The sequence below is a fragment of the Oncorhynchus clarkii genome, chromosome 5 (assembly GCF_045791955.1).
Source record: "Oncorhynchus clarkii lewisi isolate Uvic-CL-2024 chromosome 5, UVic_Ocla_1.0, whole genome shotgun sequence".
Taxonomy (NCBI): Eukaryota; Metazoa; Chordata; class Actinopteri; order Salmoniformes; family Salmonidae; genus Oncorhynchus; species Oncorhynchus clarkii.
In genome coordinates, this window is record NC_092151.1 from 84,531,384 (window position 1) to 84,664,038 (window position 132,655).

Genomic DNA, 132,655 nt, shown 5'->3' on the forward strand with positions numbered 1-132,655 from the left:
ATATTTTTTTGAGTCATATTACTGAATTATTTAATGTAACAAATCAAACATTAAACCTCGTAAACAATTCATGGTAATTCATGGTAACCTCGTAAACAATTCATGGTAATTCATGGTAACCTCGTAAACAATTCATGGTAAGTCATGGTCACCTCGTAAACAATTCATGGTAATTCATGGTAACCTCGTAAACAATTCATGGTAATTCATGGTAACCTCGTAAACAATTCATGGTAATTCATGGTAACCTCGTAAACAATTCATGGTAATTCATGGTAACCTCGTAAACAATTCATGGTAATTCATGGTAACCTCGTAAACAATTCATTGTAATTCATGGTAACCTCGTAAACAATTAATGGTAATTCATGGTAACCTCGTAAACAATTCATGGTAATTCATGGTAACCTCGTAAACAATTCATGGTAATTCATGGTAACCTCGTAAACAATTCATTTAGATCAGGCGTTTATTTGAAACATATTCTGAAATGTGTGCCACTGCCCGGCTATCACTGGTCTCCTGTATTCTCCCCTACCGCCATTTTCCCCTTCCCTTCCTCTCTTCCAAAGGGACTCAATCAGTAAAGTAATACTCTATATTGGTTTTACAACCAAATTTCAACTGACTTCTTCCAATCAATGCTCATTTGATGGGTTAAGAGACTACATCAGAGAAGAAACATCTTCTTTCCTCTTTCTCAAACTACACAAACTCTTCCAGGTGTCCCAAGACAGAGGCGGATTACTCATGACGTAACATTGGTCATCCCTCCTTTGATGCACGGAAGCAAAACAAATCGACCAAGCATCAATTATCATTCCAGAACAGTGGGATTAGAACGGCCTAGACTTTCCCAATCCCGTTATAAATGTCTCATAGATCTGCAAAAGCATAAAGTACATGGTGCATTCGGTGTCCAGAGTCGGCTTGTTCAACCACTGGCTTAGACCTAACCCTCTTTAAAATAACTAATCTTCAAAGAGAGGAGAATTCCTAGACTTCAGACTACAACGGGATTATAGTTTCTATGGCTACTGATAGTAATTACCAACCAATAAAGAAGGAGAGTTAAACACACTTTTGTATGTTAAACAAACAGGGGTGAATAGAGGTGGAGAATTCCTAAACAGCTTAATGTGGAGGCCAAGCAGGGTCATGCATGTTTAGACTCTAGCCTCGCAATGAACCCAGACAGCCATACATCTAGGGCTAGGAGAGAGAGTCACACACGGGGACATAGACACACTCAGACACACACAGTCTGCAAAGTCGGCTTCACATTTTAAGTCTTGAATCTACTTTGTCATGTCAGGATACTAGCTTTATATAGAACAAAAAAGCACCAAAAAAGGTAAAGTACAGTGTACCTCCAAATCAACTTTGCCCTCGTACCCCTATGTCCCCCCCTCTGCTCACAGAGACTGTGGCAATAAGGAAACATGGTAAATAAGGAAACATTGCCCTAACATAGCTCCGTAACGAACACAAATCATTAGACGCCCGTCAAATTAAATTTCCTGCAATCCAAGCTGGCCTGTTTTAGCACTTAGAGTGTTCATGGGAAGTTAGTTGGACAGACGCTATTCTCATCAGAAACACCTGTAGAGAGGAGAGTGCTACCTCGACTCAACATGTGAGAGAGAGAGAGCGAGAGAGAGAGATGGGGGGGAGAGAGAGCGAGATAAATAGAAAGACAAAGGGAAAAACAGAAATAAAGAGAGAGAGTAAGAGCTGTCAAGAGGGAAATAAACATGACCTTTCAGCATAAATCGAGAACATTAACACACAATCATGACAAATGCTTAAAAAACAGGATTCTACCATGGTGTGAAACCTTTGTGGTTTGATACAGTATATGCTATTAATCAATATAAAGTGATGCCTTGTAACACATTTCTAATTCATGGGACTAAACTGATGGTTCAGTGGTTTGCACAGCCCCCAGCAGAAGGTCTGAGGTAGGGGAGAGAACAGAACAGGAGCTGGATTGGGAAAGCCCAAAGCTGTCGCTGAACAACCATTCCTTTCTGCCTTTTTCCTCTCACTCAGAACTCAATGAGTAAACACACACAGCCATGTGTGAACAACCTGTCAGTCAACTCAGATAACAGCAGCCAAGCGTGGATCCATGGCCAAACTGAACACTACAAGAGCCAGGTACAGTACTACATGATTCAGGTACAGTACTACACGAGTCAGGTACAGTACTACACGAGTCAGGTACAGTACTACACGAGTCAGGTACAGTACTACACGAGCCAGGTACAGTACTACATGAGTCAGGTACAGTACTACATGAGCCAGGTACAGTACTACACGAGTCAGGTACAGTACTACATGAGTCAGGTACAGTACTACATGAGTCAGGTACAGTACTACACGAGTCAGGTACAGTACTACACGAGCCAGGTACAGTACTACACGAGTCAGGTACAGTACTACATGAGTCAGGTACAGTACTACACGAGCCAGGTACAGTACTACATGAGTCAGGTACAGTACTACATGAGCCAGGTACAGTACTACACGAGTCAGGTACAGTACTACATGAGTCAGGTACAGTACTACACGAGTCAGGTACAGTACTACACGAGTCAGGTACAGTACTACACGAGTCAGGTACAGTAGGGCTGCTACACCATGAAGGAGAGGGACAGAAATTAAAGACAAAAAGAGAAAGATGGAGTGATGGCAAAATGGCGCAGGAAGAAATGGCAGCAGTTTCACGTGCTCCCAACCAATTGTGCTATTATCTGGGGGGTTTTCGAGTAATTTGTAACTTATTTTGTACATGATGTTTTTGCAACCATATTTTATGGCAAAAAAGAGCTTCAGGATATCAGGACAGCGATCACTCACCTCGGATTAGACAAAGGTTTTTTCTTCAGTAAGCAGGACGCACAGGACATTCTCCAAACACCCGACAAGGCCAACATCCCAATTATTTGCAAGTGGAAGAGATGTCGGCACAGAGGACACGGATGCCTCGTTAGGATCTGCCGAAGGCGAGTGGGAAAGCTGCCGTTACAGTCAATATTACTCGCCAACATGCAATCATTGGACAATAAATTAGACGAGGTATGATCACGAATATCCTACCAACGGGACATAAAAAACTGTAATATCCTATGTTTCACGGAACCGTGGCTGAATGACGACATGGATATTCAGCTAGCGGGATATACGCTGCACCGGCAGGATAGAACAGCACACTCCGGTAAGACGAGGGGGGGCGATCTGTGCATATTTGTAAACAACAGCTGGTGCACGAAATCTAAGGAACTCTCCAGATTTTGCTCGCCTGAAGTAGAGGATATTGTGATAAATTGCAGTCCACACTACTTGCCTAGGGAATTTTCAGCTATACTTTTTGTGGCTGTTTATTAACCACCACAGACAGATGCTGGCAGTAAGACCACACTCAGTCAGCTGTATAAGGAAATAAGCAAACAGGAAACCACTCACCCAAAGGCAGCGCTCCTAGTGGTCGGAGACTTTAATGCAGGGAAACTTAAATCAATTCTACCTAATTTCTATCAACATGTTAAATGTGCAACCAGAGGGGAAAAAATTCTAGATCACCTGTACTCAACACACAGAGACGCGTACAAAGCTCTCCCTCGCCCTCCATTTGGTAAATCCGACCACACCTCTATCCACCTGATTCCTGCTTACAAGCAAAAATTAAAGCAGGAAGCACCAGTGACTCGGCCTATAAAGAAAAGTGGTCAGATGAAGCAGATGCTAAACTACAGGTCTGTTTTGCTATCACAGACTGGAACATGTTCCGGGATTCTTCCGATGACTGAGTCACTGGCTTTATCAATAAGTGCATCGAGGACGTTGTCCCCACAGTGACTGTACGTACATACCCCAACCAGAAGCCATGGATTATAGGCAACATTTGCACTGAGCTAAAGGGTAGAGTTGCCGTTTTCAACGTGCAGGACTCTAACCCGGAAGCTTATAAGAAATCATGCTATGCCCTGCTACGAACCATCACACAGGCAAAGCATCAATATAGGGCTAAGATTGAATTATACTACATCGGCTCTGATGCTCGTCTTATGTGGCAGGGCTTGCAAACTATTACAGACTACAAAGGGAAGCACAGCCACGAGCTGCCCAGTGACACAAGCCTACCAGACGAGGTAAATCACTTCTATGCTCGCTTCGAGGCAAGCAACGCTGAGTCATGCATGAGAGCATCAGCTGTTCCGGACGACTGTGTGATCACGCTCTCCGTAGCAGACGTGAGTTAGACCTTTAAACAGGTCAACATTCACAAGGCTGCGGGGCCAGACGGATTACCAGGACGTGTGCTCCAGGCATGTGCTGACCAACTGGCAGGTGTGTTCACTGACATTTTCAACAGGTCCCTGATTGAGTCTGTATTACCAACATGTTTCAAGCAGACCACCATAGTCCCTGTGCCCAAGAACACGAAGGCAGCCTGCCTAAATGACTACAGACCCGTAGCACTCACGTCCGTAGCCATGAAGAGCATTGAAAGGCTGGTAATGGTTCACATCAACACCATTATCCCAGAAACCCTAGACCCACTCCAATTTGCATACCGCTCAAACAAATCTACAGATGATGCAATCTCTATTGCACTCTACACTGCCCTTTCCCACCTGGACAAAAGGAACACCTATGTGAGAATGCTATTCATTGACTACAGCTCAGCGTTCAACACCATAGTACCCTCAAAGCTCATCACTAAGCTAAGGATCCTTGGACTAAAGACCTGCCTCTGCAACTGGATCCTGGACTTCCTGATGGGCCGCCCCCAGGTGGTGAGGGTAGGTAGCAACACATCTGCCACGCTGATCCTCAACACTGGAGCTCCCCAGGGGTGCGTGCTCAGTCCCCTCCTGTACTCCCTGTTCACCCACGACTGCATGGCCAGGCACGACTCCAACACCATCATTAAGTTTGCAGAAGACACAACAGTGGTAGGCCTGATCACCGTCAACGACGAGACAGCCTATAGGGAGGAGGTCAGAGACCTGGCCGGGTGGTGTCAGAATAACAACCTATCCCTCAACGTAACCAAGACTAAGGAGATGATTGTGGACTACAGGAAAAGGAGGACCGAGCACGTCCCCATTCTCATCGACAGGGCTGTAGTGGAGCAGATTGAGAGCTTCAAGTTCCTTGGTGTCCACATCACCAACAAACTAGAATGGTCCAAACACACCAAGATACTCATGAAGAGGACACGACAAAGCCTATTCCCCCTCAGGAAACTAATAAGATTTGGCATGGGTCCTGAGATCCTCAAAAGGTTCTACAGCTGCAACATCGAGAGCATCCTGACTGGTTGCATCACTGCCTGGTACGGCAATTGCTCGGCCTCCGACCGCAAGGCACTACAGAGGGTAGTGCGTACGGCCCAGCACATCACTGGTGCTAAGCTGCCTGCCATCCAGGACCTCTACACCAGGCGGTGTCAGAGGAAGGCCCTAAAAATTGTCAAAGACCCCAGGCACCCCAGTCATAGACTGTTCTCTCTACTACCGCATGGCAAGCGATACCGGAGTGCCAAGTCTAGGACAAAAAGGCTTCTCAACCATTTTTCCCCTCAAGCCATAAGACTCCTGAACAGGTAATAAAATGGCTACCCGGACTATTTGCACTGTGTGCCCCCGCCCCAACCCCTCTTTTACACTGCTGCTACTCTCTGTTTATCATATATCATATATGCATAGTCACTTTAACTATACATTCATGTACATACTACCTCAATTGGCCCGACCAACCAGTGTTCCCGCACATTGGCTAACCGGGCTATCTGCATTGTGTCCCACCACCCGCCAACCCCTCTTTTCACGCTACTGATACTCTCTTTTCATCATATATGCATAGTCACTTTAACCATATCTACATGTACATACTACCTCAATCAGCCCATCTAACCGGTGCCTGTATGTAGCCTTGCTGCTGTTATAGCCTCGCTACTGTTATTTTTCACTGTATTTTTACTGTTGTTTTTATTTCTTTACTTACCTATTGTTCATCTAATACCTTTTTTGCACTATTGGTTAGAGCCTGTAAGTAAGCATTTCACTGTAAGGTCTACTACACCTGTTGTATTTGGCTCACATGTCAAATAAACTTTGATTTGATTTGAAAGAGAAAGAAAAGATAAATAGAGAGAGACAGCAAGAGAGTGATCCTGGGATGAGTTTGGAAAGAAGAAAAATATATATATATATAATAATAATAATAATAATAATAATAATAATATAGAGAGGGAGAGAGAGAGAGAGAGAGAGAGAGAGAGAGAGAGAGAGAGAGGGAGAGAGAGAGATGGGATGGGAGAGAGAGAGAGAGAGAGAGAGAGAGAGAGAGGGGATGGGAGAGAGAGAGAGAGATGGGATGGGAGAGAGAGAGGGAGAGAGAGATGGGATAGGATGGGAGAGAGAGAGAGGGGGGGGTGGGAGAGAGAGGGAGAGACAGATGGGATGGGATGGAAGAGAGAGAGAGGGGGAGAGAGAGATAGAGAGAGAGAGAGAGAGAGAGAGAGAGAGAGAGAGAGAGAGAGAGAGAGAGAGAGAGAGGGAGAGAGAGATGAGATGGGAGAGAGAGAGAGAGGGGTGGGAGAGAAAGAAAGAGGCTTTATTCTCTTTATTCTTTTGGAACTTCTGTGAGTTTACACTGTACATTTTATATGTTTATTTCACTTTTGTATATTATCTACTTCACTTGCTTTGGCAATGTTAACATGTTTCCCATGCCAACAAAGCCCTTAAATTGAAATTGAATTGAGGGGCGGGGGGTGAGACAGAAGGAGAGTGATCCTGGTATGATTTTAGTTTAACGGCTAGGAGTGGCGCAGCGGGTGCCTGCCAAGTGCCAAGGCTTCCCCATCCAAAGCCCTGATGTCATGGGTGGCAGTGAGGGGCCTGGCTACCTTTCCTCAGACAGACCGTTTATCAGATATATGAGCCAGCCAGCCAGCCAGCCAAGGCCAATGTGTGGTTCAACATTAACCCCATCACCAGTCACCAACACCGCTGCTCTCTACTCTCCTCTGCTCTGTTCTGGCTCTCCTCTCCTCTCCTCTCCTCTCCTCTGCTCTCCTCTCCTCTCCTCCGCTCTCCTCTCCTCTGCTCTTTTCTCCTCTCCTCTCCTCTCCTCTCCTCTCCTCTCCTCTCCTCTGCTCTCCTCTGCTCTTTTCTCCTCTCCTCTCCTCTCCTCTCCTCTCCTCTCCTCTCCTCTTTTCTTCTCTCCTCTCCTCCGCTCTCCTCTCCTCCGCTCTCCTCTCCTCTCCTCTCCTCTCCTCTCCTCTCCTCTCCTCTCCTCTCCTCTCCTCTGCTCTCCTCTGCTCTTTTCTTCTCTCCTCTCCTCCGGTCTCCTCTCCTCTGCTCTCCTCTGCTCTTTTCTCCTCTCCTCTCCTCTCCTCTCCTCTCCTCTCCTCTGCTCTTTTCTCCTCTCCTCTCCTCTCCTCTCCTCTCCTCTCCTCTCCTCTCCTCTCCTTTCCTCTGCTCTGGGGAAGCATTTATGAGTGAAATGCTCCAAGATGGATATGATGCTGTGGGAAATTCTAAATAAAAGCCTTTCTTCATGGAGAGAAATTTAACACTGCCTGTCACAATCATCTGTTGACTGATAAGCAGCATTTATTAATTTATTTTTTAAAAGCCCGCTAAGATTGGGTATTTATCAGCTCTAAGACAGCGTGGCAATGTACAAAGGCCTAATTGTGGGCGGTGAGAGATTTACCAGTCTGCATGCGACGGGGTTCCATAAGTCCTTTAAAGCAATGCAAACAGGTTTTAGAGATTTACACTGACACATTTACAGCTGAATTTAAAAAGTAATGTTTCATTCCCACTCCTGTGAAATGAAATATAGCATGGTCCCCACGTATTAACCTGGATAAATGCTACTAAGCGAGGAAAATTGTAATTTAAAAAGTCAAAATGTATATCTCTTTTTACTACAAGGCATTTCCTAATACCTACATTAGTGCATAGCCTACACAACCCATGAGGTGCATTGATGCACACTTTACTTAAATAATGAGTGTCGTTCTTCTATCAAAGAACTGATTATTTAGGCTAATTGTTGACACAAGTAAAGGAAGTTAGGCCCTTAGCTCCACTACGAGCTCTAAAGAATATGTCCAAGAGGATGCTTCTTAATCTACAGCAAAAAGCCAACCACTCTTTGAGTCCATAGATATCCAGAGGAGATGTTCTCTCTGCCATGCCCTCACCTCTGCTGTGCAGTGCAGTCAGACAGTAATTGCAGGAAAGGGGTTTCCATGCTTGGCTTCAGATCGCAGGGGAGAAACTTTATCAAACCCTCTCTCTAGCCCAGAGAGAGCAGAGACCAAATGAGGATATGACATGAGAGTGAACAATGTTTAGCCTCAATGAATCATAGTCTCCCAAGAGTCAAGACTCCCAACCAGAAAAACACTAGGCTTAGCTTTCTGTGGGGTTGTTTCTTAGAAGGCTTTAAGATGAAAATATAATGCAGTTGTAAGAAGGAATAACTTACAGTAAAACTGCAATCTATTGCAATTTACAGAACCTATTTATCACAATCTAATATCTAAGAAGCAAACCTCTGGGTTATTTTCCAAAACCACCCACATTTTACCAAGATTTAGGATTAAACCCACCCACAATTATGTTTTTTTCCTTCACTAAATTAGGCTACTGGATAGTATTTTCAGTAGTAGCCTAACATACCTGGTTGCCAGTCTACGGGAATAATAGTGCCACTGGTATGCTATCAAAGATCGATAGGAAACACTTGTGATCTCATTTTCTTTACAGTCTTTAGTTTATTTGGTAAATATTTTCTTAACTCTATTTCTTGAACTGCATTGTAGGTTAAGGGCTTATAAGTAAGCATTTCACGGTAAGATCTATATACCTGTTGTTTTTGGTGCATGTGACAAATACAATTTGATTTGATTTAATGATGTCATTGCGCTGGGAAACACAAGCGGAAGTCAGTAATGAAAGTAATCAGTAGCTCTACTGCTGCTGCTAGTTGTTACACTACAAACCCAAACACACAACAACCACAACTTGAGGAGACCCACTGAGCACAGACGTCAATTCAACATCTATTCCACGTTGGTTCAACGTAATTTCATTGAAATGATGCAGAAACAACGTTGATTCAACCAGTGAGTGCCCAGTGGGGAGGGGAAACAAATTAAATAAAAAATGGATGCCTGATAGTGCATTCAAGTTCATATTTCTGCTTCTCATATCTGACCATCCGTTTAATGTAACACTGCACGAAATAATAACTGAGTAAGAATTGTATAGCCATCTATTACTGTAAGTAACCACCACTTAAACAATTAGCCAAGACAAGACATCATCTTCAAAACATGGTGTATGTTGAGCAATATAGCCATATAAACTTGGCAAACATATGATGTGAATAACAAAAGGTAAGTAGGTAATTGCTAATGCATGACATGTTTTACGCACTGTTGTTTGAAAGTAACGAGGGACCAGCTGAGGAGTGTATGATTTATGACTGAGGACTGATTCATAGAAGGTGTGTGCCTTTATTATCTTTCCAGATGCTTCACACTGGACCAAAACTGTCACAAAACACACACACACGCAGGCGAAGGCACACACAAACACACATACACACACACACATACACACACACACACACACACACATACACACACACACATACACCCCCCCCCCCCACACACACACACACACACACACACACACACACACACACACACACACACGTACATACACTACAACCATTACATCTGTTTCACACATATAGTTCCTTCACATTCCTGAACGTCTGAGAAGGCTTTTAAAGATACAGCAATGGATGGCTGAGTTACAGTACCATGCATTAGGAGGAGAGAGAGAAGAGGGGGCTAAGAGCTCAGCTATCAGAGCTGAGGAAGAGGACAGGAGGCTTCCTGCTAGAGACAGAGACTGCAGTCCAGACAGGGTTTTTCAGAGGCAAAGTGCCTTTAGTGTCAACAGTTCTGTCTTGTTGAAATCTGTACCCGAGGCAGTTCCACCCAAATGATTGATAGCCCTCTGACTGTTATGACATGCAAGAGACTCTGTATCATGGCAGATTGAGAATGTGTTTCTTTCCACTCCCCTTTTCCAGTCTGCTGAAGAAGTGGAGATATGAAATGGTTACGAGGGTTTGATCCCCCCCTTTTCCTGTTCTATCATAAAATCCTATTTGATGAACACATAACTCATCCAGTCATGTTTCTTGGATTACCATTCCTGGCTCCTGACACTAGTCTAAGAGAGTGGCATGTCAGAATATGGCCTTACTGCCTCCTCCAACCTTTGTAAATAATATACCAATCCAATAGGGAGGACTGGTGTAATCCAAACAAACCTAGACACATCCTCTAGCAGGCAATTAATAACACATAGACAAACTGGGTAACAAACTAAAATCCTATTCAATTCACAAGAGGGCAAACCAAAATTGCCCAATGACAGCACCTCTCTTCCAAACTTTTAAACTGTGGAAACTAGTGATGGGGAAATAAAAATCGATAGTTACATATCAGATATTATTTTTGACGATATATTGCATCGTATCGCAGTGTTTCCCCTATATTCATTTAACAGCGGCGGGCTGTTCCACCCCAAAAAATATGATCAAAAAATGGGATAGTAAAACATTTTCAGTGAAAACTTTAATTACTAAAACCAGGGGCCTCCCGGGTGGTGCAGTGGTCTAAGGCACTGCATCGCAGTGCTAGCTGTGCCACCAGAGACTCTGGGTTCGAGCCCAGGCTCTGTCGCAGCCGGCCGCGACCGGGAGGTCCATTGGGCGACGCACAATTGGCCTAGCATCATCCAGGTTAGGGAGGGTTTGGCCGGTAGGGATATCCTTGTCTCATCGCGCACTAGCGGCTCCTATGGCGGGCCGGGCACAGTGCACGCTGACCAGGTCGCTAGGTGCACAGTGTTTCCTCCGACACATTGGTGCGGCTGGCTTCCGGGTTGGATGCTCGCTGTGTTAAGAAGCAGTGCGGCTTGGTTGGGTTGTGTTTCGGAGGACGCATGACTTTCGACCTTCGTCTCGCCCGAGCCCGTACGGGAGTTGTAGCGATGAGACAAGACAGTAACTACTAATAATTGGATACTACGAAATTGGAGAGAAAAAAGGGGAGTAAAAATAATACTAAATTAAATGTAAAAAATTACTAAAACCTGATATAAAGTATTTAGAAAGGATAATGGAGCTATGTATTTCTAAGATCATCTTTGAGAACTAACAACCACCAAAATAAAAACTAGACAGACGGGGACAATCTAAAATGAGTCACTCAGATAGCATAAGAACAATGCATAACCCCTGGAAATTAGCTTTAAAACTGCACATTTTCTCTCAGCCCCATGTCAACATGTGTTGCAGGAAATTAACTTCAAAACAGCTAAATCTGTGGCCAAGAGGAGGGCCTCTAAAATAGTTCACGCCATTGGCCATGCCTCTAAAAGAGGAGGGCCTCTAAAATTGTTCACGCCATTGGCCATGCCCACTAAGCCCACATGCCCACTTGATTTATAATCTCCAGTATATTGAAATACAAAAGGACTCTTCTTCTCCAGGCATGATGAAGAGGATAACTATCTCAGTCCCAGCTGGAGGTCCATTGTGAGTGTCGATCCATTTGTGATTTAAAGCAAACTCAGCAATACAATGCTGACTGATGCTGAGAGTAATGAAGTTTTTCGAAAGGGAAGAAAATGTCTTTGTTGGAACAGACTCACTCCGTCAGAAATGTAAGGCTAATCACTGTAGTCAAATAACAAACAGTAGCCTAGCTAGACTTGTCGTGTGTCTAAAAGTATTGCCCACATGCCCCCATGCCCACATGCTCCCATGCCCATATGCCCACTAAGCCCACATGCCCACTAAGCCCACATGCCCACTAAGCCCACATGCCCACTAAGCCCACATGCCCACTAAGCCCACATGCCCACTAAGCCCACATGCCCACATGCCCACTAAGCCCACATGCCCACTAAGCCCACATGCCCACTAAGCCCACATGCCCACATGCCCACTAAGCCCACATGCCCACTAAGCCCACATGCCCACTAAGCCCACATGCCCACTAAGCCCACATGCCCACATGCCCACTAAGCCCACATGCCCACTAAGCCCACATGCCCACTAAGCCCACATGCCCACTAAGCCCACATGCCCACTAAGCCCACATGCCCACTAAGCCCACATGCCCACTAAGCCCACATGCCCACTAAGCCCACATGCCCCCATGCCCACATGCCCACAATAACTTTGCCACCGCTGCTGAAAAAAATCCTAGAGGAAACAATGTATCATATTGACAATATTGCAATATTATTTTTGCGTTAGTTGGCTGTAACTGCACTTTTTAAATAGGGAGACAATTTGTTTTTAGCACTTGTATTTCCATGACTGATCAACACTCTTAGTCTCCTGGCTCTCTTGTCCCTCTGCAGCAGACATATGGTGAACAACATCAAATCACAATAAAATCACAGTATTGAATAGTAACACATATAGAATCACGAGGATCGTTAGAATCGCAATACATATCGTATCGGCACCTAAGTATCGTGATAGTATTATATCGTGAGGTCCCTGGCAATTTCCGGGCCCTAATGGAAACTACTTGACACCATCTGGGCACCTGCCTCCCGCTAGACAGCTGTTATAAAGCTTATATAAAGCCACAGGATGTTTATAACCTTTCACAGGTTAAGTGTGGGGAGGAGAGTGATTGTTTGGCTTTGTGATGACTTAGTGAAAGGATATTATTAGCTATAAAGTCACTTTATGTCCCTGAAATCACAACTGTTGTGACAGAAATGTAAACAACATGATATATTAATTAACTTCCTCACTGCCAGTGCGTGCAGGACAAGGTACTAGGCCTATAGAGATTGTAGAAGACAACGTTGCAAGACAATACTTTTAGACACACGACAAGTCTAGCTAGGCTACTGTTTGTTATTTGACTACAGTGATTAGCCTTACATTTCTGACGGAGTGAGTCTGTTCCAACAAAGACATTTTCTTCCCTTTCGAAAAACTTCATTACTCTCAGCATCAGTCAGCATTGTATTGCTGAGTTTGCTTTAAATCACAAATGGATCGACACTCACAATGGACCTCCAGCTGGGACTGAGATAGTTATCCTCTTCATCATGCCTGGAGAAGAAGAGTCCTTTTGTATTTCAATATACTGGAGATTATAAATCAATATTTCAATTGGCTTTGTTTAAAATATAAACGACTTGGCGGTAAACAATACTTGATCAATTAAGATATTATGTGGAACCAAGTAGCCTATTTCGAAGTCCAAGAAAACAACGAATTGAATGTCCATATAACCATCTGAATTTTGTTTTATTAACGGGGGGGGGGGGACAAATAAAATGAGGAAAGAAAATATTTTGCAGAGACACGTCAATCGAATACATCGATAGGCTTACGGCTAGTGACCAATAGCCTATGTATCACCATACGAATGGCATCAAATATGAAAATGCATGGCATTCAAATTTGCGTGTGTTTCAGATAATATGACATTGTAACACTGTAATAAAGTCACATTCTTACGTGTCGCAGTCATCTCTAGGACAGCCAGGAGTAGCACGATGGTTCGGATAATGTGGAGCTGACATCTCGGAGGACGGTGGGTCCCTGTTGCTTTAGCTGGATACATTCCTCCGATTCTATTCTAGTTCCTTTACACCCACTACAACCGTAATCTCACGTGCAAACGTTGATTTAAAAAGAAGACACACAAATATGTATATAATAACTGTCTACGCACTCGTCCTTATCCTGTGACTGTGTGTAGTAGAACGCACGAAGTTCTCTCTCTTTCCCTGTCTCCTCTCTCTGACCGCCGGAGTCCCACTGTCTTCTTTCCCTGTCTCCTCTCTCTGACCGCCGGAGTCCCACTGTCTTCTTTCCCTGTCTCCTCTCTCTGACCGCCGGAGTCCCACTGTCTTCTTTCCCTGTCTCCTCTCTCTGACCGCCGGAGTCCCACTGTCTTCTTTCCCTGTCTCCTCTCTCTGACCGCCGGAGTCCCACTGTCTTCTTTCCCTGTCTCCTTTCTCTGACCGCCGGAGTCCCACTGTCTTCTTTCCCTGTCTCCTCTCTCTGACCGCCGGAGTCCCACTGCCTTCTTTCCCGCTCTGAGCGCACGCTCACAAAACCTCTGTCTGAGCGGCTCGTCTTGCACGAGCCATCTGGCTCTGATTAGTGCTCGATGTGTCGCCACCTTGTGTTGAAAATACACAGTTCTTTGCGCAACCAAAGTGTTCAGATCGCACCAAGGAAAACGTGATGCATTGCGGTCTATCTATGGTGTTTGAAGTTCATTTATTAATTCCCATATGGGTGGGCTATACTAGCAGAGCAGACATACATAAGAACCTATTCTAATTGCTGTAACAAAGCTGGAGTAAAAGTAGGCTAGCCTACTTCAGGTCATGCAAAAGTGTGTATCAATCAATTAATCATTTTAGAAAATAATATCAGCAGTTCCAATTCACTACAGAAAAATAGATTATTGCAAAAATATTTGTATCACTAGAAAGACATGAGCAGGTTGATGTGGGTTAAAGAAATGATTCCAGCATACACAATGTTGGAGCACAGCCAAGAGGTTGAAATTGGTAACATGTGGAATGAGACATCACACACTCAATCCAGGGCCAACTAATGTAGAGTTTACAGGATAGAGTTTATTCATTGTCATGAATTTGAAAGTGATGCATGCTCTTCTGAACAGGGGAAGGGAGATTAAGGGAGAGAGAGGGGGAAAGATTTGTGACCTGTTGCCACACAAAAAGGTCAACCAGTCATGAACAAACACCATTGTAAATACAACCCATATTTATGTTTATTTATTTTCCCTTTTGTACTTTAACTGTTTACACATGATTATAACACTGTACATAGACGTAATATGATGTTTGAAATGTCTCTATTCTTTTGAAACATGTGTGTGTGAGTGTAATGTTTACTGTTCATTTTGTATTGTTTATTTCACTTTTATTTATTATCTATTTCACTTGCTTTGGCAATGTTAACATTTGTTTCACATGCCATTAAAGCCTTTTGAATTGAATTGAATTGAACTGAAGAGCAATGAAGGGAGAGAGGGAGAAATTAAGAGATGGAAAGAAGGGAAGAGAGAGGATAGATGAGAGAGAGAGGAAGGGAGGATAGAGGGATAGGGAGGGATAGAGAGAGAGAGGGATAGAGAGAGAGAGAGAGAGAGAGAGAGAGAGAGAGAGAGGAAGGGAGGATAGAGGGATGGGGAGGGATAGAGAGAGAGAGAGAGAAAGAGAGAGAGGGAGACAGAGAGAGAGAGAGACAGAGAGAGAGAGAGAGACAGAGAGAGCGAGAGAGAGAGAGACAGAGAGAGAGAGAGGAAGCGCAGATAGAGGGATAGGGAGGGAGAGAGAGAGAGAGAGAGACAGAGAGAGAGAGAGAGACAGAGAGAGAGAGAGACAGAGAGAGAGAGAGGAAGGGCGGATAGAGGGATAGGGAGGGATAGGGAGGGATAGAGAGAGAGAGAGAGAGAGAGAGAGAGAGAGAGAGACAGAGAGAGAGAGAGAGAGAGAGACAGAGAGAGAGAGAGGAAGCGCGGATAGAGGGATAGGGAGGGATAGGGAGGGATAGAGAGAGAGCGAGAGAGAGAGAGGGGGGGGGGGGGGCGTTGGGGCAGTTGGTCTGGGAACATATGGTTACAAAACAATAACAACACACACCTACACCCTGCACAATCTCGGCCTCCAACTAACTGAAAGCAACATTATAATAAATTCCAAAGCTTTTATAAAAGCATATCACCATCTCCAAACTTTACACCCTGTTTAATTTGACCTATACACACTTCACCCATTAGACACACTTTATCAGTGTCAGAGTTGTCTTTCTAGTACCTGTGGGGGAGAGAAAAGTGAATGGTAGCTATTTAGCATCTCCGGGTCCCACATCCTGACCTGCTCCTGCTCGTTAGGCCATCTGGCGGCGGAGACATGAAGAGCTATGAGCGCTCTGCTGTTTGAAGTGACAGGGCTATGATGACTCACAAGTCCACCATTTCACTTCCCATTTCCCAACTTCTCATCAGCACTGGCCGGCTGGCTGGCTGACTAGCTGACTGGCTGGCAAGCTGGGACATTTGCCAGTCTGTATAATCTGATCCAACTCCTCCAACTGCATTTGATAGTGTTTTTCTTCCTGTTATAGAGTAAGACAGATAGGGATTGTCAGTGTATCTTCTGGAGAACACTTGTGTGTATATATATAAATATATATATATATATATACACACACACACACACACACACACACACACACACACAGTACAGGTGCATCAAAGCTGGGATCGAGAGACTGAAAAACAGCTTCTATCTCAAGGCCATCAGACTGTTAAATAACCATCACTAGCCGGCTTCTACCCGGTTACGTAATCCTGCACCTTAGAGGCTGCTGTCCTATATACATAGACTTGGAATCACTGGCCACTTTAATAATGAAACACCAGTCACTTTAATAATGATTAAATCATGTTTACATACTGCTTTACTCATCTCATATGTACTGTATATACTATATTCTATTCTATTGTATTTTGGTCAATTCCAATCCGACATTGCTCAATCTAATATTTATATATATTTTACTATTAGATTAGTGTGTATTGTTGTGAGTTGTTAGATACTCTTGGAGCTAGAACCACAAGCATTTCACTACACCCGCAATAACATCTGCTAAATATGTGTAGGTGACCAATAACATGTGATTTGATTTGACACACGTCTCAAGAGAAAGGACACATCATCCATGTTAGCTGCAACAGAAACAACTGAAACATGTAATAATGCCAACTCAAGCACTGCTTCAGTCCAGCCATATTACCAAAGCTGTTTGATTGCAAACACACACAATAAAGACATGCAAAGGTTAAGGAAAATCGTAATAAAGTAACAACATAGTTTTGTATAAACTCAAAGATTTCTGCTGCTTTCTTTGGAATTAGACATCCCGGGCCAGGGAAGCTACAAGGAGAAAAAATAGAAAAGTTGAATGTCTCTCTCTACTCCCTCTCTCCGCCATGATTACATCTAATATTAAACATTTGTAAGCCATTACTACAGGGTTGGTTAAGTAGCAGAAACATTTACGAAAAGGTACGTTTTTTCTCTCTGAGAGAATCTTTAAAATATGACTCTTAAAATTGCAACCATGCACAGCAAAACTCATCTAATTCTAATGGGAGGGGAGATGGAGGTCTGGATTATGGTCTCTTTTGAAGAGGGGATCCCCCGGTTCTCTGTGGATGGATGGACACACGGGCACACACACACACACAGAATGACTGAGGTCTCTGTTAAAAGGCTGACACGACCTCTGATGATGTTGTCTCAAAGCAACTTCAACAGACGCCAGAAGGAAATGAAAATAAAATTATTCTTTCTCCTTCTCTCTCAAACCTGGCTGCCATCTACTCTCTTTCTCTTCAGATGACTACAATCACTGTATTTGTCCAACCGTCTGTCTGACTGGAAATGTGTTAGCACTTTGTGCTCCTTACTGTCACTGGCAATAGATGTACTGTAGTTTCTGCCCCCACCCTCATTTTGGACTGATAAGGTGACATCATCACTAATGGCAGACAAAATAAAAGTGACCTCACTCTCCCCCTCCCTCTCTCTTTAGGGCTCAACTATGTAGTACCTTGGCCTACTCCACCCCACTATGAAGTAAGTGCATCTTGACTGAGGGGTAGGCATTATGCAGCACCCCTCTGTTACTCTAGAGACATTTACATTTTAGTAATTTAGGATACATTCTTATCCATAGCAACTTAGTGAGTGCGTCATTGTTTTTCTTTTCATACTGGTCCACCATGGGCTTCTAACCCACAACCTTGGCATTGCAAGCACCATGCTCCACCAACTGAGCCACACGGGACCAAAGAAAGAAAAGACAAAGGAATAACAAACACTTTTCTCTTCCCTCCATTCCAATGTAAGAGGGCTGTAGGGGAGGAGGAGCAGGGAGGCAGGAAGGAGGAGGTACACTGTGTCTGGGTGGTCCCTCGCTTGCATTTTCTCAATCTGTCAGCCTTCCAATGACAGTTGTGTTTCTGAGTGACAGGCTAACATGCCGGATGGTGTGAAAATGTCAGAAGATCAGCCGGTGTTATCCTTCTCCCTAGTGCCCACACTGCAGATCATTAGGGACATGGGGGTAAGAGGGGGTGGAGGGGGTTTAGGGTCAGGATGTGGGGATGAGCAGGAAGACAAAGGGAATGAAGATGGTTACAATGAGAGGGATAATGTTCCTGTGTTTGTTTGGTTTGTCTTAAGTGGTTACGGTTGATAGTTTAGATTTAATCTAATTTAACCTGGTAAAGTAACTGATAGAAAACAACATATAGTAAGTATCCTCTCTCTGTCCAGAAAATGTAGATAATGTTCAATGTAAGTCGTATGAGCCGGTTTCCCAGACACAGATTTAACCTAGTCCTGGACTAAAAAGCACTTTTCCATTCAGCATGTATTTTAGTGCAGGGCCAGGATTAATCTGTGTCCAGGAAAGCGGATCTAAATGTTCAGGATACACACATAGAACAAGAGAACTGCACCCACGTATTATTTGTGTTGGTACCTTAACCAGAATGTTTTTCTTTTGAGGTTTGTGTCACATAAACAACGTTTGAGAGTTATTACTTTGTAAAACAAGTGCGTCTCTGGTATAATTTGTCATGCCCTGCGCAGTAAACAAACGGAAAACCCGGCACGGTTCATTTTCCCAGCTGTTGCTTCTTAAGGTGGGGAAAGTGTGGGAGTTTGAAAAGCGAGAGTGTTTTGCCTTGTTGCTTCAGAGCAAATGGCTATTTAATTCTGTTCTATGTGAGACCTATGCCAGAGAGTAAGCTGAGGAAACATGTTCATTTGATGTTGTGTTATATTTGTACAGTTAATGTGCTCCCTTTCTTTTCTCTCTCTCTCTCTCTCCTTCCCTGCCTCCCTCTCTTGCTCTAAACTGGACCACAGAAACCTTCTCTCACTCTAAACTGGACCACAGAAACCTCCCTCTCTTGCTCTAAACTGGACCACAGAAACCTTCTCTCACTCTAAACTGGACCACAGAAACCTCCCTCTCTCGCTCTGAACTGGACCACAGAATCCTTCTCTCGCTCTAAACTGGACCATAGAAACTTCCTTCTCTCGCTCTGAACTGGACCACAGAAACTTCCCTCCCTCGCTCTAAACTGGACCACAGAAACATCACTCTCTTGCTCTGGACTGGACCACAGAAATGCACTCTCTGGCAGTAGGAGAAGAAGCCTCACAACGCTGTGGTTTCTCCAAGAGAATCTTGAGCAAGGACCAGAGGGAGAATGAGAGGAGAAGAAAGGAGAGAAGAAGAGAGTAGAAGAGAAAAAATACAAAATATAGAGGTCTATGCATAAGATCCAGCATCTGCAGTGCGGTCAGAAACATCCATTATGCTGAGCCTCTGAGCAGTTTTATATCCTAACAGATCATTGTGTGGATTCCTTTCCTGACTTAAAACCAGTCTCAGTAATGTCAGTAACATGGTGGTCCCCTGTGGCCTATCTCAACCAACACAGAACTGTTCTGTACTGCAATCCCTATTCCTGGAGAGACAGTATATCTCCTCGCAGTTCAACATGACACCAGTATGGAAAGGATGAGAATAAAAGCTCAACAATCCTGACAGCGTTTAGTTATCCAGCTCATCTGCCTAAGAGATGTGAAATCTATATCAACCACGTTTTAAACACACTGGCTATTTAGGGAAGACCTGTTAATGTCATCAGCCCTCGAAATGTTCCACAGGTTTCACAGTACAATAGTTGTACAGTGCAAATGGGTTTAAAATGGTCTAAACAGATTTGAGTCACATTTATAAGATGTAAAATTCATTTTCTGCAGATTATGTTTTAGTTTCATTTTCTAATTATAAATTCTTATAATACATGACATCATACAATTATTTGAGTGAAAAATACTTTATAGGGGACAATATGCAGTTCAAATCAAATGTTATTAGTCACATGTCCTGAATACAACAGAGAAATGCTTACTGGCAAGCCCCTAACCAACAATGCGGTTTAAAAAATACACATAACAATAAGAAATTAAAGTAACAAGTAATTAAAGAGTAGCAGTAAAATAACAATAACGAGACTATATACAGGGGGAACCGGTACAAAGTCAATGTGCGGGGGCACAGGTTAGTCGAGGGTGCTACAGTACATCCATTTTTGGGCTTATAAGTTAATATGTATCCATTGATTTTTGAAGAATATAACTTATAAATGCCTCATCAGCTTAGTTCAGCTGTTACACTCCATCAGAACCCAACATATAATCTAATAAAACATATATACAGTACCAGTCAAAAGTTTGGACTCACTGACTTCAATTGGCTCGACCAACCAGTGCTCCCGCACATTGGCTAACCGGGCTATCTGCATTGTGTCCCACCCGTCAACTCCTCTTTTACATTACTGCTACTCTCTTTTTATCATATATGTATAGTCACTTTAACCATATCTTCATGTACATACTACCTCAATCAGCCTGACTAACCGGTGTCTGTATGTAGCCTTGCAACTCTTATTTTCAAAATCTTTTTACTGTTGTTTTATTTCTTTACTTACCTACACACACACACACACACACACACACACACACACACACACACACACACACACACACACACACACTTTTTTTCTCCGCACTATTGGTTAGAGCCTGTTAGTAAACAATTCACTGTAAGGTCTACTACACCTGTTGTATTCGGCGTACGTGGCAAATAAACTTTGATTTGATTTGACACTGTCTGTGATTTATTTAGAATTCAAGGCACACTTAACCAGCATGGCTACCACAGCATTCTGCAGCGATACGCCATCCCATCTGATTTGCGCTTAGTGAGACTATCATTTGTTTTTCAACAGAACAATGACCCAACACACCTCCAGGCTGTGTAAGGGCTATTTGACCAAGAAGGAGAGTGATGGAATAGTGCATCAGATGACCTGGCCTCCACAATCACCCACCTCAACCCAATTGAGATGGTTTGGGATGAGTTGGACCGCAGAGTGAAGGAAAAGCAGCCAACAAGTGCTCAGCATATGTGGAAACTCCTTCAAGACTCCTTCAAGCGTTTCAAGTGAAGCTGGTTAAGAGAATGTCAAGAGTGTGCAAAGCTGTCATCAAGGCAAAGGGTGGCTACTTTAAAGAATCTCAAATCTAAAATAAATTTGATTTGTTTAACACTTTTTTAGTTAATACATGATTCCATATGTGTTATTTCATAGTTTTGATGTCTTCACTATTATTCTACAATGTAGAACAGTAAAAATAAAGAGAAAACATTGAATGAGTAGCTGTGCCCAAACTTTTGACTGGTACTGTATATACAGTATTTTCTGCACTTTCTTATATCTCCTAGATATAGGACAGACATTTAAGAATTATCAGACCTTTAAGAATTATCCCGCCTCTCAAAGCACTTCATGCTACGGGGTGATAGTCATTTAGTTAGGTTACCTTTAGTTTCTTTGGTACAGGAACAATGGTGGACATCTTGAAAAAGCTTATAAGCATCTTTTACTAAAATGTTTAGAAACTAAGTAACTGTAAAGAAACTCTTTATGGCCTCAAAAGATGCTTAAATGAAAATGTTGATATAATGGTATGTCAGTCCTTGCATCCATAATTCTATGAATTTGAGTGGTTGCATTTCTCCAGCTCCATCTCTCAGCTTTTTACCGAAACAGTGGCGGGATTTCCATTTGTTATTGTTTCAACTGCAGATTGCCGCTTTAATGGATAAAGAGAGAGAGGTTCAGAGAAAACCACAAGAAACATTGAGTTATACTTGATTTTATTGTACTCTGTGTTTTCTCCACTTCAGGACTTATTTAAGGCGTTTTAGAATGATGGCTTTGTCAGCTGATGGTGTTATTCTATGTCCCAAGGGACCGGTTCCTCCTGCAGAGTAATCTACGGACCGCTATAAAAACACAGTCGCCCTGCCAACCACAAAGAAAGTCATTTAGCCATCTAATAGCTCCAGACCAGAGCGGCTTAATGTAAGCCTTATTGTGATTACCTGACGTAATGACAGCCAATCTAAATACAACCTGGGAACCATTACCGGCACGGCCGAAATAGGGGAAGACGTTATGTGTCGCACTGTGTCAGAATCACAGGTCTGGGCCTCAACAATGCAGGTCCAGGACCAAACTGTCCATCCTACTATTCATCCCCCGATGGACCTCAAAGAGGAACCATTTAGAGTCGTTACATATCCCCGTCACAGCCTGTACCTTTGGGGGGTGGGGTTAAGGTGAACCCCTTCTATGCTACAGAGATGCCCAACAAATAAAGGCCAGGGTTTAGTGGATTTGAGTCGTCAACATGAATGACATTGACATACATGACAGGTATGGGTGGAATAAGTCTATTTGTGCTCCCCAAAGCAATTTTCTTTTCCCCATGTCGAGAGAGAGAGAGAGAGAGAGAGAGAGAGAGAGAGAGATCGCCTGATTTTGCTGCTTCTCAACAATTAACTAAATTTGAGACAATTTAGACACAGGACTCAGGAGACGGGATAATGACAAAAGGTGACGTCAATCCATAACCAGTAAATGAGGTTGGAAGAGGACAAGTTTCTCCATTTCTCTTATGCTATACATCAATCTCTTCTCTTCCTAGAGCTGGAAGTTCTGGAACTGTATTGTCCCTCACTAGCTGGAAGTTCTGGAACTGTATTTTCCCTCACTAGCAGGAAGTTCTGGAACTGTATTTTCCCTCACTAGCAGGAAGTTCTGGAACTGTATTTTCCCTCACTAGCAGGAAGTTCTGGAACTGTATTTTCCCTCACTAGCAGGAAGTTCTGGAACTGTATTTTCCCTCACTAGCAGGAAGTTCTGGAACTGTATTTTCCCTCACTAGCAGGAAGTTCTGGAACTGTATTTTCCCTCACTAGCAGGAAGTTCTGGAACTGTATTTTCCCTCACTAGCTGGAAGTTCTGGAACTGTATTGTCCCTCACTAGCTAGAAGTTCTGGAACTGTATTTTTCCTCACTAGCAAGAAGTTCTGGAACTGTATTGTCCCTCACTAGCTGGAAGTTCTGGAACTGTATTGTCCCTCACTAGCTAGAAGTTCTGGAACTGTATTGTCCCTCACTAGCTGGAAGTTCTGGAACTGTATTTTCCCTCACTAGCTGGAAGTTCTGGAACTGTATTGTCCCTCACTAGCTAGAAGTTCTGGAACTGTATTTTTCCTCACTAGCAAGAAGTTCTGGAACTGTATTGTCCCTCACTAGCTGGAAGTTCTGGAACTGTATTGTCCCTCACTAGCTGGAAGTTCTGGAACTGTATTGTCCCTCACGAGAAGTCTCTCTCTTGCTTAGCTTTCTGTCATCTGGCTAGAAGATCATCTTAAGATCATCTTACACATCATTCAGTATAATGGTGACTGATTATCAAGTACATTTCACTGCAGAGAACAGGAAGAGTAGATTCAATTGGTCTTCTATTCCTCTTCAGGATCAGGACTGTCCCCCAAATGGCACCCTATTCCCTATGTGGTGCACTACTTTAGACCAGGGCCCATAAGGTGTCATTTGGGACGCAACCCAGGAATGTCTTTGGAAAGACTTCACCTTTTGGAAATACTCCCTCTCCCACTTCTCCCATATTGACTCTGGACAGAACCCATTCTGATCCATCCTGCACTTCTTGGCTTGTTTGATGACAGAGGATAGAATAACTTGCCATGTTCATATCCAGAACAGTGTCTCCGCTAAGAGGCCATCACCATTAATATCACTCCACCCACTCATTCCAGTCTCCCCTTGCTCAGTGAAGGGCTGGCTAGTTCTGGCTACCTCAATGCTTTCTCACACACTGTCTGCTGAGGGGTTATGGTCTAGGTCTACCAGAGTTAGTTCTCATCAGTTCAACTAGACAGACACCCCTGGCCTGGTATGTGTGGTGGGAAGTAGAGAGAAGATGAAAGAGAACAAACATTTAGAAGAATAGGAGAGGGGGATGAGAGCAGAGAGATTATGGTAAGGGGGGGAAATGTCTGTCTGATACCTCCCAGCCCAGAAGTCAATGTACTCTTCTTCAGAGAGGCCCTAAGAGGCTTAGACCCACCTGATGCCAGGAGCTGTTTGTTTAACCTCTGCGTGGCTGCAGCACTAAACTTAAGCACAGTAATGTTTTACATCTACACATGCAGCATCATTAAGCTACTCCGGCGTTTCCATAGTTGGATTGCCCCCAAACCAGGCCCTCTGGCATCAAAATTGGCTGTGTATGTCCCCAAGCTGGTTGACTGATCTCACCACCATAATCACATCCTAGCACTGATCTCTCAGCTGATTGGCTAGATCAGGCATGCTGGGAGAGATTGACATTGGTCACTGACTTCAGGTCTGTCTTAAATGTAGAATTCTACGGACAACAAAACTGACTGTTCATACTGCTTTTGTGTCTTCCCTAAGAAATTCTAATAAATGTATTTTGAAATATATATTTATTTAACATCTCCCAAATAAAAACACATGAGTGCGACAATATTATTTTGTAAGGAAGTTTTATTCATGGTGAATGGCAGTGTTACATTTTAAGCTTTTGTTTGGATGGCTTTATGGTACAAGTGAGGTGAGGTTGTTCTTCAGTGCCACAAGTGGAACAGTTGATAGGACAGAGTTACCTGGAAGGGTGTGACAGGGCCTGATCAGGGCCAGCAGTCTACGTGATCAAAGTGGGGGGGCAGGGCCAGCAGTCTACGTGATCACAGTGGGGGGGCAGGGCCAGCAGTCTACGTGATCACAGTGGGGGGGCAGGGCCAGCAGTCTACGTGATCACAGTGGGGGGCAGGGCCAGCAGTCTACGTGATCACAGTGGGGGGCAGGGCCAGCAGTCTACGTGATCACAGTGGGGGGCAGGGCCAGCAGTCTACGTGATCACAGTGGGGGGCAGGGCCAGCAGTCTACGTGATCACAGTGGGGGGCAGGGCCAGCAGTCTACGTGATCACAGTGGGCCCGGTGCGGCCGGTCTTCTCATGGAGCCCAGAGATCTTCAGCGCAATCTCCACCAGAGGTTTCAGCATGACCTGAGGAAGCCAAACAGTCAACATTACACTCCAGTCTCACTCGGTCATAGCCTCTTCCTATAACCCCACTAACGTATATGCTATAGTTACAGACTGAACACATAAGTCCAACTAGCCCTGGAACAAGCCAAGCTGAGCCGCTACCATAATGCTTTCACCTATCCAATCCTTTTAGATTTGTAAGCAATAGAAATGGTCCTAAATTAATCTGTGCCATAGAAGGCCTCTTTATCCAAAATGATTTTTTTCCCACCATTCTTTGTCTTTCTCACTCCATCAGTCTGTCCCTCCTGCCCAGACCACTCAGAATGATTTTATGAAGTGTCAACTCTGTGCTTTTCGACCTTATTTTTTCCCATGGCCTGATATCAACCATGACTCAACTCTTAGCCAAACATTCCTTCTCCTTCAAGTCAACTAAGAATTCATAAAGGCACTATTGTTGGACCCGACGACCCAAAACAAGCTAGCTGCCAGGCTTGTGTGTGTGTGTGTGTGGTGGGTGTAGAAATACTTCATCTTACATTGAATCATCATGACAAGTACAAGAGCTCCCCCACTGTGCCTCTAAAATGATCCTGTCACATCCAATCAGAGAAGAGCCCTGCTGCTCCTCAGCCCCCAGGTCTCACCTGTGCGTCGCCGTAGATTTTGGCGGGGTCCTTCTCATAGCTGTCTATGTAGAGCCTGACGGTCGCACCAGCGCTGCCTGTCCCACTGAGACGAAAGATGATCCTGGAGCCGTCGGAGAAGACAATCCTCAGACCCTGAGCGACACAGAGAGAGAGAGATAACTAAGGAGGAACTCAATATACTGGGAATATGGAGCAGAACTACTAATTATATGTGCCTCTAGTGATGCTTCAAGTCTATATTTGCAGGAAATGTGCTGGTCATCTATCAACATTCTATGAACTATTAATATCACAATAATATTGTCATAACTATCCATCACTCTATCATGAACATGTACTGACAGAATTGTATCCACCACACCCATGTCCCATGCTGGGATGCCTCTCTCTAGATGCCTTTTTGGCCCCGTCTCTCACCTGGTTCTTGGAGACGCTGCCGTCCACAGGGTCGGTGTAGGCAAAATTGTCAGAGACAGCCACCTCATAGCTCTTGTCTCCCGATGAAAACTTCTGGCCCACAAAGGACTTGTCAAACATCTTAGCCTCAAGCTCCTTTATCATGGTGTTGGCTTTGTCTGAGTCCACTTCTTCATAATCATACCTGTTGTAGACAGGGGGTTAGGGTTACACCTGGTGTAGACGGGGCGGGGGTTAGGGTTACACCTGGTGTAGACGGGGCGGGGGTTAGGGTTACACCTGGTGTAGACGGGGCGGGGGTTAGGGTTACACCTGGTGTAGACGGGGCGGGGGTTAGGGTTACACCTGATGTAGACGGGACGGGGGTTAGGGTTACACCTGGTGTAGACGGGGGTTAGGGTTACACCTGGTGTAGACGGGGCGGGGGTTAGGGTTACACCTGGTGTAGACGGGACGGGGGTTAGGGTTACACCTTTTGTAGACGGGACGGGGGTTAGGGTTACACCTGGTGTAGACGGGCGGGGGAGTTACACCTGGTGTAGACGGGCGGGGGAGTTACACCTGGTGTAGACGGGCGGGGGAGTTACACCTGGTGTAGACGGGCGGGGGAGTTACACCTGGTGTAGACGGGCGGGGGAGTTACACCTGGTGTAGACGGGCGGGGGAGTTACACCTGGTGTAGACGGGCGGGGGAGTTACACCTGGTGTAGACGGGCGGGGGAGTTACACAATTACAGTAATCGGAATGGCCGATTAATTAGGGCTGATTTCAAGTTCTCATAACAATCGTAAAAAAAATCTGTATTTTTGGACACCGATTTTTGCCAATATTTTTTTTACACCTTTATTTAACTAGGCAAGTTAGTTAAGAACACATTCTTATTTTCAATGACGGCCTAGGAACGGTGGGTTCCAATGTCAGCTCGGGGGATCCAATTTTGCAACCTTACAGTTAACTAGTCCACGCTATAACGACCTGCCTCTCTCTCGTTGCACTCCACAAGGAGACTGCCTGTTACGCGAATGAAGTAAGCCAAGGGAAGTTGCTAGCTAGCATTAAACTTGTCTTATAAAAAACAATCATAATCATTAGTTAACTACACATGGTTGATATTACTAGATATTATCTAGCTTGTCCTGCGTTGCATATAATGTGACTGAGCATACAAGCATACAAGTATCTAAGTATCTGACTGAGCGGTGGTAGGCAGAAGCAGGCGAGTAAACATTCGTTCAAACAGCATTTGTGAGTTTTGCCAGCAGCTCTTCGTTGTGCGTCAAGCATTGCGCTGTTTATGACTTCAAGCCTATCAACTCCCGAGATGAGGCTGGTGTAACCGAAGTGAAAAGGCTAGCTAGTTAGCTCGCGCTAATAGCGTTTCAAACATCACTCGCTCTGAGCCTGTGGTTGTTCCCCTTGCTCTGCATGGGTAACGCTGCCTCGAGGGTGGCTGTTGTCGTTGTGTTCCTGGTTTGAGCCCAGGGAGGAGCGAGGAGAGGAACAGAAGCTATACTGTTACACTGGCAATACTAAAGTGCCTATAAGAACATCCAATTGTCAAAGGTTAATGAAATACAAATGGTGTAGAGGGAAATAGTCCTATAATAACTACAACCTAAAACTTCTTAACTGAGAATATTGAAGACTCATGTTAAAAGGAACCACCAGCTTTCATATGTTCTCATGTTATGGGCAAGGAACTTAAACGTTAGCATTCTTACATAGCACATATTGCACTTTTACTTTCTTCTCCAACACTTTGTTTTTGCATTATTTAAACCAAATTGAACATGTTTCATTATTTATTTGAGGCTAAATTGATTTTATTGATGTATTATAAGTTAAAATAAGTGGTCATTCAGTAGTTGTAGTAATTGTCATTATTACAAATAAAAAATAAAATAAAAATTGGCTGATTAGTCAGTATCGGCTTTTTGGTTGAAAAATCATAATCGGTCGACCTCTAGTACAGGTGCATCAAAGCTGGGACCGACAGACTGAAAAACAGCTTCTATCTCAAGGCCATCAGACTGTTAAACAGCCATCACTAACATTGAGTGGCTGCTGCCAACATACTGACTCAATCTCTAGCCACTTTAATAATTGGATGCAATACATTTATCACTAGTCACTTCAGCTATGCCACTTTATATGTTTACATACCCTACATTACTCATCTCATATGTATATACTGTACTCTATACCATCTACTGCATCCTACCTATGCCGTTTGGCCATCGCTCATCCATATATTTATATGTACATATTCTTAATCATTCCTTTACTCTTGTGTATAAGGTAGTTGTTGTGAAATTGTTAGATTACTTGTTAGATATTACTGCACGGCCCGAACTAGAAGCACAAGCATTTCGCTACACATGAATATCTGCTAACCATGTGTATGTGACCAATCTGCTTTGATTTGACTGCACCACCTGAGGGCAGCAGAGTTCAACCACTAACCTGGTGAAGAAGTTCCTGCCAAATTTGTTCCAGTGGTCTTTCATGATCTCTTCCACACTCTGCTTCCTGTGGGCTAGGATGGACATCCAGGCCAGCACCGCCCACAAGCCGTCCTTCTCACGGATGTGATCAGAGCCTTTGGTAAACAATGAAGAGAGGAGGGGAAGATATGTACAAACACGTCTTACCACAATGCCTTGCCCGACTGGAACGATGTAACACTTTATCAAACTACTACAGCTGATATAATGCATACAAAGCTACATTATGCTGTACAACTAGAATGCTGGTCTTTGGAAAAGAGAGCAATGCTCACTATGTAGGCTGGTAAGCTTAACAAAAATCATGCCATGTGGCTGGAGGCTGTTAATAACAAAGTTCATAACACAACTGACAATGTAAACAAATGTGTGTGTTATTTTAGTGAGTGTCTACCGTCTTTTGTTCTGCCATGGCCCTGGTCAGCTAACGTTAAGATCCCAGTCCTCCTAACTCCTAACTCACCAGTGCCGAAGCTCTCCTCTCCGCACAGAGACAGCTTGCCAGCGTCCATCAGGTTGCCAAAGAACTTCCAGCCAGTAGGAGTCTCATACAGATTCATTTTCAAGGCTTTAGCCACACTGAGGCACAGCGATAGGATATTCAAATCAACTATTTAGCTAACTCCGCCAGTTAAACATTAATGAGGAAACTGAAATGCTGATTAATGTGCACTGTCCCAGTAAAATAAATGTCATAAACAAACAAAATTAAAAGGTACAATCAAGAAGATGCTAGGAATGGACTGCGTGGAGTGGACGTTAGGCTCACTTGTCCAGAGCTCCGCTGGTGGGCATGCTGCGGGCCAGACCTTTGACCCCAGTCTTCTGGAAGTAGGGGATGCAAGTGATGTTGGCTGCAATGATGGCCACAGAGTCAGAAGGGTTGACAAAGAAGCCATGCTTTCCAAGGACCATGTTACGATCCTGAGGAGAGGGTAGGAATAGAGAGCAGAGGGTAGGAGAACAGAGGAGAGTTCAGCATCTGAACAGACTGCAGGAGATATAAAGAGGTTTGGATTGTGGGATGATTCAAGGACTGGTACTATGGACACGGGTCATGCATGGAATAGCCTCGATTCCAAGCTGCCTTCAGCCGAGTGATGAACGAGACCTGGAGCCTATATTTGAACTATGCAAGGATGAGATGGGGCTGAAATCTTCAACTGGTTCCCCCGACTGTCAACTTACACCGTCACCATCAAAGGCGGCTCCGAGGTCGTAATCTCCTCCCTTCATGGCGTTGACCAGGTCAGAGGCGTAGGTCAGATTGGGGTCAGGGTGATGACCACCAAAGTCCTCCTTGGGGACACAGTTGAAGGCACCGTCAGCGGCAGCGCCCAACTCCTCACAGACAATCTTCTTCACGTAGGGTCCAACTACTGAAGTGGGTAAAGGTTATCATGAAGGGAGGTGTGGCTGTACAGTGCATTGCGTGGCTGTACAGTGCATTGTGTCTCTGGTGGGAATCTATCTGAACGGAAAACAGCATTGTTGAGAAATCAGACTATTGGACAATAAGTCACGCAGTACTGAAGATACAAACATTACTGAGAGCAGGAATCGAATTCATTACATTTTAGTCAATTAGCAGACGCTCTTATACAGAGTGACTTACAGGAACAATTAGGGTTAAGTGCCTTGCTCAAGGGAACAGACAAATTGTTCACCTAGTCGGCTCTGGGATTCGATTACTGGCCCAACGCTCGTAATCGTCAGGCTACCTACCACCATCTCTAAATATTTAGACAAGGCATTACAAGCACACAGATCTTTGTCAATAGAGGGACTGTGGTATCATACAGCAGTCAGCTGAGCGGATCAGTGATCTACAGTATATGTAGAGTACCTCCGTGCATGGCATCCAGACGGACTTTAATGTGATTGGCTCCAGACACAAGCTGTTTTAGGGCATTGAAGTCGAAGATTCCCCTCAGCATCTCAGCGTAGGACTCCACAGAGTCCACGATCTCCACTGTAGAGGACAAACAGCAGTTAGGATAGATTAGATGTACTAACTATAATAAACTGGGTGGTTCGAGCTCTGAATGTTGATTGTCCGAAAGCCGTGGTATATCAGACCGTACACCAGGTGTATGACAAAACATTGGTAACCAGTTTATAATAGCAAGAGGGCACCTCGGGGGTTTGTGGTATATGGCTAATATACCATTGCTAAGGGCTGTATACAGGCACTACGCATTGCACCTAAGAACAGCCCTTAGCTGTGGTATATTGGCCATATACCACACCCCGTTGTGCCTTATTGCTTATGTAGCCTGTTTATAGACTTAGGAGAAGACATAACTAGAAGACATACACATACTTTACTGATTGTAATAATACACCTGAACTTGCGTGCCTTGCCCAAGGATTTATACCAGTGAGCTTCTCCCAGGTTTGGTCTCCAAGCTAACCCATCCCTGTCAGTTGAGAAGAATTCCTGCCCATCCTGCTGTACCTGTCATGGGCTTGAATGTGTCCACCTCAAAGGTCTGCTTGCAGATCTTGGAGATGTCAACCTTGAGGTCGGGGCAGATGTGGTACTCTGTTAGGCTCTTGCTGATCTGGAATATTTTGTCCGTGATTCCCTCGGGCGCAGGACCTGGAGACAGACACATACAGTATGGAGAGGAGGATAAAGAAGAGGCTAGAGAAATATTATGTAAAACAGCCACGCTCCATCACTAGGAATCCTAAACCTTGTCATAAAATTGCTGATTGGATTGTGTGCTTATTCTATCCTGAAACGTCCTCCAACTTCGTTACAAAGGCAGGCTAAGTAAAGTTTAAATGTTACCCCATGTCTCACTGGCCTTTCTCCCCCTATGGCTTTCCCCTTCCTTGCCTCCCTCCTCTTCCTCATGTCTCACTGGCCTTTCTCCCCCTATGGCTTTCCCCTTCCTTGCCTCCCTCCTCTTCCCCATGTCTCACTGGCCTTTCTCCCCCTATGGCTTTCCCCTTTTTCCCCCTTCCTTGCCTCCCTCCTCTTCCCCATGTCTCTCTCTCCTGTCACTATTTCCAGTCTTTCTCCTCCCTTCTCCGTTTATCCCCTTCCTGTCTTTAACCTCTCCAATTAATCTCTCTCCCTCTCCTCTCCCTCCATCCCATCTCACCTCCGGAGGCGATGTTGTACTTGATGCCAAAGTCTCCTTTAGGGCCACCGGGGTTGTGGCTGGCTGTGAGGATGATTCCTCCCACGGCTTTGAGCTTGCGGATCACACAGGACACAGCGGGGGTGGACATGATGCCATTCTGACCAATAACCAGGTGGCCTATCTGCATGGAGACAGGAGAGAGAGGGAGGAAGGTATGGAGAGAACAATGGGTAAATTATCATTCTCCGATGTCATGTTTTATATATTAAACTGTAAGTCATATATTACATTGACCTATCCAGTCGACACAGGTAAGGATGAAAATAGAAGAGGAGTGCACAGATTCAACACAATTCGCCATTGCTGAGGTCAGGCTGCTATGTGGGCGCTAAACAAGCAGCTGAGTGACATGGGAGAGTATGGAAAGTAACCCATGTCTAGGGCAGGGTTTTCTGAAACCCCCCAGGTGCATGTTTTGTTTTTTTGCCCTAGCACTAAGCAGCTGATTCAAATAACTAACTCATCATCAAGCTTGGATTATTTGAATCAGTTGTGTAGTGCTAGGGCAAAAACTAAAACATGCACCCAACAGGGGCCCCAGGACCAAGTTTGGGAAACCCTGGTATAGGGGGGGTTGGGGGGTTATTCTGACCTCTACCCAATTGAGATGGTTTGGGATGAGTTGGACCACAGAGTGATGGAAAAGCAGCCAACAAGTGCACAGCATATGTGGGAACTCCCTGGAAAAGCATTCAAATCAAATCAAATTTTATTTGTCACATACACATGGTTAGCAGATGTTAATGCGAGTGTAGCGAAGTGTAGCAGGTGAAGCTAGTTGAGAGAATGCCAAGAGTATATAAATATGTCATTAAGGCAAAGGGTGGCTACTTCGAATAATCTCATAAAATATATTTTGATTTGTTTAACACTTTTCTGGTTACTATATGATGCCATGTGTTATTTCATAGTTGATGTCTTCACTATTATTCTACAATGTAGAAAATAGTTTTAAAAAAAAGAAAAGATTAAAGCCCTTAAAGGAGTAGGCGTGTCCAAACTTTTGACTGGTACTGTAGGTCGCAAATAAAATAAGCAATATGTTATACATCATGAATAAGATGAGAATAAGAAGAGTTCTGATGATCATGTTCCTTTTGTGCAGGATTATATGGGACAGATCATAGTGGAGCTATATGGTGTGATAATGACGTTGGTCTGTCTGAACATTGTGTTCAGCCAGGAGGTCAGTGTCGCTAGTGCTCATGTTGTGCCTGGGCTCCGTGACAGCATACCACCACACCGACCTTTCCTCTAAAGTTGCAGAGGGAATGAACAGAACCCAGCTCTGCCACTGACAGTCTCCTTATGAAACAAGCCCTCAATGCTGCACTTTTTCCAATTACTACAACCTTGCAGAGAACCGTTGTCTTTGTTTGTGTACTAAACATGCATGGCAAGGAAGAGTGTCCACTGACTGTTTAGGCTACATAATGGGAAAGGAATGGTGGTGTTTTTCATCAACGTGGGAAAGGGCACCATGCCATCTTCCCTATGTGCATTTCATCAAAAGATCAGCAAGGTCAGTAAGCACAACTTTTATTTGGAAACTATCAGACCAGGGTTGAAATAACCCAAGGTAACAGGGCTTAAAAGAAACGCCAGAGCGGAGTTCCCACATCCGGTTTTCAGCGAGAAGGGTGCAATTGTGGCCCGCAATTCAGGGTGCTCCTGCATATGGGCCTTCCTGCAGCTACCCCTCATTATACGTCTATTGGTCCATTGTTAAGCTAGGACTCGTCTTTTCAGCTTCTAGTCATGAAATCTATGCAGCCTACACAATCACTTTTTATAGCTACTGTTTACAGGCCTCCTGGGCCATATACAGCGTTCCTCATTGAGTTCCCCGAATTCCTATCGGACCTTGTAGTCACAGCAGATAATATTCTAATCTTTGGTGACTTTAATATTCACATGGAAAAGTCCACAGACCCACTCCAAAAGGCTTTCGGAGCCATCATCGACTCAGTGGGTTTTGTCCAACATGTCCGTGTACCTTTTCACTGTCACAGTCATACTCTGGACCTAGTTTTGTCCCATGGAATAAATATTGTGGATCTTAATGTTTTTCCTCATAATCCTGGACTATCGGACCACCATTTTATTACGTTTGCAATTGCAACAAATAATCTGCTCAGACCCCAACCAAGGAACATCAAAAGTCGTGCTATAAATTCACAGACAACACAAAGATTCCTTGATGTCCTTCCAGATTCCCTCTGTCTACCCATGGACGCCAGAGGACAAAAATCAGTTAACCACCTAACTGAGGAACTCAATTTAACCTTGCACAATACCCTAGATGCAGTTGCACCCCTAAAAACGAAAAACATTTCTCATAAGAAACTAGCTCCCTGGTACACAGAAAATACCCGAGCTCTGAAGCAAGCTTCCAGAAAATTGGAACGGAAATGGCGCCACACAAAACTGGAAGTCTTCCGACTAGCTTGGAAAGACAGTACCGTGCAGTACCGAAGAGCCCTTACTGCAGCTCGATCATCCTATTTTTCTAACTTACTTGAGGAAAATAAGAACAATCCAAAATTCCTTTTTGATACTGTCGCAAAGCTAACTAAAAAGCAGCATTCTCCAAGAGAGGATGGCTTTCACTTTAGCAGTGATAAATTCATTAACTTCTTTGAGGAAAAGATCATGATTATTAGAAAGCAAATTACGGACTCCTCTTTAAATCTGCGTATTTCTTCAAAGCTCAGTTGTCCTGAGTCTGCACAACTCTGTCAGGACATAGGATCAAGAGAGACGCTCAAGTGTTTAAGTACTATATCTCTTGACACAATGATGAAAATAATCATGGCCTCTAAACCTTCAAGCTGCATACTGGACCCTATTCCAACTAAACTACTGAAAGAGCTGCTTCCTGTGCTTGGCCCTCCTATGTTGAACATAATAAACAGCTCTCTATCCACCGGATGTGTACCAAACTCACTAAAAGTGGCAGTAATAAAGCCTCTCTTGAAAAAGCCTTGACCCAGAAAATATAAAAAACTATCGGCCTATATCGAATCTTCCATTCCTCTCAAAAATTTTAGAAAAGGCTGTTGCGCAGCAACTCACTGCCTTCCTGAAGAAAAACAATGTATACGAAATGCTTCAGTCTGGTTTTAGACCCCATCATAGCACTGAGACTGCACTTGTGAAGGTGGTAAATTACCTTTTAATGGCATCAGACCGAGGCTCTGCATCTGTCCTCGTGCTCCTAGACCTTAGTGCTGCTTTTGATACCATCGATAACCACATTCTTTTGGAGAGATTGGAAACCCAAATTGGTCTACACGGACAAGTTCTGGCCTGGTTAAGATCTTATTTGTCGGAAAGATATCAGTTTGGTTTGTCCTCTGACAAATCAACTGTAAATTTCGGTGTTCCTCAAGGTTCCGTTTTAGGACCACTATATATTTTACCTCTTGGGGATGTCATTCGAAAACATAATGTTAACTTTCACTGCTATGCGGATGACACACAGCTGTACATTTCAATGAAACGTGGTGAAGCCCCAAAATTGCCCTCGCTAGAAGCATGTGTTTCAGACATAAGGAAGTGGATGGCTGCAAACTTTCTACTTTTAAACTTGGACAAAACAGAGATGCTTGTTCTAGGTCCCAAAAAACAAAGAGATCTTCTGTTGAATCTGACAATTAATCTTAATGGTTGTACAGTCGTCTCAAATAAAACTGTGAAGGACCTCGGCGTTACTCTGGACCCTGATCTCTCTTTTGAAGAACACATCAAGACCATTTCAAGGACAGCTTTTTTCCATCTACGTAACATTGCAAAAATCAGAAACTTTCTATCCAAAAATGATGCAGAAAAATATATCCATGCTTTTGTCACTTCTAGGTTAGACTACTGCAATGCTCTACTTTCCGGCTACCCGGATAAAGCACTAAATAAACTTCAGTTAGTGCTAAATACGGCTGCTAGAATCCTGACTAGAACCAAAAAATGTGATCATATTACTGCAGTGCTAGCCTCCCTACACTGGCTTCCTGTCAAAGCAAGGGCTGATTTCAAGATTTTACTGCTAACCTACAAAGCATTACATGGGCTTGCTCTTACCTATCTCTCCGATTTGGTCCTGCCGTACACACCTACACGTACGCTACGGTCACAAGACGCAGGCCTCTTAATTGTCCCTAGAATTTCTAAGCAAACAGCTGGAGGCAGGGCTTTCTCCTATAGAGCTCAATTTTTATGGTACGGTCTGCCTACCCATGTCAGAGACGCAGACTCGGTCTCAACCTTTAAGTCTTTACTGAAGACTCATCTCTTCAGTGGGTCATATGATTGAGTGTAGTCTGGCCCGGGAGTGGGAAGGTGAACGGAAAGGCTCTGGAGCAACGAACCGCCGTTGCTGTCTCTGCCTGGCCTGTTCCCCTCTTTCCACTGGGATTCTCTGCCTCTAACCCTATTACAGGGGCTGAGTCACTGGCTTACTGGGGCTCTCTCATACCATCCCTGGGAGGGGTGCGTCACCTGAGTGGGTTGAGTCACTGATGTGATCATCCTGTCTGGGTTGCCCCCCTTGGGTTGTGCCGTGGCGGAGATCTTTGTGGGCTATACTCAGCCTTGTCTCAGGATGGTAAGTTGATGGTTGAAGATATCCCTCTAGTGGTGTGGGGGCTGTGCTTTGGCAAAGTGGGTGGGGTTATATCCTTCATGTTTGGCCCTGTCCGGGGTGTCCTCGGATGGGGCCACAGTGTCTCCTGACCCCTCCTGTCTCAGCCTCCAGTATTTATGCTGCAGTAGTGTGTGTGTCGGGGGACTAGGGTCAGTTTGTTATATCTGGAGTACTTCTCCTGTCCTATTCGGTGTCCTGTGTGAATTTAAGTGTGCTCTCTCTAATTCTCTCTTTCTTTCTCTCGGAGGACCTGAGCCCTAGGACCATGCCTCAGGACTACCTGACATGATGACTCCTTGCCTTCCCCAGTCCACCTGGCCGTGCTGCTGCTCCAGTTTAAACTGTTCTGCCTTATTATTATTGGACCATGCTGGTCATTTATGAACATCTTGGCCATGTTCTGTTATTATCTCCACCCAGCACAGCCAGAAGAGGACTGGCCACCCCACATAGCCTGGTTCTAGGGAGTTTTTCCTAGCAACCGTGCTTCTATACCTGCATTGCTTGCTGTTTGGGGTTTTAGGCTGGGTTTCTGTACAGCACTTTGAGATATCAGCTGATGTACGAAGGGCTATATAAATACATTTGATTTTGATTTGACTCCGGTACACAGACAGGAGGCAGGGAGGGCTCCAGTAAATTAGATGGAAGTAATGCACCATAACTTTGAATGCCAACTGCTGATAAACCCCACAGAAGAAGAGGCGGGGGTGACAACGGAAGCTAGCAAGGACAACGGTATTCTTCACCCACAGCCTGTCGGACAATGCATTCCCACAGTTCTGTTAACGAAGGCCAGGCCAGGCCAGGCCAGCCCCCGGCCAGCCCCCCCCCCCCGAATTGCTGGAAATGTGTTTTGAATCTGCTAAATGTTCTCTCAGCCTCATGGCAAACTGTGAATAAAAACATGAGATCAGCTATAAAACAGCAAAACAAATGCACTACACCATGAAAAAAAAGTGTGAAATTGTAGGAAATGAGCATTAAAATGGCGAAACTCTCAGCCTCATGACAAAATGTGTAGAATAACATTATAAAACTGCACATTTCTCTCTGCACCATGGCAAAAAATGTGTTGAAATGCAGTAAGTTAGCTAATTTCGTAGTTTTTTTTTGTATCCTACAAAATTATTTAGGGTGGTGGGGCCCCAACTGTGGTAGTCCGACAATGGCAATAAGTTAAATTTTATTTTATTATAAAATGGAATTGCCATCTGTATCCAAAATAAAATAACATATCGGCATTGGCAACAATGTATCCGCCAAACTTCAAAACTGATGAAGCGCTACAATGTACCACTGATTGGAGCGGTCACTGTCAACACTGGGAGCTGTCAAAGACGCTAGGCTAGCTGCTAATGGTATACGTGTTTGGGGGTGAGGCCATGGTATTATTACTGACCCCATTAGCAGCGGCGATCTGGATGATCAACTTAATGGCATCTTTCATGAAAAACCTTCCATCGCCTCCCACTACGAGCAGTCCAGCCTGACGCTCCGCTGGTTCGATGCAAGAGATAATGCTTTGAATGAAGTTCTCCGCATAGTGCTCATTCGTTTGAAAGACTGTCACTCTTTTCCTCAGTCCACTCGTGCCAGGCTTCTGGTCGGGATAAGCCTTGGTTTTGACTACTGTGATTTTCGTCATTTTCCACAAAAGGTTGACAGCCCGTGTGATCCGCGTATTCGGTTGAGGCGAATGCACCGCATAGCTGCCACACGTACACACTCGAAGATCCCCCTTGGTTAGGTCCTTCCCACCTTTAGATTTAAACGGACAGTACTGGACTTTGATTCAAGGCCTGGCGCATAAAATAAACAATATTCAAAAGAAGTCTGATGCCACAATGTATTTGTGCCTCAAGCAAGCAACACTAACACTCTCAGATACAACGGTAGGCAACCCTAGTCCTGAAGTTAATGTTTTTTTTATTTAACCGACTTGGAAGACCAGGTGTGTTGAATTTAGGCAATCACTGAACAGATCAATTAACTCAGTTGGTCAGGTGTCAAAAAAAAAAAAAAAAAAAAAATGTATTGGTCACATACACGTGTTTAGCAGATATTATTGCAGGTGTAGCGAAATCATTGTGCTTCTATCCAGGTGTTGTCCCTAGTTGGAACAAAATCCTGCAGTCCCTGTGGAACTCCAGGAACAGGGTTGGCTACCGCTGCCCTAGGACCATTCTGTTTTTTCATTTTATTTTAAATGTAACCAGGCAAGTCAGTTACGAACAAATTCTTATTTACAATGATGGCCTACCCCGGCCAAACCCAGACGTGTGCCCTATGGGACTCCCAACCACAGCCAGATGTGAACCAGCTTGGATTTGAACCAGGGATTGTAGTGACACCTCTTGCACTGAGATGCAGTGCCTTAGACTGCAGCGCCACTCGTGTCTGTCTACAACACATGGGTTCATTGACACTGTAGGTTGTGTTTTCTCAGTGAGGATTTGATTGATTCTGTAAGGCATCAAATAATGAGATGGAATTAGACAAAACATTTCCATGAATCTCCTAGTGCATATAACAGGTTGGGACAAACTTAACAGATATATAAAAAATGTTTAACCTTTGATTTTGTGGTGAACCACTCTTTTAAAACTGCAAGTCAGTAAAGCAATGAGCAAACATGCCATAGCACTTGAGTCAGCCCATGTTCCGAAGAGACAACCCCCCCCCCCAAAAAAAAAACATGCACAAAATTTTTTAGCAAGCTACTGAGATTCTTGGGGGAATGTTTCAGCTACTTCTTGCCCAGGAATTGTGTTACAACCAGCCCAACAATCAGAAGCACATGGGGTATGCGGTTGTTGTGACAGAGGCCAGGCGAGGTCATCGTCTAGTTTCTCTACTGTTTGTACACCACATCAAGTAAAAGCAGTGCGGTTTATCAACAGGCTGTCATCGTGAAGCAGCGCTCTTATTTGATCAATCGAAAAAATAACATGCAAGAGGGCAGTGGTGAGGTCATCGAAAGTTGCAATCAATCGTTGAAACACTTGAAAAGCATGTCTATGTCAAGTGTCCATGTGCAGCGGTTAGGACGGAGTCAGGCGCAGGATACAGAAATGAGTAAAATACGTACTTTACTCGAAAAGAAACAACATTTCCACGCAGGGAAAACACACCAGCTCACAGAAGTCTTGAACACTAAACAAAGAACAAACACACACAAAACCATGTGGGAACTAGAGGGTTAAATAGGGAATAAATATTAAGGTAATGGGAACCAGGTGTGTACAATCAAGACAAAACAAATGGAAAAAGAAACGTAGATCGGTGGCAGCTAGAAAGCCGGTGACGACGACCGCCGAACGCTGCCCGAACAAGGAGAGGCACCAACTTTGGGCGGAAGTCGTGACAGTCTAAATGAACATGTATGTAGAAGGAATTAGCCCATTGTGACATTTAACTGCTCAGAGTGGTTGCTACACATTCTGAAACTCTTTCATTCACAGTCCATTATTAATTATTAAGGTATTACCTCAGACATTACCCATTAGTAATGACATAATTGCTTTCTTGGGGATTAATTGAAACCAGAGCCACTTGGTTAAGGTTTGATACCAGGCAAGAAGGCCTACCAGAGAGCATGCATTACTACCGTAGTGCCATCACTGTTCCAGCTAAAAGAGGACTGTGAGGTAAAGCGTTACTAAACATTTAGTAGTGAGAAAGGAAGAGTGGAGTGGCACTCAGCAGATTAAATACAGCTCACATCATGTGACATTTACCGGTGAGTTCTACGGTTACAGTAGAAAAAAAGTCAAAGGGCAAAGTAATGGCCTGCAAGCTATTAATAGGAGGTCAAGAAGACTGTGCTCAGCACTAAAGGAGAATAAAGTGCAGGCCTCATTGAGGAGCACAGGAATGTAGCCGACTGCTAGGCAGGCCAGGCAGCAGCAGGGCTCTCACAGCCACCCTTATCAAATTATCATCCAAACCTGAACTGTACTGTGCTGGCCTTTCCAGCATGATTACAGCAACTAGGCCAGTGCAGTACAACTCTGATCAGCAGTGTCAAACGTTGAGGCCTAAGGGAAGAGCACACAGGCGTGTCTGACTGCCAGGCAACTCTCACAGGGCTCTCACACCCTTGTTGCACTATCAAGACAACCTGAACCGTTCTGTGCTATTTTCTTTTCACATTATTCTTTGAAACATGGTTCCAGCAGCTATGGTGGATGTGTAACCAGGCCAGTGCTCAGTAGTGTGCAAATGGTGCAAGAACAAGGCTCCAGAGCAGTGTGGTGAACAAGGCTCCAGAGCAGTGTGGTGAACAAGGCTCCAGAGCAGTGTGGTGAACAAGACTCCAGAGCAGTGTGGTGAACAAGGCTCCAGAGCAGTGTGGTGAACAAGGCTCCAGAGCAGTGTGGTGAACAAGGCTCCAGAGCAGTGTGGTGAACAAGGCTCCAGAGCAGTGTGGTGAACAAGGCTCCAGAGCAGTGTGGTGAACAAGGCTCTAGAGCAGTGTGGTGAACAAGACTCCAGAGCAGTGTGGTGAACAAGACTCCAGAGCAGTGTGGTGAACAAGGCTCTAGAGCAGTGTGGTGAACAAGGCTCCAGAGCAGTGTGGTGAACAAGGCTCCAGAGCAGTATGGTGAACAGGGCTCCAGAGCAGTGTGGTGAACAAGGCTCCAGAGCAGTGTGGTGAATAAGGCTCCAGAGTAGTGTGGTGAATAGGCATCTCACAATGTCTACAAGTTACTCCATTATTTTAAATTAGAGATTTATTTTTGAGTTTTGACAGACATACGTAATAATGTAATATTGTTATATAGCATATTGTTTGTAAATATGAGACTTGAGCACACTTGTTAAAACACGTTACAATGCACATCATATTCGTATATAAAGGCATGTGATAAAACTATGTACTATTGCAAAATTATACACATTATTATAGGAGTCACAGTACAATGAAAATTGAGTGTTAAAAATATTATAAATCAGTGCAAATATTAGTTCAGTATCATTATCTACAGTATCTCTATTATAGTTCCATTTCCATTAAAGATTTTTCAAAATCAACATAATTTCATACAATTCCATGGAAAAACACAACTACACACCACTATCACAAAGGCACATGTTACATACATATAGTATTATTCATTAATTCAGTTTCCTGTTGGCTATAAATAGCTTTTGGCCCACTGTCCCTTTTCTATTAGTATGTTTTATAAAGTACCATGGTAATATTAGGGTTGCTGTCTTATCACTGTTTCACTGGCATGGTATAATGCTCTCCACACAGTTGTAGGTCCACTCCTGGTGCTCGTTGATGGGCAGGACATGCTGGCACACCTGAGAGACATGACAAAGACCCTTTAAAGTGAAAACATTATTACACTTGCCCCATTGAGAAACTTGAATGCTTCTTGAAGTAACGTGTTGCTTCTGTTTCCTCTTAAGAGAGAGCAAGTGTGGTTGATCTCTCCTTTACACCCATCAACATATGTTGCACAACAGGAGAAATAGAGCATTAACTGCTCAATGGAGGTCAAATCTGTCTATTTAACATACACTATATTTACACAAATGTATGTGGACACCCATTCAAATTAGTGGATTCGGCTATTTCAGCCACACCCGTTGCTGACAGGTGTATAAAATCGAGCACACAGCCATGCGATCTCCATTGACAAACACTGGCAGTAGAATGGCCTTACTGAAGAGCTCAGGGAATTTCAACGTGGTACCGTCATAGGATACCACCTTTCCAACAAGTCAGTTCGTCAAATTTCTGCCCTGCTAGAGCTGCCCCGGTCAACTGTAAGTACTATTATTGTGAAGTGTAAACGTCTAGGCTTCATGAAATGGGTTTCCATGTACACAAGCTTAAGACCACCATGCGCAATGCCAAGCGTCGGCTGGAGTGGTGCAAAGCTCGCCACTATTGGACTCTGGAGCAGTGGAAACGCGTTTTCTGGATAAATGATTCACGCTTCATCATCTGGCGGTCTGACAGACAAACCTGCCCAAATGCGTAGTGACAACTGTAAAGTTTGGTGGAGGAGGAATAATGGCCAGGGGCTGTTTTTCATGGTTCGGGCTAGGCCCCTTAGTTCCAGTAAAGGGAAATCTTAATGCTACAGCATACAATTACATTCTAGACGATTCTGTGCTTCCAGCCTTGTGGCAACAGTTTGGGGAAGGCCATTTCCTGTTTCAGCATGACAATGCCCACGTGCACAAAGCGAGGTCCATACAGAAGTGGTTTGTCGAGATCAGTGTGGAAGAACTTGACTGGCCTGCACAGAGGCCTGACCTCAACCCCATCGAACACCTTTGGGATGAATTGGAACGCCGACTGCGAGCCAGGCCTAATTGCCCAACATCCGTGCCCGACCTCACTAATGCTCCAACATCTAGTGGAAAGCCTTCCCAGAAGAATGGAGGCTGCTATTGAAGCAAAGGTGGGACCAACTCCATATTAATGCCCATGATTTTGACTTTGACTTGACTTTTGGTCATGTAGTGTACATCCCACAAACTATGAAGCCTAAAAATAATGATAAACTTTCTTAACATTTTGCTGAATCAAGCAGAAGAAAGAATAGGAGACAGCTCAACCTCCGTCCTATGGGACAGTGTGTTCTGTGAGTACAGTATCTCACCATCTTGGTTCTAGCAGGGACCTCCACAGCGAACACACTCATCCCTCTGCTGCTGCTGCAGTTCTTACTCTGCTCGTTGTTCACGTGCACCGTCACCTTCTGGTTGGTCTGCAATAGTATAGAGGGGAGATTTTACATGAACTGTTACATAAAGAACAATAGGTAATGTCATGGTAGCCTTGTCAAGCCGAGTCATTAGCCCATTTCCTTACTAAACCCTCCACCCAGACCCTTCACTGCTGGCTACAGTATTTCCTTACTAAACCCTCCACCCAGACCCTTCACTGCTGGCTACATTATTTCCTTACTAAACCCTCCACCCAGACCCTTCACTGTTGGCTACAGTATTTCCTTACTAAACCCTCCACCCAGACCCTTCACTGCTGGCTACAGTATTTCCTTACTAAACCCTCCACCCAGACCCTTCACTGCTGGCTACAGTATTTCCTTACTAAACCCTCCACCCAGACCCTTCACTGCTGGCTGCTTTCACTACTAAGCTAATTTGAAAAAGTATAACACATACCTCCTACAGTATAGTATTACCAGGTACATGGAGAAAAAAAGTCTACTAAATCATAAAGAAACTGCAGCACTCTGATGATCTTAATGCTTCACACATAAACTATTCTGCCCACTATGTGTGACCATAAATGCTCACAGTGTGGATCCTGTTGCCATGTGAATGGAGGCGTAAGCTGCATATCAATTACAGCATTATGTGATAATGGACTCACTCCTCAACAGTTCTAGACTAGCAGCAATGTATGACGTTGGAGGTCCAATGTACACACATTTCTCAAATCAAATGTTATTTGTTACATGCGCCAAATACAACAGGCGCAGCAGACCTTAGCATGAAATGCTTACTTACAAGCCCTTAACCAACAATGCAGTTAAGAAAATAGAGTTAAGAAAATATTTACTAAATAAACTAAAGTAAAACATTTTTTTAAAAGTAACACAGTAAAATAACAATAACGAGGCTATATACAGGGGGTACCGGTGCCGAGTCAATGTGCTGGGGTACAGGTTAGTCAAGGTCATTTGTACAAGTAGGTAGGGGTAAAGTGACTATGCATAGATAATAAACAGCGAGTAGCAGCAGTGTAAAGGGGGCGGGCATTTATTTAATTGTTCTGCATTCTTATGGCTTGGGGATATGGGCCTTTTGGACCTCACTTGCCGTGCGGTAGCAGAGAGAAGTCTATGACTTGGGTAACTGGAGTCTGACAATTCTTTGGGCCTTCCTCTGACACCACCTAGTATCTAGGTCCTGGATGGATGTGATGTACTGGGCCTTATGCACTACCCTCTGTAGCGATTTACGGTTGGATACCAAGAAGTTGCCATACCAGGCGGTGATGCAACTGGTCAAGATGCTCTCAATGGTGCAGCTGCAGAACTTTTTGAGGATATGGAGAACCATGCAAAATCTTTTCAGTCTCCTGAGGGGGAAAAGGCATTGCAGTGCCCTCTTTACGACTGTCTGGGTGTGTTTGGACCATGGTAGTTTGTTGGTGATGTGGAAACCCTCGACCCTTTCCACTACAGCTCTGTCGATGTGAATGGGGGCGTGTTCGGCCCTCCTTTTCCTGTAGTCCACGATCACCTCCTTTGTCTTGCTCACATTGAGGGAGAGGTTGTTGTCCTGACACCACACTGCCAGGTCTCTGACCTCCTCCCTATAGGCTGTCTCATTGTTGTCGGTGATCAGGCCTACCACCATTGTGTCGTCAGTAAACTTAATGGTGTAGGAGTTGTGCTTGAACAGGGAGTACAGGAGGTGACTAAGCACACACCCCTGAGGGGCCCCCGTGTTGAAGATTAGCGTGGCAGATGTGTTGTTGCCTACCCTTACCGCCTGGAAACGGCCCGTCAGGAAGTCCAGGATCCAGTTGCAGAGGGAGGTGTTTAGTCCCAGGGTCCTTAGCTTAGTGATGAGCTTTGTGGGCACTATGGTGTTGAACGCTGAGCTGTAGTCAATGAACAACATTCTCACATAGGTGTTCCATTTGTCCAGGTGGGAAAGTGCAGTGTGGAGTGCGATTGAGATTGCGTCATCTGTGGAACTGTTGTGGCGGTATGCAAATTGGAGTGGGCCTTGGATTTCCGGGATGATGATGTTGATGTGAGCAATGACCAGTCTTTCAAAGGACTTCATGGCTAACGACGTGAGTGCTACGGGGCGGTAGACATTTAGGCAGGTTACCTTCACTTTCTTGGGCACAGGGACTATGGTGGTCTGCTTGAAACATCTAGGTATTACAGACTCGGTCAGGGACAGGTTGAAAATGTCAGTGAAGACACTTGCTAGTTGGTCCGCGCATGCTCTGAGGACACGTCCTGGTAATCCGTCTGGCCCCGTGGCCTTGTGAATATCGACCTGTTTAAAGGTCTTCCTCACATCGGCTATGGAGAGCGTGATAACACAGTCGTCCGGAACAGCTGGTGCTCTCATGCATGCTTCAGTGATGCTTGCCTCGAAGCAAGCATAAATCAAATCAAATGTATTTATATAGCCCTTCGTACATCAGCTGATATCTCAAAGTGCTGTACAGAAACCCAGCCTAAAACCCCAAACAGCAAGCAATGCAGGTGTAGAAGCACGGTGGCTAGGAAAAACTCCCTAGAAAGGCCAAAACCTAGGAAGAAACCTAGAGAGGAACCAGGCTATGAGGGGTGGCCAGTCCTCTTCTGGCTGTGCCGGGTGGAGATTATAACAGAACATGGCCAAGATGTTCAAATGTGCATAAATGACCAGCATGGTCAAATAATAATAATCACAGTAGTTGTCGAGGGTGCAGCAAGTCAACATCTCAGGAGTAAATGTCAGTTGGCTTTTCATAGCCGATCATTAAGAGTATCTCTCTCTCTCCTGCTGTCTCTAGAGAGTTGAAAACAGCAGGTCTGGGACAGGTAGTACGTCCGGTGAACAAGTCAGGATTCCATAGCCGCATGCAGAACAGTTGAAACTGGAGCAGCAGCACGGCCAGGTGGACTGGGGTAAGCAAGGAGTCATCATGCCAGGTAGTCCTGAGGCATGGTCCTAGGGCTCAGGTCCTCCGAGAGAAAGAGAGAATTAGAGAGAGCATACTTAAATTCACACAGGACACCGGATAAGACAGGAGAAGTAGTCCAGATATAACAAACTGACCCTAGCCCCCTGACACATAAACTACTGCAGCATAAATACTGGAGGCTGAGACAGAAGTGGTAAGGAGACACTGTGGCCCCATTCGATGATACCCCCGTACAGGGTCCAACAGGAAGGATATAACCCCACCCCCTTTGCCAAAGCACAGCCCCCACACCACTAGAGGGATATCTTCAACCATCAACTTACCATCCTGAGACAAGGCCGAGTATAGCCCACAAAGATCTCCGCCACAGCACAACCCAAGGGGGGGTGCCAACCCAGACAGGAAGATCACGTCAGTGACTCAACCCACTCAAGTGACTCACCCCTCCTAGGGACGTCATGAAAGAGCACCAGTAAGCCAGTGACTCAGCCCCTGTAATAGGGTTAGAGGCAGAGAATCCCAGTGGAAAGAAGGGAACCGGCCAGGCAGAGACAGCAAGGGTGGTTCGTTGCTCCAGAGCCTTTCCGTTCACCTTCACACTCCTGGGCCAGACTACACTCAATCATATGACCCACTGAAGAGATGAGTCTTCAGTAAAGACTTAAAGGTTGAGACCGAGTCTGCGTCTCTCACATGGGTAGGCAGACCATTCCATAAAAATTGAGCTCTATATGAGAAAGCCTTGCCTCCAGCTGTTTGCTTAGAAATTCTAGGGACAATTAGGAGGCCTGAAATTAGCCCTTGCCTTAACAGGAAGCCAGTGTAGGGAGGCTAGCACTGGAGTAATATGATCAATTTTTTTGGTTCTAGTCAGGATTCTAGCAGCCGCATTTAGCACTAACTGAAGTTTATTTAGTGCGTTATCCGGGTAGCCGGAAAGTAGATCATTGCAGTAGTCTAACCTAGAAGTAACAAAAGCATGGATTAATTTTTCTGCATCATTTTTGGACAGAAAGTTTCTGATTTTTGCAATGTTGCGTAGATGGAAAAAATCTGTCCTTGAAACAGTCTTGATATGTTCGTCAAAAGAGAGATCAGGGTCCAGAGTAACACCGAGGTCCTTCAGTTTTATTTGAGATGACTGTACAACCATCAAGATTAAGTGTCAGATTCAACAAAAGATCTCTTTGTTTCTTGGGACCTAGAACAAGCATCTCTGTTTTGTCCGAGTTTAAAAGTAGAAAGTTTCCAGCCATCCACTTCCTTATGTCTGAAACACAGGCTTCTAGTGAGGGCAATTTTGGGGCTTCACCATGTTTCATTGAAATGTACAGCTGTGTGTCATCCGCATAGCAGTGAAAGTTAACATTATGTTTTCGAATGACATCCCCAAGAGGTAAAATATATAGTGAAAACAATAGTGGTCCTAAAACGGAACCTTGAGGAACACCTAAATTTACAGTTGATTTGTCAGAGGACAAACCATTCACAGAGACAAACTGATATCTTTCCGACAGATAAGATCTAAACCAGGCCAGAACTTGTCCGTGTAGACCAATTTGGGTTTCCAATCTCTCCAAAAGAATGTGGTGATCGATGGTATCAAAAGCAGCACTAAGGTCTAGGAGCACGAGGACAGATGCAGAGCCTCGGTCTGATGCTATTAAAAGGTAATTTACCACCTTCACAAGTGCAGTCTCAGTGCTATGATGGGGTCTAAACCCAGACTGAAGCATTTCGTATACATTGTTTGTCTTCAGGGAGGCAGTGAGTTGCTGCGCGACAGCTTTTTCTAAAATTTTTGAGAGGAATGGAAGATTCGATATAGGCCGATAGTTTTTTTTATTTTCTGGGTCAAGGTTTGGCTTTTTCAAGAGAGGCTTTATTACTGCCACTTTTAGTGAGTTTGGTACACATCTGGTGGATAGAGAGCCGTTTATTATGTTCAACATAGGAGGGCCAAGCACAGGAAGCAGCCCTTTCAGTAGTTTAGCTGGAATAGGGTCCAGTATGCAGCTTGAAGGTTTAGAGGCCATGATTATTTTCATCATTGTGTCAAGAGATATAGTGCATAAAAGGCATTTAGCGTGTCTGGTTGGCTCACGTCACTGAGCAGCTCGCGGCCTGGTTTCCCTTAGTAGTCCGTAATAGTTCGCAAGCCTTGCCGGTGTGGTAGGCTTGTAAAGAATTCCCTACAGGTCTAATTTACATACAGAAATATGTAAAAACAGACTTGGTTGAAAGCGGATCAGATAAATGAAGATACCTCCATGTTTTTTTCTTCAACAGGCTAGTGTGTATCAAAAATATGAAGGAATCACAATTTATTTTACCTTTATTTAACTAGGCAAGTCAGTTAAGAACAAATTCTTATTTTTAATGACGGCCTAGGAACAGTGGGTTAACTGCCTTGTTCAGGGGCAGAACAACAGATTTTTACCTTGTCAGCTTGGGGATTCGATCTTGCAACCTTTCGGTTACTGGCCCAACACTCTAACCACTAGTCAACCTGCCACCCCATAGAGCCCCACAATCATCAGAGTAAATACAGAACATCCCCTCTAGTGGCTGATCATCTAGTTGGTTCAATAAAACCTCTGAAAACACAATGCAAAAAAATCCAATAGTATTTATTCTAGTCCTTCACCTTGTTGGCGATGACGGTGGAGATCCTGTGTTCTCCTCGGTAGGTGTAGACCAGGACGTTCTCCTGACCCCTGAGGGTTTTGACCTCTGACCTGGCCGTGATGGACCTCTGCAGGGCTGTGTTCAGGATCCTGTGGCCTGACTCCAGACTGACCGGCTGCAGAGTACACTGACCCTCCTCACAGTAAACATCTATCAGGAACGGACATGCCTAGGGGAGGATGAGAAGGATGGATTTATTTATACCGCACTTGTTAGACAATATTGTTAGTCAATTTGTGATGATTCAATGGAGGTATGTATTGGTCTGATATTTGATGTGCTATGGTACTGCTGAGTGCTACTGCTATGTGTGCTGCTACTACCAACAGCTAATACACACAAAGGAACAGTATGTGTGTGTGTGTGTGTGTCTAGCACTAGGACCCACCTCCACCATCTCCAGATTGCGGTTGTAGCCCATGGCCTCCAGCGTTACCCAGAGGTCTGTGGGGTCTCCCCCCCTCTCGCTGGCCTCCATCAGGTTGAGCTCCATGAAGCCCTGACGACTGAGCTGGTTCTTCCGGGTGTCAAAGTTCTCTGGGAGGGAGTCATATAGAGGAGTCATGAACCACTTAAAGAATCAATTGAACCAAATTCAACTAATACACCGGACAGGTAGTGTGTTCTTTAAGCCCGAGTCAAACTGCCATCAGACTCAATCTAAACAATAATAATTTCATTTTCAAAACAGCCTGGTTTGACTCTAGCCAAAGCATTGATTAAAGAAAACACGATCAGCACGAAGCTGGAACAACACATGACCTGGTGGCATATGATAGCAGTCTACTATATTATCCATTTGTATAGATCAGGTATATTTCACCTTTGCAGACAGCCCATGCTTCCTCATCACAGTTCTCTCCACTGGTCCTGAGCTCAAAGAAGTTGTACTCCTCCAGACTGAGGAGGCCGTTCCCATCCAGGTCTATCACCTCAAAGATGTCAGACAGCGCCCCCCTGTGGTAGGAAGGAAGCATTGTCCAGGTCAGCTCCTGTCTGAATCCTCTTCACAGATATAGAGCGGCACATTTGAAATGTACTGTGGACATTAATACACAACATCCGGCACCTTTCACAATAATACAAATATTTTGCCTCTGATAATGAATTTAAGGTTCACAGGGCAACTACTAGGACCAGGACGATACCAGTAAGGAAGGAAACAAAACATGAAGCGGATTTAAAACAGCCCTAATGTTGGAAACAAACATCATTATGTTGTCATCCAGAGTCACATCGATTTATTTTCTAACCTATAGCACACAATACTTTACATACAGCAAGTTTTTAAAGGACCAAAGAGTTTGGTCTGCTTCGAGTGTTTTCATTATGCAATGGAATAAATATAGTGATACTGGTGTTAATACTGTATAATATTACTCCTCATCATTTCTAGCAGGTGTGTAACAGTTAGGGGTGTATAACTCACCTGAAGTCCCTAGTGAGGTCCAGCTCCCCCGTGTCAGTCCTGTTGACCAGCGTGACAGGTTTAGACACACTCTTCCTGGTCCTCTTCCTCAGCCTACAGCTCGTGGTGAATGGAAGGAGGCAGTAGGTACCAGCACTCAGCTCCCCCTTCCAGCAACACTTCTGTTTTCAGGAACAATGTAAGTTTTGTACACAATCACTGGAGATGAACGGTATCACAGCTGGCCACTAGAGGTCAGTAAACATTTGAAAGAGACAGTTTGAAAGGCTATTCTCATACTACACTTAAGCAATAGGCATGAGGGGGTGTGATATATGGCCAATATACCACGGCTAAGGGCTGTTTTTAGGCACGACGCATCACTAAGGGCTGTGCCTGGACACAGCCTTTAGCCGTGGTATATAAACCATATACCACAAACCTCTGAGGTGCCTTATTGCTATTATAAACTGGTTACCAATGTAATTAGAGCAGAAAAAATAAATGTTTTGTCATAACCGTGGTATACAGTCTGATATACCATGGCTGTCAGCCAATCAGCATTCTGGGCTCGAACCAACCAGTTTATAATTTAAATTAGAGGTTTTCACAGGTCCAAAAAGTTGCACCCGGACAGGCCGGAGGACAATTAGACCCTAACGGATCTGGGTCTCGACCAGACTCGATTGGACCGGAGTGACAAAAAAAAGTATGTTCATCAGTCAAGCTGGCTAGGCTTCTAGAAGTCAATAAATTCACCTTGTTAGAGTCAAATAAATATGCTATGCAGAACCGTGGTCGATAATCAAACAGGACACGTCCCGGACCAGAGGAACAAGTTAGAGTTTCAGACCCGAATCCAATCGAGTCCACCCGGACCCATGAAGACCTCTACTACAAATATACTCTCTCGCTCTCTAAATTGGAGGTTGTTTCATTTGAAAATGGTCATCATGCATGACATTTACAATAATTAAGGACTGACCTCTTTGTCTCTTGACTCTGTGAAACACACCAAAGTAGAGTCCTCTTTAGCGTCTTTTCCTGACACCACAAAGACAGCTGTGTCCACCGACATCCAGGATGAGGGCTTTTCTAAGAAACAGGACAAAAAGGTTACATTCCAAAAAGGTTACATTCCAAAAAGGTTACATTCCAAAAAGGTTACATTCCAAAAAGGTTACATTCCAAAAAGGTTACATTCCAAAAAGGTTTCATTCCAAAAAGGTTTCATTCCAAAAAGGTTACATTCCAAAAAGGTTACATTCCAAAAAGGTTACATTCCAAAAAGGTTACATTCCAAAAAGGTTTCATTCCAAAAAGGTTACATTCCAAAAAGGTTACATTCCAAAAAGGTTTCATTCCAAAAAGGTTACATTCCAGTCCTCAATTGCAAATATCAAAACATTGGGGGGGTCTGATGGTCAGGGTTGGGGAGTAACGGATTACAATAAAACTAACTGTAATCCGTTACCAGCTAAAATATCTAGGATTACTTTTAAATTCAGAAAGGATGTTTGCGAAAAAAAATATTTATGACACCTTTCTATTCTCAATGACATTCAAATCAGCATTGAAAAAAGGCTCAAGTTTAAGTTTGTTCTGCCGAAGCGAGTCTGACCACAAGTCACAGACCACTATGATGACACACAGAATGCGTTTGATAGATCACGGGAAAAGAGCTGGATTAAGGCTTTTGCAGGCTACAGTCCAAGCTATGTCTTCCAATGGTGCAACTGCTGGCGGCATCCAAAGATCATACATCCAATTTGAATAAACGCTTGGAGGCATGGACGACCGCAGTGGTGTAGCTGACAGGCGATCTGGATATCGCAATGATGCGCAATGATGTGGTACTCCCGAGTGGCGCATCGGTCTAAGGCACTGCATCTCAGTGCTAGAGGCGTCACTACAGACCCTGGTTCGATTCCAGGCTGTATCACAACCAGCCGTGATTGGGAGTCCCATATGGTGGCGCACAATTGGCCCAGCGTTGTCCAGGTTAGGGTTTGGCTGGTGTAGACCGTCATTGAAAATAAGAATTTGTTCTTAACTGACTTGCCTTGTTAAATAAAGGTGAAATAAAAAATAAATAAAACCTGTGAATCAAACTGTTGCTCGCTCATTTAGCTATTTGGGCCTTACAGATTGTGGTTGTATGTGTATTTTAACCCAATAATGGTTGAATTGAGGAAGTTTAAGCTGCCTATAAATCCTTGTTTTTTGCGACCAGTGGACAGCCAGTGAAAAATAAGCTCTTGCAACGGCAGCATAGTTGCGCGGATCCCAGCGGTCCACGTGGATCCTAGCCTATGGAATAAAAGTTTGAGGGAGTGTCTCTCTGTCTCTGTTCTAAACTCCTCCATGTCCATAAGTCCATAAGCCTAATGGACACATTCTCAAACTCACACACTTTTGTAACACTTAAACAACTGCATATTATCAAGATATCAAAGTGTCACCAACAAAAAGGTAAACAATAGGCCAATATCAAATGCAGCATATGGTATTCCTTTCACATGTAAATAGCACTTTTCAGTAGTGCTCAAAGAATGCCATTCCATGAGAGCAGCAATTATTTTTCAACTCGAAGCAATGAGCCGAAATCAGTCCTCCATGACAACAAAATCATCAAGAGAGGCACATTTTTCTTCTTCTTCTAATGCCTATTAAGGTGAAAGTAATATAAAAGTAACTGACAGTAATCAGATTACATTACTGAGTTCAAGTGTCAAAAAGTGATGTCACTGATTACAATTTTGGACAGGTAATAAGTAACTAACAGATTACATTTAGAAAGTAACCTACCCAACCGTGCTGATGGTGAGGTAGACTTACCAAGTCTCTGGCTAAGGTTGAGAGGTCTGATGGTGAGGTAGACTTACCAAGTCTCTGGCTAAGGTTGAGAGGTCTGATGGTGAGGTAGACTTACCAAGTCTCTGGCTAAGGTTGAGAGTCTGATGGTGAGGTAGACTTACCAAGTCTCTGGCTAAGGTTGAGAGTCTGATGGTGAGGTAGACTTACCAAGTCTCTGGCTAAGGTTGAGAGTCTGATGGTGAGGTAGACTTACCAAGTCTCTGGCTAAGGTTGAGAGTCTGAGGGTGAGGTAGACTTACCAAGTCTCTGGCTAAGGTTGAGAGTGAGGGTGAGGTAGACTTACCAAGTCTCTGGCTAAGGTTGAGAGTCTGATGGTGAGGTAGACTTACCAAGTCTCTGGCTAAGGTTGAGAGTCTGAGGGTGAGGTAGACTTACCAAGTCTCTGGCTAAGGTTGAGAGTCTGATGGTGAGGTAGACCTACCAAGTCTCTGGCTAAGGTTGAGAGTCTGATGGTGAGGTAGACTTACCAAGTCTCTGGCTAAGGTTGAGAGGTCTGATGGTGAGGTAGACTTACCAAGTCTCTGGCTAAGGTTGAGAGTCTGATGGTGAGGTAGACCTACCAAGTCTCTGGCTAAGGTTGAGAGTCTGATGGTGAGGTAGACTTACCAAGTCTCTGGCTAAGGTTGAGAGGTCTAATGGTGAGGTAGACTTACCAAGTCTCTGGCTAAGGTTGAGAGGTCTGATGGTGAGGTAGACTTACCAAGTCTCTGGCTAAGGTTGAGAGGTCTAATGGTGAGGTAGACTTACCAAGTCTCTGGCTAAGGTTGAGAGGTCTGATGGTGAGGTAGACTTACCAAGTCTCTGGCTAAGGTTGAGAGGTCTAATGGTGAGGTAGACTTACCAAGTCTCTGGCTAAGGTTGAGAGGTCTGATGGTGAGGTAGACTTACCAAGTCTCTGGCTAAGGTTGAGAGGTCTAATGGTGAGGTAGACTTACCAAGTCTCTGGCTAAGGTTGAGAGGTCTGATGGTGAGGTAGACTTACCAAGTCTCTGGCTAAGGTTGAGAGGTCTGATGGTGAGGTAGACGGTGGCTGTCTGGGGGACGGTGAGACGGTATTGCAGGGACGTGATGCCTCCATCCTCCTCAAGGAAGAAACTGCCCTTCATACAGGTGTGATGCCAGTCCTGGCAAAGGGGAGATGTTTTTTTATTATCAAAAACTGCTTTAATATCCCAGTGGGCCTTTTAACTGACATAATGTATGAAAAGCTCACAGAATGGCCTACAATCCTTGAACAATGCATTAGTGCAGGTGGTTTCAAAACAAGAGGAAACCGATACCCTGAGAAGTAAATATTAAAGGGATGCATCATGTTGAATTTGTCACAAATATAAATGATAACTCACTTGGAAATCCATTAAACAGACAGATATAAATGGGCATGATGGCTCCACATTAAGTATGCTAATTCAGAGAGCATATTCATAATGTTCTGCTTCCGCACCTTGGTTCAGTACCCAACACAAACAAGTAGACCACTAAATACAACCACCAGATGGCAGCATGGAGACAACAGCTTGAAAACAAAGGCCTCATCTAATGGGCCAGATTATTGGAAAATTGCATTGCTTTGATATATATATTTTTTCAACAAAATAGTTTAAATAGTTGTCCTCCCAAAACATAACGTGATTATTGAACAATGTTTATGAATTCCATTTTTTGTTCCCACCTGCTTTTTACATCTCTATTACAACTGTGATCAGAATCACCTTATTTGACAAGTACATTTAAACACACAACATTGTTGGCCTAATATTTGGGAAATTGTATAATTTGAAAGAGAGCACAAACATCCATCCCAGATGCATATATGTACAGCATAAAAGCTCTCTCATTCCTAACCCATAGAAGACACATTCAATGAAACACAACTGCTGGTGGTCCTTACAGTCTGGAATGGCATCTTTTTAGGTGACCTGTCAATCACCAAGTTAAAGAAACAAACAAACTGTGTCTGGACAGAAAAGTCAGCTCTTAAAACCAAAGCTATTTCCTCAAAGTATTTATGTTAGGTTGTAAAACATACAGCGGATCAAACCATAGAAGTCCCAATATCAAATCAGGTCACATGCCCGGGCGCATGTCACATCCACTACTTTAAGGGGTCTGAAATAATTCCCCCCACAGAGAGAGTTCAGCTTCAGCCCAATGTCACTCAGTCACTCTACTCTGGCCCCAGCCCTAATTTACATGGCCTCTGAGGGCCACAAGGTTTCTTGCCTCCCTTTAAAACACATTCTTACCTTGCCCTAAGACATGGCTCTAGACAGCCTTACCCATTCCCAACGATCAACCCAGAACAGGCCTGGAGCAACATACTGTACAATGAGGACCTTCCAGCAGGTAATCTCCAGACACACATTGTTTAACCTTCTCCTCCATCTGGCACTTTCCAATTACACTCCTCTGACCAGGAAGGTTCAGGGAGCACAGCTATTGTTTTTCTCTCTTTTGTTTTGTTGCAGTAAAGAAAACGAGCCACGGTGAAGTCAAAAAGAGTGCAAACAAAGAGAATGGGATCAATACCAACACTCTATACTTATCGACTGACCCAGAGTAAATTTGCCACCAAAAGGCATCACACAACGACAACAAAACAGCAACAACAATGCTGCCTGGCTCTAGGCCCTGATATCTACTAGTGGACTAACACCAGAGCAGAGCAATGGACTTCAGGGCTGTTACTGAAGGGACCTAAGGTGGATCCTTGCTCTGCTCCGATATTAGTGGGTAGGCCTAATGGGTGCACAATGAGGAACTCAGGAGGAGAACTCAAAGACAAAAGACCCCGATCTTGGTCTAACTGCAGTTACACTACCGTTCAAAAGTTTGGGGTCACTTAGAAATGTCCTTGTTTTTGAAAGAAAAGCACATTATTTGTCCATGAAAATAACATCAAATTGATAATGCGCCTCTCTACACCTTTGTAGATATTCCATTAAAAATCTGCCGTTTCCAGCTTCAATAGTCATTTACAACATTAACAATTTTTTTATTTTATTTTACATTAATTTAACCAGGCAAGTCAGTTAAGAACAAATTCTTATTTTCAATGACGGCCTAGGAACAGTGGGTTAACTGCAGGGGCAGAACGACAGATTTGTACCTTGTCAGCTCGGGGGTTTGAACTTGCAACCTTCCGGTTACTAGTCCAACGCTCTAACCACTCAATTTGATGTTATTTTAATGGACAGAAAAGGTGCTTTTCTTTCAAAAACACAGACATTTCTAAGTGACCCCAAACTTTTGAACGGTAGTATGTATATACATCGTCCCAACCGTCTCTCGGACAATTAATTATTAAGCCACATTATTTCTGTCAGAGAAAACAGACAGGTTAACCATAACCCAGTGTGTGATTGATGTGCATGTGAGTCCAGACTGTTCCAGTGCTGTAGTACCTGTATAGATGTGGGCTCTGCCAGCTTGACGCTCTTAGTGTTGCTGGCTGCCATGGTGATGGCGTTAGACAGTGACGACCGTCTACTGCGAGCTGAGGAGGGCCGGGACGACGATCTGCTGTCTGAGAGACATACAGACACACACAGGAGAAACACATCTGTAACTTAAACAGATAAACCCAGCTAGAAGAAACCCACCAGAAACCCAGCCTTGGGCCAAGGACAACTGAAAAATATGAGCTACTCAAGCACCATCATTAGAATGTGAGACGTGATCTCAAGTTCAAACACGTTAGTTAATTCATTTGTGGAGGCATTCTAAATTACAAATTGTGCAATCACAGTCCTTCCAATCCATTATCTTGTACAACTTTCCCTCCATTGCTAATTAAAAACAGGAAATATAAATTCAATAATCTAGGGCTTGATTGTTTCTCAGACCATCGAAGAGATGCAGAGTAATGTGATCCGCTATACCGTCTTAACATACCAGTTAAATGAATGGCTCCACTATTAAGGTATTTGTCAAAGATCTAATGTGCATTAATCACAGGGATCTATTTTAAAGGACCCAATCACAACTGTTTATGGAAACAGAGACAATGATGTATTGTTGAAATTGAAATTTAACCAAGCTGTTTTATCTGGGGGTAAAACAAGACTTCTAGTCAGAAGAAGCTAGTCTAACAACACCAGTGAAAAATCAACTCCAAATAACCAGTCAAAACATTTGAAGCACAAGAAAAGCCTCGCATGGCCTTGGTCACATGCAGACTGTGTCAGAAGCGTGTTAACACTTAAAGGACAGATAAATCAATAGATGGATAATCCAGCCAGTATCTCACAACTCATTTATTTTTGCAGCTCTGGTTAGAGAGGCCTTCCCCTAGATGACTGTTTAATCCCTCATGGTCTCAGAGAGCAGTTGAGGGATCTCCCCAATCAATAACATGAACACAGACTGACCACTTAAAGCAACCCACTCCATCTTCCCATCCCTGGCCCGCCCTGCCTGGCCCTAGCTCAGACCTGGGTTCAAATACTATTTGAAATCTTTCAAATACTTTTAGCGTTTGCGTACGCCTGACTGGAGCGCCAGATGGGCAGGGTCTGCAGTTTTGCAATGTCTCTATTGGTTCCATTATGCCAGGCAAACTCAATCACATCCAGTTAAAGTATTTGAAATGATTTCAAATAGTATATGAACCCAGGTCTACCCTGGGTCTCTCAGTGGGGGACGTTACACACACACCCCCCTCCCAACCCTCCCTCTGTTAACCTACCTCATAATGGAAGATATGATTACCTAAATCACAATGCTTTAGAATCCCCTCCCTACAAACAAACTGGTGTAATGGTGTGGAGATGATGATCCATGGAGTGTCTTAATGAGGTGATTTGTCATCAGGGGAGGAAAATCAATCAATAACAGACCTATTACTTATTCCTTAACACTACTCCAGAAGAGAGCACTTATAGGCTCTGTGTGTGTGTGTGTGTGTGTGTGTGTGTGTGTGTGTGTGTGTGTGTGTGTAAACATGCATAGTACTGTTCTAGGCTAGCACTCCTCTACCAGAGATCTGTAGTACCTTTCTTCGGTGTGATGCCCGGCTCGGTTTTGTGAGATGGCTGGGGGACAGTCACAGCGGTGGACGCTAAGCTCTTTGGAGGGCTGTCTAACTCGTTGCCAAAGTTCTGCCTCTTCAGCTTGGCATCAGCCTCCAGTCTCTCCAGAGCTGCAATCTGACACTGCTCTGCCGTGGACTCCAACAGTCTGCAGAACTGGGACAAAAGCAGGCAATGATATAGTGCTGTTATGTTAAGGCTGTATAATACATGAAAGTGCACGCTAAAGAGTACAATTAGAGTAATACATGTAGGCCTACAGTAAAGGGCAAGGAAAAAGTATGGTAAAAATAGCAAACTCTCATCCCAATCTCACCTCGGCATAGTCCAATTTGCCATCTTTGTTGGTATCAGCTAATGAAAAAATGGCATCCACCTCCTTGGCAGCCATCTTTTCACCTCTCTAGAAGAACAAGAAAGTTAATAATGAATTTTGAGCAACATACCATTGGCTCAATTGGGCCTTTGATCTCAGTGTAAGTAAGTAACTTGTGATGACCTAACACCCTTTACAGACAGACTTGTTTTTTACCTGTTTCTTAGAACCCAATTCATTCATTTTTACCACATTATTTTTGGGACAAGCCTTTTCTATCTCCCGTGCACATGCCGGCAACTGTAGGAGTGGGAGTAGTCGTGAGCCCATGTGGGTGGACGTCGATTTTAATAAATCCATTGAATATACACCATCACAAAGAAATCCATTATTAATTTGTTTTCGGTCCTAAGAAACATTTTAAGACTAATACAATATATTTTAAAAAGAATAGAACAGCATATTTTGAGTTGAATGATGTTGCTGGTCTGTGCAGCCTATAGGCTATATGGCCATCCACATGAAATCATGAGTTATTATGTTCACAGACAAGGCACGATGTTCACATTCAACATATATATTTTAGAGTAGATTAACAGAATAAAATACACCAAATATTCTTCCCACACAACTTGCATCAGGGCGAAGTGTGAAACCGCTTTGAGTGAGAAAGTGATATTTTTCCCACACAACTTGCATCAGGGCGAAGTGTGAAACCGCTTTGAGTGAGAAAGTGATATAAACAGAGCCAAAAGCAAGCCCATTTTTTTTTTTATCCACGTTTAACGTTCTTTCCTAACCTTCCTGCGCTTTGTTAGGAGCAGTCGCAGGACTTTACAATGAGAGTATCTTCATCATGATACCCATATAAAATAATAGCAATCTATATGTTTTCAAAAGCACGCGAGTGTTGTGTTTATATTTCACAACCTCCGCAGGCATTTGAAGTTGCCTATACGCGATCAAGCAAAATAATAGGTCTACACTTGATTTAGGCCACATTAATGCATGCTAAATGTTTCTGATCAGTGATAGATGAGGAAACAAATAGACAAGTTATACCACCTCCACTGATTTGCCCAGCCAGAGAATTAACCAAATATACAAACGACGATTCAGATCACATTGACTGATTAAGACAAGTCCCAGGCTTTTGACCAGGAGTAGGCCTAGGTTACTTAGCGGCGAGTGAAGAGCAAAATAATCCACTTGTTAAGCTACACAACATGCTGGCAAAATGTTCTGTTCAGTGCTAATGAATGAACCAACTAGAGAAGATGATCATGAGCAGCACTCACCTCAACTTATTTAACATTTCCACTGCCTAAATGTAGCCTAACCAATATCCAAACTGGGATTCTGTGAAGAAGAAAAATAAATGTAACAAAAATCAGACATTGATTGATTTATCAAGATGAGTCACCAGGCTTGTCTCAAAGAAGCATAAAAAGGTGCTGAAATAGTTGACCACACGCAGGTAGGCTATTCTCACTGGGCATAGATGTCAATTCAATGTCTATTCTACGTTGGTCCAACCACTGTCTGCCCAGTGAGTTGCTTCAAATGTATTAGAACAATTCGATGACTTTGGGAGTTTCAGTATAAGCAACAATTTGATGCCTTCAATTGCATCAGCCTACTTTATTTCCATATTTTCATCATTCTGTGATATTTTTTACCACAGTAATTCTTTATGGATCCATCAAGTTGTGTTGTTAAGTTGTTAAGAAAACAGTGCAGGCATGGGTGAGGTGAGATGCCTCGTGTCAACGGTATGAAATGGCTAGCCAGTTAGCGGGGTACGTGCTAATGGCGTTTCAATCGGTGAAGTCACTTGCTCTGAGACCCTGAAGTAGTTGTTTCCCTTGCTTTGCAAGGTCTTCGGCTTTTGTGGAGCGATAGGTAACAATGCTTCGTGGGAGGCAGTTGTTGATGTGGTTCGAGCCCAGGTATGGGCGAGGAGAAGGACGGAAGCAATACTGTTACACTTGCAAAGTTTAGAACTGCCAGGAGGATAGTAGTAATGGCCGCTGCCTAGCAACCATCAAGAGCTTAAGAGCGTAGTGCGTGTCAATGCCGCCTCAGCATTACAGATACATTTCACACTAAGGCGTAGGCAGAACTTTACCACAACCATGACTAGGTCAGTTTGTGGAAATACAAGTTTAGACTTTGATACCGGCAACATCTTTCAGATATAAAGAAAAGCCGCAAAAAAGTTGGCGTGATGCTAAAGTTGGCGGGAAAACATCTTGGTTTGAAAGGTGTACAAGTTGGAGCTATTCATGTACATATCTGCAATGTATTACACTTTTATTTCAATGTATTATACTGTACCTAGAAATATCTGGATGATGTAGAATGACTTCAATGAGGCAGTACTTACTGAAGTGAGGACTATGTGTAGTTCATTGTGTGAGATATAGCCATCTCCATTAATGTCCATCTTTCTGAAGGCTCTCATCAACTCGTGCACCTCTGTCGGCCTCTCATTCTTCACTATCTCACAGAAATCATCAAAGTTCAGCTTAGTGGTACTTGGGGTCCAGTGTTTGTTGAGAGTTGCCTGGGATGGATTTCTGCCTGCCTGCTGGAGAACTAAGATAAATAGAAAAATAATGAATTGACATATTTTCATAACAGTTGGCAATAATGATGGCTTGTTGTTCAGTAGCTACAACATTTAGTGGAGTGTAACTTCCACTAGATGTAGCCTATTCACATTCTAAGCAGGCAGTATTATGAGGTGGTGGAAGAATTCACTGATATGCATCATTTACTTAGCTACTGACTGTATGTGAACGTGAAAATTGCTACTTCAGCCAGTATCACGCTAGCAGCTACACAAATGATTGCTCTCTGATTCTAAAACGAATGACTAATGATGAGAACGTTTACTTACCACGGCATAGCTGATGTTTGGAGCTGATACTGGCCAGACTAGACCTAAATACAGTCAGGTAGGCAGCTCTGCAGTGCATGTAGAACGTTTCCTCATCAGTACATTTCTGCATCCCGATAGACTGAGAAGATGCCTGTAGAGACATTCTGTCGGAAATATATGTCAATCACACAGTTTAGTTTTCTATCTATATATCTATCTGTCTATCTATCTATCGAACTTTAGCTAACCGGCTTACTTAGCCAGACAGAGAACTCAGCACTGACAGCAGCATCCAGATTCTCAACAAATATGGTGGTTCGTAATAATTCAAGTCGACCAGCAACAACTAAAACGCAACAACTAAAACGCACTTCATATGTACAGATGTTTACCTCGTTGAAAAAAGGACTGCTTCCAACAGTTTGGACCAGAAATAACGGTAGTTTAGTTGCTATGTACACAAACATTTCGCGACGCACTGAGAAAAGGACATCGGAAGGAACAAGAAATGTGAAAGGTTCCCATATATTTTCACTTATAATTTAAATAAAACAATAATTTAAAACATATATTTAAAAATAGGTGTATTTAATGATACATATTTTTTTTAATCAATACTATATGCGAATACTTTGATATTAAAGATAAGAGATGTAATTATGACCGGCAGATAAGAATTTCGTGTTGCTCATGTTTCCGGAGGACTCAAATTCTCTTGCAAACGCTGTACGCGCCAAATTTGTTACCATTGGACTGGGCCTCTCAGAAGTTGTTTGTCAACTATCAACAACAAAATGCCGTAAGTATCTTACTATCTATTCCTTTGTGTTAGATAACTACACATTTATCAACATTATTAATCATACAATGTAATAACTGTGCAAATTAAAGTTTGATTTGGAAGTAGTTGTTCTCGATAAACTAGCAAGCTCGCTACAGTAGCTAACGTTGTCTAAACAAGCCAGTCTGGGGGGGGGTACTAATTAAGCTAACAGTACTATAGTTTCTAATACACACTTTCTTTCATATTTCTAAATTATCTTCACTGTCTTTCACAGAGTCAAAAGAACACTCCGAATGGAGGACAATGACAACGTGAGTTAATGTAGAATACATCAGTGATTGTCATAAGGAATTTGAGCCTAATTTACTGTATTGCTGAATTGAACTGGCAATTTGTGTGTGAGTTCTGTTCTGCATCGTAACGTTAGTGCTAATAAGCATAACCAGGAGAAAATGTAATGGGTAAATGTATTATTTGTATGTCTATGCACAAAGCAGACACCAGCCAAGAGACCTGCACCAAACAGGAACTACTCCCCATTGACTGGTACCTACCAGATGACTCCAAGTGCAGCTCCCCAAGCTGGTACAGTAAGGTTCCACATCATGACAAAGAAATGACCTCAGAAAATCAACAAACCAAAACAAAAAATATTTGTCACATACACAGTTTACAGCCAGCATAAAGGTTGCAGTGAAATGCTTGTTAGCTCCCTCAACAATGCAGTACATTGTGCAATACCAACAATAAAAGAGTAACACGTAAAAGAAGAGGTAGTATGCAGGAGCAATAAGGCACTGGGGGTGGTATATGGCCAATATACCATGGCTAAGGGCTGTTCTTAGGCATGATGCAATGAGGGCACTTACTGCTATAATAAACTGGTTACCAACATAATTGGAGCAGTAAAAATAAATGTTGTCATACCTGTGGTATATGGTCTGATATACCACAGCTGTCAGCCAATCAGCATTCGGGGCTCGATTCACCTAGTTTATAAATGGTAATAATTGATAGTATTTAAATGTATAGCTTGTTCAACATCTATATAAAATGTTAATGAATTTGCATATTTTTGCAATTTCCATTGCGACATTTTGTACTTCAACAGGTAAAGCCAAAGCCAGTGGGAAAACTGCTAATTCCGATAAACCACAGGTGCCAAAGACGGAAGTGGAAATGTGAGTACTGTAAATATCACAATGTCTCCATGTACACAACAGCAATACTGCTAAGCTAGCTATATATATATATATATATATATATATATTATATATATATACATACTGAACAAAAATATAAACGCAACATGCAACAATTTCAAAGATTTTACTGAGTTACAGTTCATATAAGGAAATCAGTCAATTTAAATAAAATCATTAGGCCATAATCTATGGCTTCACAATACTGGGAACACAGATATGCATCTGTTGGTCACAGATGCCTTTTAACCTCTCTGGGATATGTGGGACGGTAGTGTCCCACCTCGCCAACAGCCAGTGAAAGTGCAGGGTGCCAAATTCAAAACAACAAAAATCTCATAATTAAAATTCCTCAAGCATACAAGTATTTTACACCATTTTAAAGATAAAATTCTAGTTAATCCAGCCACAGTGTCTGATAAAAAAAATATTTTAAAAAATGCTTCACAGCGAAAGCACCACAAACGATTATGTTAGGTCACCACCAACTCACAGAAACACGGCCATTTTTCCGGCCAAAGAGAAGTCACAAAAAGCACAAAGAGGTAAAATGAATCACTAACCTTTGATGATCTTCATCACATGACACTCATAGGACTTCATGTTACACAATACATGTATGTTTTGTTCGATAAAGTGCATATTTATATAAAAAAAATCTAATTTTACATTGCCGCTTTACGTTCAGTAGTTTTAAAACATGCGGTGATTGTGCAGAGAGCCACATCTATTTACAGAAATACTCCATTATGAATGTTGATGAAAATACAACGGTTATACGTGGAATTAGAGATATACTTCTCCTTAATGCAACCGCTGTGTCAGATATTTAAAAAAAAAAAAAAAAACATGCAATAATCTGAGTCTAGCGTTCAGACAACAAACCAGTAAAAAAGATATCCGCCATATTGGGTGGTCGACATTAGTCAGAAATAGCATTATAAATATTAACTTACCTTTGATCTTCATCAGAATGCACTCCCAGGAATCGCAGTTCCACAATAAATGTTTGATAATGTCCATTTATGTCCAAATAGCTTCTTTTGTTACGGCGTTGGGTAAATAAATCCAAAAGCTCGTTCAGGTCCAGCCGAACGTCGGATGAAAAGTTCAAAATGCTCCGTTACAGCCTGAAGAAACTTGTCAAATTAAGTATAGATTCAATCTTTAGGATGTTTTTATCATAAATGTTCAATAATGTTCCAACCGAAGAATTCCTATGTCTGTAGAAAAGCAATGGAACGAGAGCTAACTCTCTCGTGACCGCGCCTCAGAGCCTGTGGCAATCTGCCAGACACCCGACTCATTCCTCTCTCATTCGGTCCCACTTCACAGTAGAATCAACATAACCAATAAGCAACATAACCAATATCCCACTGTATCTACAATAGGGACTGAGTTACAAAAAACTACAAGCCTCAAATTTCCCACTTCCTGGTTGGATTTTTCTAAGATTTTCGCCTGCAATATGAGATCTGTTATACTCACAGACATCATTCAAACAGTTTTAAAAACGTCAGAGTGTTTTCTATCCAAGGATAGATCCAAGGACTAATAATATGCATCTATGAGCATCTGGGACAGAGTATCAGGCAGTTTACTCTGGGCACCTTATTCATCCAAGCTACTCAATACCTGTCACCAAGAAGTTAAAGGGAGGGACGTGGATCAGAAAACCAGTCAGTATCTGGTGTGACCACCGTTTGTCTCATGCAGCGTGACACATTTCTGGAACTGGAACATGCTGTCGCGTAAGAGAGGAGCATTTATATATTTTTTTAGTATGGAGAATTTCTGGGATCTTTTATTTCAGCTCCTGAAACATGGTACCAAAACTTTACATGTTGTGTTTTTGTTCAGTATATAATAACATCCTGTTTGTTGAAGATGTCTCCTTTTTATTAAGAAGGGGGATATATTTCAATTGCCACACTTAGCTGATGGTCATTATGACAAATCATAATTTAATGACAGGAGACATGCAACAAAGTGGATTCATCATTGGCCGAATTATCAGTGATTTACATAGCACTAAAAATAGTTGGATAAGAGTACTTTAAGACGAGGGCAATTTCCTTCCCCAAAGCATACCCATTCTGAGTCTGTTCTATCCATCAAGACAAGCATTAGTTTGGAATTTTATAGTGCAGTCATTTAAGAGGGATCTATTTAAATGTTACCATTCAAGTATGGTCATGACGTATTTGATAGACTAGACGTGCTGTCATTATGGGATATTATGAGAGTTTTAACTATAGCAGTTGTATAATCCTATATCTCTAACCTATGATTTGAATGTATTTAACACTTCATTTGGACATTTTAATTCATTTGGACCAGACTACATGCCATCAGCTCTAAACTGGAAGCATCAGTTGGAGCATTTATCAAGGCAAGGCAAGAGATGAAGAAAATAGTGGTGAGTAAAAAACGTTTTGTCAAATTTCCCTATCGATGAAAAAATACATTTAGTGCTTCCATCAAAGCTCCAGTTTGAGTTACAGTATATGATAGCCTTAACCTTGATTTTTGCTCTGGCATTCTCAGGTCATTGCATGCACTGTAGGGACAGTTTATATTTGATGTTAAGGAGCTGCTCACCCTTTAAATATCAATCTGAGAAAAGTGATGTATTGTTTTTGGCATCAGGCTGCAGAGGGCAGCAGTGAGCTGAAGAGTTTCTTTTCTAGAGGCTCTGCTGACCTGAAGACCGAACTGAGGAGGCACAGAGAACTTGGTCAGTGGGGTTTTAACCACTTAGTATAACCATACAGTATATGGTATGATGGCAAGGGCCATTCAATAAGCTATTGTGCAGGTGTAGGCAATTAGATTAAGCAGCAAGACGATTTTTGTCGAAGCAGATGGTCAGGGGGCCGGAACATAATTATACTGAACAAAAATATAAACGCAATGTGTACATAATTATACTGAACAAAAATATAAACGCAATGTGTAAAGTGTTGGTTTCATGAGCTGAAATAAAAGATCCCAGAAATGTTCCAAATGTGCTAATTTTTCTCATTGTGCACAAATTTGTTTACATCCTTGTTAGTGAGCATTTATCCTTTGCCAAGATAATCCATCCACCTGACAGGTGTGGCATATCAAGAAGCTGATTAAACAGCATCATCATTACACAGGTCCACCTTGTGCTGGGGACAATAAAAGGCAACTCTAAAATGTGCAGTTTTGTCACAACACAATGCCACAGTTGTATCAAGTATTGAGGAAGCGTGCAATTGGCATACCAGAGCCGTTTCCACAGAATGTAATGTTAATTTCTCTACCATAAGCCGCCTCCAACGTTGTTTTAGAGAATTTATCAGTACGTCCAACTGGCCTCACAAATGCAGACCATGTGTGACCATGCCCGCCCAGAACCGCTACATTTGGCTTCTTCCCTGCGGGATCGTCTGAGACCAGCCACCCGAACAGCTGATGAAACTGGGGAGTAATTATTTCTGTAATAAAGCGCTTTTGTGGGGGAAAACTAATTCTGATTGTCTGCGCTTTGCTCCCCAGTGGGTGTGCCTAGCTCCCAAGTTTGTTGGGCCCATGCCCACCCAGATTTACTAAATTAAACTCATTTTGAGCTGGTGATTTTACTGTCTTTTTTTTTTTACCCCAAAATTGAAATCTCTACCAATTTATTATTTTTACTAAAACTTTTGGGGGGGGGGGGGGGGGGGGGGGGGCAAACAAAAATCACTTGCAGGCCGGTTTTGGCCCGCTGGCCACCTGTTGCCAACCCCTGCTATAGTGGAACTAAGTTAAGTAATACACTGAAAAAGCAACAGTCCCTAGAATATATGTGACAAATGTTAGTTTGGTTTGTAAACTAGATTTAGTTAGTTACTAATGAATAGTTAGTTGGGCCAGGGGTTACTTAGAGCAAATAAATTGTTGTCAGATATTTTGTTTGTTACTTTCTATTTGTCAGTGTGCTTGTTGTCCAAAAATGTTATGAGATTTGGAACATATTTTCAGCATCCAAAGCAGAGTCCAGCCTTGGCGTGAATGGTGCTGGCCAGAGCCGTTTGCAAGGTACGTGCTACTCTAATTATGTAATAACATTTTAAAGTGTTTAGGATAAACAATACTTTAGTGACACAATCATATCTCAGATTATTTACTAAGTGTGGTAGACACTTGTAAACTCAGAAGAAGAAAAAAAAGAAACGTCCTCACTGTCAACTGTGTTTATTATCAGCGAATTTAACGTGTGTAAATATTTGTATAAACAATAAGATTCAACAAGTGAGAAATAAACTGAACAAGTTCCACAGACAGGTGACTAACAGAAATTAAATAATGTGTCCCTGAACAAAGAGGGGATCAAAATAAAAAGTAACAGTCGGTATCTAGTGTGGCCACCAGCTGCATTAAGTTCTGTAGTGCATCTCCTCCTCCTCACCAGATTTGCCAGTTCTTGCTGTGAGATGTTACCCCACTCTTCCACCAAGGCACCTGCAAGTTCCCGGACATTTCTGGGGGAAATGGCCCTAGACCTCCAATCCAACTGGTCCCAGACGTGCTCAATGGGATTGAGATCTGGGCTCTTCGATGGCCATGGCAGAACGCTGACATTCCTGTCTTGCAGGAAATCACGCACAGAACGAGCAGTATGGCTGGTGGCATTGTCATGCTGGAGAGTCCTTTCAGTATGAGCCTGCAGGAAGGGTACCACATGAGGGAGGAGGATGTCTTCCCTGTAACGCACAGCGTTGAGATTGCCTGCAAAGACAACAAGCTCAGTCCAATGATGCTGTGACACACCGCCCCAGACCATGATGGACTCTCCACCTCGTTCCCGCTCCAGAGTACAGGCCTCGACGTAATGCTCATTCCTTCGACGATAAACGCGAATCCGACCATCACCCCTGGTGAGACAAAACCGCAACTCATCAGTGAAGAGCACTTTTTGCCAGTCCTGTCTGGTCCAGCGACAGTGGGTTTGTGTCCATAGGCGATGTTGGTGCCGGTGATGTCTGGTGAAGACCTGCCTTACAACAGGCCTACAAGCCCTTAGTCCAGCCTCTCTCAGCCTATTGCAGACAGTCTGAGCACTGATGGAGGGATTGTGCATTCCTGGTGTAACTCAGGCAGTTGTTGTTGCCATCCTGTCCCTGTCCTGCAGGTGTGATGTACTGATCCTGTGCAGGTGTTACACGTGGTCTGCCGATGCGAGGACGGACAGCTGATCGTCCTGTCTCCCTGTAGCGCTGTCTTAGGTGTCTCACAGTACGGACATTGCAATTTATTGCCCTGGCCACATCTGCCGTCCTCATGCCTCCTTGCAGCATGCCTAAGGCACGTTCACACAGATGAGCAGTGACCCTGGGTATCTTTCTTTTGGTGTTTTTCAGTCTCAGTAGAAAGGCCTCTCTAGTGTCCTAAGTTTTCATAACTGTGACCTTAATTGGCTACCGTCTGTAAACTGTTAGTGTCTTAACGACCGTTCCACAGGTGCATGTTCATCAATTGTTTATGGTTCATTGAGCAAGCATGGGAACCTGTGTTTAAACCCTTTACAATGAAGATCTGTGAAGTTATTTGGATTTTTACTAATTAACTTTGAAAGACAGGGTCCTGAAAAGGATGTTTCTTTTTATGCTGAGTTTAGCTTTTAAATAACTTTTTTTATGATATCATGTGCTCTGAGGAAGGTCAATAGGGCCAAAGCATTAGCAGCATCTAAAATGAAAAGTGTATCAGTGCGTGGGCTCGTCTCCTTTTGACCAATCCTATAACACCATAAAACTAATAGTTGCGTTTTCTTGTCCATACATTCAGATGAGATATTTCCTGCATTGAATTGGGTTGTAATTAGATTATCATACGTTATTATTATGGTGACTTTTCTCTAGTATTCATTAAAGGGAATATCTACAGTTCAAACAACTACAAAGCAATCACCCAGCCAGTGTTTTGGTAAATAGCTGAGGGATGGGGCTAGAGAAATGTAACCACTGAAATTTACAGAGCAATTGATGCAAGGACTGACCATCCATGAAATCAAAATGATAGTATTACCCATGTTTTTAGGCATGTTTTGTTTACAAACGAAGGAGTAAAACAAGCTTGTATTTTGAGTTCTGGTGGGATATGAACTAAGCTCACGAGGCATTTATAAGTTATTCAATCAATGGGTATATGGATGTAGCAGTCACAGATTTACCCTTTTTAAATGAAGGGATAGTAAGAAAACAACATGTTTTGTTTATATGAGCTGGTTGACATGGGTGTGATGGGTTTGAATGCAGTCACATGGACAGGCTTGGGGCTACTAGGCTTTGATCTGATCTACTACTGGGGCTATTTATCACCATTTATCCACTATTCATTCAATGTGTTTGTCTGTCTCCATTTTCCAATAGAAAAACTATCATCTTTGGAGAAAAACAACATTTTGTTTTCCCAACACAAACACAATTTCCCAGGCAGAGAATTCATTTGATTATTTCAGGCACACATTATGCCTCCAGCAAAGCTATACTTGTGATCCAATCACATAATGGTGATTTGTGGGAAATGAATAGGGGGATTGTCAGGGAAGTCGGGCTTGTTTTCTGATAAGGTCGTCGAAAATTGTTTTAATTAGTTACAGTGAAGAAGCGTAACATATGTGTTGCCTTGTGGCCCCACACCAGAGGAACGTCACATTTTCTATCACATGGTGGAGCATGAAATTTATCGGTTGTGCATAAACCCCCTTACAACAACTAAGTTTGCATCGTCAAACTAGATAGCTAGGGGAAGATAATAGCTCCTCTGTTGCCTTGAGACACATTTTTAAAGTAAACAAGCTTTTTATTCAAGACAGTGGACAAGGCGAGCGGAGCGCTGGCCCATATCTGTGCTGTGGAGGGAGCGTGAAATCCAGACGATGATGGTGATCGTGTCATGGAGGAATGGCTCTGCTTCCCAGTGTAAAACGTTTTAGACTCGCTGGCTGTGGCATTCAGGCCCTGCATTCATGTATGGAAAGGTGTAAGATGCTCTGAAAAGTGTAACTGCTTTGTCAGGGTGACTGCGTTCTTCTCAACCTGCATTACATTTATAGTTCATTTTATTTATTTAGCAGTTCTGACTTCAGTTCTGACCATTAGGCTAGATTTAAGAGTGCACTCACTCAATTGCTTTAAAGTGTAACAGTCCTGTCGAATATGGTAACTGCCGTGACAGATTGTTTATGTAAGCCTGCATCCTCGAGGCTAGGCTAAGTTTGTGTTTCACGGGGTGATGGGTAAAATATAGTCTTTTACAACGGTAGTAGATGAGAATGTAAATCTGACCTAATATCAGGCCTTCAGGAGGAGGTCACCAGAATGATTGATTGATAGATTTGATAAGTTCTCTCTTCTAATTAACTGTCAGCTTTTTGTGTAGTCAGTTAGTCCACAATGAATGCAGTGTCATACAAATCCGATTTGGTGATTGGATTATTCTGCCTGCACTCTCCAGGAAAAGCTGATAGGCTGCCGTAAAACAAACAAACAGTTGTAGTTAAGGGGAAAAATGCTCAATTTGGGTCAAAACAATGCAGTTCAAAGACACTCTGTTAACTAATTCACAGAACTACGGGTCATATTCTGTGGCTGGAAAAGTAGAAAACGCCTGCTGAGTTGTGTGAGCTAAGCTTCCTGTTTTCAGTGTCGACACTCCAGTGTTCCAGAGAGCGCCTGGTAAAAGGGAAAGCCCTAGGCGTCCTCCTCTGCTTTGTGACTAGAGCATGACTCAACACGGGGGGCCCCACAAGGATGCGTCCTAATGCCCCTTCTGTACTCCCTGGCCTCACACAGTTCCAACTCTATTATCAAGTTCGCTGCCGACATGACCGTAGTAGGCCTGATTACCAACATCGACAAGACGACCTACAGAGAGGAGGTAGGCACTATGACGGCGCAGTACCAGATAAACAACCTCAACATCAGCAAAACAAAGGAGCTGATTGAGGACTTCAGGAGGAACCAGGCTGGCCACGACCCAATCCTCATCAACGGGGCCGCCGCGGAGACGGTCAAAAACATAAAGTTCCTCCGTGTACACATCTTCAAAGAGCTGAAATGGGCAAACCACATGGACACCATGGTGAAGAAGGAACAGCGATTCTTCAACCTCAGGAGGCTGAAGAAATTCTGCCTATCCCCGAGGGCTCTCCCAGTGTTATTTTCTACATTGTTGAATAATAGTGAAGACATCAAAAGTATGAAATAACACATATGGAATCATGTAGTAAAAAGTATTAAACAAATCAATTTAAAAAATATATAAATATATATATTTGACTTTCTTCCAATATCAGCCTTAGTGACAGCTTTGCACATTCTTGGCATTCTCTCAACCAGCTTCACCTGAAATGCTTTTCCAACAGTCTTGAAGGAGTTCCCACATATGCTGAGCACTTGTTGGCTGCTTTTCCTTCACTCTGCGGTCCAACTCCTCCCAATCCATCTCAATTGAGTTGGGGTCGGGTGATTGTGGAGGCCAGGTCATCTGATGCAGCACTCCATCACTCTCCTTCTTGGTCAACTAGCCTTTATACCGCCTGAAGGTGTGTTGGGTCATTGTCCTGTTGAAAAACAAATGATAGTCCCACTAAGCGCAAACCAGATGGAATGGCATATCGTTGCACAATGCTGCGGTAGCCATGCTGGTTAAGTGTGCCTTGAATTCTAAAGAACTCACCAACAGTGTCACCAGCAAAGCACCATCACGCCTCCTCCATGCTTCATGGTGGGAACCACACATGCTGAGATCATCCGTTCTACTCTGTATATTACAAAGACAGTGGTTGGAACCAAAAATCGCAAATTTGGATTCATCAGACCAAAGGACAGATTTTCACCGGTCTAATGTCCATTGTTCGTGTTTCTTGTCCCAAGCAAGTCTCTTGTTATTATTGGTGTCCTTTAGTAGGGGTTTCTTTGCAGCAATTCAACCATGAAGGCCTGATTCACGCAGTCTCCTCTGAACAGTTGAAGTTGTCTGTTACTTGCATTTATTTGGGCTGCAATTTCTGAGGCTGGTAACTCGAAAGAATGTGTTCTCCTGCAACAAAGGTAACTTTGGGTCTTCCTTTCCTGTGGCTGTCCTCATGAGAGCAAGTTTCATCAAAGCTCTTGATGGTTTTTGCGGCTGCAAAAAGTTATTGAAATGTTCATGTCTTAAAGTAATGGACTGTCGTTTCTCTTTGCTTATTTGAGCTGTTCTTGCCATAATTTGGACTTAGCCATATTTGGTAAATGACCATCTTCTGTATACCACCCCTACCTCGTCACAACACAACTGATTGGCTCAAACGCATTGAGGAAAGAAATTCCACAAATGAACTTTTAACAAGACACGTGTTAATTGAAATGCATTCCAGGTGACTACCTCGTGAAGCTGGTTGAGAGAATGCCAAGAGTGTGCAAAGGGTAGCTACTTTGAAGAATATAAAATGTATTTTGATTTGTTTTTTTGGTTACTACATGATTCCATGATATGTGTTATTTCATAGTTTGTCTTCACTATTTTTCTACAATGTAAAAAATAAAAACCCTTGAATGAGAAGGTTTCTAAACTTTTGACTGGTACTGTATTTGTATTCTTGTTTCATTCACTTCTTTTTGACCTGCACTGCTCGGAGCTTGAGAATTTCACTGTACCCTGCATTTACATCTCGACCCTGTGCATGTGACTAAACTCACCTCATTGTTACCTGCGCTGTGTTGAGAACACCAGCTCTTAGATCTGGGCTTTGAGACTGACGCTGTCTCAGGGGCCAAGCAACGCCTCAAACAGCGTAGCTCAGTACAGCGCCAGGCCACACACTGCCAAGACAGTGGAGTCAATTGACAATAATATTTGAACTTTGACATTATAACCTCTGAACCCGCTCCCTTTCTCTTCTTTCTTCTACGTGCCTGCTGTGGTGTTGCGCAGAACTTACGGACATTATTTAAGTTTAGCAAAAGTTTCGGTAAGCATTCTGGAGAAGTCACTTTTTGTGAGCAATCAGGGTTCAGGCAGACATAAATCCACAGGGTTGTCCAGGCATTACAAATACCCCAGTAGGGAGGACTCCTGCCTGTATGTGCTGATGACTACAGAATTGTAAAGCGAAGGCCATAATAATTCTGAGGCAAGTTTCCCTCAGCAGAAGGTATTGATTATTTGTGTGTGGTGAGAGATTTGGAAAATTCAATTAAAGGAGTTGTGCAAAGGATTCGTAAATTCTCCCTCTGACCTGTACAGAGACATTTGTTATGATCTAAATCAATGTTGCACTTCACAATATATTTTCTTAGAAGCATAAAAATAAATAACATGTAAACAGATCTGCTTACTACAGAATTACATTTTATTTTCTCAAAAGCATTTAGTCATGGGCAACCCACTGACACGCGCACATCTTCTGGGCAGTAACAGATTTTTATTGCCATTTTTCCATAAGAAAATCCTATATAATGTGAATTTTGAGGTGGGAAAAAATGGGGAGAAAGGGGACTGCTCAGCAGTATAAAAATTGATCAGGCCATAGATGGGTCCATGTTGGGGAAGATTTGTATGTCAGCCCAGCAGTAATGGGGTGTATTAAAGACAGGATTTCTTAAATGTAATCAAAGCACTGGGGTGGTTTCCCAGGGCTAAGGCCCAGGCCTCACCACGATCTAACACATCAATCCTCTCATCAGGCACATGGCACCTGCTTGGGAGGAGTTTTATGCTTTTTGATTAAACACACAGCTGTAATTAAAGAGCAGTGATATAAATTATATTACAGACTATTTTGGTGACAACTGAAGCCGGGCTGCACTGGTGCAGCCTCAGACTACGCATTCTTTCAGATATGATTTCAGTCGTTTGGATTTTGTCCTCTGGTGAAAAATGATTTACAAAAATTCCACCTCTGGTAATATTGTTAACTTTTAATCAATTAGGCAAGTATTTAGTAACATCTGTATTTCACTTGTAAATCAAACCACTTAAGCCTACAGATTTATCTGTTTGTGAATGGCAGTGCTGAGAGAAGTTAATACTGTATTCTCTAAATTATTCATTTTCTCCACAGGCGTTGTCCAGACTGGCAGCTCCTCTGATTTCCTGAAATCCATAATGGCCTTATAAAGGTACAACGACTCAGATGGAGCCTATAGCTTTGTCTTTATGAATCGGGTTTAAAGATCCATTATACTGTAACACATTGTTCAATTGTCATCACACGTTACTTGTTTGTTTCCTCCTAGTAGAGCTACATGAGTCATTATGTCTACCTATTGAGTCTGGTGAGATTGCATTACTGTGTAACAGACAGCAGGGTTGCACTCATGGTTTCCCCTTTGACGTCCCCCTTGTAGGTTTCTCCTTAGGGAGCCCCTCAACTCAACTCTCAACAGACCGACGGCAAATGGAATAGCAGCTCTGCCTTCTCTCACGTGGTGGTGTACATGTTTCCTCTTCGGAGACGGCTGGGTGATGAATATAGAATCTAAGCTGTCATTTGTGAGGCAGAGTGATGTCTCGGAGGCTGCCTGTCAGTCATTGGGGGGAATGTGTCAAAGTAAAATGCCTTAGACATCAGACAGGTTTACGCCGAACCCTCACCGCTGACAAATGTTGACTCTACAATAACTGCCGCTATACAATGCTGAGAAAATGTTCTTTCAGTGAGCGAACGCCCTCGTCCCATTAGACCTGATGCTATATGAAATCCACCCCCACCATGTCCTCTAGCTACCTTGAAAGGTGAAGGAAACTGGAATATAGGCTCTGAGAGGCTAGTGCACACACACACACACTTCATTCTTTGGCTCTTTATTTGGCTGTGCCAGGGAAGGCAGAGGGCCTCTTACAGCCTGAGACCTAAGCAACAGCTGGTGTGCACAGACACATTTCCTATTTCTGCCCAAGGTAGATCATGTAACTCTCACTCTATCAGCCTTGGAGGCCGTGTGAAGGACAAAGCGAGCACATCCATAAACAAAACTAATGTTTTCATACGGGCCCTCTGGAGGTAAAAGAGGGGACCCTTGGCGGTCTTACACCCGCCACCTCTCCCGCTACTTCAACCCACCTTCTCCACCTTGCCTTCTACCCCCATCACCTTAGACCTCTACCACACTAACCCTTTCCTCCTAGAGGGTCCCACTCTCCCTGGGTCTCACCCCCCCTCCCCCCCAGCGCTCCACTCTTCATTTGACTGTGGTGCATGAAGCAGGTGCGGCAATGATGTTACCTGTGACTCGTCCTCCCTGTCCCAACTGACACATACATGTTAAAACTGGAGCATCGGTACATTGCTGCAAGCAACCCATCTGTCTAGAGACTACCTTCCTCCCAGTCGATCCACAGTAGTCATTTTAAAGCCACAGGCCCCTGGTTGTCCCACCCTTCGTATTATAGGATGCAGGGCCAGCGGCTGCAGATATACAGTGTAGCAGCGGCCCTCAGTGACCCGATAACATTTATAGTAGTAATGGATTTTTTTAATGGCTGTCATTAACTCACAGGCAGAGAGGGGAAAGATTGCTTGTACTGTTTTTTTTCCTGTGGTATTTCAGCTTTATGACATTATGTTCAGATATGTCATCTTCCATCATCCTTGTTTGAGGGCCTGTCTGACCTGCCACTACTTTTTTGTGTTGAAATGCATAGCCCTTTTGAGCTTTGTGGACTCCTTGTTTTCCAATTGGCTCATTCATCCCCCCTCCTCTCCCCTGTAACTATTCCCCAGGTTGTTGCTGTACATGAGAATGTGTTGAGTCAACTTACCTGGTAAAATAAAATTGTCTAGGTGTTGTAATGAATTTTTCAGCTAAATTAAATGGTTGGAAGACATGGTTTGGCTCATTATTGTCTGGCTACAACATACCGCAACACTGTTACAACCAGTGATTGAGCTAGCTTGGAGAAGATGGACACCGAGGATTTTATTGAAACTGCTTTTGACAGATCGAGTCTGTGCTGGCAATATGGCTGTAAAATAAGGGTTATTCAAGAATTCATATCAGGTGATTTTATTTTAAGACAAATAGTCTATTGGTACAAAATAAATGTAATGCTGTTACATACATTTGAAAATATTGAAAAACAGTAAAGTAAAAAATAATCATGCTTGATGTACATAATTAGGCATTGACAAAACAGCAACCATTCATGTTGACAGGAGGGTTCTCTAGAGAATAAAGATTCTAAATGATTGGCCCTAGACTGGTAGTTGGTCCATGGGCCTTATTGCTAATTGACTGAAGCACTGTGCTTAGTTCGTTTTTCTGTTGGGTGGTGACCACCCAGTTCTGTTTTTTCCACCCTTATAATTACTCAGTTATCATCTGGTCTCTACCTCCCTAATCATTACTCAGTTACTTTTCTTCTGGTTCTTCCTCACAGATTGTGGTGGCTCGGCTATCTGGACAATGTTGAAGTAGAGGAGGAGGCCCAGGAAGTGTAGGTAGGAGAACACAGACACCAGGAGGGGAAACAAATCAGGCAGCTGGGCCGGAGGGGCCAAAGCCACGCTCATAAAGCTCAAACCAGCCATAGCCGTGATGGAGAAATAGAACTGCAGGAGAGATGGACAGAGTTCAGTTCATTCTTTTTCAAGGGAGTTGAGCCATCACAGGATATGAGACAAGTCCCCCCCTCTCAGCCCAGAAGTGGGGCTCAAAATTCGATATAAATTCCAGTCAAACCAGAAAGTAAATTTGACAAGGGATTCAAATTGATAAATTAAGCCCATCTAAATAGATAATTAAAGTATTTCCTTGGCCCAAGTCAATCTATTCTACTAGACCAGACTGAAAAACATTTTTTTTAGACCTCACATGACCATCCCTCATCACAAGCTGACGTTTATTTTACTCCTGACCGGTGCGTCCAGAACGGAAAGGCAAACAGTGTTAGTAGCAGGATCAACATGAACATGTCTATTTGGGACCTGCGGACCCAGGGATCAGTGAGGGTAGGTGTCGTAAGCACCTCCGTATGAGACCAACCCCATGAAACCCTAGCCCCATCACTGGGCCTCCTTATTTACGCCTCTTGTGTAAATAAATGTATCTAAGCAAACCTGTGTTAATGACTCTATAAAAAGACACCTTCCTTCTGATCCCACACAGCTCTGTCTGGTGGTGGTGTCTGGCTACGACCCCATCCCATACCCTATAGAGGGCACTACTTTTGACCAGGGCCCATCCTATTCTATAGAGCCCTATGAGGCCTCTGGTCAAAAGTAGTGCAGTATATAGGGAATAGGGTGCTATTTGGGATCCCCCTGCCCATATGTCACTAAAGGAGGGGAGGGTGCAGAGCTGGCCGGGGCCAGGCACTTCAGAGATGCCTGTAACTTAAATAAGTGATAAATAATATTTGGGGCCTGGCAGTGACTTTCATCTGGCAGGTAGCCTAGCGGTTAAGCGCGTTGGGCCATTAACTGAAAGGTTGCTGGTTTGAATCCCAGAGCCGGCAAGGTGGAAAAAATCTGCCACTCTGCCCTTGAGAAAGGAAGATAACCCCCAACAACAACTGCTCCCTAAGCACACATTTCGGTTGAATGCATTCAGTTGTGCAAATGGCTAGGTATCCTCTTTCCCATCCCAGACAGCCTACACAGCTTACAGTACAGTGGCACATGATCTTTATTTATACAGTTGGAGAGATATCCATATCTTCTCACGCTGATGCCATTCAGGTTAGAGCCGCCGTGCTCCTGGATGTAGATACCACTTAAGACTATTAGAAACACCAGCCATAGAGACAAGCTGCTATGAAATCACTCTGACAACAACCTGATTGCCAGTTAATAGAGGACCACAATGGAAAGTCTTGACTTTGTGTATATAATACTATGTCTTTTTTTGCCTGATGTGGCCTCTTTGTGTATTTAAAATGGTCATAAAATCTAAATAAGCTCATCTCCCTACTTACGTGTGCAAGGTAAAGGTAACTAGACAGACAACATTGTAACTATCTTCCTGGTAAAGCAAACTGGGTCACACTTTATTTGGATAGTCTGGATTTTTCATCCTCATACGATCTGTTGATAAGGGTTATGGTTAGGATAAGGGTTATGGTTAGGATAACGGCGAGGGTTAGTTGAAATGTTACTAATTAGTCTGTAGAGCATCTACAGATGTACTATCCAAATAAAGAGTTTGCTTTGCAATCTGATACATTTCTTGCTACGAATAAAGGATGACAGGCATATGGGGTAGTGCAATGTGAAAGGGAATTTGTTTACACCACCAGGCCACACTTACTTTCCACTTGGTGACTCTGCCGAGGTCCATGCGGGGCATGCAGATGAGGAGGCGGCGGTAGGGCCCCAGACGCAGCTTGTCCTCTGAGCAGTGCTCAAGGGCTGAGAGCAGGTAGATGGAGAAGAACAGGAAGGCCAGGGAGGTGACCACGTACGGCACCAACAGGCCATCCTTCAGAAACAACGGCAGCATGCTGCAGAGGGAGGGGAGGACAGGGAGGGAGAGAATACAAGAACAATGTAGCCTCAAACACAGCTGTACTAGGGCCTACTTAAATCCAACAAAATCCCATCTATTCATTGGCAAAACAAGCTAAAAATATGTTATAAATACATACTTCGCCAATCCAACAAACCCAGTGCATTCAGATGCTCTTATAATAACTGCTTAAGCAACCATTTGACTAAATTATGCAACTATGTCTTCAATTTACCCAAACAAGATGTACACTATATACAGTGTATTCAGACCCCTTGACTTTTTCCAAAACATTTGACGTTACAGCCTTATTCTAAAATGTATTATTGTTTTTCCCCCCTCAATCTACACACAATAGCCCATAATAACAAAGCAAAATGTTGTTTTTTAAAAACATTTTTGCAAATGTATTCAAAATAAACTATCACATTTTACAAAAGTAGTAACATGGTAACATCTGACAAAACTATCTAAAGACACTGAAACAGCAAACTTTGTGGAAATTAATATTTGTCATTCTCAAAACTTATGGCCATGACTAAGTGCTGTTATTGTGAAGTGGAAACGTCTAGGAGCAGCAATGGCTCAGCCGCAAAGTGGTAGGCCACACAAGCTCACAGAACGGGACCACCGAGTGCTGAAAGCGCGTAAAAAATAGTCTGTCCTCGGTTACAACACTCACTACCAAGTTCCAAACTGCCTCTGGAAGCAACGTCGTCAGCACAAACTACTTTTTGTCGGGAGCTTCATGAAATGGGTTTCCATGGCTGAGCAGCCGCACACAAGCCTAAGATCATGCGCAATTGCCAGGTGTCGACTGGAGTGGTGTAAAGCTCGCCGCCATTGGACTCTGGAGTAGCACTGAAAATGCCTTCTCTGGAGTGATGAATGACGCTTCACCATCCGGCAGGCCGATGGACAAATCTGTTAAGTTTGGTGGAGGAATGATCTGGGCCTGTCTTTCATGGTTTGAGCTAGGCCCCTTAGTTCCAGTGAAGAGGAATAATAACACTACAGTATACGATGACGTTCTAGACGATTCTGTGCTTCCAACTTTGTGGTAAGTTTTTTGGGAAGGCCCTTTCCTGTTTCAGCATGACAATTCCCTGTGCACAAAGTGAGGTCCAGACAGAAATGGTTTGTCGAGATTGGTGTGAAAGACCTTGACTGGCCTGCACAGAGCCAATACCTCAACCCCATCAAACACCTTTGGGATGAATTGGAATGCCGACTGCGAACCAGGCCTAATCGCCTGACCTCACTAATGCTCTTGTGGCTGGATGGAAGCAAGTTCCTGCAGAAATGTTCCAACATCTAGTGGAAAGCCTTCCCAAAAGCATGGAGGCTGTTATAGCAGATGACTTTTGGTCATGTAGTGAATGTCTTCAACAATGGGTGGAATGGAGATGCACAATGCGAGCCATGCCAGTTAGACAGGACAACAGGCCCACAAAATGCCCTGCTGTCCCTATACAAAACATGCTTAGAGAAGAGGTATGTTGACTATGCAGTGTAATCCACAGATATCCCTACACTAAACCACGCACACAACAATTAGTACTACCGGAAGAATTTAACAACAGCTGGGGTGAAAGTTAGTACTACTAACTTAGTAGTCAGCTTCACCCCCTCTCTTCTCTGACTGCTACCTTTACAATGACTCCATTTGATATTTTCTTGACTCTTCACAAATAAAATCATCCAAAGAATATCAACACAAACTCTTCTGGCACAGCAACCTATACTTTAACAGCGATTTATTTTTTGGGGTTACATTTAATGTACAAGATTGTACTTTGAGCGGTTTCTCCGACAGTGGGGCAAAAAAGTATTTAGTCAGCCACCAATTGTGCAAGTTCTCCCACTTAAAAAGATGAGAGAGGCCTGTAATTTTCATCATAGGTACACTTCAACTATGACAGACAAAATGAGAAAATAATCCACAAAATCACATTTGTAGGATTTTTTATGAATTTATTTGCAAATTATGGTGGAAAATAAGTATATGGTCACCTACAAACAAGCAAGATTTCTGGCTCTCACAGACCTGTAACTTCTTCTTTAAGAGGCCCCTCTGTCCTCCACTCGTTACCTGTATTAATGGCACCTGTTTGAACTTGTTATCAGTATAAAAGACACCTGTCCACAACCTCAAACAGTCACACTCCAAACTCCACTATGGCCAAGACCAAAGAGCTGTCAAAGGACACCAGAAACAAAATTGTAGACCTGCACCAGGCTGGGAAGACTGAATCTGCAATAGGTAAGCAGCTTGGTTTGAAGAAATCAACTGTGGGAGCAATTATTAGGAAATGGAAGACATACAAGACCACTGATAATCTCCCTCGATCTGGGGCTCCATGCAAGATCTCACCCCGTGGGGTCAAAATGATCACAAGAACAGTGAGCAAAAATCCCAGAACCACACGGGGGGACCTAGTGAATGACCTGCAGAGAGCTGGGACCAAAGTAACAAAGCCTACCATCAGTAACACACTACGCCGCCAGGGACTCAAATCCTGCAGTGCCAGACGTGTCCCCCTGCTTAAGCCAGTACATGTCCATGCCCGTCTGAAGTTTGCTAGAGAGCATTTGGATGATCCAGAAGAAGTTTGGGAGAATGTCATATGGTCAGATGAAACCAAAATATAACTTTTTGGTAAAAACTCGTCGTGTTGAGGACAAAGAATGCTGAGTTGCATCCAAAGAACACCATACCTACTGTGAAGCATGGGGGTGGAAACATCATGCTTTGGGGCTGTTTTTCTGCAAAGGGACCAGGACGACTGATCCGTGTAAAGGAAAGAATGAATGGGGCCATGTATCGTGAGATTTTGAGTGAAAACCTCCTTCCATCAGCAAGGGCATTGAAGGTGAAACGTGGTTGGGTCTTTCAGCATGACAATGATCCCAAACACACTACCCGGGCAACGAAGGAGTGGCTTTGTAAGAAGCATTTCAAGGTCCTGGAGTGGCCTAGCCAGTCTCCAGATCTCAACCCCATAGAAAATCTTTGGAGGAAGTTGAAAGTATGTGTTGCCCAGCAACAGCCCCAAAACATCACTGCTCTAGAGGAGATTTGCATGGAGGAATGGGCCAAAATACCAGCAACAGTGTGTGAAAACCTTGTGAAGACTTACAGAAAACGTTTGACCTCTGTCATTGCCAACAAAGGGTATATAACAAAGTATTGAGAAACTTTTGTTATTGACCAAATACTTATTTTCCACCATATTTTGCAAATAAATTCATTAAAAATCCTACAATGTGATTTTCTGGATTTTTTTTTCTAATTTTGGTCTGTCATAGTTGAAGTGTACCTATGATGAAAATGACAGGCATCTCATCTTTTTAAGTGGGAGAACTTGCACAATTGGTGGCTGACTAAATACTTTTTTGCCCCACTGTATGACCTTTAACCCGGTCTGTTATTATTGGTCCTCTATAGTTTCCCCTACTGTAGCTTCCTACCTGAAGGTGGAAGCCTGTAGAAACCAGATGGCTGGCAGAGGAAGGTCATTCAGTAGTAGGCAGACTGGCCTAGAGGCAGAAAGACAAGAGGGAGGTCATTCAGTAGCAGGCAGACTGGCCTAGAGGCAGAAAGAAAAGAGGGAGGTCATTCAGTAGCAGGCAGACTGGCCTAGAGGCAGAAAGACAAGAGGGAGGTCATTCAGTAGCAGGCAGACTGGCCTAGAGGCAGAAAGAAAAGAGGGAGGTCATTCAGTAGCAGGCAGACTGGCCTAGAGGCAGAAAGAAAAGAGGGATGTCTTTCAGTAGCAGGCAGACTGGCCTAGAGGCAGACAGAAAAGAGGGAGGTCATTCAGTAGCAGGCAGACTGGCCTAGAGGCAGAAAGAAAAGGGGGAGGTCATTCAGTAGCAGGCAGACTGGCCTAGAGGCAGAAAGACAAGAGGGAGTCATTCAGTAGCAGGCAGACTGGCCTAGAGGCAGAAAGAAAAGGGGGAGGTCATTCAGTAGCAGGCAGACTGGCCTAGAGGCAGACAGAAAAGGGGGAGGTCATTCAGTAGCAGGCAGACTGGCCTAGAGGCAGAAAGAAAAGGGGGAGGTCATTCAGTAGCAGGCAGACTGGCCTAGAGGCAGACAGAAAAGAGGGAGGTCATTCAGTAGCAGGCAGACTGGCCTAGAGGCAGAAAGAAAAGAGGGAGGTCATTCAGTAGCAGGCAGACTGGCCTAGAGGCAGACAGAAAAGGTTACACACACTTAAATTATACACACTTTATTTAACAACAAACAACAAGGGCCCTGGTCAAAAGTAGTGCACCATATAAGGAATAGGGTACCTTCAGACACAGCCCATCGCTCCCCGGGCTTCTAATTACAGAAGTACTCTTTGCGTGCAGTGGTTTGAACCAAAATTGTTTTTCAATCGTTTCGTTCTGAACAGAAGCATTATTTTTTTTCTGTTTCGTTCCACTGTTCCAAAATAAAGTTCTGAACCGGTCGAACCAAAAAAAAATACCGGTTTATTTCATTCCTTTTTACATTAGCTTGACATTCAATTACTTCACCAATCACTGCGAATAGAGCAGCTTGCTATGGAGCAGGAAATATATAGTTGTTTTAGCCTGCATGGGTGCTATCAGCTGTCTCGGCTATGGCTGTTTAGATGCGCGATGGACAGACAAGTGTATGACACGATATGCAAATAACATTTTGCGGGTGGGGAGAGGGTGGAGGAGGAGGCTTGGCTTGAAGCGCTGGGCATCTTTTAATGACCTGAATTAGGCTCACAGAATTATACCTATGGAGTAACAGATTCTACGGAGGAACTTTTAATGTCTTTGGACTTCCAAGAGTTGGCTTACCGTTGGACCAGAGCTAGCTAACAAGCTTGTGTGTGAAGGCTTTGCATAGGAACATGAAAGAACGTTAAAAGGTTCCTATGCTTTTAAAATTAAAGTTCTGTTCCAGAACAGCATAGTTTCCTTTCATTCCCAGTTATAATTCTGTTCCCACAATTATTTTATTTTTTAAAATTTTGTTCCCTGAACCGGTTCCAACTCCTGTTTGTATGTCCAGTTACACCCATTCCTATAGTCCCAATAATTGATTCACCACAAACAATGCCCTCCTCCTTTTCTCCACAGCCTGGCGTTCCTCCCTAAGCCCTGACATGCATTACTGATTGATTCAGGGACAGACATGTGGGAGATATATCTCAATAGTTAATAAAGCAACAATCAGCCTAATTTAGATGAATAGATCAGCAAAATCTGTAACCAAATCCCACAGCGCAGTAAAACCTAGATAGCCTAGCGATTACAGCTGCCTGTTGCTTTTTATATACTGCACTGCAGTTGGTGAGGTAAATTATTAGGAACCGCAGGCAGGAAGGCACACACGCATGCAAACACACACTCCTAATCCTCCCCTCTACTCACAAGGCAGGCAGGAGGATTGATTTCTCATGGACTTGAAAGGAGAAGAGGAAGAATGCCAGAGAGGAGTTGACCTGAAATGACATTTTACACAGGTTGGCATTACATCATTCTCTGTTATCAAACATCAGTAAACTGTACAAAAATACTTACTTACCAAGGCAAGTTTGAACTGCCACAATGTAGGTTTCATCAAAAGTTTTATAGACGAAGGTAGGATAGCCAGGAGAGTGGTGGTCAAACTGAAAACAAAACAAAAACAGAATTATGTAATCTATCAACTATGATCAATCTGACCAAACAGTGAATGGCCCAGCCCTGAAACCTAACCCTCGGGGTTAAACTGAACCTTGCGGCTGCTCTGCTGCCGGCTTGTTTTAACCCAGCCTGGTCAAACCATAAGACCCCAGCTACAGTGGGGAGAACAAGTATTTGATAACCTGCAAAATCGGCAGTGTTTCCTACTTACAAAGCATGTAGAGGTCTGTAATTTTTATCATAGGTACACTTCAACTGTGAGAGACGGAATCTAAAACAAAAATCCTGAAACTCACATTGTATGATTTTTAAGTAATTAATTTGCATTTTATTGCATGACATAAGTATTTGATACATCAGAAAAGCAGAAGGCAGACTGGCCTAGAGGCAGACAGAAAAGGTTACACACACTTATTTGGTACAGAAATCTTTGTTTGCAATTACAGAGATCAGACCTTTCCTGTAGTTCTTGACCAAGTTTGCACACACTGCAGCAGGGATTTTGGCCCACTCCTCCATACAGACCTTCTCCAGATACGGACTTTCAGCTCCATCCAAAGATTTTCTATTGGGTTCAGGTCTGGAGACCGGCTAGGCCACTCCAGGACCTTGAGATGCTTCTTACGGAGCCACTCCTTAGTTGCCCTGGCTGTGTGTTTCGGGTCGTTGTCATGCTGGAAGACCCAGCCACGACCCATCTTCAATGCTCTTACTGAGGGAAGGAGGTTGTTGGCCAAGATCTCGCGATACATGGCCCCATCCATCCTCCCCTCAATACGGTGCAGACGTCCTGTCCCCTTTGAAGAAAAGCATCCACAAAGAATGATGTTTCCACCTCCATGCTTCATGGTTGGGATGGTGTTCTTGGGGTTGTACTCATCCTTCTTCTTCCTCCAAACACAGCGAGTGGAGTTTAGACCAAAAAGCTATTTTTGTCTCATCAGACCACATGACCTTCTCCCATTCCTCCTCTGGATCATCCAGATGGTCATTGGCAAACTTCAGATGGGCCTGGACATGCACTGGCTTGAGCAGGGGGACCTTGCGTGCGCTGTAGGATTTGAATCCATGACAGCGTAGTGTGTTACTAATGGCTTTCTTTGAGACTGTGGTCCCAGCTCTCTTCAGGTCATTGACCAGGTCCTGCCGTGTAGTTCTGGGCTGATCCCTCACCTTCCTCATGATCATTGATGCCCCACGAGGTGAGATCTTGCATGGAGCCCCAGACCGAGGGTGATTGACCGTCATCTTGAACTTCTTCCATTTTCTAATAATTGCGCCAACAGTTGTTGCCTTCTCACCAAGCTGCTTGCCTATTGTCCTGTAGCCCATCCCAGCCTTGTGCAGGTCTACAATTGTATCCCTGATGTCCTTACACAGCTCTCTGGTCTTGGCCATTGTGGAGAGGTTGGAGTCTGTTTGATTGAGTGTGTGGACAGGTGTCTTTTATACAGGTAACAAGTTCAAACAGGTGCAATTAATACAGGTAATGAGTGGAGAACAGGAGGGCTTCTTAAAGAAATACTAACAGGTCTGTGAGAGCCGGAATTCTTACTGGTTGGTAGGTGATCAAATACTTATGTCATGCAATAAAATGCAAATGAATTACTTAAAAATCATACAATGTGATTTTCTGGATTTTTGTTTTAGATTCCGTCTCTCACAGTTGAAGTGTACCTATGATAAAAAATTACAGACCTCTACATGCTTTGTAAGTAGGAAAACCTGCAAAATCGTCAGTGTATCAAATACTTGTTCTCCCCACTGTATGTGGGAAATGTACCAAACACTGTCTCCGCTTAGGGCACCCCAACATTAGTCTAACCCTTCAATTGTCACTCACAGGGGATAGAGACACAGGAAAGGAGGGGGGCCAGGGAGGTACCTCCACTCTGACTGAAGGGTTAGGGTAGGGCAGCTGTATCAGGCCTAAAGGGCCCCTGGGGAGAGGGGTATCGGGACCCCCAACATGGGGCAAGAGGGGTGTGCTAGGGAGGTGGGAGGGGTCATGGTGATTTTGGGATACAGTTCCCAGATACTGTTCCACAGGTGATCCATCATGACATTTCTGTTGAGACATTTTACAGAAACGCAGTAGTAACAAGCATATACATAAATACATGATCCAGTAGACCACTTCTATTGTAACGAGGAGTGATCCATTGTTTTATGACACATTCTACAGCAAGGTATCCCTCCCCTAAAACATATCTATATTCACCCATGGCCAAAAAGCTCTAGTGTTTTAATTTGTTTTAAATGCACTACAGTCTTTGAAGTCCAAGTTAAATCCTGGTCTTAACAGTCGGGCAGAAACGTGTCCATCCTGTCCAGAATGCACACAGCACCCCTAAATATAGCCCCATAGGTTATTCAAGCACGTACCACCATGACAACCTGAGAAGGGTTCTATGACCGACTGTCTGTGTAGCATCTTCTCATTCATAAGGACCTTGGAGGAGAATCAACTTTGACTGGAATAACACCTCATGTCAACACAGAGAAGTTAGCTAACTGCTGTTTCTCAAACGGAAATGGTTCAAATAATTTCTACTGACATTCCAAATCTGAAATCTCATCAGCAGATTTCCAATAGTTGTCAGATTGCCCATAGCAGCTGGTAGTGATCAGTATCTCAGTGTTCAAGGGATAATCTTGTTTTCACTCTGCAAGAGAGCATGAGATGGAGAGTGAGAGGGGGATTACCTGAAGTAGAGCTGGGTATCAGTGGACAGGATGGTCTTGATCTTTATCAGGACATTCAAGCTGCACCACGTGTTGGCCACTTTATCCTGTCAACACACTTTATCATGTCAACACACACACACTTTTTAATAAGAAAATAAATAAGTTTCATAGCTCACTTCCTATAACGATGCAGAACCAATAGGTTGATCATATTCCTTATTGTTAGTGAAGTGTTTATTATCGATGTGAATCATTTAAATGAGTTATAAAACTCATTACAAGGGTTTTAAATTTAGAAAACCACATATGGTATGACAGTACGCTGCTTTAAAAAGCATTTGGTTTTGAAGAGAAGGCTAATAAGTGGCATTGCTCCAAGTAATCATTTCCCAACTGAAAGTGCAATAAGAATTCCTTCTTTGCATTCCACAGTGTATTTGTACAGGAGCGCTTTGGAAGGTATTACCAGCCTCATAAATCGCCTGTCAGGTCATATGGAACGGGATGTCACTAGAAGCTATGCACTTTCTGTAAACTTGGGGACACAGGGTTAAATGTTCAGAGATAATCACATTACGATAATTTCTGCATACTTCGGCACATTCAGACCACCCCATAGAAGAACACTGTCACAGTGTGTCCACCCACCACACCACCCAAAGCATAGTTATAACCATTGGGAAACAGATCCAAACTGTCAGCCTTAACGACGGTCTTTGCGGTTGGGGTAGCTAGCAGGAAATGGAGGACGGAGGACTGACCGTGTAATTCATGTGATTTAAGGCCTTAGCAGTTGTTCTGAGATCAGATGTTAAGACTGCTTCTACTGGCTGTAATATGACACAAAGTAGAAATACAATGCATAGATCACTGTAGTCTAATCATGTCTCGTAATAGTGTGGTCTTTTCTATAGGGTGAATTTCTATGCGGTCCACTGGGCTTGCTACAGCTGCTCAGAGCACAGCTGTGTGTGTGTGGAGGTTACAGACAGGCCCAGTCAGCAGGCTGTCCGTCCTGCAGACGCCGAGGCCCCATCTCTCCTCAAACACACCCCCTTGTAGCCCCCTCCCCCCCCCAAATAACGACCCTATCGGAATGTCCTCCAATGCCGCCTCGGCTGAGGGCTACACAGGAACCTGGGGTTCGGCTGCAAATGTGGGTAAGTGCCGATGGCATCACTCTTCACCTATAAACCAGCTTGGAATTTCATAGGCTGCAGAATTTGGTGTCATTTTTGTGAAGCAGGAAAACAGACGGTCAGAGTGCTGCGTGGTGGGTAAATGTACAACTTACCCTCCTCACCCCCTCAACCTTCCCCACCACCCCTTCTCACCCTGTCTGCTTGTCCCAGTCCGGCTTCTGCTTACGTGCACAATTTCACAATTCGTTCAGGCAGGCTTCTCCTGGAGACCCTCGCTCCACGGGGTATAGAGTCACCCACACTTTGTGTATTATGTTTGTATCATTTCATAAATAAATAACTGTCAGGCATACTGCCAGCATGACCAACCTCACATAGCCTTTTTGGGGGGGGGGGGGGGGGGGTAGTGTAAGATTTCTACCGATATTGCCCTAAAGATAAATACTTTACCCAAGAGTATAATGATATATCCCATTGACTGATCGTGGTTTTTCAGATCCCCTAACAATACAGTTTGCAGGTCCATCGGAACCCTGGTATTATGACATAACAACCATTCCTGGACCTGAGTCCAAAAGCGAGCCACCGTTGGACAGTACCAGAAAATACATTTTATTGATTCTGTTTCCTTGTGACAAGACACTACACAAGGCTGACTGTTTAATTTTCAATTACTTCTCACATCACTGCACCTTGGGGAATGGGTGCAGGGCACAGGGCAGGCTTCCAAAACTAGAGCAGCTGGCCTTGGCCTCTGAGCTGCCAACCACCTCTACACCGCTCCCGTAACGGTGTTACCTCAGTAGCTCAACCATGACATGCTTTCAATATGTTCTAACTAATGTCCCCAGTGTGAGCCATCACTGTCCATCAGTTTTTCATTTCCCCCCTCTGCACCTCTCCTCCTGTGTGGCCTTGCTGTGTGTACATACACGCGTGTAAGTTCACTTTTCAAGGACGCAGCAGTTTAGCTGCCAACGTTTTGCACAACGAACGGATGCACTCTGACACGCATAGTGTTGGCCCTTGGCACCGAACCATGCATCACACGGCTAAAACATGGCCCTGCAATGATGTGCTGAAAATACCCTGGCAGTAAATGTGTTAGATTTATCTTTACCCCCCCAGTCACTACGACCCCCCCCCCCCCAGATAGAGCAAACCTGATCTTCTGACCTTTCACCATTTTATTCCTCTGTTTTCTTTGATCCTGCAGGAGATCCATTTCCAATTGGCTAAGCACAGAGGAATTGATGGAGGGTAGCAGGTTGTGTGTGTGTGTGTGTCTGTAAGAGCATGTAGGCTGTGAAGAACAGGAGGCGCAGGATACCACTCCTGTCTACGAGGGCAGCACTTTGTTGACTACCATAAACCTCCTCGTCTTTCTAACACCAACTGATTTCGACTTGGCAGATAGTGTGGTCTCTCAAAATTGGGCTGTGGGTGGAGAATCTGGTTTGGGTTACTCTGTTGGTCTCCAGAACATTCTACAAGCTTTAGGTGACTCACGTCGCAGAATGTTAGGGAAACCACTTGACTTGATAGTATGACTAATTGCCTTGAATACTGAAACCTTTTTGTACGTACCTCGAATAGGCCTCGCCCCACAGGGAAAAGGCGGTGCACCACCTGCAGGATCTGGCCAGGGTCAGACAGGAAGGGCAGCCAGCAGAGGGCAAAGGTCACCAGGACTGTTACAGCGATCTTGACTAGCAGGAACAGCCTGGGTGGGTGGTGGATGAGAAAACAAATGATAAAGTACACCGAACCTTTGAAACGGTCAAATACCCAAAACATAAACTTACACACGGTCTAAGATACCAAAAACTGGCTACGCTGATATGTACTGTAAAGCAGTGAAACATGATCATTCGTATTGTCAACAGTATTAATTGGCTGAATCTCACATCTCTCGCATCACAACAGCTGTGAGTGGAACTATCCACATCCCAAGTTAGTCAATATATGTTGGGAAAACCATGCGTCAGCTAAAAGTCTTTCACAGTAGGTCAGCTATAGTAGCTGTGTGGCGGTAAAGTTGCACACACAGGAACAGCCGAGGAGCTTGGGCATGGCCATAATGTCATCTGGACATATCTTCCCCTGCCCATCTAATCTAGCTATCCATTAGCCCTTGGTACATTGTTACTAGATAAACAAATGTGGGGACACTAGAAACAGTCATCCAATCTGATTGGCTCACCTCAGTAACTCTGCTACTCTGTTTTGGAGAAAATGTAGGCTACTTTATGGGGCCATGTTTTGTGGGAAGGGCTATACAGACTTTTCTGGCTTGCAAACCGACTAGCGTTAACTGTAGCCTAAACCCAACCCTTAACCCTGACTCTAACCTAATTTTAACCAATTCTGAAATTAAATATTGATTTGCATTTCAGAAAAGTCTGCATAGCCCTTTCCATGTTTTGTCCACTGGTGACAGAAAATGATTGATTCTGGGTATCTACAAGCATTTCGCTACACTACAAGCATTTCGCTACACTCGCATTAACATCTGCTAACCATGTGTATGTGACAAATAAAATTTGATTTGATTTATTACTTTAAAAACAATCATGCTGATTCAGTGAATGATGAATATAATATAATCTGATGTTTAATGCTTTTTTTTATTTTTTTTATTTTATTTTACCTTTATTTAACCAGGCAAGTCAGTTAAGAACAAATTCTTATTTTCAATGACGGCCTGGGAACAGTGGGTTAACTGCCTGTTCAGGGGCAGAACGACAGATTTGTACCTTGTCAGCTCGGGGGTTTGAACTCGCAACCTTCCGGTTACTAGTCCAACGCTCTAACCACTAGGCTACCCTGCCGCCCCTTTTGGGGGGGATCTTAGACCATTCCTCCATACAGAATACTTCCTAGATATCCTTTACCTGCGCTTATGGACTGCCCTCTTCAATTCACAGACCGAGTTCACCTTGTATCTTTATTTACCTTTTATCTCAATATTTGCATTCTATGCACACTCACAGGGCCCTACACACACACACTCCATCTTCTGACTCACACATAATATGCACATACAGTACCAGTCAAAAGTTGACACACCTACTCATTAAATTTTCTTTATTTTTACTATTTTCTACATTGTCGAATAATAGTGAACACATCAAAACTATGAAAAAACACACATGGAATCATGTAACCAAAAAAGTGTTTAACAAATCAAAATTCTTCAAAGTAGCCACCCTTTGCCTTGAGAGCTTTGCACACTCTTGGCATTCTCTCAACCAGCTTCACCTGGAATGCTTTTCCAACCGTCTTGAAGGAGTTCCCAAATATGCTGAGCACTTGTTGGCTGCTTTTCCTGCACTCTGCGGTCCAACTCATCCCAAACTATCTCAATTGGGTTGAGGTCAAGTGATTGTGGAGGCCAGGTCATCTGATGCAGCACTCCATCACTCTCCTTCTTAGCCAAATAGCCTGGAGGTGTGTTTTGCGTCATTGTCCTGTTGAAAAACAAATGATAGTCCCACTAAGCACAAAGGAGATGGGATGGTGTATCACTGCAGAATGCTGTGGTAGCCATGCTGGGGAAGTGTGCCTTGAATTCTAAATAAATCACCAACAGTGTCACCAGCAAAGCACCATCACGCCTCCTCCATGCTTCACGGTGGGAACCACACATGCGGAGATAATCCGTTCACCTACTCTGTCTCTCACAAAAACCTGCCAGTGTTTTTGTGAGGACAGATTTCCACCGGTCTAATTAATGTCCATTGCTCATGTTCTTGACCCAAGCAAGTCCCTTCTTCTTATTGGTGTTCTTTAGTAGTGGTTTCTTTGCAGCAATTCGACCATGAAGGCCTGATTCACAAAGTCTCCCCTGAAAGGTTGATGTGTCTGTTACTTCAACTCTGTGAAACATTTATTCGGGCTGAAATTTCTGAGGCTGGTAACTCGAATGAACATCCTCTGCAGCAGAGGTAACTCTGGGTCTTCCTTTCCTGTGGCGGTCCTCATGAGAGCCAGTTTCATCATAGCGCTTGATCGTTTTTGCGACTGTACTTGAAGAAACTTTCATGAGTTTGATTGACTGACCTTCATGTCTTAAAGTAACAATGGACTGTCGTTTCTCTTTACTTATTTGAGCTGTTCATGCCATAACAATGAACTTGGTCTTTTACCAAATAGGGCTATCTTCTGTATACCACCCCTAACTTGTCACAACACAACTGATTGGCTCAAATGCATTAAGAAGGAAAGAAATTCCACAAATGAACTTTTAACAAGGCACACGTGTTAATCTAAATGTATTCCAGGAGACTACCTCACTACTACACGATTCCATGTGTTATTTCATAGTTTGTCTTCACTATTATTCTACAATGTAGAAAATAGTACAAATAAATAAAAACCCTTGAATGACTAGGTGTCCAAACTTTTGATTGGTATGGTACATTTATACTGACTCTACACACACGCACACCCACTCACATTCAAGCTGCTGCTACTGTGTTTATCATATATCCTTTTGCCTAGTCACCTTACCCCTATACATATCTACCTCCATCACTCCAGTATCCCTGAACCTGTATATAGTCACCTTCCCCCTATACATATCTACCTCCATCACTCCAGTATCCCTGAACCTGTATATAGTCACCTTCCCCCTATACATATCTACTTCCATCACTCCAGTATCCCTGAACCTGTATATAGTCACCTTCCCCCTATACATATCTACTTCCATCACTCCAGTATCCCTGAACCTGTATATAGTCACCTTCCCCCTATACATATCTACTTCCATCACTCCAGTATCCCTGAACCTGTATATAGTCACCTTCCCCCTATACATATCTACTTCCATCACTCCAGTATCCCTGAACCTGTATATATGGTATTGGAACTGACTTTAAATATTTCCTGTATGTAGTATGCTTACTCACTGACTGTGTTTCATATTTCTTACTCTTATTTCTCTTGTTATTGTTTTCTAGTAATACATTGTTATTGATTATTGCAATGTTGGGTTTTGAGTTAGCAAGAAAGGCATTTCACAGTACTTGTGCATGTGACATTAAAACTTTAAACAAACCACAGGTTTTCAATGGGGTTCAATTCCGGAGACTGAAATGGCCATTGCAAAATGTTGATTTATTGGTCAATTAACCATTTATTTTTGGATTTTGATGTATGTTTGGGGTTATTGTCTTGCTGGAAGATCCACTTGTGGACAAGTCATGGCAGAGGCAACCAAGTTTTGGGCTGAAATGTCCTGATACTGGGTAACGTTCATGATGCTGTTGACCTTAACAAAGGCCCCAGGACCAGTGGAAGCAAAATAACCCCATAACACCAAAGATCCACCACCATATTTTACAGTAGGTATGGTGTTATTTTCTGCTCATACATTGTAATTTTGACGCCAAATCCACCACTAGTGTGTGTGGCCAAAGAGCTCTATTTTCATGTCGTCCAACAAATGTAAACGCCTGGAGTTTGCTAAACGGCCTTGGCACTTGGATTGGAACCAGTTATTTGGTCAGATGACATGAAAATTGAGCTCTTGGCCACACATATCCCTCCCAACGGGTTCTCCGGCTCATAAAACATTGTTAAAAAGGCTCAGTGTGGTTATCCTCACAAGGTAAGGTATTGAAAATGGGTGTCAATTTTGACCCCTACCTCTTTGAGCAATTGTATTAGTATAAAATAATATATATTCCCAATTGTTTTCAGCATACAATATAGTTCAGTATTTTTATAATTTATATATTTTATACAGTCATGTTTGCTCATCTTTATCAGGGGTGTCAATAATTTCGGACCCCACTGTATATCATCTCGCCACACACACAGTCCCAGTCACACAAACCCTCTTAGCCAGGGGTATAAGTCAGCTAACTCACCCTTGGCCTGCCAGGCCCTGCTTGAAACACTTGCCCAGTAAGTAGCAGAAGAAGGGTAGGGAGTGGTAGAGCTCCATCTGTTTGTAGTTGAGGGACAGGACGAAGGCCAGAGAGCCCAGCACGTCCCAGCCCAGACCCAGAACCACCACACCCCATAGGGCCAGCCCCAGGCTTATACTGTTATATCTGACGCCCAGTTAAAGAATACATAGTCATGATGGTACTGTTACCGGATGCTCTGCTATGCCTCATTCATACAAATCCTCGTCTCCAATCAAACTGCTTCTACCATGATTCATCTCATTTATATTCACACTGGCTGAACATACAGTGCTTTCTGAAAATATTTTCAGACCCCTTGACATTTTCCACATTTTCTTTCATTACAGCCTTATTCTAAAATAAATTACAGATTTATTTCCTTCATCAATATACACTGCTCAAAAAAATAAAGGGAACACTAAAATAACACATCCTAGATCTGAATGAATGAAATATTCTTATTAAATACTTTTTTCTTTACAAAGTTGAATGTGCTGACAACAAAATCACACAAAAATGATCAATGGAAATCTAATTTATCAACCCATGGAGGTCTGGATTTTGGGTCACACTCAAAATTAAAAGTGGAAAACCACACTACAGGCTGATCCAACTTTGATGTAATGTCCTTAAAACAAGTCAAAATGAGGCTCAGTAGTGTGTGTGTGGCCTCCACGTGCCTGTATGACCTCCCTACAACGCCTGGGCATGCTCCTGATGAGGTGGCGGATGGTCTCCCGAGGGATCTCCTCCCAGACCTGGACTAAAGCATCCGCCAACTCCTGGACAGTCTGTGGTGCAACATGGTGTTGGTGGATGGAGCGAGACATGATGTCCCAGATGTGCTCAATTGGATTCAGGTCTGGGGAACGGGCGGGCCAGTCCATAGCATCAATGCCTTCCTCTTGCAGGAACTGCTGACACACTCCAGCCACATGAGGTCTAGCATTGTCTTGCATTAGGAGGAACCCAGGGCCAACCGCACCAGCATATGGTCTCACAAGGGGTCTGAGTACCTAATGGCAGTCAGGCTACCTCTGGCGAGCACATGGGCTGTGCGGCCCCCCAAAGAAATGCCACCCTACACCATGACTGACCCACCGCCAAACCAGTCATGCTGGAGGATGTTGCAGGCAGCAGAACGTTCTCCACGGCGTCTCCAGACTCTGTCACGTCTGTCACATGTGCTCAGTGTGAACCTGCTTTCATCTGTGAAGAGCACAGGGTGCCAGTGGCGAATTTGCCAATGTTGGTGTTCTCTGGCAAATGCCAAACGTCCTGCACGGTGTTGGGCTGTAAGCACAACCCCCACCTGTGGACGTCGAGTCCTCATACCACCCTCATGGAGTCTGTTTCTGACCGTTTGAGCAGACACATGTACATTTGTAGCCTGCTGGAGGTCATTTTGCAGGGCTCTGGCAGTGCTCCTCCTGCTCCTCCTTGCACAAAGGCGGAGGTAGCGGTCCTGCTGCTGGGTTGTTGCCCTCCTACGGCCTCCTCCACGTCTCCTGATGTACTGGCCTGTCTCCTGGTAGCGCCTCCATGCTCTGGACACTACGCTGACAGACACAGACACAGTCAGAGTGACCATCGGGTTCTTGGTCACCTCCCTGACCAAGGCCCTTCTCCCGATTGCTCAGTTTGGCAGGGCGGCCAGGTCTAGGAAGAGTCTTGGTGGATCCAAACTTCTTCCATTTAAGAATGATGGAGGCCACTGTGTTCTTGGGAACCTTCAATGCTGCAGAATTTTTTTGGTACCCTTTCCCAGATCTATGGACAATTCCTTCGACCTCATGGCTTGGTTTTTGCTCTGTCATGCACTGTCAACTGTGGGACCTTATATAGACAGGTGTGTGCCTTCCCAAATCATGTCCAACCAATTGAATTTACCACAGGTGGACTCCTAACAAGTTGTAGAAACATCTCAAGGATGATCAATGGAAACAGGATGCACCTGAGCTCAATTTCGAGTCTCATAGCAAAGGGTCTGAATACTTATGTAAATAGGGTATTATTATTTTTTGGTAATACATTTTCAAAAAATTCTAAACCTGTTTTAGCTTTGTCATTATGGGTTATTATGTGTAGATTTCATGGAAAATGTGTATTTAATCATTTTTAGAATAAGGCTGTAACGCAAAACAAAATTTGGAAAAAGTCAAGGGGTCTGAATACTTTCCGAATGCACAGCACCTGGGATGACAAGAGATGGTCATGATTTTGACATAAGAATAATATGATCCAGTGATAGAAACAGCTGGGGTTTTTAAAGGATACTGGAAATGCCCGTAGTCGATTAGAATAAGGCCTGGATAGAGCAGGATACAGAGGACTGTGCAGACCTAGGCAAGAAGAGAACACAACACACATTATAGTGAGACGGGCAGGTAATGCCTATCTAATACAGTATCTTTGTTTTTGTAATTCTCAAAACTGAGACTGCACTTATTTTGAGTTACACATCAAATAGAGGGAATGTAAATGTCATAATTCTGACATACCTTCTTTTTGTTTGATCCTTCACTGAGGTAAAAACTGTAAAGAACAACAGCAGGAATGTATATCAGCAGATCTGCAACAAGAACTGAGCAAAGATACATATATTCAGTCCCACAAATGAATCACTATGCTCTTCGTTGGTGTCTCACTCCTATGTGATGCTCGTCACTCAACCAACAGTCAGTGCGGGGGGTGGGGGGGTTCTTTAACCTGTACTGTTCTTTAACCTGTCTGTCAGTAGTGTTGATGTGTACTGTTCTTTAACCTGTCTGTCAGTTGTGTTGATGTGTACTGTTGTTCTTTAACCTGTCTGTCAGTAGTGTTGATGTGTACTGTTCTTTAACCTGTCTGTCAGTTGTGTTGATGTGTACTGTTCTTTAACCTGTCTGTCAGTTGTGTTGATGTGTACTGTTGTTCTTTAACCTGTCTGTCAGTAGTGTTGATGTGTACTGTTCTTTAACCTGTCTGTCAGTAGTGTTGATGTGTACTGTTCTTTAACCTGTCTGTCAGTTGTGTTGATGTGTACTGTTGTTCTTTAACCTGTCTGTCAGTAGTGTTAATGTGTACTGTTCTTTAACCTGGCTGTCAGTAGTGTTGATGTGTACTGTTCTTTAACCTGTCTGTCAGTAGTGTTGATGTGTACTGTTCTTTAACCTGTCTGTCAGTAGTGTTGATGTGTACTGTTCTTTAACCTGTCTGTCAGTTGTGTTGATGTGTACTGTTCTTTAACCTGTCTGTCAGTAGTGTTGATGTGTACTGTTCTTTAACCTGTCTGTCAGTTGTGTTAATGTGTACTGTTCTTTAACCTGTCTGTCAGTTGTGTTGATGTGTACTGTTGTTCTTTAACCTGTCTGTCAGTTGTGTTGATGTGTACTGTTCTTTAACCTGTCTGTCAGTTGTGTTGATGTGTACTGTTGTTCTTTAACCTGTCTGTCAGTAGTGTTGATGTGTACTGTTCTTTAACCTGTCTGTCAGTAGTGTTGATGTTTACTGTTCTTTAACCTGTCTGTCAGTAGTGTTGATGTGTACTGTTCTTTAACCTGTCTGTCAGTTGTGTTGATGTGTACTGTTGTTCTTTAACCTGTCTGTCAGTAGTGTTGATGTGTACTGTTGTTCTTTAACCTGTCTGTCAGTAGTGTTGATGTGTACTGTTCTTTAACCTGTCTGTCAGTTGTGTTGATGTGTACTGTTGTTCTTTAACCTGTCTGTCAGTAGTGTTGATGTGTACTGTTGTTCTTTAACCTGTCTGTCAGTAGTGTTGATGTGTACTGTTCTTTAACCTGTCTGTCAGTTGTGTTGATGTGTACTGTTGTTCTTTAACCTGTCTGTCAGTTGTGTTAATGTGTACTGTTGTTCTTTAACCTGTCTGTCAGTTGTGTTGATGTGTACTGTTCTTTAACCTGTCTGTCAGTAGTGTTGATGTGTACTGTTCTTTAACCTGTCTGTCAGTTGTGTTGATGTGTACTGTTCTTTAACCTGTCTGTCAGTTGTGTTGATGTTTACTGTTCTTTAACCTGTCTGTCAGTTGTGTTGATGTGTACTGTTGTTCTTTAAACTGGCTGTCAGCAGTCTTACCTGTGGCTCTCATAAACAACTTATGTCCATAGCTTTCATGACCTCGAGACGCATGCAACTCCACCCAGTCTGGGTTTATCAGCTTGGCCCTGCAGGAAAGCACAACAAAGTAATATAATAATGATAACATTCATAATATATATTGCAGTACTGTGTGCATACATTTTCATACGGTGGCCCCAGCAGAAATCAAACCCATGATCCTGATGTTCGTGTGTGTGCCCTCAGACTTACACATGTGCACAGAGCAGGCTGTGGTAGGCTGTGAGAGGGGGATAGTCCAAACCCCAATAGTTTAGGTTGTTGTCTGTAGTGTTGAAGTACCTGAAGGATGAAAACAACATTAAGTTATCCTAACTATTGCTTAGAAACTTTCTAAGAACACACAATGATGCAAGACAGGACCATAGACAGCTGCATAGACCAACCATTCATGAACAGGCAGATTGTATGTCACTTCTTGCCAGTGCCTTTGAGCTTCGTAGTCCCCGAACATGGGTGGTTTGCCTGCCCCTGAAAATAAGAGAAATGGGTAAAAATGCTGCTGAATAATAATATCTAGCTAGCTAGATGAAATATGCAGAGAACGAGATTACAGTCCTGCTGTTGAACAGTGGCTAGCTAGTAAGCGGACTCGTGTTTATGTCTCTAGCAAGCTAATGTGAATAATCATTTCACCAAAATACCGGTTGCATTTTACCACTCAAAATCAACAATTTGACAAGTTTACAATGCAAGCTGGCTAGGATTTCTAGCTAACTATGTAGCTATGAAACAGGGGACTGTCAGTGAGCCCTGCAGGTGCAACATTAGCATAAAGCTAGCTACGGTCCACTTCCTACCTGAATAAGAGTTCAAGGATACAGCCCATCTTGCCGTAAGACCGAACAAAACACAAATGGACACAAGGCTCCAGTTCTCCATGATCGATACTATACAACAGCGTTATTATTGGCAACGAAATGCTATAATTCTCGATGCATGTTGCAGCTTCCGTGCAGGATTGTTGTTAACACTTCCTGAACACGTCAGCGCAGGCGCCGGTTGATGACGTGTCGTGATAACTCGGTTCTTTTTTGGTCAGAGCTGGATGATGCTGACGATAGAGAATATTCGATTTCAATCAAAAGCAGAATAAACCGAAACCGACAATATCACATTATATGTCAATATGCACAAATAGTGCCGGAAAGAGGATTGATAGTGAAGGATTTAGCTACTTTGGCTATTTGTTCAAATATGTGATTTGGACATTGAAGGAACCAGTTTTTCCCCAAGTAGGCTAACCAATACACTCTTAGAAAAAGGTTCTATCTAGAACCTAAAAGGTTTCTTCGGCTGTCCCCATAGAGGACCCATTGAATAACTTCACTTTTTGGTTCAGGTAGAACCCTTTTGGTTCTAGGTGTAACCCTTCTGGGTTCCATGTAAAAACCCTTTCCACCAAGGGTTCTACCTGTAACCCAAAAGGTTTCTACCTGGAACCAAAAAGGGTTCCACTATGGGGACAGTTGAATAACCTTTTTGGAACACTCGGGGCACCCGAGTGGCTTAGCAGTTTAAGGCACTGCATCTCAGTGCAAGTGGTGTCACTACAGTCCCTGGTTCGAATCCAGGCTGTATCACATCCGGCCGTGATTGGGAATCCCATAGTGCGGCACACAATTGGCCCAGAATCATCAGAGTTTAGCCGGGGTAGGCCATCATTGTAAATAAGAATTTGTTCTTAACTGACTTACCTAGTTAAATAAAAAGTAATTGGCCACATGGGCTTAGGCAGTTGGTTTGAGGTTACATTAACTAGTAGACAGTAATTTTAGCCATTATTTTGACCCACATGATAAAACAATGCCTATAGTCTGAGACTTCAGTGAGTGCTATGACAAGGCATGATTCTCTATGAAGGATTGACAAACAAGAGAGGTAACAATATGTGACAGCAATAGGAGGTAGTTTATGAATATGTCAATTCTGTCGCACAATATCAGTACCAAGGTGCTTGTTGTCACCCCCAGTATACTGTCTATCTGCCCAGAGGCACATCCTGTATGACCTTTCAGTCTGGTGACATCTACAACCATGTCTATGTTTCCATTCCGAGGTGTGAGAAGTTGTTGGATGGAACACATCACTTCTTTGTGGTTCATGCATCAATTATTTATAAATAATAATAACCTTTTACAACTGCTGATTTGCAATGACACTTTCATTACAATGAGAAGCCTATAACTCATTGGTGGCCATTAGTTATTAATACCCTGGTGTGCCAGCTTTACTTTGTCATTTATTGCTTAATCTCTGCGCCTTTTAAATATTCAATAACTGCTGTATCTACATTTACTGTCTATGATCTGGCCTGGCTTGTCACCCCTGCTATAATGCTATAATGAAGGCATTCCACGTCTTGCTTGACAATGCACAATGTCCAAACTGGCACCCTATTCACTAGTGCACTATATAGGGAATAGGATGTCATTTCAGTCACAGACCCAGGCTTTGGTTGTTTCTTTACCTTCATGTTTGGAATGATACATGAAGGTAGATAGATAGATGGATAGAGAAATGGATAGATAGAGAAATTGATAGATACAGTTGAAGTCGGAAGTTTACATACACTTAGGTTGGAGTCATTAAAACTCTTTTTTCAACCACTCCACAAATTTCTTGTTAACAAACTGCAGTTTTGTCAAGTCGGTTAGGACATCTACTTTGTGCACGACACAAGTCATTTTTCCAACAATTGTTTACAGACAGATTATTTCACTTATAATTCACTGTATCACAATTTCAGTGGGTCAGAAGTTTACATACACTAAGTTGACTGTGCCTATAAACAACTTGGAAAATTCCAGAAAATTATGTCATGGCTTTAGAAGTTTCTGATAGACTAATTGACATCATTTGAGTCAATTGTAGGTGTACCTGTGGATGTATTTCAAGACCTACCTTCAAACTCAGTGCCTCTTTGCTTGACATCATGGGAAAATCAAAAGAAATCAGCCAAGACTCAAAAAACAATTGTACACTTCCACAAGTCTGGTTCATCCTTGGGAGCAATTTCCAAAAGCCTGAAGGTACCACATTCATCTGTACAGACAATAGTACGCAAGTATAAACACCATGGGACCACGTAGCCGTCATACCGCTCAGGAAGGAGACACGTTCTGTCTCCTAGAGATGAACGTATTTTGGTGCGAGAAGTGCAAATCAATCCCAAATGAAATGCAAAGGACCTTGTGAAGATGCTGGATGAAACAGGTACAAAAGTATCTATATCCACAGTAAAACAAGTCCTATATCGACATAACCTGAAAGGCCGCTTACCAAGGAAGAAGCCGCTGTTCAAAAACCACCATAAAAATGCCGGACTACGGTTTGCAGCTGCACATGGGGACAAACGTTATACTTTTTGGAGAAATGTCCTCTGGTCTGATGGAACAAAAATAGTTAAACCTTGGTCTCAAATGGGTCTTCCAAATGGACAATGACCCCAAGCATACTTCCAAATGGACAATGACCCCAAGCATACTTCCAAATGGACAATGACCCCAAGCATACTTCCAAATGGACAATGACCCCAAGCATACTTCCAAATGGACAATGACCCCAAGCATACTTCCAAATGGACAATGACCCCAAGCATACTTCCAAATGGACAATGACCCCAAGCATACTTCCAAATGGACAATGACCCCAAGCATACTTCCAAATGGACAATGACCGCAAGCATACTTCCAAAGTTGTGACAAAATGGCTTAAGGTCAACAAAGTCAAGGTATTGTACCGGCCTTCACAAAGCCCTGACCTCAATCCTATAGAACATTTGTGGGCAGAACTGAAAAAGTGTGTGTGAGCAAGGAGGCCTACAAACCTGACTCAGTTTACACCAGCTCTGTCAGGAGGAATGGGTCAAAATTCACCCAACTTATTGTGGGAAGCTTGTGGAAGGCTACCCAAAACGTTTGACCCAAGTTAAACAATTTGAAGGCAATGCTACCAAATATGAATTGAGTGTATGTAAACTTCTGACCCACTGGGAATGTGATGAAAGAAATAAAAGCTGAAATAAATCATTCTCTCTACTATTATTCTGACATCTCACATTCTTAAAATAAAGTGGTGATCCTAACTGACCTAAAACCAGGAATTTTTGCTAGGATTAAATGTTTGGAATTGTGAAAAACTGGGTTTAAATGTATTTGGCTAAGGTGTATGTAAACTTCCAACTTCAGCTGAAGATGGATGGATGGATGGATAGATGGATAGATAGATAATAATTTTATTTACACTAACACATGTGCCACAATGGAATAGAGAGGGCCATGGTTGTGGAGAAGGAGATGAACCAATTCATCATTGTGCTTTGCTTGCAAATGCCACTGGAGTCTATGGTTTTTACTTGACCTATGTTTTCTACCAGTCCAATACAGTGGGGAATGGATGTGGAGAAGGATTCTCCACAGCCTTGAGCCTTAGTTGTCAATGCACTGTAAGCCTTGTCCGTATGGTTATTTCTTTACCCATGTTTCCTACCAATCCTATATGGAGTGGGGAACGGTTGTGGAGAAGGAGATAAAGGAATGAAGTACCCTCATCATCATCATCATCATCATCATCAGGCTGACCAAGGACTGATAATGTTTCTGGACTTTACTGGATGAAGAGATGAATTAAGTAAGTAGCTAAGTAACTCTAACATAGTATCATGACAATAGCAACATTGTAACAGCACAATGGCAGTGGAAGTTAAAGCAACAACCAGGTATGCAACCATAATAATAATGTGTAACCATTTTGTTGTATTTGCACAGGTAATAAACACAGTTCATTATTGATCATTTGTCATAGATCAGAGGTAATTATTGAAATGTATTTGTAGATTTCATTACACACACACGCGCACACACACACACACACACTCCCAGTAAATTGCGCTTTGGATCAACTGAAACACTTGTCCTTGGACAAGGGAAATGAATCAATAAAGTAGTCTGATTTTTTAAGAAACAGTGGGAAATAGGTCTACAAAACAGAGAGGTTATTGTGGGAATGCCTCACCTGGAATTTAAGCAATGTGTCATCTGGAAAATGGATGAATGAAGTATTCTTCCTTGTAAAAAATAAAGGCTAGATAAAATAAACATTCCCAACTGAAACACGTTTTATAGCTAACAAAGATTATAGGCAGTAGAAAATAGAGTGGGAATGTGTCATATCATCTGCAATATTTGAGATATTTGAGCTCCATATTAGAGAGGTCGTTTTTTGTGAGTATCCAATGTGTTTGCTGTTCACCAGACGAAGAAGGCCTGTAAAGCCCCTCTTTCTTTGTGTACATATCCTAATTGTCTTGTGTTCTTTGTTTTATGTATTGTAAGCCTAGTATACGTGAAAAACAAACATTTAGGACACAACTTTATGACACAACTGTGCATAAACATCCATTTACAAAAAACGTGTCTAACAAAATTAAGAATAGACTACTGTGTTAATATTATTCGATTTTTCACTCAAAATGCCTTTGCTAATGCTGCACAGGAAAGATTTTGTTTAAAGTCCAAATGTACCTTCTCTAGTTATTCAAAACTATTTCTGTTATGTCAAGTAGATTATGAGCACCTCTGTGGTGGTCCATGCTGTTTGTGCTGTCAGTGTTGAGCGTGTTTCGGGGGTTGTGGGAACCGCTTGTTCTCACTACCCATACAACCCACCTGTGCAGCGCTCGAGAGCAGGTGCAGCTACAAAGGTCAGCGTTGTGTGTGAGTGTGAGCGCCGCGCTATCTACAAAGCCCAGAAACTTTCAACAGAGCTCTATACAGCCCCCGCATCTCTCGGATTCAGGGGGCTTGGGTTAAATGCGGAAGACACATTTCAGTTGAAGGCATTCAGTTGTACAACTGACGAGGTATCCCGCTTTCCATTTCCCTATGCTGTAGGCTTTTAGGCCTCCCTAAAACGGAAATGCATCCAAACATTTGAGCGCGGGTCATCATCCTTCGCTTGTTGTAAGCCATTTCGTTGGAGAAGATGTAGCATATGTCAGTATGATTATTAGCCTCACCACATTTGAGATAGTAGTCTACTAGAATGTTATTGATACAATGTTCTCGTTATTATTTTCCATAAATAGGCTTGTTTTTTGTGTGTCTTATTTCAAGTCAAAATAGCCTACCTTTATATGGGCTCCCATTTCGTTCCATTTCAAATTATGTATTATGGGAAAGGCAATTCTGTTTTTGGGTACAATATGAAACGACTTACAAATCCTACACAGCAGTCCGTCCAAGCAACTTGAGACTGTACAAGAATACAATGTAAAGGTATCAACTTTGTCCTAATATTTAGGCTTACATTATGCAGCCAATTACTTTGAGGATTGTGAAATGTCAAAATGAGTTTGCAGCCCCGTCAGTGTGTCTCTGTGAATATGCAGAACTTGATAGGCTACCTAGGTAATAACTCGAGGAGGAGCTCCGGATGTCCACAGTTGCAATACCCATCGAAGGTTATTACTTGACGTCAGGTATATAAAAAGCAGGGATCTATTATAACCTTGCACTTGTTAAAGAGTCAACTCTTTCCCACCAGCTGCCCCTAAAATAGACACACAATTAAAACCCGTTGAATCTAAACAGTTTCAGTGTCCTTACTTCACGATAAATAAGATCGACCCAAACCTCTCAGTATAGCCCACTTACGCCAACTGATGTCTGATAGTCGCCCATGTAATGCTCCTGGAAGGACATGTAGGCCTGATGTTTCTGTGTTTAAATCGCTCTGCACAAGAATAAAGGTGTCAATAAACGCCACCTAGCGATTTTCACAAGTCATTGCTGTTAAACGGGTATGTGTGTGTTATTGTGGGCTACATTACATTGTTTGAACAGTAAATTAACAGAATGTTTGAGCAGAATGTCTCCATTGAATAAAGATATCTTCTTAACAAACTAATACCGTAATTGCATGGCATATATTTTCTCAGGTGTTTTTGTTTTGCTAGAGAGCAAATGTTATAATGTCTACTCAATGATCATGTATTGCTTTTACCCAAGACATAAAGGAGATTGTGGTAGTAATTATGAGACACATATAGACGCATTTGTTAGTCATAGTTTTGTTTGAAAATAACCAGCTTGGCAATTAAAAATGATGTAAACATTTTAATGAACAACCGTCGGTTGATAAGCAGCATTTATTCACATTTCGATTAGACATTGCATTAAGATATTATGGGATCAACAGCCTATCGAAGTGACAGTAGGCCTAGCTCCCTTTACAAATCTCCCCTCACAAAGAAGCCCGAAGGTCTACATTTCAATACATTATTTGTCCTCGCACGCCAGTAGGCCTGGCTATGAATGCTTGTATGCCGTCATATTAGATCTATAGCTGGGCTTTATTTAAAAGAGAAGCCCCTGCACCGCTACGTCCTGTAAATCACCCGCGGTATGTGATATCAAACTGTGCTTTGACGCGAGGCATCGGAGCAATGCGCATAAAAATGTAGTCTCATCTGAAGGAATAAGGAGCCAGTCGTAGAATGGGCGCCCCGTTATCCAGTGTCATTGAGAAGCACTGCCTCAGCAGCTTCTTCAGACTGAAAGTGAATTCAAGAAGAGAGTCCTTTCTCTGTTCCCATGAGTATCAGTTAAAAATAGCCCCCTAGCCCCTGTGCATCGACACCGGCCACACACACCATCAACCATTTGCTGTTTGTGTAAAACTGATTAGCCAGACACAACTGTGAAATTAAGTGTTACTTTTATAGTAGCAACATGCAAACATATTTTATATCTTCTCGGTTTCTCTTGTAATACGATACCATAATGACTCGGCATTTACCAGTTAGGCTAAAGAGCATATGCATTGCATCTAACATTTCTCATGAGTGAATCCACTCTCATTTTCATGTTAGTAATGTTAGTGAAAACATTAGTAACAGCTTATTGATAATCAAATGTTTTACTATTTTGATCCACCAAAATCTTCTTCATACCAGTTCTAATGATTTCATGTTTGTTTTTAAGTTTTGTCTGTAATAAAATAACGAGGCAGAATCCTGCGTTCTGTGGCCTTATAAGTAGCCTAATTCCTGATTAGTATTTAGGCCTATATGGTATTCAAAATCAAATCTATTTAATTGTTTTGACATTGTAATTAAGCCATCATACGGTACTAGCAGAAAACGGCTATAATGATGTAGCCTAGTTATTGTCATGCCAAATGATAACAAGATTATATCATAATAAACAACAAAATAACTTTAAAACGGTTGAATGTAACTATAAATTGAAATGTATAATGAATTGATATTAAACTAAAGTAAACATTTCCTAATTTGTAATATCAATAGCCATATTTTATATTAATAGATATTACATTTGAACTAGGCCTATGGGAAATGGCCTGTGTTTCAGTTGATTCATTCATTACTTGCTCGCGGTAATAAACACGTCGTTACACTCTCACTTAATTGTCGTAGCAATAAAGTTTCGAGTTTCAGAGGCCTACCTTTATTATTGGCCTTAAATTAAATGCACCTGGTTTGTAATCTTGTTTTGATTGTTTATTGTGGTAATATTTATACCTATTTGTTTACAAAACCGGTACTGATATTTTGTCATATCCCAGGGACTTTTCCGATTATTTCCTACTATTAAAATGGTTTCAATTAGAGACGTTTAAATAAATATCACAAAGCAGACCTATCAGACATTTCAAAAACTACATAAAGAAAATGAATACTGCTAATGCTTCTTTCTTTAGATTTATTAACAAATTATTCCAGTTTACAACACAATAGAGATACATAGAATACATATATTTCAATTTATTAACAGACCATTTGTCCAGACTTAGAATAAGAACATGTTGTATCATGTATGAAATATCAAAGCAAAAGTGTTGATTATTTTAAACTAACAGTGACAAAATCAAATATAAAATAATATCAGGAAAGCTATAACTACAATTGTTGTACAGTTCAAACAACGAAATAAAATAAGTAAAAGTCAAACAAGTAAAAGTATTTATTTTTACAAATATGTACAAATATTACCTGTACAGATAGCATTCCTTTGCTGTTGTCTTTTTGTTTAGTCTTTACATGGCTACAGATTGGTGGACACCTTCCAGCGCTGCATGCCTATTTCGTGCTGTACCCCCCCCCCCCCCCCCCCCCCAAGTCTCTAGAAAAGTGAGTATTTTATTGAGACTATTGAGGCCATTTGGACACTGCCGTTACTGAGGGTAAAAACTGTCCCGACATGATATTAGATGGCATGCTAAGAATTGGTGCAATAGCTGCTGTTGTCCTGGTTAGGCCATGTGCGCTCAACAACGCAGACTGAACAGTCACCGGAGGCCGCATGAAAGTCTGTGCACTCGAGGAAGTGGATACCCCGATGATGTTTTCTATACTGAAAGACGGTCTACTGGAGGGCTCGGACTTGATCATAGACGCGGTGCTCAGACTGTTCAGCTGCATCTGTAGGCTGGGGCTGAGCTGAGAATTGAAGGCTTTTCTGTTCAGCTCAGCGGAGGACAAGAGAGGGACAGTCGGGGGAAGCATGGGACCTACTGGGTGCATGTAAGGGTACATCCCCGCTGGATGGGTGTAGGCTGGGTGAATTCCATAGTGACGTCCGTAAGGATTCCCAATACTGTAAGCCCCAAAACTTTGCATCATGAGGGCTGTCTGGTCCCTGAGAATGTCTGGCTGGTGCCTCTTGAATCGTTTCCTTCTCCTGAGGAAGCTGCCGTTGTCAAACATATCTTCCGATTGTGGGTCCAGGGTCCAGTAGTTGCCCTTACCAGGGTTGCCCGGCTCCCGCGGGATTTTCACGAAGCAGTCGTTCAGCGACAGGTTGTGGCGGATGGAGTTCTGCCAGGCTGGAAACTTCTCTCGGTAGTATGGGAACCGGCTGCTGATAAACTCGCAGATCCCGCTGAGTGTGAGTTTCTTCTGCGGGCTCTGGAGTATCGACATGGTGATGAGCGCGATGTAGGAGTAGGGGGGCTTCACTAGACTGTTTTTCGGCTTGCTGCTCATGGCACCCGACGCGCTCTCAGTGCCGTCCGCTTTGGTCTCTCCCTCCCCGGCGCTCTCGCAGGGACTCCCGGACCTGTCCTTCACTTCTATCTCCTCCACCTCCTCCGAGTGGTCGTGCATGCCCCCCTGGCTGTCGCAGTCGCTGTCTCGCTCCATTCCCTCATCGCCTTCGCCGACCACGTCAATATCCACATCCTCGGCAGTGAGCACCGTCTGACCGGACATGTCGTTGGCACTGTTGCCACCAGACAGGGTCATCACAGCTTACTTTACCGAAGAACAACCAGGGATCTAGGTGAGGGTGCGCGCGCGGCCCGTCCGTTGCGGTCAGATCGGATGTCGCCGGATTCTAAATGCAGGTCAGACCGGCCTGCCAGAGAAACTTAAACTTCAGAAAATATTTCTCCAGTCAAGTAGCCTAGTCGTCTTCTTAAGGGTTTTGGTGTGTGCGCTTCACGCCTCGATGTCCTTCGATCGCTATTTCCTAGTAAGAGTGGTTTAAGAGTGCGAAGTCAAAATGACATATGCTTTTAAAGCCGGTTTTAAGGACTGTCTGATAGATTACTTTTTCAGTTTAAGATATACTATCAGTGCCGCCACGTGATTGGGTGACGTCAGACGTCCCCCTGCTAAACCATGCAAACTGAAGTTGTTTCATGGATTTGTCAACAAAGGGACAACAGTAATGCTGCTTTCCACTACTTTCTGTCTGTGTTCGTCCGTCATAGACCATTTAACGGTAGTGGGTGGGTTGGTGGGTGGGTGGGTGGGGGGTGAAAAGTGGCCTACATGATTGAAAGATCTGATGCGCATTATATCTCCCGGCTGCACTAAAACCAAATCTTAACTTTGCTTAAACAAATTGCTTGTGTTGAAAGCGGCTGAATGAAAACGTCGACAGCTAAGTTAATTGAATATCTTCTAGTTATTATTGTGTGCTCGTCTTTATGTTGCTTGGGATATAATCCTTTTTATTAAATTGGAAAAGAGAGTCTATAATTCTTAGTTGCCTTCTCCATACCCAAATGACTTCACGTGTAATTATTACTTTAAGCATAAGACCCTTTGGTGAAAGACAGCCTACTTAGTATTATTTTTTACTATTATACTAACTAAAATCTAGTTTAAATTTCACGATGGATTGTGCAAGTTTCACCATGGAATGTAAGGCTATATTCAAACGATTAATTCCGTGGATTTGTCGAAGGTGAGAAGGATACTGAAAACAACCATGGAAAAGAATAAATAAATAATTGTCAACGGGTTTTGCCAGAGGTGTTAACGACCTAATCATTGCATGTGTTAGCATATGAAAAAGTAGGAAATGCGGGACCGGGTGAATGCAAAGGCCCCATTCACAACCATGAAGGTGCGCAGTGTATGTGGGTTGTTCACAAGAAAGGATGTAGAAACGAATACAGAAGTTTAAACGTTTCCTGCGTTGTGTGAGAAATGTTGTCCGATGTCATTGTAGTGGAGTGGAGTGGAGGGGGTCAGGAGAAGTATCATTACCATCCCTTCTCTGATAATAGCCTGCAAATAGGCTGATGATGGTCGGGCAGACACATAGCACTGTTTATCTATTTAAAATAGGACATGTTCATTGCTAATTTACCAAAGCTGCCTTTGCTTTGTTGTGAATAAATAAAACAATAGTATCTTCCTATCTTAGATTCTCTATATATGTGCCACAAAGCAATATAACTTCCTATTGATTCCGTCTGAAACACCTCCTGTCGTAATGGAAATATATTTTAATTGACAACAGAAGCGATTATTCTTACCACCCCTCTATTAGAACTAACAAAAATGTGTAAATTACTTTACAATGGGAACGAGTAGCAGTTAACCATGACAAGTTTTGCTCAGTTCAAAGCTCCTCTTCTGGTCTCCATTGAAAAGCTAAACAGCAATCTGTGCACATTGGCATTGTTCTGTGAGGATTTCGCTACCACTAACCACAACTCCCTTAGACACCACCACAAATACTTAGATTATTTGCTTATAAACACTATTATGTAGATCACATCATCTTTATTTAGGTCAACAAATACAACTATTATAATAACTCAATTAGGCCTAAATTAATACAAATATTATGATTATTTTAATTTGATAATTGTTCAATATTATTACAATATTATAACCATTATATTTGAAATATTTTACGTTGCTAGAAATAGTCCAGATTATAGCTCTGTTGTTTATAACAATTTCCTCGGATAATATAGTCTAGGTACATCGAAAATGGGCCTTTACTAATACATATTTTACAATTTCAGTATCTAATATTACATCAATTCTAATATAATTAAATTCCTCATTCCCGAGCCTGTATTTTGTTATTGAGGGGTTGGATGACATTTAATCTAAAAACAAGCGCCTCGCGGCCGCGACCTCCACGTTCTTCTCTCTCTATCCTTTAATTCTACCTGGCATAGGGGGCTCGTGCCTAGTGCTGCACCTTTGACGTGGCTGCTCCTTTTGTTTGAATAAAAGTCGGCTTAATTAAATCATATCGTTAATAATGGTGTCGCAGTGAAAAGGGACAAGGCCCCCGATTAGACATGCATTGTGCTAATCTCTTGCTCAGGCATGCACCCGGTGACCTGTGTGATGTGGAGTCTATCAATACCGGGCTACTTAGCAGATGAAATCACAGCTCACCCATTCAGTCCTTTATATAATTTACACTGACACTACGCAACTGTTTGCGTAACATGTTTGTTTCATTTTTCACTACATTGTGTATCATACATCATACATCATATTGTTTGTTTGGGGGAGTAATACTATGTTATGTTATTTTGATTTGGGCATCTCAGAAACGTTTAGAAACAGGTGTAGGCTATTCTAAAAGGCTCCTTCGTCTTTAAATCCGAGATGCAGCGTGTCGTGAAAGACAGACAATGTAACTAGGTGATAGGAGATCGAACCCGTCCTCCCTGTGATCTTTTGAAGCCTCACAAATCCGCTTTTATATCTTTGCAGGTTGTTAATGAAATGTACATTTAAGCACACATGCACGGCTTAGCCCGACAAAAACCTTTTAGAATAATAAGCTAACTCTCTCCACCATGAACCATTAGAGGACGCGGTAGCGATAGCAGATAGCAGGTGACAGAGCGGATACAGTCACCGCGTCGCCGCGTTGCAATGTGATTACCACAGGAAGGTCAGAAACAAATACCTCCCAGATAGCAAAACGGTATAGAATTTCTGCCTAATTAAATTGCTTAAATAAAAAGAGACGAGGATGAAATTGAAAGGTGTGGCAGAAAGAGGGAGAGCGAGAGAATGTGTGCTCTGAAGGAAAACAGATTTCCTAGAATGGGAACGGGACGGAAAGACGCGGCTGCAATTGAAAGCAATAATGGGGCGTATAATTACGCATGGCCATATATTAATTACGCACAAACATATATTAATCCTCGGTACTTGTATATTTCCACTGTTACTGAATAAAAACACAAAAATAAAACAGCCTAAACGCCCTAGACATCGAATAATGTGTTATTTTCCACAGAGGAACGCGAATCATTGACAGAAGACTCAGTGCGTTCTTCTTGGTCATGATTCTCGGGCAGAATCAAAGGATGCTTTCTCATTATTTTAAACCCTTTCCTTCCAATAAATAAGTTATGTAAAACTTGGAGCTGTTGCGGATTAAGAGCTAAGGATCTTGGCATCATCAGCACTATGCCTGTGTCTGTTTGGCACTCGCCACAGCTCGTTTCGGAATGTATTTGGTGATTTCTTTATGTAAGGTTGAGATGAGTTTAACCACGCTAATCAAGATGGTTTAAACAAAAGCCTAACGTGAAAACTATTCGTTTGAAAACAGATTTTTGAAAGGCAACTCATTTAATTAATTATGGGAGAGTAGTTGGGTCAGAAAGTTAGTAAAACGTTATGATGAATTAATGGAATTGTTAGCGCGCTTTTAATTACGGCTATTATGTTAATTATTTTACGTCACCGAATGATCAGCACGCCACATTTAAGAAAAATGAGCCATTCTCTGTAAAACTGTTCTTTTCATCTAGGAAGAGGGAAGTGTCCACGTCATACTTGAGTTAAAAAATGACTTTTCATTTAAATGCGAGCTCTAATTAGATTTTTCACGGTCGACACCGTGATTCCCTCAAGGCTATACCCACCAGAAGGCAGGATCTCAGCCGTTTTTTTGGGAATTCGCCATTTTCACCCCCTTGAAGAATCCACTCTATCAACCTGCAACTTTCTGTCAAACAATATGATGTAGCTCATTTTTAACCGTCCCTTTTGTAGAATCATCCTGGAGCCTCGTGCAGTCACAACAATGCACAAAGGGGCCAAACTGAGAATGCGAGTCGCGCTCTGCAGATGCGCCAGAATAACGACATAATTGCTTTGGTATCCAAAATACAAAATGACAGGAAGATACGGTTAAAAGCCAAGAGGAAACAACATGGACAATATCACTGCCTGGTGGCTATAGGTCTATAGATGATTTATCGAATGGACACCTGAGTTTGAACACCTGAGATGTGGAGCTGGCGCTGGTGATGGATATGAAAGGGATTGGCAATGAATAAATTATCAATTCATTTTCTTCATATTGCTCCTCTTCAGTATATTTCGATAATGTCCTTCCTAAAAAAATAAGCTGCCAATCTGTTATTTATTAAATATTGTATTTTTTTTAAAACAGAAATGTTTGTGAAGTAAAATTGGAAAAGCAATGTTTTTGTTTTTCGTGTTATGCCAAAAGATTGACAAGACCATTGCTAGATTTTTGTAACGATTTTTTGTTGTTGACCTTTTCGACCATACAGTGATGCGACTATCAACACCTAACCCATGGATTCAAGACAACTGAGAGTTGTGTAGACCTAATCAACATGCAGTTTACTGTAGGTCTTGGCTATAGATTATTGAAGGTGCCCCCAAATGCAGTATCTAAATTTCACCTTTTCACCTAAATGCTGAACAAGGTCCAATAGGTGATATAGACTCCAACACCGTGAGAGACTGGTGAGATATGTTAGTAGCCTACACTTCATAATTACTGGTCTACAACGATTAGGCCTATACTGTTATCATCTTGAGGGAATAACAGTCTGTATGTGAAGCGTTTTGGCGAATATTGTTTTAATTATTTTTATTTTATTCAATAATTAGGCCACTCAAAAGCACATGAAATACATATTTCAGGGACATTTGTTATGGGCTTTTTAGTGAGATTGTCATTCATTAGTTTGCCTACATATTTCGATAAAAATAGTAGGCCTATGTTTAACCCACACGCATTATATGCATTAGTGATATACTTACATTTGCATTGAAATGGTTCTCATTTCTAGGCTACATTGAAACTTCATGTGTCGAGATCGTGCTTTCAACATCGAATAATTGCTTAATTGATTATCCGGGCAACGTATTAACATGCAACAACATGGAGATCATATTGACATTGATTGAAACGTTGTTGGTTTGTTTTCATAATGCATCTGCTATCGTCCCACATTTCCAAGATAGTAGCCCGTCGAGTAAAACCAACGGAATGGTTGCAGTCTCTCTGCTCTCTAAAGACTCATCATTAGTTCGAATACGAAAGTGTTCGATGCTTGGAGTTCCCCATGAAGGCTCGCGATGTGGAATGGTGCGAGGGTGGGAAAGTGACACCTCCTGCTAAATGTAAGATGGATTAACATGCCAATGTGTCTTGTATGTGCAATGTCACCCGGTTTGTAGATTTTATTGTCATTTAGATGAGGGCTCAAGTTGCACATTAGCACTACCAGAAAGTGTTATTTGAGTACAGTAGGTTGTAAACAGCACAAATTACACGTTATACGCAATGTCCCTTATCGCACCACCTTGGCTAAAAATGCTGCTAACTAGAACAGGCCTGTAGACGGATAAAAAATACACTGAAATCTAATACACTTAACAGAAAATTATTTAAATACAAATTTAAGAGAGACAGTACAGTATCTTATATTGAAATGCAGGCATGCTGTTTTGGATTGTGTGATCTTTGGGAGACAATTATTAATTGAAAATTAACACATACATTTATTTACCTTGTAATATAAATAATTCCCAAGTACAAGAGAGGTTCATGTGGAGGTTTGGTAGTTATTGGGTTAGTGGTGTCGTTTTGGTATTTATTCCGTTGCACTTTGCCTCCTGTGAATATAGGGATATATTAATCTGATGATTTTTATAAATGGGGTGATTGAAACATGAGAAATGGAATCTACCAACACTAATCCATAGAGCCACTTGGATTTTATATCGAATGAGAGACTCTGCTAAACTCCTACTGCAAGTTGTCTATGTCCAGGCCATTTGAATGTTTACATTTGAGACAGTGCCTCTTTAAAGCCTTTACAAGGTAGCCAAAGATAAAACGACAACTCCCATTACCTGTAATTTATGTTAAAGGAAACTGTCATTCTTTAGCTTGGTAATGTAGTGTATTCCGCATGGCACTTGTACTGACCCTTGAACTCAATCTCGTCTTGCGTATTGATGCACACATATAACAGTAAATTACCTTCTCCAAGAGGTGGCTGCTTCTAATAATCTATCAGATTCTCTGCAGAGCTATGTTTTAACCGGATTTACCTTGCTAGCTCCAAAACCCAATTACCTGGATTGGGGATGATGAGGGGAAATCTTTGTATATGAAAGCACGTGCTGTAATCGACTATTGAGGGGTGTCACTGGGGGCCTGTAAAGATAGATCCATGGTGCCACTGAGGAGCAGATTCCCTTGTGACTGTGAGAATAGACTGCTGATGTTGTTTCCTTTATGAGATCAAAACAACAACATTTAAATCACTTTCAATAAGATTTCCATACTGTAGGCCGTTTGCCTACATATTTCCCGTTGTTGTTGCTTGTTGCTTTATAAAATATAATTCATCTAGTATTCCTTACCTGGGAAATCCTAAAACGGAAATGTCATGTTTAGTTTTGTTTTATGTACATGGCAGAGGAGGCTGGTGGGAGGAGCTATAGGAGGACGGTCTCATTGTAATGACTGGAATGGAATCATAGGAAGGTATCAAACACATCAAACACATGGAAACCACACGTTTGATTCCATTCCATTGATTCCATTCCATCCATTGCAACGCGCCCCTCCTCTACAGGTAGCTCCTCCTCTGGTGTATGCTGACGTTAGATCTCCATTGCTTCGATAAACTAATGTAGTTAATTAAAATGAGAGTAGAGGCTTAATATGGTAAAATGTCATGTTGGTTCAAGAGATGAATGATTATTGGTCAAGTCAGACAAGGCTAAACTTTTCATTTTCAAGTCTGTTGAAGAGTTTCATCAAGGTAAATCAAATTAACATAATTGTCATTGTTTTGCTGATCTTTAAATCTTGTTCTGCAGTTCGGCAAAAATATAAATGAACATCAGGGTGAAAACAAAAATATAAATGAACATCAGGGTGAAAACATAAATATAAATGAACATCAGGGTGAAAACATAAATATAAATGAACATCAGGGTGAAAACACAAATATAAATGAACATCAGGGTAAAAACATAAATATAAATGAACATCAGGGTAAAAACATAAATATAAATGAACATCAGGGTGAAAACATAAATATAAATGAACATCAGGGTGAAAACATAAATATAAATGAACATCAGGGTGAAAACATAAATATAAATGAACATCAGGGTAAAAACATAAATATAAATGAACATCAGGGTGAAAACATAAATATAAATGAACATCAGGGTGAAAACATAAATATAAATGAACATCAGGGTGAAAACATAAATATAAATGAACATCAGGGTGAAAACACAAATATAAATGAACATCAGGGTAAAAACATAAATATAAATGAACATCAGGGTGAAAACATAAATATAAATGAACATCAGGGTGAAAACATAAATATAAATGAACATCAGGGTGAAAACATAAATATAAATGAACATCAGGGTGAAAACATAAATATAAATGAACATCAGGGTGAAAACACAAACAGCCTAATAAAGCATGATTCAAAATACGTCAAAGAAAGACTGCCAAATGTCCACTGTCCCACGGCGTGTTTGTTTAGATTTTGTAGATGTATTTATGGAATGTTTATCTATATGTACATGCATGTACTTATCCATATTGCATATACATATCAATAACAATATAAATATTTGAGTCCAAAGTCACGCACAAGAACATCAATATTTTACACATCCCTCCACATTTCTCTTCAAAGATGCAATCAATGGCTTCAATTCATTACCCATGTGTGTGTCTTAGGTATGGGCTTTGCGATAAACAATAATTCTCCTCTCTTCAGTCTCACATAACTTCACTGGCTCTGTACTTTTACAAATGCCTCCAGGCTATAAATACTAATGGAATCTCTTTGCTTAATTTGATTTTGCTGATACACTTGCAGTTATGGCTGAACTTTCCCACGAGAGCAGCTGATTGAACGGCTCTCCAGTCCGTATGGAAGCGCGAAAACATTTCGCAGAGCCGGGGAGATCATTTCCATAATTACCCCGGTCTATCTGCAGCCTTAACGACCTTCTGCAACAATAAAACGATCCCTTGTTAATTCCATCTCCGTCGCTGACATTCAAGAGATTTCTATCTTTTATATGTTTGAGGGGTTCACAAGATAACAAGTGTACTTCTTTTTCTTTTCTCTACACCATTTTCAGCCCCAAAGAGAGCAGTCGATTTAATTAGCCCCAACACTTCACAGCCAGGGCCGGTGCTGGGGCTACTGATGGCGGATATAGGCTATGAAAGAGATCCGCTTGTGTCTCCACATCCACGCCTTGTCCCCTCTATGCCCCAAAATTGGATAATTTATGGGCCTGGGAGAGATTATAAAGATGGATCTTCAAGGCAATCAATTTTCATGTTGCGTTTTGAATGGTGGGATAGAAATGAAGTACAGAATAATTAAAAAGATCACAAGTCCCCCCGTGCATGTAATTATGTGTAAGTCCCATAAGGCACCTTTTTCCCTATTTAGTGCGCTACTTTTGCGCTTAGCCCTCTGGTCAAAAGTGGTGCACTATGTAGGGAATATGGTGCCATTTGGTATGCGCTCTAGCGGTTCGACCATTCAGTGTGCCGCTGGAGCATTGCCTTTTGATTTGATGGTGAGGGAGAGCACCCTCGGTCCAGTCCAGTCTCACACCAACACAATAGGGAGTTTCAGCGCTAAGGATGCATTTAAAAATGGTCTCTCACTGCGACTTTGACTTATGGGACTATAGTGGACTGTGTTCTTGTCCACCACAAGATCATAGCAGATAGCCTGTTGTCTGTTTAGTAGAGGAGGTTACATGGATGACTAAATTGGAATGAGTCAGTTGGCACAGAAGTGAGAGGCGTTGGTTGTTTTGAATTTTTAATATGTTATTTAGTGTGACTACAATGTTTGGTGTGTTTGAGCTTTGGGACCAAAATAAAATGCTTCCTTTTTGCATATGAATGGCTGTCAAGATGTACTGTTAGTCTACTGCATGGATATGTCTATGGCCTTTATTGTTTTTCACAATCTTTTCTAATAATCAACTAGCCTTATTCTACCTCAAACAGTATGACAGTGTCAATGTATACATCTTATCCTTCAGATTTTCCAGCACACATGCAGTTTTACAAAAGTCAATGTTCTTTTCTCCTCTCTTTACATTTAAAGCCATGCTATAAAAGACAAGAAACACTGTTTTTATTCTGATAGGATACCATGATACATGAACTACCTTTCTAATACTTCCTGGTTGTCTTAGATATTATTTTTCAAAATTGCATATGCAGTATTTGTTATGTATAAGTTATTTAAAAAAAATCCTAAACACATTGAACCCTCTCAGCAGGTGCATTGTGAAGGCATCAAGGCATATGGCCACATACAGTGCATTCGGAAAGTATTCAAACCCCTTGACTTTTTCCACATTTTGTTACGTTACGGCCAAATTCTAAAATTGTTTTAATTATTATTATTTTTTACTCATCTATCTACACACAATACTCCATAATGACAAAGCGAAAACAGGTTTTTAGATATGTGTGAAAAAAACAAAAACAGAAATACCTTATTTACATAAGAATTCAGACCCTTTGCTATGAGACTCGAAATCGAGTTCACATGCATTCTGTTTCTGTTCATCATCCTTGAGATGTTTCTGCTACTTGATTGTAGTCCACATGTGGTAAATTCAATTGATTGGACATGATTTGGAAAGGCACACACCTGTCTATATAAGGTCCCACAGTTGACAATGCATGTCAGAGCAAAAACCAAGCCATGAGGTCGAAGAAATTGTCTGTAGAGCTCCGAGACACGAACATGTCGAGGCACAGATCTGGGGAAGGGTACCAAAAAATGTGTGCAACATTGAAGGTCCACAAGAACACAGTGGCCTCCATCATTCTAAATGGAAGATGTTTGGAACCACCAAGACTCTTCCTAGAGCTGGCCGCCCGGCCAAAATGAGCAATAGGGGAAGAAGGGCCTTGGTCAGGGAGGTGACCATGAACCCGAGCTCCAGAGTTCCTCTGTGGAGGTAGGAGAGCCTTCCAGAAGGACAACCATCTCTGCAGCCCTCCACCAATCAGGCCTTTATGGTAGAATGGCCAGACGGAAGCCACTCCTCAGTAAAAGGCACATGACTGCCCGATTGGAGTTTGCCTAAAGGCACCTAAAGACTCAGACCATGAGAAACATGATTCTCTGGTCTGATGAAACCAAGATTGAACTCTTTGGTCTGAATGCCAAGCTTCACGTCTGGAGGAAACCTGGCACCATCCCTACGGTGAAGCATGGTGGTGGAAGCATCATGCGGTTGGTATGTTTTTCAGCCGCAGAGACTGGGAGACTAGTCAGGATCGAGGCAAAGATGACCGGAGCAAAGTACAGAAAGATCCTTGATGAATACCTGCTCCAGAACGCTCAGGACCTCAGACTGGTGTGAAGGTTCACCTTCCAACAGAACAATGACCCTAAGCACACAGCCAAGACAACACAGGAGTGGCTTCGGGACAAGTCTCTGAATGTTGTTGAGTGGCCCAGCCAGAGTCCGGACTTGAACCCAATCGAACATCTCTGGAGAGACCTGAAAATAGCTGTGCAGCAACGTTCCCCATCGAACCTGACATAGCTTGAGAGGATATACAGAAAAAGAATGGGAGATACTCCCCAAATACAGATGTGCCAAGCTTGTAGCGTCATACCGAAGAAGACTCGAGGCTGTAATCGCTGCCAAAGGTGCTTCAACAAAATACTGAGTAAAGGGTCTGAATACTTATTTAAATGTGATATTTAAGTAGTTTTTTGTATAGTTTTGTAAAAATGTCTAAAAATCTGTTTTTTCTTTGTCATTATGGGGTATTGTATGTAGATTGATGAGGGAAAAAAACTATTTAATCAATTTTAGAATTTGGCTGTAACGTAACAAAATGTGGAAAAAATCAAGGGGTTTGAATACTTTCCGAATGCACTTTACACAGTGTGACTGCTCTGCTCTCTGTGCTTGAAGGGTAACGTTATCTGGCAGTGTCTCACATTGGATATCATTCTGCCGGTCACTTACTGAAGCTAACTTAACATCAGTATCAATGCAGAACGAGAGAGAAAGGAGAGAGAGAGAATAAAGAAAGAGATACAGATTAAATACCACTCACGGCTTTACATCATTCGCCAGCTAGGACAGTGCCGTTAGCAGTCGCTAATTTAGTGTAGATTCCCTTTTAAAGATATTGACATTTGGTAATTGGTAGTCTGAGATTGATTTCTACAGCAGAGCAGCAGCATCTCTCTCCCTTTTTTCTCTCTCTCTCTCTAGACATTATCAGTGAGATGAAATTGCTGTCTTTTTTTTACAAGGAGAGAAGGCAGAGAAAGAAGTGTATTATATTGTAAAATATTAAATATGTAAAATATGTATATACTGTATATACAGTATAAGTCCATCCTTCTAGATGAATTGTGTTATGATATATTCACCATAGTAAACTGACATATTATCTAAATGGTTCGATTACTAAGGATCCACACAAAAGATAATCAATAAGACTGTTGAATGAACTACCTGTCAGTATGGTAAAATGTAATTATTATACAGGTTGAATAAACTAACTTGCAAATAGGCGTACAGGAAAATTCAATGAACATGTTCCAATAATTCTAAAATAAAATATCGGTATAGCCTTCAGTGGGGTTGGAAGCAAGGACTGTTTTATCTCAGATGCTGCGAGAGGTTAGTCAATTGGAAGGACTATATAGTGTTTCCCTGTATAAATGTCAGAACTATGGTTCGTTTACACGGATTTCACTGTGATTCGCCATCTGTTGGTTTTTAATTATTATAATGTTTTAAAATGTAACCTTTATTTAACTAGGCAAGTCAGTTACATATATATATAAACACACTGACAACACAGAGGACGTCCACGGAATGTCCAGCAATAACGAGGATCTCTTTAGATGAAGGAGCGGTGATGTATGATAATCATAGTGTATCTTTGAAGGTTGTTGAGGTCAGATGGCATAAGGTAAAGTCATGCTATCAGATTGCATTGGACTCACACATACCGTGTGTAGCATATAGTTCCAAGCCCATACACGTCAAATGTGTACTATGAAAATCTCTGTCTCAAATCAAATCAAATTGTATTTGGCCGAATACAAACTTACAGTGAAATAAATGCTTACTTACAGGCCCTTAACCAACAATGCTTTAAGAAGTTAAGAAGAAAAAAATTAAGTGTTTAAGTAAAAAATATATAAAATAAAAGTAACAAATAATTAAAGAGCAGCAGTAAAATAACAAGTGAGAGTATATAAAGGGGGTACTGGTACACAGTCAATATGCTGGGACACCGGTTAGTCGAGGTAATTGAGGTAATATGTACATGTAGGTAGAGTTAAAGTGACTATGCATACAAGATAAACAGAGAGTAGCAGCAGCGTAAAAGAGGGGTCTGGGTAGCCCTTTGATTAGGTGTTTAGGAGTCTTATGGCTTGGGGGGTAGAAGCTGTTAAGAAGCCTTTTGGACCTAGACTTGGTGCTCCGATACCGCTTGCCGTGCGGTAGCAGAGAGAACAGTCAATGACTTGGGTGTCCGTGGTGTGTCCGTGCATCAGTTGCACTGAAGGTTGTTCAGTGCAATTTTGTGAATGATGACTATCTGTGGGTGTTGTTGGTTAGTCGTGCTGTTTTCACTGAGTGAGTGGCCTCTGGTTAAACTGCAGAATCAGACTATTTGTATTATTTCAACACATAATAAAATCATCAAAGTGTGGTGGCAAATTGCAAATTGGCCGTCTCTTCCTCTTAGACCCTGTAATCTCCTACACATTTCTTACAATGAACCAGAGTGAACCAAAGGACCTGCTAACCAACTAATGTGTCCATGTGACTGGACTTCAGGGAGTGGAGCTCAGAACAGAAAACTCAATTATCATGTTAGAATTCTGCATGAAAACAATCTATTCTAGAAATTAGAGGTATTCCTATCAGATGACTTGCGTTACAGGGGTAATCTCATTTGGAACAACCACCCCCCTTCTTTGAATGTTATCAAATGTTTACAAAGTGCTTAATGTGTCTAAATGCAATCAGAGAAACCATTGGTAATTGTGTGTCCGCCCGGCGTCATGCAGCACCCAGTGCTTTACCGTCGGTTGCCTTGATGTTACTGGGGATCAGAGACTATATGTGCCTTAACAAACCTTAGCTCCACTTTGGAATGTGTTTGTGTGAAAGACCAGGGTTCGAATCCACAAGACTGGGTAGCCTAATGAGCTAAATCCCAGGCATTAGTTTGGGGAGTTTCCTTTCCACATAAGCTCCACATATGACATCTTTCTAGTTTTGTGTCTGTGTCTCCTTAGCAGTAACTGCTGTTGTTTCTTACCATGCCCTACAGTGGCACGTCTATTAGGACCCTGTTTTGCTACATCCTGCAAGGGGCCTTCAAACTTTAGGAAGCTCACAAAGACTCCTTTCTCCTCTGTGTTGCTCTTCTTTATCCTCAGCCCCAGGGCACAGCAGAGCCCTCAAACCCCAGTATTGTCTGACCAAAACCACATATTACATTTGCTCTGCATAACCCATTTCATTGAGCTGTGCTGCAGGAATTCCTTGCTGGGTCATTCATCTATGTACATGGTTTAGATGCAAAGAAAGCCAGTGAAGGATAATATTAAGGAAGTTAGATATATTTCATGTTTGCCATTCATTTCTCTTCTGTATGCCTTGGTGTCGTGTTGGGGATGTTGACAGGGATTGTTGCAGAGAGAGAAATGGGGATGTTTGGGACATTTGCTCCGAGCGATCTCTGGATTTCTGCCTGTATCTGTAATGTTCTGAAGCTCATTAGGAATTCTGGGCTTTCCCATCAGGAATGTCAATTGAATGGAGCTGAATGGAAACCAAGAGGCTTCTATATCCACTCCAACAATTAACAATGAATAAGAAAACCCATTTTTAAGAACTCTCCACAAGCCTAGCAATTCACTGATCACACTGTTTGGTGATCCACTGTCTCCAAATGCTAACTTATTAATGCTAACTTATTATTCAAATGTTAGCATTTGGATACAGGGGCCAGGTAAACAAAAGCAAAGTGTGGATTATGTCTTACCTTGTCCATAGACTGCGTACAGGGTAAGGAAAGTAATATATCACTTTGTAATTTGGGTGAACTACTCCTTTAATTTGGACCTATTTCCAAAATGATGGCATAGTTATTTGAGTTCCCACAACAATTCTACAGTAGGCCTAGCTGTTATGCAGTTGTCTCTTATTTCCATACACTCTATGACCCACAGTTATCATCCCCCATTTAACCCGTTAGCCGCTCTGTAAATATTTGATTCATTTCAAAGAAGGTCCAGTTGTCCCAAATTGCATTTACTGAAACCAGAGTCATCTGGTAGGAATTAATTTGGCTAATCTCCCAGACAGGATAGAGTGTTGTCCAAGCGGAATTATTCTGATACAATCAAATTAAGCCTTTGCATCCCCATTCTGATGGGAAGACAGCTGCTGAGAGATTCGTTTTTTAAAATGTATTTTCACCATGCCAAATCTCTTCTGATAATGGCAGCATGTGGTTAACTGACTGTTGTGTTTAGATGTAGGCCTAACAGGTCACTACCATTTCTCCTGACCGATATGCCTATTGATGTGACATAAGACCCTTCTTCACTTTTTAAGCCCACCAATCCTACTCAATGGGAAAAAACTGGTTGAATCAACATTGTTTCCACGTAATTTCAACCCCAAAAATCAATGTGATGATTGATGTTGAATCAATGTGGAAAACTGATTAGAATTACAAAAAGTAATCAAAGCATTTCGTTTTAACCTAAATCCAATGACATAGTGAATTTAGAAAAAAAATTCACGTTGAATTCACGTTAGTTGACAACTCAACAAAATGTAAATCAAAACTAGATGTTGAACTTGACGTCTGTGCCCAGTGGGTAACTTGATTACATTTGACTGAGGTTAGTTCTGTGTAACTCAATGGAGTTTATCAGAAGAGACCTCTACCTAAGTAATCCCAATTACGAAACCTTACTGGAAGTTTACGTAGGTTTGGGGGCCAGTTTGTGAGCAAATTTTCCACACTACAGTAAATCTTGAACCGCACAGCAAGGTCATGGCAACAGAGATGCAATAGATATCTAATGCAGTCATCAAAAGTCATGATAGCATCAGTAAATCATGAAGGGGACACATCTCTCGTTCCAAGTCTGTGTCAAATGGCACCCTACTCCCTTTATAGTGCTCTACTTTGGACCATGGCCTGGTAGTGCACTATGTAGGGAATAGGGATGCATTTTGAGACAGTCGTACAGTCTCTGAGCATAACTGTCTGATCCCCTGCTGTGTCCATCTCCTGGCTCTTGTCTGCCCAGCCTCCGTGTCCCAGTGGCCTGGCATCTGTTTGGCAGGCACACAGAGTCACCCAGAGTCACCCAGAGTCTAAAGTTCACCCTGCCTTTTGAGTGGTTTACTGTGTCTGCTAGGCTGGATAGCTGTCTGTCCGTGTGCTTGGTGTCAGGGCCTGCTCTACCAGTGTATAGTGTATAGTGTATAGTATATATAGTGTGTGTGTGTGTGTGTGTGTGTGTGTGTGTGTGTGTGTGGGACAGCGGGACACCATAAACACTGTCATTATACACTGTGTGTGTAGCCTGCCCCAAACTCTGCCTGCAACACTCTGTCTGTCTGTCTGTCTGTACTGTCTGTCTGTCTGTCTGTCTGTCTGTCTGTAGTGTGCATTTCTTTCTCTCATCCTAACAGCACTTCCCTGCTGTGTGTAAATGAGTTCTGTACTGTACCGTGTGTGTCCAGGTGTGTGCATTCATATCTGTTGTTTGTGTGTGACTCAATTCACCATGTTCCAGGGACAGAAGCAGCTACACAGACAGGCAGGACAGACAGGACAGACAGGCAGGACAGACAGGCAGGACAGACAGGACAGACAGGCAGGACAGACAGGCAGGACAGACAGGACAGACAGGACAGACAGACAAGACAGACAGGACAGACAGGACAGAGAGGACAGGCAGGACAGACAGACAGGACAGACAGGACAGACAGGACAGACAGGACAGACAGGACAGACAGGACAGACAGACAGGGCAGACGGAACAGGCAGGTCACCAGTGTAGGTTCCTCACTCACCCCTCACATGAGGAGGATTTCAGGCTTCTGGTTTCATAGTAAAATTAGGATGACATCAGGGGAGTCACACAGGTCACTGCAGGACACCCTACTGTCCCCACTGTCCTCACTGTCCTCACTGTCCATACTGTCCTCACTGTCCATACTGTCCCCACTGTCCATACTGTCCATACTGTCCCGACTGTCCCCTCTGTCCCCACTGTCCTCACTGTCCCCACTGTCCATACTGTCCCCACTGTCCCCACTGTCCATACTGTCCCGACCGTCCCCTCTGTTCCCACTGTCCATACTGTCCTCACTGTCCCCACTGTCCATACTGTCCCCACTGTCCCCACTGTCCATACTGTCCCCACTGTCCCTACTGTCCCCACTGTCCATACTGTCCATACTGTCCCTACTGTCCCCTCTGTCCCTACTGTCCATACTGTCCCCACTGTCCCCTCTCTCCCCACTGTCCTCACTGTCCATACTGTCCCAACTGTCCCCACTGTCCCCTCTGTCCATACTGTCCCTACTGTCCCGACTGTCCCCTCTGTCCCCACTGTCCATACTGTCCTCACTGTCCCACTGTCCATACTGTCCCTACTGTCCCGACTGTCCCCTCTGTCCTCACTGTCCTCACTGTCCATACTGTCCTCACTGTCCATACTGTCCCCACTGTCCTCACTGTCCATACTGTCCCCACTGTCCATACTGTCCATACTGTTCTGACTGTCCCCTCTGTCCCCACTGTCCATACTGTCCTCACTGTCCCCATTGTCCAGACTGTCCCCACTGTCCCTACTGTCCCCACTGTCCATACTGTCTTCTCTGTCCATACTGTCCATACTTTCCCTACTGTCCCGTCTGTCCTTACTGTCCCCTCTGTCCCTATGGTCCATACTGTCCCCACTGTCCCTACTGTCCCCTCTGTCCCCACTGTCCTCACTGTCCATACTGTCCCTACTGTCCCAACTGTCCCGACTGTCCCCACTGTCCATACTGTCCCACTGTCCATACTGTCCCTACTGTCCCGACTGTCCCCTCTGTCCCCACTGTCCCCACTGTCCTCACTGTCCCCACTGTCCCCACAATACACAGAGCCCCTACTGTCCCCACTGTCCATACTGTCCCCACTGTCCATACTGTCCCGACTGTCACCTCTGTCCCCACTGTCCTCACTGTCCATACTGTCCCGACTGTCACCTCTGTCCCCACTGTCTTCACTGTCCCCACAATACACAGAGCCCCTACTGTCCCCACTGTCCCCACAATACGCACTGTCCCCACTGACCCTACTGTTCCCACAATACACACTGTCCCCACTGTTCCCAGAATACACACCGCACCCACCCTACTGTCCCCACTGTCTCCACAATACACACCGCACCCACCCTACTGTCCCCACTGTCTCCACAATACACACCGCACCCACCCTACTGTCCCCACTGTCTCCACAATACACACTTCAGCATGTCCCTAATGTGTTAAAACGGGACATCTGGACTGTATTAATAAAGTGTGTCAGAGTAAGAGGGCTGATCTAGGATCACTGTCCATGTAATCTGATTTATTATGATCTAAAAGGCAAAACTGATTCTAGATCAGTGCTCCTGCTCTGAGACACTTTATGAATACAAGCCCTGATAATGATCAAGATGATGCATAATTGATGCTGTGATATTTTCTAGCAGAAGGCCAATCAGAGCAACCATTACTGAATCAAACCTGTTATAGCACTGAAACACAGGAGAACAGAACAGAGGTAGAGATAGAGGAGAACAGAACAGAGTGTGGCTTCAAAGAAGTGGTTGTGTTGTGTAGCTTTGGAAACTGTTGGCGCTAGCGCTGAGTTGTGGCCCCTCCCTGGTAGGATCATTTGTTTCTGATGGTGAACGCTTCTTGTTTCCCGGTCTCTGGCAGGACCAAATTAAGAGGTGCACTCAGGATGGATGAGTGTTAGGTGAATGAGGGATTGGAGGACAGGCCAGATTTGTCCAGGTTTTGTTTCTTCTTTTTCTTTCCCTCCTTTCTTCAACTGCAGGCTATCAGACAGATGTGCCTGAAGGAAAACAGTGTTTGTTTAGTGTTTTCCTCCTTGGTGTTGCTATCTCAATTTCCTTTTACACAACAAATCAAGAAATACACAACAAGGCTACTGATAGTGAAATACTTGGAAATGCCAGGAAACTGTGCTTGGAATTCAGAATATCTCCATAATGTTAACATACTTGACTTAGATTTTTGAATGGGGTAAAGCAGAGGGGAATAGCTGGCCTACGATCTAGGACACAGCAAGAGTCAACTATACCATTTGTGAGTGTGTGAGAGAGAGAAAAGAAGACACATAGAGACAGAGAGAAAAAAAAACAGACTGGAAAGAGAGAGACAGAGAAGAAGAAAGGTAGGTGTCAGTTGCCACCAACATTGTGACAAGTGGGGAACAACTTCCTGCCTGTGTTTACTGGCTATGATGGAGCTGGATGCCCTGAGGAGCCTATAGGATTGCTAGCTGGGGCCCGAGCAGCGGACAGGTCAGAGGTCACAGGTCAGGGTCGGCCCAGATGAAATACTTCATACGCTGCTAGATTTCCTGCCTGGCCAGACGGGTTAGGTCACCAAATAGATATTGATTGTGTCTAACAATGTCTAACACGTCCCATGGAGGGGCTTGTGTGGTGTTGCTGTTATGGTGAGGTCGGGGGAGGGGGATTGTCTCAAAACCACCACAGAGCCACGGGAGAGAGAGAGAAAGAGAGAGAGAGAGAGAGAGAGAGAGAGAGAAAGGGAGAGAGAGAGAGAGAGAGAGAGAGAGAGAGAGAGAGAGAAAGAACGAGAGAGACAGACACCATATCTTAGAGAGCATTTTGTGCTTGCTATGACCAGTCCACATTTAATTTGATAAACAATCAGCTGTGAAATTAGATGTAAGTGTACACATAGACTCTACATCTAAATATCCAGATGGTGCTTCTCCATATACAGCAAACCTCGTGGCCAACTACAAGAAACGTTTGACCTCTGTGATTGTCAACAAGGGTTTTGCCACCAAGTACTAAGTCATGTTTTGCAGAGGGGTCAAATACTTATTTCCCTCATTAAAATGCAAATAAATGTATAACATTTTTGAGATGCATTTCTCTGGATTTTGTTGTTGTTATTCTGTCTCTCACTGTTCAAATAAACCTACCATTAAAATTATAGACTGATCATTTCTTTGTCAGTGGGCAAACGTACAAAATCAGCAGGGGATCAAATACTTTTTTCCCTCACTGTAACACACAATGCCATTTCTATTGAACAGAGTTAAACTAGAGGATATGTTCCATATTTTACAACGGCAATCATCTAGTTTCCCGTGAAGCTATGTTCTGGTGGAAAAAGTGTCCTGTTTGGTTCAGCTGACTGTATTAGTGTTGTTCCTAGAAGTCTCAGTAACAGTGGTCAGAAGTTTCATGTGACAGACTTCTTGTTGCGGTGCGGGGTGACTAAGTCACAGACCTATGAGGTCATCATGCTATAGAATTATAGCCGAGAGCAACTCCCCCACATACCACACAGAGAGGAGGTCACCACCACCACCACCCACGTCTCTCCCTATCTCCATCAGAGAAGAAGGTAGCCATCATCCTCACCACCCTCGTCTCTCCCTATCTGCATCAGATAATAGCCAATTAAATTACTTTGATTTGAGCCAAAATGGCACATAAAGGAGTTTCTGCACGCGTCATATCAGTCTCTATCGGGTTATTTATCCGTGAATGGCGGATCCTTAGCATTTGGTGGCATTTGGTGGTATCTGTATCATGGGTTAAGTGCAGGTCATTTGTATGTTAATGGGTCATTGGCATGTAGTTAAAGTAAGTGTGTCTGAACGCCTCAGTGGAGCTGCAGCAGAGCTGTCGACAGAGGCTGACAGCAGCGTGATGTCAGACACGGTCATAGAAATAGTCTGGATAGAACAACAAGTAACAGTGTTTTAACACAATGCCAGGGGATTTGTAAGTGATCGCTGATCTAAGCGTTTGTTCACATATGGTTGCCACCACAAACACTTTAGTATTCTGTGTTTTTACAGTGTTCCAGTGTTCTAGCTATTAGGTATAAGATTTACCATGATGTTGGAACATTGCTACATGATTACCTAACACAATAAAAACATAAAATACAACAATAAATATGCCCTAGATTTTTTAATCTAAACATTTCCCCAATGTAATTAAACAGAATGTTGTCCCATCACAATAAACATACAGAATCTCTCATCCCTTATAGGCCTATAGCTCTTCCTATAAAGAGATGCAGGAAGTTGTATATCTTATGTTCTATGCAAATGTTTTGGGTATTAGCATACACAGCTGTAATTAAAGCATAATTACAGAGACAAATGGTTCTGTGATGCTCTGAGACTCGCTGCCTTGGCACCTCTACTCTACTCTGTTTATCAGCCTCTCCTTGTTTAGCCGGCTAAAACAGGTTTATGAAACAAGCATTGGAGCCGAGTGGAGCATCAATTGTTATCATTGCCTTGGAAAGCAAATAGGTAGCTATGCTGCAGCCGCTGTGGTCCGGCTGCGTCTCAATTGGCACCCTAATCCCTATTTACTACACTACTTTTGACCACAGCGTAGTGCACTTCATAGGGAATAGGGTACCATTTGAGATGCAGCCCTGGTGTTAGAGGAGAGGAGAGAAAGCCGGAGAGGGACCGGGACAAATGAGTGGTGAAAATGAGAGTGTGGAAATTGGAGAGGGATTAGCGTGGACGATAATGAAGCAATTAAAGAGAAACGCTGAGCACTCAGGTGCCTTTACCCAGGCAGTCACTCCTTCTCCAGCTGCTTTCAGAGCTCTACAACGCAAATATATCCCCACCGGTGAGGGGAGGAAACACTAATGTGTCATTCATGCAGGGAGGGAGGAGAAGAGACAACACAACACAAAACAACGCAAATATATCTCCACCGGTGAGGGGAGGAGAGTAAACAATGTATCACTCATAAAAGGAGGAGGAGGCAACACAACACGACGAAACAGAAAATGGTAGAAAGTGGAAAGCATTTCAGACAAATGTATTCCTACTCCATAAGGAGGACAAGATGTCGATATTGCTCCCTTAACATGTTGTCTGAAAGAGGAGTTGCTGAGATCTGTGTTACTTTACATGTATCATTATTTTTAATATTGATGAATGTACTACATTGTTGAGGAAGCTAGCACACAAGCATTTCGCTGCACCTTTTATACCTGCAGTAAACTATGTGATTAATATAATTTTATTTGACCAATAAAGTATTTTTTATGCACACTTATGCAGAGCAACTTACAGGAGCAATTAGGTTGAAGTGTCTTGCTCAAGATGTTTTACCTAGTCAGCTCAGGGATTCAAACCAGCGACCTTTCGGTTGCCGTTCCATCCTCTGTGCCTATCCGGAGAGGCGGAGAGAGGAATGGGTTGATCAGAAGAGAAGACAGAAGCAGGGTTGATCAGAAGAGGAGAGAGAGGCAGGGTTGATCAGAAGAGAAGAGGAGAGAGGCAGGGTTGATCAGAAGATAAGAGGAGAGAGGCAGGGTTGATCAGAAGAGAAGAGGAGAGAGGCAGAGTTGATCAGAAGAGAAGAAGAGAGAGGCAGGGTTGATCAGAAGAGAAGAGGAGAGAGGCAGAGTTGATCAGAAGAGAAGAGGAGAGAGGCAGAGTTGATCAGAAGAGAAGAGGAGAGAGGCAGGGTTGATCAGAAGAGAAGAGGAGAGAGGCAGAGTTGATCAGAAGAGAAGACAGAGGCAGGGTTGATCAGAAGAGAAGAGGAGAGAGGCAGGGTTGATCAGAAGAGAAGAGGAGAGAGGCAGAGTTGATCAGAAGAGAAGAGAGAGGCAGGGTTGATCAGAAGAGAAGAGGAGAGAGGCAGGGTTGATCAGAAGAGAAGAGGAGAGAGGCAGGGTTGATCAGAAGAGAAGAGGAGAGAGGAAGGGTTGATCAGAAGAGAAGAAGAGAGAGGCAGGGTTGATCAGAAGAGAAGAGAGAGGCAGAGTTGATCAGAAGAGAAGAGGAGAGAGAGGCAGGGTTGATCAGAAGAGAAGAGGAGAGAGGCAGGGTTGATCAGAAGAGAAGAAGAGAGAGGCAGGGTTGATCAGAAGAGAAGAGGAGAGAGCCAGGGTTGATCAGAAGAGAAGAGGAGAGAGGCAGGGTTGATCAGAAGAGAAGAAGAGAGAGGCAGGGTTGATCAGAAGAGAAGAGGAGAGAGCCAGGGTTGATCAGAAGAGAAGAGAGAGGCAGGGTTGATCAGAAGAGAAGAGGAGAGAGCCAGGGTTGATCAGAAGAGAAGAGGAGAGAGCCAGGGTTGATCAGAAGAGAAGAGAGAGGCAGGGTTGATCAGAAGAGAAGAGGAGAGAGCCAGGGTTGATCAGAAGAGAAGAGAGAGGCAGGGTTGATCAGAAGAGAAGAGGAGAGAGGCAGGGTTGATCAGAAGAGAAGAGGAGAGAGGCAGGGTTGATCAGAAGAGAAGAGAGAGACAGGGTTGATCAGTAGAGAAGAGAGAGGCAGGGTTGATCAGAAGAGGAGAGAAGAGGAGAGAAGAGAAGCAGGGTTGATCAGAAGAGAAGAGAAGCAGGGTTGATCAGAAGAGAAGAGGAGAGAGGCAGAGTTGATCAGAAGAGAAGAGGAGAGAGCCAGGGTTGATCAGAAGAGAATATGAGAGAGGCAGAGTTGATCAGAAGAGGAGAGAGCCAGGGGATGAGGCAGGGGAGAGAAAAGGAGGGCAGAGAGAGGCAGAGTTGATCAGAAGAGGAGAGAGGCAGGGTTGATCAGAAGAGGAGAGAGAGGCAGGGTTGATCAGAAGAGAAGAGGAGAGAGGCAGAGTTGATCAGAAGAGGATAGAAGAGGAGAGAAGATAAGCAGGGTTGATCAGAAGAGAAGAGAAGAGAAGCAGGGTTGATCAGAAGAGAAGAGGAGAGAGGCAGAGTTGATCAGAAGAGAAGAGGAGAGAGCCAGGGTTGATCAGAAGAGAATAGGAGAGAGGCAGAGTTGATCAGAAGAGAAGAGAGAGGCAGAGTTGATCAGAAGAGAAGAGAGAGGCAGAGTTGATCAGAAGAGAAGAGAGAGGCAGAGTTGATCAGAAGAGAAGAGAGAGGCAGAGTTTATCAGAAGAGGAGAGAAGAGGAGAGAAGAGAAGCAGGGTTGATCAGAAGAGAAGAGAAGAGAAGCAGGGTTGATCAGAAAAGAAGAGGAGAGAGGCAGAGTTGATCAGTAGAGAAGAGGAGAGAGGCAGAGTTGATCAGAAGAGAAGAGAGAGGCAGAGTTGATCAGAAGAGAAGAGAGAGGCAGAGTTTATCAGAAGAGGAGAGAAGAGGAGAGAAGAGAAGCAGGGTTGATCAGAAGAGAAGAGAAGAGAAGCAGGGTTGATCAGAAGAGAAGAGGAGAGAGGCAGAGTTGATCAGAAGAGAAGAGGAAAGAGGCAGGGTTGATCTGAAGAGAAGAGGAGAGAGGCAGAGTTGATCAGAAGAGAAGAGGAGAGAGGCAAAGTTGATCAGAAGAGGAGAGAGCCAGGGGGTGAGGTAGGGGAGAGAAAATGAGGACAGAGAGAGGCAGGGTTGATCAGAAGAGGAGAGAGCCAGGGGATGAGGCAGGGGGGAGAAAAGGAG

At 43.0% G+C, this 132,655-nt stretch overlaps 7 protein-coding genes across 7 annotated transcripts in view; 1 reads left to right on the forward strand and 6 right to left on the reverse strand.

Annotated features, from left to right (window-relative positions):
• Positions 1-14,124, reverse strand: part of LOC139410261 (receptor tyrosine kinase-like orphan receptor 1) — a 294,716-nt gene extending 280,592 nt beyond the window's left edge. The window contains exon 1 of the mRNA XM_071155734.1: positions 13,609-14,124. Within this exon, the coding sequence (XP_071011835.1) occupies positions 13,609-13,714 (106 nt within the window). The 5' untranslated portion in view covers positions 13,715-14,124. The remainder of the gene's footprint in view (positions 1-13,608) is intronic.
• A 10,528-nt stretch (positions 14,125-24,652) lies between these two features.
• On the reverse strand, positions 24,653-38,289 carry LOC139409479 (phosphoglucomutase 1). The gene is made up of 11 exons (XM_071154674.1): positions 37,946-38,289; positions 31,863-32,025; positions 31,208-31,351; positions 30,596-30,721; positions 29,938-30,128; positions 29,519-29,673; positions 29,213-29,328; positions 28,709-28,844; positions 26,245-26,428; positions 25,825-25,959; positions 24,653-25,192 (listed from the first exon to the last, which is right to left on the reverse strand). The coding sequence occupies exons 1-11, from the start codon at positions 38,189-38,191 to the stop codon at positions 25,103-25,105; spliced, it is 1,686 nt and encodes a 561-aa protein (XP_071010775.1). The 5' UTR covers positions 38,192-38,289; the 3' UTR covers positions 24,653-25,102.
• Positions 38,290-41,264: 2,975 nt separating this feature from the next.
• On the reverse strand, positions 41,265-61,889 carry LOC139409478 (EF-hand calcium binding domain 7). Its single transcript, XM_071154673.1, has 14 exons — positions 61,788-61,889; positions 61,414-61,559; positions 60,898-61,109; positions 58,512-58,598; positions 58,159-58,351; positions 56,570-56,691; positions 54,148-54,289; positions 51,274-51,383; positions 50,310-50,470; positions 49,704-49,837; positions 49,269-49,417; positions 48,840-49,049; positions 43,170-43,277; positions 41,265-41,856 (listed from the first exon to the last, which is right to left on the reverse strand). The coding sequence occupies exons 2-14, from the start codon at positions 61,556-61,558 to the stop codon at positions 41,776-41,778; spliced, it is 1,854 nt and encodes a 617-aa protein (XP_071010774.1). The 5' UTR covers position 61,559; positions 61,788-61,889; the 3' UTR covers positions 41,265-41,775.
• Positions 61,890-62,119: 230 nt separating this feature from the next.
• Positions 62,120-76,206, forward strand: LOC139409481 (integrin subunit beta 3 binding protein). The gene is made up of 9 exons (XM_071154676.1): positions 62,120-62,194; positions 62,454-62,490; positions 62,677-62,764; positions 63,291-63,360; positions 65,722-65,800; positions 66,031-66,118; positions 67,372-67,428; positions 74,441-74,498; positions 74,727-76,206. The coding sequence occupies exons 1-8, from the start codon at positions 62,190-62,192 to the stop codon at positions 74,494-74,496; spliced, it is 480 nt and encodes a 159-aa protein (XP_071010777.1). The 5' UTR covers positions 62,120-62,189; the 3' UTR covers positions 74,497-74,498; positions 74,727-76,206.
• Positions 76,207-76,273: 67 nt separating this feature from the next.
• On the reverse strand, positions 76,274-99,355 carry LOC139409480 (ALG6 alpha-1,3-glucosyltransferase). The gene is made up of 14 exons (XM_071154675.1): positions 99,144-99,355; positions 98,730-98,814; positions 98,536-98,625; positions 98,302-98,390; positions 96,729-96,811; positions 96,505-96,569; positions 94,186-94,371; positions 89,897-90,032; positions 87,186-87,271; positions 84,379-84,463; positions 84,225-84,295; positions 82,296-82,364; positions 78,627-78,819; positions 76,274-76,930 (listed from the first exon to the last, which is right to left on the reverse strand). The coding sequence occupies exons 1-14, from the start codon at positions 99,223-99,225 to the stop codon at positions 76,727-76,729; spliced, it is 1,524 nt and encodes a 507-aa protein (XP_071010776.1). The 5' UTR covers positions 99,226-99,355; the 3' UTR covers positions 76,274-76,726.
• Positions 99,356-107,064: 7,709 nt separating this feature from the next.
• Positions 107,065-108,890, reverse strand: LOC139410262 (forkhead box D3). The gene has a single exon (XM_071155736.1). The coding sequence runs from the start codon at positions 108,608-108,610 to the stop codon at positions 107,516-107,518; it is 1,095 nt and encodes a 364-aa protein (XP_071011837.1). The 5' UTR covers positions 108,611-108,890; the 3' UTR covers positions 107,065-107,515.
• Positions 108,891-125,071: 16,181 nt separating this feature from the next.
• On the reverse strand, positions 125,072-125,587 carry LOC139409782 (dentin sialophosphoprotein-like). The gene has a single exon (XM_071155160.1). It carries the CDS (start codon positions 125,585-125,587, stop codon positions 125,072-125,074), a length of 516 nt encoding a protein of 171 aa, XP_071011261.1.
• Positions 125,588-132,655: the final 7,068 nt, after the last annotated feature.

What these genes read in the sequence shown, in the direction of transcription:
- LOC139409479 (XM_071154674.1), bottom strand. Translation starts at nt 38,191, where the DNA reads ATGACGAAAATCACAGTAGTCAAAACCAAGGCTTATCCCGACCAGAAG. An exon ending in AGATCGCCGCTGCTAATGGG is followed by an intron (nt 32,026 to 37,945) that starts GTCAGTAATAAT and finishes GTCTCCATGCAG; the next exon opens with ATAGGCCACCTGGTTATTGG. An exon ending in GCAGCGTCTCCAAGAACCAG is followed by an intron (nt 25,960 to 26,244) that starts GTGAGAGACGGG and finishes TGTGTCGCTCAG; the next exon opens with GGTCTGAGGATTGTCTTCTC.
- LOC139409478 (XM_071154673.1), bottom strand. Translation starts at nt 61,558, where the DNA reads ATGTCTCTACAGGCATCTTCTCAGTCTATCGGGATGCAGAAATGTACT. An exon ending in CAAACATCAGCTATGCCGTG is followed by an intron (nt 61,110 to 61,413) that starts GTAAGTAAACGT and finishes TATTTATCTTAG; the next exon opens with TTCTCCAGCAGGCAGGCAGA. An exon ending in GGGCATCACACCGAAGAAAG is followed by an intron (nt 56,692 to 58,158) that starts GTACTACAGATC and finishes TATGTCTCTCAG; the next exon opens with ACAGCAGATCGTCGTCCCGG.
- LOC139409481 (XM_071154676.1), top strand. An exon ending in CCAAAGACGGAAGTGGAAAT is followed by an intron (nt 63,361 to 65,721) that starts GTGAGTACTGTA and finishes CATTTGGACCAG; the next exon opens with ACTACATGCCATCAGCTCTA. An exon ending in TGGCCAGAGCCGTTTGCAAG is followed by an intron (nt 67,429 to 74,440) that starts GTACGTGCTACT and finishes TTTTCTCCACAG; the next exon opens with GCGTTGTCCAGACTGGCAGC.
- LOC139409480 (XM_071154675.1), bottom strand. Translation starts at nt 99,225, where the DNA reads ATGGAGAACTGGAGCCTTGTGTCCATTTGTGTTTTGTTCGGTCTTACG. An exon ending in ATCCTTGAACTCTTATTCAG is followed by an intron (nt 98,815 to 99,143) that starts GTAGGAAGTGGA and finishes TCTTATTTTCAG; the next exon opens with GGGCAGGCAAACCACCCATG. An exon ending in TGGGGCGAGGCCTATTCGAG is followed by an intron (nt 87,272 to 89,896) that starts GTACGTACAAAA and finishes GTGTGTTGACAG; the next exon opens with GATAAAGTGGCCAACACGTG.
- LOC139410262 (XM_071155736.1), bottom strand. Translation starts at nt 108,610, where the DNA reads ATGACCCTGTCTGGTGGCAACAGTGCCAACGACATGTCCGGTCAGACG.
- LOC139409782 (XM_071155160.1), bottom strand. Translation starts at nt 125,587, where the DNA reads ATGGACAGTGGGGACAGAGGGGACAGTCGGGACAGTAGGGACAGTATG.